The sequence below is a fragment of the Cupressus sempervirens genome, chromosome 8, assembly GCF_028749045.1.
Source record: "Cupressus sempervirens isolate cs-2001-9-10 chromosome 8, ASM2874904v1, whole genome shotgun sequence".
Taxonomy (NCBI): Eukaryota; Viridiplantae; Streptophyta; class Pinopsida; order Cupressales; family Cupressaceae; genus Cupressus; species Cupressus sempervirens.
The window spans coordinates 735,494,472-735,638,650 of record NC_143125.1 but is presented as its reverse complement, the minus strand read 5'-3'; positions in this window follow the sequence as shown (position 1 = coordinate 735,638,650).

Here is a 144,179-nt window from a genome sequence, read left to right as displayed (position 1 = left end):
TTTTCAAAAAATTGACATGGGACGCAAAAGAAAAGCTTGCCAGAGTTAAAAACACAACTTTGGACTTTGACTAAAAAAATGGACTGTAAAAATGCATCAAAACCTAAAAATACCTACACTAATGTCTTTATCTCATAACCAACTTTTCGACACTTTTTTTGGATCAAAAAAATACCTCTGTATGCTCAAGTAATGGCCCATGCTCTTTCTATCATTATTTTGGCATTTTTGCTATATGGTGGATATCTTGAGTGTTTTAGGTCCAAAGATAATTTTCTTGGCATGGTTTCTTTTGTTTTGGGCTTTCTTATCTTTTGTGTTAGCTTTTTCTTTGTTCTGATCATTATAGCTATCATTTTGAACCACTTTTATGTATCACATTGAGATAAAGTGTCACTTATGCATTTTGAGTTCATAAACGTTGTTTTTGAGTCAGTTGTACTTAGGGGGGGGCGGGTGTTGTTAGAGTAAACAATTAATTTACTAATTATTTATTCTATTTACTTAAGCTTACTTAGGTAAATGCATTTTATTTATTAGTTGTAGTCTAGGAGTTAGTTATAAGTTGTTGACAATATGAGAGTTTGTTCTCTCTAAGTCATACTTATCCTCTCACCTTGTTTGAGGAATTTTCACCTCATGTGGATGTATGCTTAGTTGTCACACTTATCTCCTATTGTCTTCTAGCTTCTTCTAGGAGATTCCTAGAGCTCTTTATATTTGGGCTGCCTCTTTGTATTTTCACAAGAACACATTCTTATTGTAAATACATATTTTCTTGTGTTTTCATATTCTCTCTCTCTCTCTCTCATGTCCACTTAAGATTTTTTCCTTGCACAATGCTCTCCTCTCCTTGGCTTCCCTTTGACAAATTTTCTCATGCAAGTGATCTTGGGCATCTTTGGAGTTGGATTTCATCAACTCCAACATATGTCTCCTAGATAGCTTTGTACTTCTATTGGGCCACAGAAGCCCACATGAACTAACTCTAGTACTTCATTGGAAGTGTATGTTTTTTCTTTTGAAACTAGACTTAGTCATTTTCCTTAGTTGAGATTATTTGCACATTGTGTTTTTTGGTTTCTTCAATTTGGGCAATCCTCTAACTTTCATTTTCTTGCTAATACTAAGCAAATTATCAAAGTTAACATGACATAGCCTTTTATGCCATAACCACACATCATCAAGTCTAACAACCAGACATGTTTCTTCTTCCATATCAAGGTAAAATAGATTAGTCCTAGTTTGTTCACCTTTTCCTATCAGATTTCCATTAATGTCAGAAATCTTGGTAGTTTTGTTTCCAAATTCAACCTTGCAACCTACATTGCCTAATTGTGATACACTCAACAAGTTGTAATTCAATCCTTCAACACAGTATGTATTATCACATGAAATTTTCTCTATAAGTTTGATAGAGCCTTTTCCTTTGATTTGACATGGGGCATCATTACCAAATCTAAAACTATTTGCATCATATTGAGTAAAGGTAATGAACTTACTTTTATTTCCTATCATGTGATGTGAGCATTCACTGTCTATGATCCACTTGTCATTCTTATTCACACAGGTAACTAATGCTATTGCTTCATCTTCATCTTTATCTAATTCATCCTTTATGGCTACATAGACTACTTCATCATTTTTTTCATCAGAGTCTTCTTCAACAATGTAGCATCTCTTGCCTTTCTCCTTGTAATCTTTGATGTTATCTTCTCTTTTGTTCCTAGACTTTTTTTCTTCTGTATAGTTTTTATTCTATGGACGTGTTGCAGCTATATGACCTATTGCATTGTAATTGAAAAATATGATAGGGAGCTTACCTTTGAATTTTCCTTTACCTCTATGAAATGTCCTAGCCAGTAGTGCTTCTAATTATTCCACATCTTCTTGATCTATGCTGCTATAACTGGATGCATGTTTTCCTTTTCTTCTTCTCTTCCTTGATGTGTCCTCCTCAATATCTTTGATTTTCATCTTGGCCTTGAAAGTAGATTTAATGTTCTTGTATATATGAAAATGTGGCCTATGCTAACACACACACTTCAACATGGTCCTTATTTATGGATTCATCCTGAAATGAACATTGGATTGTTCATTCAAAAATTAGCTGGCAAGGTGACCTATTTCCTTCTATCTGAAGGGAATAGCTTGTTAGATATCCTCAGATTCGAGGTGTTAAGCAACCAAAACCTCTATAAATGAAGGATTTAAAAGAAAATGTGACTAATCTATATGAGAATGCAGATTAATTTAGAATGGAGTATGCATGTTTAATCTAAGAACATGTAAAAGAAGATTATGCTAAAATGTATGCATATTATGCTAAATGAGATTAAACTAGAAAATTAATATCTTATGAAAGTAATGATCTCAAATGAATGCACAATCTAGCAGCAATTAGATGCAAATTATCATTCAACCTCTCCCTAAAATGAAGAGAGGAAGGTCTCTTATATAGATTTTCCTAAAAATCTCCAACGGTTGAGATTGATTTCAATCAATGGTCAGGATTGAAGATGAAGTTTAGTTATAAAGGAAGATTCCCAAATTAGAGGAAGTTAACTAAATTTTTTTGAGTAGAATAAGGAGTTAACTAATTTAATTTGAGTAGAATAAGGAGTTGACTGATTTAATTCCTTTTTGATCAATAGTGAACTGGAAATTTCTCTTTTTGAACTGAAGAGAGATTTTGGTGAGATATTTAAATTAATAAAATGAGATATGCTCTCATAATTACCTTTTCTATTTAATTAAATAATTCTATTTAATTAATTAGAGAAACTTTTCTTATTTAATTAAATAACTTCATTTAATTAATTAGGAATGGCTTCCCATTTAATTAAATAACTTTGTTTAATTAATTAGAAGTAAGTTCTCCATTTAATTAAATAATTTCGTTTAATTAATTAAAATAGGCACATTTATTAAATTAAATAAATTTAATTCCATAACACATTAGCCTTGGGATATAATTTAATTTAATTAAAGTATAAATACTTAGTAATTAAATTAAATATTAATCAATAGGTTTAATGTGACTAATATGAGTAAATACTATAGGAATTAAATAATAAGCATGATGAATACAAATTAGGGTTTTTTGCATCTGACAATTAAGTCAAGTAGCGAGTAGTCGAATAAGAATTTGCCTAATGGAATAGGACTTTAGGATTGGTTAGAAATAGACCAGAATTGGTATCATGGCAATGAGCCAATTTTGGGGTGTTACAGTTTGCCCCTCTTTGAATGAATGTGCAAGCGACACGTTCAATTCAAAGAAAATTAAAAAGCATGATGCGAAGATGAGATTGGTTCCGAAGTTGATGATATGGACACCAATTGATAAGCTTTTAAGGTTTATCTCTAGAACATAGCTTAATCCCAAGGAATACATGTAGAAAACCTTGATACCTAAGATTGAAAGCATTTAGAAGACTATCTTTAGAATGGAGCTTAACCTTCAAGGATCTAGATAGAACACCTAAATACCTAAGATTGTAAGCATTTAGAAGATTATCTCTAGAATAGATCTTAACCTTCAAGGATCCAAATAGAACATCTAGATACCAAAGAGTGATAGCATTTAGAAGATTACCTCCAAAACAGAGCTTAACCTTCAAGGATCTAGATAGAACACCTAGATACCTAAGATTGATAAAAGATAACAAGGTCCAATCATGAGTCATTGAATCATCCCCAGAATGAGGCTCGAGGTTTAGACTATTCCAATACCTGTCCATCGAACTCTGAGAATAGTTGTTATAAGGTTGATCAATTGATGAAAAGATAAGATAAATGGAAAAGATGTCAGATAGAAGGGAACAAGATGCCTCGAGTGATGAGATGCCCCAAGTGATGAGGACATGAGATGGGAACAAGATGCCCCGAGCAATAATTATCCAATGATGTAATCATCCTACACCCTCAAGAGTGAAATTGAAAGATGACACACTAGAAATATAATTTGAAGTAGTATAGAAGAAATTTGAGATGTAGCACAATGTAGAAGAGATTTGAACGATATGAAAAAAGGAGAAGAGATCAGAATGATCGAAAAAAAATTCAGAGTTGTTGTGAAATGATTTCAAGGTTGCAAAGACCAAGTTTGACCAAAATTTGATCAAATTCCAAGAATTGCAAAGTATCAAAAGAATTTGGATTGCACAAAAGTTTTAAAATGCATTTTTGAGCCACTTAAGTGTGTCAAATTTTGAATTCGATCCCGAAAATTGGGTTCTAAGCAGCCAAAGTAGCTAAGAGGGTGATTAATCAATCATTTGTGCAGTTCATGAAAGAACATGATGCTTTGAAGAAGCGAACAATTCATCATCACAAAGGATGGGAATAGAGTTGCAATTGAATCATGTGCTTATGCAAGTGAAGTATGTAATGCAAGACTATGTTAAATGCAACCCTAGGTCTGGTTACTAAGCCTCGATAATTTATCATCACTAGATATAAAACAAAGCTCATATGTTATACAATTCCCACTAACATTGCAATCATGGAACTATGAATAGAACATACGTTATAGGTTTTTCAGGATTAAATGTAAGCATTCAAGGCACAAGAAGCCAAAATGACCAGAACATTTGTCGCTTTTAATATAGAAAGTTAACATAAGCATCAAAGCATAAATGCCAAGATGACCAGAATGTTGCTTGCATGATAGGCACATCAAACACATGGGAGATCCCTCTTATGCTAAGCATTTAGTATTCATTCTATCCGTAACAACCCTTGCATTCATAACTTGAGATCGAAGTGTGCTATATATACTCGCAGTGACCCATACGTTCACTTAGTAGGATGAGTATTAGTATTTACTGTAGCATGAAGAGTTTACTCCAACAAACAAGGAGAAGAACCAACATTATTGGCGTATTCATATAAAAGGAGTCGAGGTGCACATGGCCATCCGATACAAGATGGAGGCTCTTATAGTGCACACCCCTCTTATAGGAATAGATCAACTTATTGGAACTAAATCACAAAAAGAAAGCAAAGAAAAGATCATACCCCCAGTCATTGCTTCTCTAGTCGAAGATGACATAATCGAGTTGCTCGAGGGGATATGATAAAGAAAAAAAAAGCAAACAAATAAAATGCTCATCATATCCAAATAATTATATCATTTTTGAGTTTAATGTTTTGGGATTGATGTCAAGTGTCAGTGTCTAGAACATGTTTGAAAGAAATCTCTTCAGTAGGGTTACAACAGTAGGTAGACACAGTCATAACGATTGGTGACTGAGGTCAAAGAGGAAACTTCACGATGAAGAACCTAAAGAGGACTAAGTGATAGTAGATAGACATAGCCAAGATGGCTGGTGACTGACGCAAGAGAGATCTTCCACAAAGGAATCTGGAGAGGTGACCCAGGCAATAGTAGGCAAACACATCTAAAACAATAGGTTACTATTGTGAAAGAGATTCTATGAGGAGAATCTTGAAGTGAGTGACACTAGCGACAGTAGGAAGATGTAGTGAGAACCACTAGTGACTATCGCAAAGGAGATTTTATGAGGAGAATCTTGAAAATAGTGACACTAGCGATAGTAGGCAGACACAGTGAGGACCATTGGTGACTGTCACGAAGGAGATTCTATAAGGAGAATCTCAAAAAGAGTGACACAAAGGGGGAATGAACCCAAGCTATAACAAGACTCAATCCATGGATACATGAGTAGGAAAAGTATGAAAGAAAAAGTATGAAAGCAACTGTATAGAATAGCTAGAAGATGCGTTGCAAGATGGAGCATTGGGAACAAGAGGCACTTGTTTACCAAGTTTTCACCTTCTTGGCAAGATTTTTTTCTTTTTTTTGCTACCATGATGCCTGTTTCCAGGTTTTCACCAATGGCACTTTTCTTGTTTTTTTCAATTTTTTTGTATTTTTGAGTTTTTTCACTTTTTTTTGGTGTACCAAGCGCCTATTGCTAGGGTTTCACCAGGGTAACAATTTTTTTCTAGACTTTTTCTATTTTTTATGATTTTTTTTAGGAAATATAGATATGTACAAAGAGCTTGCTAATATTAAATCAACTCTAAAATCGCTTTAGGTGGAGAGTGTTGGCAGGTTCTTTGAGCACTTCTCTTTCGATTATGGAAAGCTGATAAGCACCAGATTCATATATTGTAGTAATGATGTACAAACCGAGCTAGTTTGGTTCAAACTTTCCCTTTTGCACTTGTTGTTGTTGATTCTTGGGATTCTCATGTAAGACGAGATCACCCAGCTAGAAGTCACATGGCTTGACCTTCCGATTGTAGCTTCTTTCCATTCATTGTTGATATGCTCACAGATGATCACATGCCACTTGTCATCGTTCATCCAGTAATACAAGCTCTTGAAGTCTAGCTATCTTGTAGTCATCATCAGTGATAAGACCCTTCATAGAGATTCTCAAGGTAGGAATCTCGACCTCTATTGGAAGCACAACATCTGATCCATACACCAACGCAAAGGGAGTTGTGCCTGTTGGAGTTCTAATGCTTGTCCTATATGCCCACAGGGCTGGGTTGATCTGGAGATGCCAGTCTATCCCTGACTTATTGACTGTGCGGTGAAGAATTTTGAGGATCACCTTATTGGATGCCTCAACTTGGCCATTACCCTGGGGGTAATAAATGGAAGACCAATGTTGTGTGATCTTGAATTTCTTGCATAGTTCATTGAGGTCTTTATTCTTGAATTGTCCTCTATTGTGAATAATGATTGAGGACAGTAAACCATATCTACAGATGATGTAGTTTGTGATGAAAAGTGCTATAGTTTTTCCATCAACAACTGTGAGAGGGATTTCCTCTACCAATTTCATGAAATAATCTATAGGTGTGATAATGAACTTATGTCCATTAGAAGAGGTTGGGTGAATCTACCCCACCAAGTCAAAGGCCCATTGTTGAAATGGCCATGTTGTAGTAGAGGGAATCAGCTCTCTGGCTAGAGTGTGAATGAGATTCCCATGTAGCTGACATTGCTTACAGGACCTAGCATACTTGATAACTTCTTGCTCCATTTTAGGCCAGTAGTAACCAGTACGAAGGAGTTTGCAAGCTAGTGTCAGGCCATTGGAATGAGATCTACAAATGCCTTTGTGAATGTTGATTAGTGCGTGTTTGGACTCGTCAGGTTCTAAACACCTAAGGAGTGTTTCATCGAGACCTCTCTGATATAGATCATCAACAATAATGACATAATGTGAAGCATTACAGATTAGGTAACGTTTCTCATTCTAGGTTAGACCTTTTAGAATGGTTTGATTAGAAAGGTAGGAATAGATGTGATGGTAGTGGGATGATTCTTGTCCTATAATAGAATAGATCATCTTGGAATTAGGGGTGTCATAGGCTGGGTAGTGTAACGTTTCCACCAAGAACTCATGTCAGAGATCATTTTTTGGCATTTGTAGCAGGGAGGCTAGAGTGGCCATGGCATTAGCAACTTTATTATCTACTCATGGAACTTGCTGGAAGGTAATGTGTACAAAATACTTGTTCAAGTCATCAACCATGCACTTGTAAGGAATTAGTTTCTCATCCTTTGTGTGGTACTCATCATTAACCCAGTTGATAACAAGCTGAGAGTCACCAAAGATGTCTAACTGATCCACTCTCCATTTAGCTACAATTTTCATGCCATTAATCAAAGCTTCATATTCAGCAATGTTATTTGTACAAGGAAATAGAATCTTGTATGCTTTGGGCAATGAGTATCTCTGTGGTGTAAAAAAGAGTAATCCTGCACCTGATCCTTGTTGCATGAAGGACTCATTGAAGAACATAACCCATGTATGGTGTGTGAGTATCAGAATTGACTCATTTGGGAAATCAATGTTCATTGGTAGAAGACTCTATATGAGTGCCTTGGCTAGCTAGTCTACAATTGCTTATCCCTTTATAGCCTTGCGTTCAACATATTGGATGTCAAACTCACTAAGTATCATGACCCATTTAGCCAATCTTCTTGTGAGAGTTGCATTACTGAGCAAGTAGTTTAATGGATCTATTTTAGCCACAAGCCATGTAGTGTGGACAAGCATGTAGTTTCTCAACTTCTAGGAAGCAAAGACAAATGCCAAGCAAGCTTTCTCAATAATGCTATAGTTCTTCTCATAAGAGACCAATGTTTAGCTCAAGTAATAAATAGTTCTTTCTTTGTTGTCATTGTCTTCCTGAGTGAACAAGATTCCCAGAGATGTTTCAGTGGCTAAAATGTATAAAAGCAAAGGCTTCCCATGCATAGGAGGCATCAGGATTGGTGGATTGACAAGATATTGTTTGATCTATGTTAATCTTTCCTCACAATCCTAGCTCCAATTGAAGTTCACACCCTTATGTAAGGTCTTTGTGAAGGGTTGTGATCTATCTGCTAATTGTAAAATAAACCTAGGAATAGATTGAAGCCTTCCCTATAGTACTCTCATCTGACTAATGTTCCGAGGTGGTGGCATGTCCATTATCACTTGTACTTTCTCTGGATCTACTTCAATTCCTTTTGTAGAAACAATATATCCCAAAAATTTCCCTGATGTGACACCAAATGCCCATTTCTCAGGACTAAGTCGAAGATTGAACTTTTCCATACGATCTAGGATGGGACCCAAATCTTGTAGATAAGTATTGTGTTTAGCACTTTTGACCATGGTATCATCAACGTAGTCCTCCATGGTTCTATGCATCATGTCATGTAGAAAATTGTAGTAACAACTTGCTGATATGTAGCATCAGCATTCTTTAAACCAAATGGCATCACATTCCAACAAAAGGTTCCCCATGCACATGTGAAAGCCATTTTCTCCTAATCTTCTGGCACAATTTTTATTTGATTGTATCCAGAAAAACCATCCATAAGTGAGTACATCTCATAGCCAACCATCATGTCCACAATCATATCAATATTAGGGAGTGGAAAGTCATCTTTAGGACATGCCAAGTTAAGATCAAAAAAGTCTATATGAACCCTAATAGATTTATCATTCTTGGAAACAAGAACAATATTGGATATCCATTTGGCATAATCAATTGCACGGATGAAACTAGCCTTTAGGAGTTTCTCTAATTTTGCTTTGACGAGCAATCGTGAGGGTGCATTTTTTGAAGCTTCTGTTTAACTAGTTTGATGCCTGGTGCTATGGACAAATGATGCATGATAAGATCAGGATCTAATCCTAGCATGTCAGAATATGTCTAGGGAAAATTTATTTTCATTTCCTTGAAAAAGGCAATAAATTGTTCCTTCTCTTTAGGTGACAGTGACTGTGCCAGATGTATCATATGAGGATGTTCTTCTGTGCTTAGGTTAATTGGCTGCATTAGCTCTATTAACACTAATGATCTCTCCTGAAAGTGACTATGAAGGACATCAAATATCTCATCTGTGGGTGCCTCAAAGAGGTTTTCACCCTTGGATATGTCTTTTTTTTTTACTTTTTTGGGATTTGACACTACCACAATGTGGTTTTCACCATCAAACCTCTTGCATTTTTTCTTTTTAATTGTGTGACTGACATATTTGATGTCAGCCTCAGTCATGTTGATGCTCTGCTCATTAGTGGAAGATGTTATAGATTCGATAGTGTTTAGGTAACATGCAACAACATAGTCATTCTAGAATGTGGGGACTTCATTAGATGCATTGGGGTTCCAGTCTATAAGCTCGAGATGTGTGAGTAAGAGAGGAGCAGCTGGTTCAATTATGTTCACAGTATAGTTATTAAGTGCGTGGACCAGCAAGTTGAGACCTACGGCGACTTCGTCCACAAGTATGTTCAAATGCCTCAAAATATGAACGTTAGTAATTGAGGACTCTAAGACACTAGTTGGATCAAACACCTACGACCTAACCCTAGATGTTTCACCGGCTTCGATTCAATTTTCATAGACGTGCACTTGGTCAGTGTCTTTATTAGTAGTAGCTTCTGAAAGATTGTCAAACTCGTATTCATGAGAATCAATGCTACCTGGTGAGAGACTATAGAACTCCCCAACAGTGATAGGGACATACTCTCCTTCAACCTCAGGATTCTTACACAAATACTCAATACAACATGAATGACTAGATGCTCCCTTTTCTGAATGATATTTGAGTTGCTCCGTATTGTCCTCAAAAGAATCACTAGTATCATCCATAGTGCTAACACATGGCACAAAGTCATCTGGCTTAGCAAAGAATTTAGTGAGATCATAAGGAATAGGATGAGGGTAGGAATCCTCATCATCAAATTCTTCCTCTTGAGTATCTGACTTAGCTTGTGACTCATTTTCAGATAAACTCTCAGGTTTGGGAATGAATTGATTTGATCCCAAATGGAAAGGGACCTTCTTAAACCCTATGCCAGTTGTATAACTATTGTTTCAAGCTTTCACTTTGATAGGATCAATTAGGCTATTGTTATTGCACCCAATAGGGTCAGTTTCCTTATAACCAAAATGCTTCATAAGCCTAAGACCAGGTCCATATTTATTAGGAGTGATTTCTTGAGCTTGTTCTATTAGGTCCATTGGAGCCTCTTCTATGTAAACCCGTGCAATAATTGCTCTATTTTCACTTTCATCTTCTAAGGGAACTATAGCCTTGATGAAAGCACCATTATACTTGGTTTGAGGTGTCAGCATGAATGGCTGCTTTGCCTCTGAGGGTCTCCCATAATGTCAAGGGGACTTTGGGAGAGATGTTAATTATAGCATTGGTTCAATGCGATACTCTCCCATACTAGTTTCTTTCAGTTTGAATGACTGCCCAATTTGTTTTAGTTTATTATCATGACAATCAGTAGACTCACAGTTAGCAAGGATGAAAGTTTTAACAGCTTTGAGCATATTGCAAGTGTAGCTAGTAGTGGCATGAATAGTAACTTTGGAGCCATGAAATGGGAATTTGATGCATTGGTGGTATGTGGATGGCATAGCGCACATCTCATGTATCCATGGTCATCCCAACAGAATTTTGTAGGCCAAGAGAATGTCAAGCACCTGACAGGTGACATCCCTTTTGACAAGACCAATGCGAATTGGTAAAACCACAAGACCTAGTGACTTTCATTCCACTTCATCATATGCTTTAATAGTGATCTTTTATCAAGGATCAATAGAGTCCTCAGAATAATCCAATTGTATAAGAAGAGCATCAGAGACAATATTTAGGCTAGCGCTGTTGTCAATGAGTACCCAATGAACATGTGTCTGGTAGATCATAACCTCAATGTGTAGAGGCTGATTATGTGGGTGATTCAGCGAGTTATCATCCTCCTTGGAGAAGGATGCCTCAATCAACAAGTTGAAGATTCATCTATCTGTGAGATGCCCAAAGTATCCTTCCCACCTACAAGGAATCTATCATAGAGAGGAGTTTCACTAGGAACCCACTCTCTCAAGATCCACGAATAGTGTTCATGGGGCCAAATTACTATGTGTGTATAGATGTTAATTCTTGAAAGCAAATCTATCCAAAAGAAATCAAAGAGCATAAGGTGGTACACTTAATTCTTTAACTAATGCGAGGTGAGTCCAAATATGTGGAACATTTAACCCCTCACACAAGCCAACACGAGTCCACAACTCAGAAACTAGTGAGTTCTAGAAAGCACAAAAGGGTTGCCTAGTGGAGCATTTAATGCTTCTTTCCTATAGACCCATCCCCTTTAATGTGGTGTTGACCTTGCAACCACAGGGTGAAACAAGGGGTTGGCAGATTAGTGAGTCCAATAACCTAAGATAACTAATTAGATCTATCACTAGTAACTAAGCTTGCTAGATGAAAACTAATGGAGATCACAACCTAGTATCAAATTATGCATGTGTTGTAAAATGAGAAAATCGAAGGAAACACACACAATCTTGACACGAGAGATGTTTGTTTTAGGTCCAAATGAAGTGTTATCAGTCAAAGAGAATTACTTGGTAATCCCCACAATGCGCTTAGTAGAAGTTTTACCTATTTTTAGCAATTTTATCATGCTTTTCCAATTATCTTGCAAACTGCTGTTATGTTGTTCCAAAAAATTAGACAACACAAAAAAACTAGAAATAGTGACCAGTTAGTAGAAAAACTAGAAAACATGAAAATCAATGCAAAAAGAATAGCCTCTGTCAGTAGAGTCTCATGCAAAATTCCTAAAAGTCTACATGAAGAAGTTTTACGACCCACGTGAAGTTCTAATACAACCCCAGCGAAGAAACAAGCACTGCATGAAGTTTTGCTTGCCTAGGCACTTTCTCGTGTGGTACACAGAGAATCTTCGCACAAAGATTTTGGATTCTCTCACAAAAAATGAACAGTCTTGCATGAAAATTCCTGAATCTGTACGGAACAGTATGGATAGATTTGAAAATGATTAAAAAAATGCAGAAAGAGGCCAAAAAAATTGATTTTTTCTGCCCCACAGTGGGCGCTAGAAATGTATATGTGAAAATGCAGCCTATGCTAACACACACACTTCAACATGGTCCTTATTTATGGATTCATCCCAGAATGAACATTGGATTGTTCATCTAAAAATCAGTTGGCAAGGCGACTTGTTACCTTCTATCAAAAGGGAATTGCTTATTAGACGTCCTCAAATTTGAGGTGTTAAGCAACTAGACCCTCTACGAACGAAGGATTTAAAAGAAAATGGGACTAATCTATATGAGAATGCAGATTAATCTAGAATGGAGTATGCACGTTTAATCTAAGAACATGTAAAAGAAGATTATGCTAAAATGTATGCATATTATGCTAAATGAGATTAAACTAGAAAATGAATATCTTATGAAAGTAATGAGCTCAAATGAATGCACAATCTAGCAGAAATATTATGCAAATTCTTATTCAACCTCTCCTTGAAATGAAGAGAGGAGGGTCTCTTATATAGATTTTCCTGAAAATCTTCAACAATTGAGATTGATTTCAATCAACGGTCAGGATTGAAGATGAAGTTCAGTCATAAAAGGAAGATTCCCAAATTAGAAGAAGTTAACTAATTTAATTTGAGTAGAATAAGGAGTTAACTAATTTAATTCCTTTTTGATCAGCAGTGAACTGGAAATTTCCCTTTTTGAACTGAAGAGAGATTTTGGTGAGATATTTAATTTAATAAAATGAGATATGATCTCATAATTACCTTTTCCATTTAATTAAATAATTCTATTTAATTAATTAGAGACACTTTTCTTATTTAATTAAATAACTTCATTTAATTAACTAGGAATTGCTTCCCATTTAATTAAATAACCCTTTTTAATTAATTAGAAGTAAGTTTTCCATTTAATTAAATAATTTTGTTTAATTAATTAAAATAGGCACATTTATTAAATTAAATAAATTTAATTCCATAGTACAATAGCCTTAAGATATAATTTAATTCAATTAAAGTATAAATACTTAGTAATTAAATTAAATATTAATCAATAGGTTTAATGTGACTAATATGAGTAAATACTATAGGAATTAAATAATAAGTATGATGAATGCAAATTAGGGTTTTCTGCATCTGAAAATTAAGTCAAGTAGCAAGTAGCTAAATAAGAATTTACCTAATGGAATAGGACTTTAGGATTGGTCAGAAATAGACCAGAATTGGTATCATGGCAATGAGCCAATTTTGGGGCGTTATAGTTCTCAAGTCTATAGTTGTCAAAATTAGATAGCTCAAATGTAGTAAGTCTTCAAACTATTCCTTCAAAGGTTAGTGTGTTCCCTTTTACACACCTCATCTATTGGATGGCTGAAACTCTTATAACATAGATAGGGAGTAGAGTTCTTAGGTATTTGTTGATGGATGTTTCTTCTTCCAGTTGTCCACCTAGACTTCTTATTGCACTCACCACTTCTTTTATTCTTCTAGCATACTGAGCAACATTTCCACCTTCCTCCATCTTCATGTCATCAAACTTCCCTCTTAGTCTTTCTTTCTTTGCTCTCTTGACATTCTAATCACCTCCATAGATATCTAATAAGGTTTTCCAAATCTTGAATGTAGTGTTATAGTCTTTGATGTCATCATATTCAACATAGTTAAGTGCAAATGCAATCTCCAACATAGCTTGGTTATGTTCCTTCTTTTTATTTAAGTCATGTATAGTGAGGGGTCTTGCTAGAGTTACATGCTCTATTCCAATTGAGGTTTGTGCATAGTCACCTATTGATCCAAGGTGCAATTTCATCAAACTCTGCCATGCAACAAAGTTGTCTTTTTTGAGATTGGGAACTTCTCTCTTAGACGTCTTGATCTTCCTACTTCTATTACCTTGAAACTAAATCAGCATATGGCTTTGATACCAATTGTTAGAATTTCTTTAGAATACCTGAGTGGGTGGGGTGGGGGAGGGTGAATCAGTTATTCAAGGTCCAATTGTCAATTTCAAACTTTTCACTAAGTTTATTGAAACCATTCATTCATCCAAGAATTAACTTATCTAATCAGAAAATTACTACAAATCAACATGCAAGTATAACACACAAGAAATCAATGCATGACAAAGTGATTTATGTGGAATCCCAATTTGGGAAAAACCACCAATAACATGCTACTCAATTCTCACCCTTTTGAAGTGATGCCCTATGAAAGGCATGCCCTATAAAAGGCTGACAACAAACTATTAAATGTGACCTTGTTAGAGGATTTAACCACCCTATTAGAAGTGGGTCTGGTTAGAGGACTTTAGAACATTCACTTGGAATGCCACCCTATTAAAGGATTTACAAATGGCTATTAGGCCAACCTAAGTCCATAGGATTTTCAGATCTAATACAATTGCTAGAGAATATTAGAAAATCTTGACTTGACTATAACATACAACTTATCTTGTAGATCTGAGATCATTTCTCAGCTCACACCCTTGCCTGGCCTTCAATCTCTATAACTTTTTATAGCTTTCCCTTTCTTTCAAGCTTCGTCTCCTTGAGTCTCCATACTCAATGTACTAGTGCAATCCTCTCTTCATGAGCACTCATAGAATTAGAGCCTCTATGCTCCTTCTTCTCCTAGATGTCTCATTCTTGACACCCTTTCAACCACTTCACAGATTTGGCACTTCAGCAGCAATAGTATTAGTAGCTCTTTGATTCTTGGTGTATGACTTCTTAAATAGAAGTCTTGGAGTTCCTTTTCCTACTTGATTCTTTCATTTTTCAATTTCAATTTGCAAGGATTAGGTAAGATTCATTGTATCCAACCCATATTCTATTTCCTCTAAAAACTTCTTGAATAATCCTTTAGAATTTTCTCAAAAATGGTTTACAAAAGATTTTGTGCCAACAACTCATCATCCTTATCTTCCAATTCGTTCAAAAAATTCAATGCAACCACTATGTCAGCTTAGATTTAGTGAATCTTCATCATTTGAAATAATGCAATAGCTTGACACTATTGAAATACTGATGCTCATCACACACTGTGTTACTCAGCATCAACTATGTTTTTCTTGATGCTTGACACTTGAAGATCATTTGGTAGCAACTGAAAATTTTCTGATGCTTAGCACCTAATCTTTACTTTGCACTTGAAGATTATTTGACATATACCAGAAATTTTTGTTACTCAACTTCTACTAAGAATTTTCTTGGCTTCAACTAATTTTCTCTATAGCCATTGATGGTCTTAGTTAAAGCTTTGCAGTCAACCTTGTTACAACTTCTTTTTCCAATGTATGTAAGTATGACCATCCTCTATAACTTTGACTATGTCGTGAATACATTACTTAACCATTGTCTTAACTAATCGTTGCACTTCATTACAACATAATAACTCAACCTTTCCTTTAGGTTCTCTTGTTACATATTGTTGATCAAATCCTCTTCATTAATCAACTAAGTGACAATGCTTGAATCTTATAAGCAAATATCATCCCCACAAATAGAAAGTTTGACATCAATGGCAAAAAAATGATTGAAAACATTCAAAAATATCCCTCTTTAATCTTTAACAACAATGAGCTTTTCAATTAGATTTCCAACAGATTAGACATGTTGATTCATGGTGTAGAATGGAAAGCACTAGATTTCAACCTCACTCCTATAGTCACTGAAATCCTAGATCCGAGTGGAGCACAACCTTAAATCCCTCCAAAGTTACTATTGGTTGAGAATAATTTTTCTCATTTTAAATGCATGATTCAAGATATTGATATTTTGGAAATGGACGAAGCCCTAGAAAGTTGTGTATGAACAGAATTTTGAAATTCGAGCATCAACATCTCAAGAGTAAAGGATTAACCCATATTCATCACATGTGTCATAAATTCCAAGTGAAATGGATTGTATTTATTCTCATTTGGGTGCACAATGGATAGTTATGGTCAGAGAAACCAATTTTGATCACAAGGAAGATGATTTATAGAATCATTAGTCTCCCAATGTTGGCTAAAGCTAAAATGACCAAAACCCTTGGTCAAGTTGAACTGGAGAGGAAAACCCTAGTAGAATGGGATGTTACAGGCATGAAGATAAGCAATGTCACTAATATGGAACTAAAGTTTGGAATTCACATCATTTCCCACAAAATCTACAGTTCAAGCAGGCTAAATAGGGTGTCATGTGAAGTAGTTTATCTTTAATACAATGTAGTTAAGAATAATCTTTCTCTTGACCTTGCCGAGCTGCTATTGATTCAATTCAACAAGAACATAGAGAGCATCTAAACATCAAAGAACAACACATTTAATTTTGGCTCTTTATTGACATGTTTATTCTATTCTGTTCAAAAATTCTCCCCTTCAAAAGGATCAGTTGTTTGGAGAAAAGATGTGCCAGTACTCTACTAGATCAATGAGTACATTTCTGAAATGTGAGAAAATTATAATAGTATCATGGATAATTATTTTGATTCATTCAAGGAGAAAATGAATAATAGATTCTAGATCCCCAATAAACTAGTTGAGGATTACAAGCATGATTTTTTTTTATGGTAGATAGTGATAAAGTACGCATTCAAGTAGTTAGGCCTAGGATTGCATGGGTAAAACCTCTAGGATATGAGGTTAACATAGATGAAAGAAAATATATTATTGAGGCACTAATAAATGAACCAATGGACCCCAAGGCTACATATTTTAGCACTTATGATGAAGCCAAGATAGGGATAGAACTAGAAATCAATCTCCCTCAAGTAGTAAGCAAAGGAAAGAAAAGGATTGCCATGTTGAAATCAAGTTCTACTCTTTTTTTGACCAAGGGAAAAGGTGGAGATGAAGAAGAAGAGGATGAAGAAAAATAAGAGGAGGAAGAGCCATTAAAGAAAAAGGGCAAGGTAATCATTATCAAGTCTGCTAAGCTATCCAATGTAGTATTCACTAGGAGATCCTCAAGGAAGAAAGGTGATAAGGAAGGGGAAGATAAAATATTCAAAATAACTCCTCCCACCTTCAAAGATAGATTTAAAGAATTTCAATCAAGGGCCAACATTACCAACTTCAAGGCACTAAAGTATCAAATTAGAATAAGTATCAAATCTAGTGATGGACAAAATGGGTAAGCGAAAATACTCACTTGACTAACTTATTCTTAGATTCCTAATATTTTGATGGATAAGATTAAGCCAAGATGGAAATTTTCCATGCAAACTATAAAAGACATCTATGCTCAAACCTTGAGGTAACTTATACCAAGCTTAGCTAACAAGGAGGTGAAAGAATCTTTAAAGAAGAATGAACAAAAAATTACCTTGGAATTCAATACATGTTTGGTACTAATGAAAGACATTGATCATATTGTAAAGAATGCAACAAATACATGGAAGAATGTTTATCTTCTTCATAAACCAATTGATTTTCTAGTCAGCATAAGCGACAAGGATGATGAAGATGATCAAGAAAAGGATGAAGAAGGAGATTATGAGGAGACAATACATTTTCATAATATTGATGATGAAGATGAAAAAAATAAAGAGGCTATAGAGGAAGAGACAAAAGATGATGAGAAAATTGACCAAGTTATGATTGCTGCAGTAGTTATTGCCTCACTTCCTCACTCTCCATGCAAAATAGTGAAAACATCAAGCATAGAGACAACCTCAACATGATTGATTGTGACTACCACTAACAACACAAACATCCAATCACATTTTGCACTAGTTTAGCTCAACACATCATTAACTAAAGTGACCTCCACTTCATCTACCAAGCTATAGAATCTTCTCTCTTCAACTTTGATTGAGACATCAATTTTGGACACAACAATTTTGGATACATCAATTTTGGCTACTATAGGTATTTCTACTAGTATTTCTATTGTAAGTGTAGTTCCAATTTTTGCAGCAAGTCCCACTATTTCTACTATTATCTCCATTCATAGTAAGAAAGAAATAAGTGCAAGGATAGTTGAGACCAAGCCTCAACTAAGCACAAAAATTTTGACCCAAGGAAAAGAAAAGGAGGAGCATGCAGACCTTGATGAGGAAATTGTGACCCCAAATTGGGATATTTCAAGACTCAATCCTAATGAGATGCATACTTTCAGAGAATTACTCCAAAAAAAAGGCAAGTAGCAAAGGCTAAGAGAGGAAAGAGATAGAGAATTTAAAATCATTGAGGATGCGAAGAATATTTTGGTAGAGGCTATAGGTATTGAGGTTTATTCTTCTCAACTAATTTTTTATCAATTGGCAGAGGTAGTCCAGAAGTTTAGTGAAGACTTGGATGGACAGAACAAGTTATTATAGAAAGTAGAGAAGAAGTTTGAGAATAAAGTGTTAGAGCACATTGCTCAAAAAATTTCCATCTACCAAGTAGAATTATCTATATTTTTGAGTTCTCTAGAAACTTCATGTACAAGTGTATCATTACTTTCTGGTAAGCTATGTGATGTTAGAAATTTTACTAAGGAAATAAAAGATAAATTGTCAAATATTGATGAAGATATCAAGGTGAGTGTTCAATAGTTGTAGCTTCACCCAAGATCAAGCTTTGCCCATTTTCAAAAGATTATATTTTTGGTAGAGATGTAGACAAAATTTCTTAGAGAAGAAGCAAGAATCAGATCTAGTTTGGTAGATATTCAAAATATAATTCTCCCTAATATGGATGCACTACAAAAGAATATTGCACTTGCAAAAACCCTCATCCATGACAATAATTTCTCCATAGTAGACCACATGATTGAGTTGTTAGCATAAGTGTATATTGTTCTACACAAATGTAAGGTATTGCCGGATAATTGGGACAAAACTTTGGCACTCATATTAAATGTACATTTAGACTTCTAGTCTCATTTTGGCACTACGATGTAAATATATAAAATAAATCTTTGGCATTAATGTCAAAAAGGGGTACATAGATGGAGAAAGATACAAAAAGTTATGGGGGAGAAAATGTATTGTAGAAAGATGAAAAGTTGTAAATATAATGGGGGAGACAGATGTAAGATTAAAAGAGGAAATGTACAATCATTCTATATAGCTAGGAGATGTATAGTATGTTGTACAGAAATATATCTTACAAAACCAATTTTGAAAAATCTCAAAAATAGTATACTCTACCAAGTTAGAATCACAATGTGATAGATAAAGGTATTAAGAAAATTTTTGAATTCAATTTTGGTTGATAAGTGTTTTTGTGAGTAATGCCAAAGGAGGAGATTGCTGACATATCGGTCAAGTTTGTTATTAGTGACATACATTTATTTAGATTGTAAGCATCTACCAAGCTTATTGTATAGTTAACAGTGTTAACCAAGCATTTTAGTTGTTACCAAGTTCTATAGTTGCTACTGAGTCCTTTAGAAAAAAATTAGTGTGTGCCTAGAAGCTATAGCTAGTGTGAATATCAACAGTGTAAATCAAGCATGTCTTAGGGTATGCCGAGTTTACTATTGCAAACTGAGTTGTGCAATGCTTACCAAGTTTGTAGTTGATATGATACAAGTCCACTATTAATTGAGCTACTTAGTGTTAACCAAGTGATTCAGTTTATACTGAGCTCACAATGGAAGCATTAACTGAGCAAGGTAGTGTGAATCAAGTGATTTAGTTTATATGCCAAGTTTAATAGTATTCACAGAGTCACCAATGCAGACCGAGTTCAAGACTACTTAGAAGTGATCAGTATAGATCAAGCTTCTACATCTACTAAGTGAATGACAATGCCAAGCATTGACAGTGGATGCTAAGTATCAGAACCTTACTGAGTTAGTCTTCAAAACCCAAGTGTCTACATTTGAGCCAACTTTGAAATATTTGTGTAAATTTGTGTTATGGCCAACTATGTAATTGTGTAATTGGATTGGTATATATGTAATGTATTGTGTCACATCTAATAGAATGTAAGAGAATGTAATGTAATCAAATTTAATTAGGGAAAAGTAGAAAGAGAAAATTACAATGGCTACAAAAGTATACATAATAGAAAAGATATATCTATCACAACAAGGTGATTTATGCAGTCAAATAAATCTCACTTAGCAAACCAAGTTGCAAATCAAAGATCAACTCTTGCTTCATCCTAATAGGTGGATCAATCAAATCCTCTAACAATGTATACCTAACAGTCTTATGCAAATCTCTTTACCAAGTGCATACTTCATTGTATGTTTGTAAATCCTTTAGCAATGTGGACCCAACAATCCTTATTGCTCCTAATAAGTTAGTTCATTAGAAGTGATAAATGTAAGCCTTAACAGGCCAATTTTATACTATAGTACTAAAAATTGTAGGTATCATTCCCACCCCCATTTTACTTTCTATTTGGAAACTTTTTGGGTCACCAAATATTGTGTCAAAGTGTTATGTATGCTTTCATGTTTTCAGTTTCTTATGCATGCAATTAGATCATAATATATGCAAAGGATTAATTTGGTAATTGAACATAGAAATTTTAGAGTTAGTAATTCACCCCTTCCCTATCAATAACTTAGCCTTTCATAATATTTCCAACACTATTTGCATAGTGTCACTACTCACTGACACTTCTAAGGTTCTTGGTGCTAGTGGAGATGCTATCTTAGATTCTATTAACATTTGACTTATTGTTGTCGAAGACTAAATTCTTAAGTTGTATTTCTCACTCACCATAAAAAAAAATGGTCTTAATTTATTTATTAAGTGTGATGCAAGATTATTCAATAATCTCTTAATGTTTTATTTCTCATCAATTTTTCAAATAGCTCTTAGCATAGACTTTTGAAGTTCTAAATCTTCTTCTCTTGCTGGTGCCTTCTTCTCAATAAGTATATCACAAACTTTAATATGCCCTTAATTTATGTCAACTTCAAATTATTCTCTATAATGTATCTCATAGTAGAGATATCAATATGATCTTTTTCAAAGTTGTTATACAAATCATTAAATTTGCTCATCTGAACAAAGTTACCCTTAATAGAGATAGCTGAGTTTATGTTTTCTATCTTTAGCTTTCAAGGTTGCCTAGATTTTCCATATTGGTTGCTTAGAAATTTTCACCTTATCTTCTTGCTTAACTTCTTCTTTTTCTTTTTCATCGTCATCACTAGATTTGACAATTGCCAACAATGTCTTTTGTCTTTTTCCTAGTTTGATGGCTTGTTGCTTGACACTTTTAGTCTTTGTGGTCACTTCTTCTACTAATCTCTTTGATTTTTGTTGGACTAAGCTCCAACCTTCCCTTTAGGTATTTATGACATGATTTAACCACCTCATGTTTTCTATAAGTCTAGTGGTTGTATCAAGCATTAACAAGTCAATCTTTTGGTGTAACAACAACTCTAGGTTTGAATCTCCTCGAGTAATGTTGAGGGGGGGAATTCTTTGACTAACCTCTAGCCTTCCCCTTTAGGATTTGTGACATGGTTTTCCAACCTCATGTGTTATATATGTGTAGTGGTTGTATTGGGCACTAACAAGTTGATCTTTTGGTGCAATGAAAACTCTAGCTTGTAACAATTTTCTCTAAAGATCACTTGGTTTCACATCTGACACTACTATATAAAGAATGCTCTATTATAAAGATGTCTCTCCAATGGATACTAACAAAGTTTTTATATTTATTATGCCTTGTTTCATGTATTTCTTGACTACCTCAGACTCACTCTCAGCCATACCAACCTCTAATAAAGCTTTCTTTACAATAGTTTCTATCTTCTTGTGAGAAGTGTTCTCCAAGGATGCCTAATGAATTAACTGGGTAATCTCATCATATGTTTTAAATCTATATTCTAGTTTATCCTTCTCTAATTTCAACAACAAATCAATATATCCAACTATAATATTGTCACTAAATTCATAACCTAAGAGATCATGAAATGTTTTCCAAGGTTCTCCTGCATGTATATAAGTAAAATCTATATCAACCATAACCCAAATGTCATCTTTAAATCTATCTACAATTATAGGTGGAATTCTAAATCTCTATCTGATTTCATACTAAAATGTCCTCATTATCAGGTTTCCACTATCCAATTCATTATCTACAGGATGTGGTCTGGATACTTCTATGATCTTCTCCATTGTATATCTATCACTACTCATTATCTATGTAACCAATAAATCTAGAAATATTTTAAGCATATGAAAGAACATGTGATTGATTAGTGGCTGAAATTTAAACACACCATTGTTAGTTCTTTTGACCTTTCAAAAGTTCTGAAGTAGTTGCATTCTTAGAATTTCATTGAGGTTTACTTGTTCCTTCTCAATACATATCTTGTTTGTTATAGATGAATCTAGTTGGTAATTCATCAATATTTAAGCTTGCACATATAGAGTATGCAATAATTCTACTTAGAAATCTTACATCATCTTGCATAATGGTGTTGATCACCATGGCCTTTCCATTATACACTACTTTGGTATAATGTTCAACTTTTTTCTTAACCATTTTCTCACCTATAGGCACGCTTCCTTGTTTACTAAGACTAGTTACCTCATGAATAAGGTCGGCATAAATATCAACCACACTATCTTGCATCCATAATTTCCCATCATGTATTCTACTTAATATGATTTGTGTCCACTCATTTGTGTCAAATTCGTTGTAGAAATGATATTTGAATAGGTCTAGTTCCTTCAAGTGTTCAAATATGATTTTCATAGTCATATCATGATTGAAAACTAATTTGATATCCTTGTTCATGTATTCACTCCCAATATATTCAAACTTACTATTAAGATAAATTCCTATATCTTCTAAATATACTACATTATTCAAAGTAATGGATAATTTTGAGTTAGGTTTTCCTTCTACAAGTTTCACAAAACCAACTTTCAACTTAGGTATGTCCTTGTTCTTAACATTGTGTAGTACTAACATATCCATAATTCTATAAAATATGAGTTTTTTTTGAATAAATTTGTAGAAAATTGATTAAATACCTCCTTTTAGAAATAGGGTTTTCTTAGAAATCATCTTCACAAGTCACTTTTGATTGCTTTATACTTTGGATGTATTTGCAATGAAGTAAAAATCAAATTTGTACTCCATTTATTCCATCAACTTGAACTTGTATTAATTGCATACTTTGCAAACACAGAAAAGATGTCAATTACATTATGTAATCAAGTAATTTTTCAAGAGCATCTATTACATCTTTAGATGCAATTCAAGATTTTCCATAGCCTCCTTTCATCATGAAAAATCTTGACAAGACTTTGCTTCACAAAATTCTCTGCAAAAATATAATTGTCATCTTCTACTATAGAATTAACTTTCTTTGCTTACCAATAACTCTTAATTCCTTTGTAACTTGTTTAGATAAGCTCCAAATTACAAGTCAACTTAGATACCATCTAAACTTATTCTGATACACCTTTTCCCAACTTCTCAAATTCTAATTCAATCTCTGAATGAAGTTTTCAAAATTTGGTGCTGTGAACAAGCTTAATCCAACTTAATTAAATCAAACTCTATAGCTGACTTCAATCTTCATGTGTCACAATCATCTAACTTATCTTTTGAGATGTGCAATCCTTTTACAAATGTGTCATTGAGTTCTTCTCAAAGTTTACTAAATACATTACTTTGTTAGTTATGGAGTTCCTTTCATGGTTCATTTTGTTAGTTTTGATGTTTCTTCCTTTTTGAAGCTTCTTCCATTTTTCCCTCTATCTTTGAAGTTTCTATCCATTCTACAATACTTTTTTGTATGTCCAAAGTTTTTGCATAACTAACATACTAGTGTTCTACATCTAGAATTTTTTTGATCTGTGGGTGCATGAAAATTCTAAGCTATGTGCCCAAAGTTGTTACACTTATAACACATGGTCTATCTTCATAAGGTCTTCCTTCTCTCAATTTCCTTTCATTATATATTCTTCTATCTATAGGGTTAGCATTTCTAGACATTCTACTATTCCTTCTATCATTATCATATTTAGATTTCCTAAAATCAATTTAATTTTGACCCATACCATGACAATTATGACAGTAAAAATGTTTAACATGATTAAATGAATTATTTGTAGAATCTCTTTTCATATGACCTATTTCATCACATAAAAAACACTTAACTATAAATTGATACCTTGTTTCCATAGGAGATTCCACTTGCTTTTCTTCATCTAAAATTTCAACTTCCTTGGCTTGTCTAACTTCTTTAGGTTTGTCAGAAGATTGACTAGATTCAATCTTATCATGAAATTTACCTTTTTTCTTTCAATTCTGATCCAATCTTAAGTTTCTTTGTAGATATGTTAAATAGATAAAAAAGACCAATTTTAACATTGAATAATCAAGATTTTATCTACTAGAATTAAGGTTCTCAAGCTACTACTTGCATTGAGTTAATTCACCTTTCACAATAGTATTATACTTATGAAGTTCTTCATGATCGTTTTTCAATGTTTCAAATTTAGATGTCTTCTTTGCTAGACTTGTTCTCATATCTACATTCTCAGTTTTCAAATCAAATTCAAATTTTCTAGGATCATTTCTCAAAGTCAACTTCAGATTTGTAACCTTCAATTTATGCTTCAAGATCTTGTATTCTATCTTCATCTTCAAATAGTCATCATTACTAATTTTAGATTTAGCAGATTCGAGCTTGGATTTGAGATGTTCAATATTTTCCTTCAATTGTCTAATGTATACTTTGGAGTCTTCATATTTTTCTTTCAACATATCTTTTTCTTCAGTAAGGAGATCAATTTGTTCAAGTGCCACTTCAGGGTTCTTCATTGACTATTCCATATCCATAGGGATCTTACTCAACCTATTAATCCTCTTCAAATTAACTAGGCTTTGATACCAATTGTTAGAAATAGGGATTACCGAGAGGGGAGGGTGGGTTGGGTGAATTAGTAATGTACAAACTTTAGTCACCAATTGGATTGTATTTCTTACTTTAAACCATACATAAAAAAGTAATAAAGTAATGCTGACTAGTAACAATAACCATGCACAAAGACAACTCATAACACCATATTTTGTTAACTAGGGAAACCCTGGCCAAGGGAAAACCCTAGTGGGGATGACACCCACTAGATAATCAATATATTGATATACAAGTTCCTTGTCAAAGGATGGACACTAGTAAGAGTCAATGAGAAAATTCAATATAAGGAGTCCCTATTAGGAGATTCCAACCCTTTTAGGAGTTGTAGTACAATAGATGCAAGATGAGCCCACTACCCAAACATGCACTTCTAATTACAAGAAGAGCTCATTGCCCAAACAAGTAATTGGACTTCTAGAAAATAAGTACTATAAATTATTACTTGACTGATCTCTGATCTTTAGGTCAATCTTAGATCACAAAATAGCTTTTATAAAACTTCACAAATATTGCTTTGATGAAACTTTGCATATAATTGCTCAACATCCCAATTACATGATAGCATTTCTAATCACACTTCTCATAGAAAGAATTCCTTTTCATAAGTCCCATGCCTTTATTCAAATTGTTGCTAGCCTAGCTAAGACCACAATACATGTTTCCAGCTTAGAGTAAACATCTAGGATGTTGGAACTAATTAGACAAGTAATAATTTTGTAAACAAAATAATCCTCCTATTTCACTTAAAACATTAATATCTTTTTTCTATACAATCTATACTAACTTTTAAGGTTATGTATGTCATCATCAACATGTATACAATCTCCATCTAACTTTGCTAGTCATAATATGACATTAGCAAAAAGTTATAAAAAAACAATACACTGTTGTATACCAAATTCCATACTTAGACAATTTTTTGATTACCAAAAGCTATGTATCTTTATTTCTAAGGTTTCCTGTAAGCAATTACATCACATGTTAACATAAATGATAAAAATTAAATATATCCATTAGCTAATTATCAACACTCCTTTGGAGATAAGAAATTAAATTTGGTAGTGGATTTAGGGTCTCTAGATGACCTATATTTCCTTCATGTTACTAGTCCCAATGTATGCTTAGAGAAGCCTAGGACATTAAAGATCCTAAAAAAAAATTGGAAGGGGGTGGTTGTGGGTCAATCATCCATGGACCCATCTTAGGATCTCCCAATTGTCACTCATGGGGGTGCATTCCTAGAGATTATTCTTCCAGATACTATGCTAGACAATATTTCTCAAGGGCTTTCTCTAGGTCTAGTGGGTGGGTTCTTATCGTACAAGTCTACCACTAATATGGTCAAGAACTAGGCATCTACTAAGTTGAAACTCAAAGAATGTATTAAGGTTATGCCCATGGTAGGTTCTTTCTTCATGTTAAAATTTTCTATTATGGAGGACAAAAACTAGATCTTGATGGGAAAATGGAGATTCGGTAAGCATCTACTTGTTGTAATTACAAGTGGAAAGAGTAAACTACTTGGGGGCGAGGTGGGGGGGGGGGGAGGGCATTTATTAGTAGTTTAACCTTGGACCCATAAAAATTTCACCATATAGTCAACACATGCATGAGTAAGATGAAATAGGATGTAAAACATAAGCATCTAAAACATATAATCATGTAAGAATTCACACACATAACACTAGATATGATTACCCATAAACCCTCAGAGTGAGAAGGTAAAATTGGGGTGTGGATGACACCCACAAACCTTTACTCCTATAGAAATAAAGTGTATCTAATGAAGATTAAAATGATTTGACCATGAAACATGATCTACCCTGTTAATGGCTTACAAAGACTATTACGTCTTACCCTATTAAGGGATTTCAACACCCTATTAAAAGTGGGCCTGGGTAGAGGACTTTAACTTACACTTAAGTAAGCACCCTATTAAAGGATTTCACATAGCTTGTTAGGACTACTGTTCTTAAGAGATTTAATTGAAATCACCTATTAAAATGTCTTAGCATGGATCCTATGATTGGCACTTGCTTGCTTGATAATAGATCACCTCTAATCAATATCCTTCTAGATCATTCTTAATTAGATGTATCAATGTTGTATCCTTTTCTCTATTACTCTATTCTTCTCTAACTAATTATGCAATTCACTCTTTCTTCTAAGTCACCTTGAATTCTCTGTATGTAAACTATCTTGTTCACTCCTCCAATTCAGTCTTCTCTTCTTCTCTTACACACATTCTGATTTAGTGCTTCATTCTCCTTTAGAAGACTTTAGTGGCTTAAGGTTTGGTATGAATCTATGACTTAGATTCATCCACTTTTCTACTTAATCCTTCCCTCTTTTTGATTTGTTGCATATAATTACATAGGGAATACAAATTGATATTTTTCATTATCTCCAAAAAATCATAATCTATCCTTAAGTCAGCATAAAAATGGTCTACATAGTTGTCTGTGCCATTACAAACAAATATGGCAAAATTGTTTCACGTAGCATATGAAGTATCAGATTCTTAGCATGCACTATTTTGTATACTATTACTCAAAACCTACATTCCTTAGCATCTACTATTTACTTGGTATCCTAAATCACTCGGCATGGTCTATCTGCTCAGCACTTGAGTGACTCGACACTCATTACAACTTGGCATGGTCTAGTATTTAGATGTTGTGCTCAACATATGTTGCTAGTTCAACATGAACTAAGTAAATGACTTAAATGTGTTGACACTCACTTGTTAAACAAGTCTAAGATCAACAATCTCCCCCTTTGACATGAGTGTCAAAAACCCTTAAATATATAATATTATATTTAGCATCTTTAGCATAACATATCCATGACTTGGCTTATATACAAACCTTCAAAATTTTAAAATTCTATAATAAACTATAAACTTCAAAATTTGATAACTCCCACTAAGTTAGTATGTCTTATTTGTATCCAAAATATGTGCTTCTCTTTGACTTCAATGCATTGTATCTGATACACTATCATCTGATATGCTCTGTCCTGGCTTATATCTATATCAGTAACCCCCCTTTTCTTTATTCTTTTCTTATTTCTATTTTGGTCCCTTTGTATTATTCTCCCCCTTTGAGTATTCTCCCCCTTTAATTATTCTCCCCCATGGTATATTTATCCCCCTTTTCTAACTCTTATGTCAAATGGGCTATACACATATAGTGTGTTTGTCCAAAAAGGATTTATGGACTTCTAGTATTATCTTGATGGTTGCATCCCCGTTTTCACATGTAACACCCAATGACTTTATTTGCATTGCAAGCTTGGTAGTAAGGTGCACTAGGTTATCTAAGGTAGAATGGTTGGGGTCTTTCTTTAGTAGAGTCTCAGCATAACCTAGTTCCTTGTGTAGTATCTCAATGTGTGGGGTAAGGGATGCTTGCATACATGTCAATTTGGCTCTTATGCTAGCCTCAACTATTTTTAGTGCAACTAATTGACTTTTTGTTTGAAGCAATTTTCTGAAATGCATCTCATTTTGAGCTAGATTTTGAGGTATCTGAGTACATGATATGTTTATGTTCCTCTCCAAACTAAAAATATGACTTCTAGTCTCTTGAGTGAAGAGTGTAGAATCACATAGATTTGTGTACAATGAGAATATATTCTCAAGTACCTTTTTCACCTCTTGAACCTTAGTTTCCAATGCAACTTGGGTTAATGTTATTTCATTAGATATTTTCTCATTCACCTTTCCTTGAAACTTTTTCTCAAACCATTCTAAAATTTTATAGTAGTATCAAGGTCTTCATTACTGATGTTCTCCACTATATCGATCTATTGATCTATTAGTGTCCTGGTCTCTTTAGGAGTTAGCAGGTTGAATGCATCTAAAAAAATTTATTTTATGTCTTAGAGTGCTTGCTTATGTCTGTGTTCTCTCCTAATAATTTCTTGATGCTTCTTCTTCTTTAAGGCTTGTTGTAATATGCCTATTTGCTCAATGTCATAGTATCATAGTCAAATTTTTGAATCACAATTTCTTCATCATAGCTTATGACTCCATAGTGAATTACCTTATCAACCTTTGATGAAATGGGGCTTGGCATTGAGATTTTCAATGGAATGGCTTCCATGCTCGGCTTCTGAAGAGCCTATGTAGAATTAGTACCATTTGTTGGTAGAGTTACTAGTGCTTGGATGGCTTCTTGTTCCTTCACCTTAGGTGTTAGCTCATACTCTTTAGGCCTTTTCCTAATCTATCACTATGACTTGAATAGCACCTTGTTCCTATACTCTAGGTATAGATGAGTCTCTCTATCTTATTTTCTACTATTGTCCTGTAGTTTTATCTTTCTCTTCTTCTTTCTTCTCAACAAGATCAATTTTAACCCTTGTATCAGTGTTGGTAGGTGTGATATATGGCATTTAAAATGAAAATTTTACATTAGTAACTAAAGGGATGAAAAAGGGTGATTTTTTGTTTATTCACCTTTTCCTTTGTCACCTTAGTTACTACCTTTTGTAATTCTTCTACATTGACCAAAACTGGGTTTTGACAAAGTTTAACTTGGAGGGTAGATTGGTCTAGAATCTTCTTTAGATCTTTGATAGTAAGTAGATTAATGTTATGAGATGATGCGTCAGAAACATCCTTAACAATTATATTCTTAATGGTTTTAGTTGTTTCATGGGGAGGACTAACACTTGACACTTTTGTGTCTTGCACACTATGTTTATCTTGCTACTACTTAGCTATTGTCCTATCATCATCTTGCTTTTCTATCCCTTCCCAAACTATATTTTCTTCTTCCTTGTCATATTTTTTGTCATCTTCATCCTTATCATCATCCTTACCATCTAATGGGTCAACTTCTCCTTGTTTCATACTGTAAACCCATAGATAAGTTTCCATATTTGGGTTAATTTCTTGACAACATCTTCAATGTTATTTTGAAGAATGCTGAAGGCTCTATATTTTGGTGTGAATTTGGCTTTATACTTCTTGACAGCCTTAGTAATCTATCCCTTTATCAATTTTGGCATCATTTGGGCTAATGTTGTTTCCTTGATTTATTTTTCAAAATTCAAATAGTAATGTCATTTTTTTCTCAAAAATATCATATAAACCTTTTGGTCTTGTGTTGGAATATTCAAGTGGAGTGTTCTTAAACTTAGACATCATGGCATATAATGCCTCTTCCACTTGATTTTTCTCTTCTCTTCCAATTTTATCAAAATTAATATGTTTCAAACCAGATAAATCTATGTTACTTTTGATATTTTTCAAATAAAGTTTCAAGATTAGATAGGGGATTATGACTTACCACTTTAAATTGGTTATTCTCATTTGATTCTTTCCTTTCTTCATCTGAATCTAGTTGAGCCACATATTTTCTTCTTTTTCTTTTCTATTGTACTCCTCCTTGTTCTATCTACTTGGATTTTTCTTTGGCCTTTTGAGTAGTTGCTTGTCTAGTAGCTCTGATGGTTGGTGCACTTAACTTGTTTAGGCTAGGTTTGAGAATATTTTTTTCCCTTGCCATTAGCTATGGCTTAGCCTTCCTCTTCTTTGGCTTGGTAGGACTAGGTGCTTCCTTTGCTTCTTCTTCCCTAGCACCTTTAGTTTCCTCCTCTTCCTTATCTTCTCCTATTCCATGAGTTAAACCTAGAGGCTCTTCTGTTTGAGGTTCATCATCTTCTTCTTCTTCTTCTTCTTCCTCCTCCTTGACACCTTCTCCAAATTTTTCTTTGAGTTTCTTCACCATCCTATCTTTCTTTTTGAATGTGGAAATAGTTTTCAAATCCATGGTAGTGTTTGATTTTACCACTTCATAATTGCCAAATATCTTTGTAGTTTTATCTATTTCTTCTGCTAGGAGTGCAGTGATGGCTACTAAGACTTCATCAACATTAATTTCATATCCTAGTGTTCTTAGCCATCTTACCCTTGGTATGGAATCTTGCACATATGTTTTATGAACATCAATAAGGAAACTTATGTCACTATAGTGTTTTTCATTGAATGAAACTGGTATCCTCATTCTTTCCTTAATTGATTTCTTAAAATATTCAAAGTAAAATGTCATCAAGGTTTCAAAGTTTTCTCCCATTTTCTCAATGAACTCATTAATATGTACTACAATTGACCTACTGGTCTTCCACCCTATAGTACCAAAAGAGGAAAATGTATTCTATACATAAAATAATAGACAAACTAGAATTGAACCAAATTTACATTGTGCACTCTTGGTTTTTTTGATAGCTCCAAGATTCTCCATTCGTTGTTGTAATTGTAGTCTGAGAGATCATATGTATGATCTTTCTTTACAATCTTGTAGCCAACATTGACAAAAATACAATGTACACTATTCAATCTAATTGATTGATAGAATTTATGATTGATTACCCTTATGCCAATGTTTAGCAGTGGATCAATAATGGTATCTATAGTCATGCCTCTTTTATTCCAAACTTCTGTAGTGTTCTTCTCAATTACTTCCTTGGAGTTACTTTTGATTATCTTTGGCTGATCTAGGGTTAGATAAATAGTTACCCTATTAATTATTCTCTTGGTGATTTTAATTGGTCCTCGTTCAAGCCATAAATAATCATCATGAATTCTTCTTAGAACAATTTGCATCCACTCAGTCTTAAATACATTCATAAAATCTAGGGCTCATGTTAAACCCTTTTTCTCAATGATTTTGTGTTCTTCCTTCAAAAAATTATTTTTGTACAATCTATTATATGCATCTCTAATCTCCATGTCACCTATTCTTCCTATTTTGCAATTTTAACACTTCCTCACATCTTGCACCATAATTATGTTTGGCGAGATCATTGACAATGCTCTAGAAGGATCTTGATTACAGGCAATGTCGAGAATGACTTTAAATATGGATTTCTTTACATCATTAGTGACAAGATCAACATTCAAAACTTCTTTCCCTTCTACATTTTTTGAACTAAACACCATCTTTTCAAACTAGGGTTTATGCAAAAGTAAACTGTGTATCTTAGCTTAAGCTAAATACATTGTGAAATTTGATAAACTCATGTGAGATCATTCCTAAATTCTCTACAAATATTTTGGACAATTTTTTAAATTTCCTTCTACTCTACTTGCTCTTTCTCAAATTCAAAATGATGAATAATGAGAAAAAAAATTGATCATATACCCTTTAAAAACCTTGCATTTAGTGCTAAGTTCTTACACAATTGCGAGCTTAACATCAACCACTTTTTGGAATCACTTGACATCCATTGATATTTCCATCACTTTGTGGATAATACATGTTTGACATCCACTAAATAGTCTATTATCTTGAGATCAATTAACATTCCACTCAACACATATAGGAAACTTTTCATACTCAACAACAACATGAAAAACTTGAAGATTTTTCTTGAATTTATAAGAACATCTTGCATCTTTAATCATGGTAATTTATTATTTTTACTACTATCTTCTTCTAGAACTAATGCATAATATAACCTTTAAATTTCAATGCCATATGACTCTTTGCTTTCTTAGTTTAATGAGGTATGACCACTTGATCTATTGGGTGAAGTGATCCCTTCTCCATTTGATGTGCTACAAACATCTTTCTTTTTCCATGTCTTGTTAATCTCATCTCTGATTTGTTCAACATTTTCCTTGCCTTTGCCTTTATCTACTTCACAAATTGCTACCTAAATGACTTTGTTGGCCAATGCCTACTGATGTGACTAGTTTTCAAATAGCTAAGACATGTGATTTGACTCCACCACCTTTGGTAGTTTCCATTGAAGAGTGTCCTAATATAATTTTCAGTAATATGTCCATATTCTTTACAATAATGATAGTTATATCTTGTGTTATAATCCTAAATGTAGTGGTTTCCATTGTTTCTTACCTTTTTTTGGCTTGTTTGATGAGCACATACTCTTGGATCTACACTCAAAATCTCTATGTCCATACTTCTAGTATTCATAACAATACCCTTCAAATCTTTGTGTATGCATGGTCCTAGTTTTGCATTCGTGTGTCTAATGACCTTGCTTGTTGCACTTATGACAATGAGTCATGTTCTTAGGCTTGACATTCTAATTTGTAAACTTGCTTCTACACACATTAGCAACATGTCCTTTCTTACCACAATTATGACAAGTAGGTTTGGAGGTCCTACCTTAGAAGTTTCTTTCTTCTAGAACTTTTTATGATTCTCCTTATTTAGTGCTTATGTAACCCAATCCAGATGTATTATTGTTAGATCTAGGGGATCTCAATAATTGCTCAACATATTTGATAGCTAAATTTAGCTTCTTGAAAATTTCAACAAGTTCCTTTTCTCTCTTTAGATGACACCATAGTTGTTCATTCTACAACTTTAGTGTAATTTATCTCAATGTCCTTGACTTTTAACTCATGGTGAGCATTTATTATTTTCCTTAGAGTATCCAATTGCATGTTGGAGGTCCTTGTTAGCTCTTTTGATTTCTCTTCTAGTCTATTGGCTATAACTCTTTTGTCTTCTTCAACCATGGCCTTATCTTTCATAGCTTTCTTCTTTTGTTTAGTTACTTCACATAGTATCATGTCTTGAGATTCTTCTTGTAGCTTGAGATTTCTTATTTCTTTAGCTTGTATTATATTCTTTTCAATCAGTTTTTCAATTGTTGCATCAAATTCATTAGAGTCACCATTCACAAATATCTTGATAGTGTCAATTTCTTTGTATTGTGTGTCATTCTCTGAAATAGAAGTTTATTTCCTTCTCTTTAAGGACTTCTTTAATTCTTCTTTGGCTTTGTTTAGTTGATGTAGAATGAGTTTTATCTCAATTCCTTTAATTTCAATAATCTTTCCCAATTTTTAGACTTCCTTTCCTCGAAGATGTAAAGCTTTCCCTTTTGAGAACTTAGCTCTAATACCAATTGTTGGAATTAAAAGTGGAAAGAGTAAACTTGTGGGGGTGGGGGGGGTTGGGGAGGGAGGAAATCTATAGTTTAACATTGGGCCCATAAAACTTTCACCATACATTAAACACATGCATAAGTAAGTTGAAATAGGATATAAAGAATAAGCATCTACAACATATAAACATATAAGCATTCACACACATAACACTAGATATGATTACTTAGAAACCATCTAAGTGAGAAGGTAAAACTAGTGTGGGAATGACACTGATAAATCTTTACTACTGCACAATAAAATGTATCCAATAAAGGCTACAATGGTTTGACCATAAAACATGATCTATCCTGTGAAAGATCTTCTTGTTAAAGGCTTACAAAGATAGTCAGGTCTTACCCTGTTAAAATATTTTAACACCCTGTGAAAAGCATGTCTAGTTAGAGGACTTTAACTTACAATTAAGTAGACACCTTGTTAAAGACTTTGATTTAGCTTGTTAGAACTACTCTGTTTAAGAGATTTAACTGAAATGACTTATTAAAATGTCTCAGTCTAGATCCTATGATTTGTACTTGCTTGTCTGATAACAAATCACCTCTAATCAATATCTTTCTTGATCTTTTTCAATCATATGTATCAATGTTGTATCCTTTTCTCTATAATCTATTCTTCTCTAACTGATTCTATAATTCACTCTTTCTTCTAAGTCACCTTGAATGCTCTACATGCAAACTATCTTGTTCACTCCTCCAATTCACTCTACTCTTCTTCCCTTACACACATTCTGATTTAGTGCTTCATCCTCCTTAAGAAGACTTTGGTCGCTTATGGTTAGGTATGAATCTATGGCTAAGATTCATCCAGTTTGCTTCTTAATCCTTCCCTTTTTTTGATTACTTGCATGTAATTGAATAGGTCCAATAGAAACAGAGATTCATCCTTATCTCCAAAAGATCATAATCTATCCTTAACTTGGTATAAAAATGGTTTACATAGTTGTTTGTGCATCACAAACAAATATGTCAAAATTGTTTCACATAGCATATGTAGTATCTGATGCTCAGCATGCACTGCTGTGTATACTATTATTTGACACTTAAATTTCTTAGCATCCACTGTTTACTCAATATCGTAAATCACTTGACACAATCTATCTTCTTAGCACTTGAATGAATTGTCACTCATTACAGCTTAGCATGGTCTAATATTTTCATGTTGTGCATAACATATGTTACTAGTTCAACATGAACTAAGTAAATGGCTTAAGTGTGTTGACACTCACTTGTCAAAACTAGTCAGAGATCAACACTCCTAACACTGTGTAAATGGAAGTTAGGGATTCGACCCTAGTACTGATATGAAATGAAGGGCCACAGTTTGGGTTAGGCTCTAGGGTCTACCTCTAGAATTTTTAAATGAAATAATCTTTAAGGGAATTTGAGACTCCTTTGGATATTTTATAAAGGATGATATCATCACCCTACACATGTATCACCTAGGTTTTGCTAGATTCTATGTGAATGTGGCTACTAATAAAACTCTACCAAGTAGTATAGCCCTAAAGTCAACTTGAAGAACATGGAAATAGGTGATCAACAATTACAGCGTTGATCTATACTACCAAAATTATAGAAGTATGGAAATATTGTAACTGATAGTAGAATCTATAGGAAAAGTGAAGAGTCAGCAAAAGTAAAAGTGGTGGGGATTGAAGGAGGTGGCCCAAATAATGATTTGGCATGCTCCTTAGATATGTACCAAAACCTTCCTCACTCCTCTTCAAAGGATGATAAAAATTTAAAGGAATTGGAAGAAGGAAACCAAGTCACCAGAAATAGATATGATGGCCCTATGGCTCCACTTGATGAATGTGAGATACTAATGAATAGGGGAGAGCAAGTAGATTTTGTTAGAGATGTTTTAGAGAAAGGAGAGAAATTGGGAAGCACAGTGGAGGAGTAGGTGACCTAGACCCAAGATTTGGTGGAAGGTAAAGGGAATAGGGATGCTATTCCTCCCCCTTCTAAAAATAAGGAAAATAAGTTAGGTAAAGGGCCTTATTAAACCTCATAGGAGATTTTGAAGAATATAGAAAGTGATTCAACTAAGTAGGTAGACTACCCTTCTCCAAAGGGAACTCTCATGGTCAGCCTGCTATGTGATGAGGACATTATTTATAGTATTGGTATGGTGACATCTTCTATTGAAGATGAGGTTTGGTAGGAACCTAAGAAGAAAACCCAGGGACAACCAATGGAAGATGTAAGCTTTGAAACAAGAACTAGAAGATCAACATAAAGTGTGGAAAAGACTAAGGTGACTTTCCAAGACATTTCTCATGAAAATAAGTAGGCCTAAGAGGACATCCAGAGAGGTAAGAAATGAATTTTCTCCTTTGGAATATTAGGGGATTAAACAAGTTGAGGGAGAAATTTTCTCTTGAGAATGTGGTTTATTAATGTAAGTTAGATCTATCCTCATTAAAGAGGTCAAAATGAAGAACCACAATTTTGACAATGTTGTCAAATACATATGGAAAGAAGGAAAATATGGTTATAGTGAAGCTAGTAGTACCTTAGGAGGGATTGTAACTATGTAGAATCTTGAGAAGATTAATGGGGTTCAACTTCATTTACACCCTCACTTATTGGCTTTGAGGTTCACTGATGTTGGTACTAATTGGGTCCTCTTCAACTTCTATCATCCTAATACTAGGGGAGGAAGATAGAAGGTGTGGGAGGAAGGATTGACTTTCATGGTGAACGGTAAAGATACTAATCTCATATGTGCAAGCAATTTTAATAATCCTCTATACTCCTCAAAAAACCTTGGAAGGCTTAAGCATATTTTTGAAAGCATGGCATGATCTTGATGGGTTTTTGAGGAGGAAAAAAAATACAAATATGGAACATAAAGGTGTGCAGTTTACTTAGTCTAATAATAGGATGGGAATGAACCTCATTTAGGTTAGGCTAGATAGAGTGCTCCTTTCAACCAACTAGTATATATTGCTTTACACCTCCCTTGAGGGATATCCTTGGAATGTCTCTGATCACTCAATTATTGTTTTTAGTTAGGTTAAAAAGGACCCTATCAAAAGAAAACCTTCAAGATATGAGATAATATGGCATTTTAACCCCCAATTCTATGATAGTATTGAAAGGTGGTGGAATGTGAGGGTCTAGTGTATGACTATGTGTTGCAAAGCTAAGAAGTTGGAAATTATCAAGAATGAAGCTATGTTCTAGAAAAAATCCTTGTTTGGAGACATATTAAAATAAAATAAATAAATCAAGAGAAAATTTGGCACCATTCAAAAAAGAATGTAGGAGGGTGATCTTTTGGAGGCCACACATGTGGAGAAAAAGAGCTAGAGGAGGAAATGGAAAAATGTGATTGAAAGAAAAGAAATAGTTTGGAAATAAAGATCTATAATCTAGTGGCTCACTAAAGGGGATATAAACATTGATTTCTTTCACAGATTAGATTCTAAACACAAGAAAAGGAGCACTATCACGAAACTTGTTGGTAATAATTGATGTCGACTAGAGGAGGAAGAAATAGAAAAATGTACCACCATTTATATCTAGGAAATGTAAAACCTACCACATCTAGATGTTGACTAAATGGCGGAGAATGGATTCTTGAAAACCATAAGGTCAATTGAGGATGAAAGGATGAACCAAGATTTGATACAAACAAGTAGTCTTTTCTATGGTTGTGTTCAAGACTACAAAATATTATGGGTTCCCCCATATTTCTTTTAGTAGTTTTGAAAAATTATCAATTATGATATTATTCATTCATCTAAAGACTTTATTAGACTCGGTCAAATTATTAAAGAGACAAATTAGATATTTATTATTTCTAGTCCCCAAGGTTGTTGATCCCAGTTGCTTAGAAGAGTACATACCAATGAGCCTATGTAATACCATAAATAAGATTTTAGCCAAGGTTGTTTTCAATGAAATGAAGATTATTTTTAATAGAGCTATTAGCCCCACCAAAAATGTGTTCATCCCAAGAAGGAACATTTTGGTTTCTATGATAACCTCCCAAGAGGTTCTTCACTCTCTAGAAAGAAGTGGCAACCTAGGTATGGCTCTAAAGTTAGATATTTCATAGTCCTATGATAAGGCGAGGAGAAAATTTCCTCACAATATCCTAAAGAATTTTGGTTTTGGAGAAAAGTTTATTTCTATAGTTAAAGACATGAAATACACCTTCTAATTTTTGGTGCTAGCTAGCAAATCTCTAGGAGAATTCTTCCATGTATGGAGGGGACTAATATAGTGGGACCCCTTGTCACCATATCTTTTCATCATGATAGCTAAGATTCTAGGAAGAAGCCTAATGGCTATGGTGTCTAGAGGGAGAATGATGGGGATCAAACTAACTATGACTCTCCCATCAAATGTGTTACAAAAATTCATTGATGACACTTTCCTTTGAGATTTATCCTCTATTAGAGAAGCTAAGGCATGGAAGAAAATTCTAAACAAGTATGCCAATGTCTTGGAACAACATATAAATTACTAGAAAAATAAACTATACTTCTTCAATTTGGACTTGGCACTATAAATAAGAATTCCCAAATAGGTAAATTGTAGGGTGGCGAGCCTCCTTGATGCCTACCTAGGACTACCTCTTAATATGAAGGAGCCTACACCCCAACTTTGGAATACTATTATGGAAATAATGTGTAAGAATATTGCAATATAGAAAGATAAGGTGCTAAGTCATGTAAGAAAACTATAAATTATTGTAGCCACCTTACACATAATCCATATATATATTATGTCTTTATTTGAAATAAATAGTTGTACCAGAGACATCTTGAAAAAAATATAGAGGAATTATTATCATCAGGAACAAAGGAGAAATCAAAGGTAAGTCATATTAGGTGGGATAAATTTGATAGATCTAAGTCTCTGGAGGGTTGAATCTAAGAATAATAGGGAAGTAAATATGGCCCTAATGACAAAGACTCATTGGAGGATTTCCCAAGACTTGGCTAGTTGGTGTAGAATTATGTGTGCCAAATACTTAGGAGGGAGGCCTCATAATCAAACACTTTATAATGACAACCTCCCTATTAGTTCAAGGATTAAGACCAACATTATTAAAACCATAAAAATATTAAGAGAGAGAATACAATGGAATATCAGTGATGAGAATCTAGTTTCATTTTGGAATGGTAAATGGATTAGAGAGGCCCCTTTGAGAGTCACAAAGTCTTATGAACTATGAGGAAAAGGAGGTAATATTTTTGGTACTATGGTTGCCAGCTATATTGACAAGAAGGAGTGGAAGGCCTTCAACATGGTAAATTTTAATCTAACTAAAAAAGCTATGTATACTAAACTTGTCTTCCTTCTAGAAAAAGGTTGTAATCCATCTTTCATAGAGATATAAAAATATAAAAGTATAATTGGGGAATTTAGAGACCAAGAGTGGAGAATGGTTTGGAATTTTCACATCCTCCCAATAATAAATTTCTTTTGGTTGACTATTATCCATAATAGGATTCTTACTATTGACAATTTGAAAAGTCAAAAATTTCATATGGCACATAGGTGTGTATTATGTAGCGGGGATGAGGAGACTATCTCCTCTGTTTTAATCTATGAATCCTATTCTCACCAGATATGGAAAGATTTTTTTTTTTGTTGGGGATTATCTAGGTAATTAATAATGATACCTATCAATTTATATAAGGTTGGTAGAACCCCTCCCATCACTCTCTCATTTAGTTGATCAAGAAAGGCATTCCCTCTATGTTTTCTATAGTATATGGAAAGAAAGGAACAACCATATAGTTAGAGAGAAATTATCCCCCCACACCCTAACATGGTTTTCCAAAAATCAATGGATCTTATTGGGGGGTCGGGGTGCCCGGACATGGTATTAGAAATGGCCTCCCTTCCACCCCATGAATCTCTATAGGTATTGCAAAAAAATATGATACATATTGCATATTATGGAGAAAGTTGATAGTTCAAAGATTGAAAAGAGATAGGGAACTAGATACTAGGTACCCTTGCCAAATTGGTGGAAACTAAAATTTGATACTTCAAGAAGAAGTGAGAGTGTGACCATCAGAGGCATTCTAAGGATGAACAAGCTATATGTAGAAGCAAATATTGTAGGAAGTGTGGGATTCTCTAGAAATGAAGCAAAAGTGATTTCTCTCCTATGGGGTTTAGAAATTGCTTTTAATAGAAGAATTTTGAACCTGATAATCAAAGGGGACTCCTTTATAACTATTGAGGCCATTAAAGGTGTAAATAGAATGAGTTGGCATGCCACATCAATGAAAAGAGATGTGTAAAATCTATTGACTAGATTTAAATAATTTAAAATTCATTATGTGTATATAGAAGGGAATCAAGTGATCAAGAACCTAGTGGGGTACAAACACAAAATTATTAATTGACAAGTTTGGGAAAGTGAGCATGATCAATTGATGACCACTATGTCTCTCTCTCTCTTAGTAAGAAAGGCTTTTGAAATAATGATGATAGTTTTGATGAAGAAAGTTGTACTTGTCCTTGTCATTAGTGTACTTTATTTAATGGGTATTATGGTAATAGATAGTTTCAATTTGAATTCTTTTTGCAAAATTATTTGGAGGATCTTTTTCACATTATCCTAAATTTATAGGTGGATTGAGAGAAGAATGACTTAGTTGGTAAGGGGATATTAATTACTATAATTAAAAGTATTTTTGAGAATTGCAGGTCTACTACCCTAGGTGTGGCTTGGGGAATTTTTTGTAGGCCCAAAAGATGTGACTTTTCTATTTTTGATGACCATAGAGGGTGGGCTATGAAAATATGATGACCTCGAAGACAAAGAGGAATTGTGATTTTAATCAATCACGTGGGATGCAAAAGTTTCTTTTGAATATTAAAAACCTTTAATTTTGCAAGTGAAAAAGGATGGAAAGAAATAACTTGGCTCTGGTTTTTTTGAGAAATTTGTCATAGGGTGTGTCATATGGCTATGAAGCTATAAGAGGGAGAGGTTATTTGGTTGTGGGTCTTTGTGAGGGAGAAGCCATGCAAAATGTTAATGCTAGGATCAAGACATTGACAATTAAAGAAAACATAAATAAGGACAAGACATCATGGACCTACCTAAAATAAGGCAATTTCATCCATTTTATTGAAATTGTTGAAGGACATGATAAAAAAGGGACCTCACTATTTATGGATTCATGGAAAAACCACTGAATGAAAATTGATGTGGTTTCCTTTGAAGTCAATAAGGAGTTGATTGCTAATGCTATGGGTCTAGCCTATGATTGTGGATGAGATGAGGCTGTGAAAGCTCTTCTATCCCAATAAATGTCATGTATGATTGGATGGATCATTTTCTATAGAAAAACTCCTAAAACCATGGAATATGGTTTGTTACGTTATCTCCTTTCACCTTTTTTCATGGTAAGGTGCACATTACTCACACAATAACTAACACAAGCCTTAAGAATATAAACACCACTATCAGTATAATAACCCTAGAGAAATATTTCTATATGAAGATCCCCTCACCTTCAAAAAAAAATCCTTTGATGTATCCTCACAATTAATCTCAATCTTAGGTTTCTTCTTATTATCATTTCCTCGAGGAGAGCATTCCTACTCTTTTGTCAGGAAACCCTCTCGAAAATATTTCCTTCATCCTTAGTCCTTATCATCAAATATTGAAACAAGGATAAAGGATATCTAACCTTACAATACTTTGCAATTAGGAAAAAAATTGGCTCTGTGTAGATAGGGATTCTAGTATTTTTATGTTGTATATAAAGGCCATGCAACATTCACAAGGACAAAATGAAAATAAATCATTTTTTTATAAGAAAAATGATTAAGGAGAAAAAAATTATACTTGTGTACCCTTGATTAATGCCTATCTAGTATGAAATAATCCATAATGTAGGGAAATGTCTTCCACCAAATAGCATTTGATAAATTTTGTAATATTTCTCCACATTCACAAGGTTTTCCTTATTTTGCTTAGTTTTGCAAATTTCTTGAGAGAACATTTGGAAACCCTTGATATTTTTTATTCTTATCTTTGGAATCTTATAATTTCAGCTATAAAATAAAAATTAATAATTATTATGACCCCATACTACATAATTTTGTCTAATTTCTAGCCCTTAAATAAAACCTCTATGATATGGGGTCAAAAACTTTGAAGCATCTCCATGTACAAGGTAACTTTTTGTTTCTACGTAATATCTCCTAAACCTTTTCCTTATCCTTCAAAAATTTTCAAATAGTAGACTCTTGTTTCTTTAGTTCACCACACACAAGGAAAATAGAAGTCTACAAAGATAGGTTTGAAAAGAATAATAAGATGCAAAATATAGATGATCTTTAAATAAGTGCATCACCCATATAAAATTAACAAATTAATGATGGCTGAGTAAGAAATCTTGTACAACCACATAATAGAATTATTTTTTAGGCTTGTAAAGAATGAGAAATAATCTTCACAAAATCCTTCCAATGATCATATTTTTCATATCAGAATTGATAATCTCCTTAAGAACTAGATCAAGACACACTCCCTCTATCTACATGATCATATATCATAAACACTGACTACAAAGTTTGCAAGCTAGTCTATCACTTTATTGGTTCCCTTAAAAATAGGGCAAATGTAAACTTTTTTTCATTTGTAAATTTTTTCCTTAATCTCATGAATGATTGATTCTATAGTCAATGAAGTTATATTTCTATTATTCAATATATTCATAATATTAGTTTAATCCCCTTGCAACCAAAGGTTAATTCAAACTATAAAGAGGGCACCAAAAACTTTAGCTAAATGAGTAGTCATTGAACCAAGAGGTACCATAATACTACCAATAAAAATATCTAAGAACCCCACCAAAGCTAGCTTTTCGAGGGTTACATTTAGAAGCCTTGTGAAAATTGTTTTTTATCCAAATAGTCAAAGGAGAAATCCACATAGTTCCTTCCCTTCTTGAGGAAGCAATGTGAGTAAGTTGACTAACATGAGGAAAATTAATATAAAATTACTATTTTTTCTTGCAAAAATAAAAAATTTATCCTTAATAGGACTAAGGATTTTCCTACTAGCCACCCAAGGAGGAGCTTTAACATTTATAAAAAAAAATTTATTTCTATCATTCCATATACCCAAACAAAGATGAAAAAGAAAGAAATACCACAAAGTTTTAGCTTGAATAGAGCTAACTTCAAATTTCCAATGAGAATAATAGTTAAATAAGTTACCTTCCTACATCCAGTTAAGGGTAAGTACTCCAAAAAAATCTTGTAATGTCTTGATTGTATTAACAATGTAGAAACACATGTTTCATAGATTTACCATCTAGTTTACAACGAAAATACCTATTTATGAGCTAAAAGTTATTGAAAACAATTCTTCCAATTGTAAATTTTCATAGATGTTACAAAAATGTCATTATTAATTGATTAGTTAGTCAATGAAGGGAATCAATATTAACTAATAAGTCAGTAAATGAAGGGTATCAATATTAACTGATCCATCAAGAAATGAAGGACTTGCAATATTAACCAAGCACATTTAGTATTAACTGAGTAGTCAAGAATTGAAGGACTTATTTTGTTAAAATTGATTAATCCCAATATTGACTGAGTGTCAATAGATTAGACTTGTTAACTATCTAAATAATTGAGGCCACCAAGTTGGATGCTTAGTGGTCATTTGAATATTCAAGCTAACTTGCCAAAGCTTATGATATATAAGAGAGATCCACAAGTGTACTAATAAATAAATGTGTAAAACATAGAGTAATATGGATATGTGATCAAATGAAAAGCCATAGTAGGCTAGTGTGGAAGACAAGCATCAAATAATATTATAATTAGTAAGGATCCAAACATCACACCAAAATAGAGATCTAAATCTAGAAAAGAAGTTTCTTCATTAATCTAGTCAAATTACCATTACCTTCTAACCATAGTCTTATGGTTTCACAATGAAAACTCTATTTTTCATAGAAATGGGGACCCCCTACTTTTTTTTTTGTCTTTCTAGATCCCTAGTTTGAGGTTTCAGTTTGTTCTAGTATTTTTTCCTAGTGTCTCTGGTCAAATTTGAGTCCCAGTTCAAAAACCCAAATTGTAGAAATCATCGTCTCAAAGGCTAAGTCATTTTTGCAAGGAAAATAGTGAACCATACAAAGGGAAAGTATTTTTCTTGGAAAGTGCATAGCATCATAGTTGCACACCTCTACGAGCTACATTGGGTCCCAGGTCTATAAAACCCAAGGTCACCCTACCCTCTTCACTTCATTTTATCCTTATTACTCTAGTCAATCACATTATCCCACCTCTTAAGGTGTGTATCACTGACTATCCTCCTCTTGCAATAATTATTGAAACACCCAAAAAGAATGTGCAACAATGCACCTATCTGGGTGAACTGATGTGCACCTTTTTGTTTTACAAAAATTTAAAAACTTAAAACTTTAAAAAACATTCACTAATAGCCTAGTGAAGGTGTACAACTGTGCACCTTCAATATCTGTTAGAAAAAGGTAAAGGGTTCACATTTAGTGCACCCCATAAGGTGGACTAAATGTGCATCCTTTGTGCTCTAAGTTTTCATAGGGTTTTGTATCTGGCATATCCATCAAGTGTGCTAGATGTGTACCCTTAATAAGCACAAGTGTAAGATAGGCACACCTAGCACACTCCAATGTGCGCCAAGTGCACCCTTTTCTCCCATAAGTGATTTAAAAATTAGAATTTTTAGATGTTTTTGAACAATTAGGAGATTTGGGTTTCTTCGTCTCATGATTAGTGTTGATATTAATTGATTATTCTTTAAACTTGGACTAATAGATGTTACTTTTTTGAAGATTCAATGACATCTTCATCATCATCTCTTTCTACAAAGATAGTTTCCAAACCCATGGTATTCAAGTTTTAGGATGTTCCAGCAAATTCACATTTCCAAGATGATTATTTAGAGATTCAGGACACTAAACTTGGTCATACAGACTTGAATGCATTCCTGGTATTGTGTAACAAATCCACTAAAAAATCCCTAATGATGTCTACTCTGATCTGATTAGGACTTATTAATGTAGCATCACATCCATTTATATCTATGCAATCTTTACAATTGATCATGACACTGGCAGAAAACTATGCTTCTAAAGATAGGGTCATGAAGGTTATAACTACAGAGATCATCCTATATGTCTAACCTAAGAACATAGGGAAGTTGTTCCATCTTCCAAGAGTAGATCAATTATTAGAATGACCTATCACCAAGTGAAAAGATGTTATAGGGAAAATTTAGAGGAAGCTTCTAATATCATCCATTCTTTGTACCTCATTAAGAAGAGTCCTCTACGGTTTAAAGTAGGCAAAGCGGACATGGCGAGAGGTTATATGAAATAAGATATTGGATATTCTATCATACTCTTGAGTAGAATCATGTGGCTTCCAGCATTAGGGCACCTTAATATATGGATGGTACATTTTATTGAGACTATCAAGATGACAAAGATGCTAATTGATTTAGCTTCCATTCTTAGTGAGGACTTGGATGAGAAGCTGGCGATGGTTAAGAATAGTTGAAAGTTTTAGATGACATCATATTTAGTGTACTTGTTAGCTACAAGGGTGATAGATTATCTAGGACTCTGAAAAAAGGGTAGCATGCAAGATGCAAATGCATGGCCCTATATAGTATATCCTTAGATAGTGAAGAAGAAAGTTCTAGAGCACAACAAGGAATAGAAGATAGTGAATGGTGCATTTATATTCGTAATAAACTAGTTCATTAAGGAGGACTATGTGAAGAGGATGTCAGAGGAGGCAATGGAAAAGATTTTAGAAGTTGGAACCTACTACATCTAGTATAAAAAATTCACCTATTTGAGGGTAGTGGGTACCATTATCAATCCTAAGAAGCTCCATAGGTATCCCAGTGATAGACTTATGCTATTGGAGATTGCTTGAGAACTCTTGTCTGCATATGACATAGTAAGAAAATAGCATAATTAACATGGGTATGACCTATTATGATAGGACCATTTAGTGTGGTTCAAAGACAAGATATTCCATCTTTCGATCTTGAATGGGATTAGTATTCCTTTGAGGAATATAACTCTCCTTGCCCTTATTTTGATAACATTGGAAGAGTGCAATATTTGGTTGGCAAGACATTTCAACATCTAGATGCAATTGAGGATCATTGCATGAATGTAGTAGACAAATACAATATTCATGTAAGGGATTATTATAGGATGACTCTATATCTGGTAGGAAGTGCCTTGAAACTAAAGATCCCTTTGAAGGTTATTGAATAGTAAATAGAGGATGTTTTTGATATAGAAGAAAACTTTGACATCAATCACAAGACTAGGCATGTTATCAAACCAACCAAGGATTGGATCAAGAGACCTTTCAAATTGGATCTAGTTCCTCAAGTGGCGGTCTTCCATGCTATAGTCTATCCAATAAGAGGTTAAGGGGCTAAGGTTATAGTGCCTACATTTATAGCTTAGTCCCTAGTGATGCCAAAAATAGTGCACCAACTTGATAGAGAAGTTGGATATTATAGGGCTCAGAAAGGTAAAGGCAAGAGGAAGACAAGTTCTCCTCAAAAAGCTGAGCTAGAAGAGGAAGTAACTCAAGCACCTCCATAGCTAAGGTAAGAAAATGAACAAGGATTAGAAAATGTTGAAGCTGCATAGACCCATGACAACCCTCAATTACCATCAACTGAATGAGGGCAGGGAGGAGCTGAAATGGAAGTAAAAGAGGTTTCTCCATGCCAATAAGAGGTACAAGCCTTCCCATCTACCATTAAAAGAAAAAATACTAAGACTCCATTCAAGAGGACACAAAAGGTGATTAGGAGAGTTAATCCTTTCCCATTAGTTCTGAAAGTTATCATAGAAGGAGAAGAAGAAGAGGATGAAGAGGATAATCTTCCTTTGAAATAGAGGACTTTTCTTAAAATAACCATTGAATTAGAAAGGACAAGAAGTTCCACAATTACACTTCCATCCATTCCTAAGTAGCCTATTCAATCCACTATATCATAAGATGAACTTAATCAATGGATTGATGAGAAGGAAGCTGAAGGCACTGATGTCTTTTAGACATTAGATTTTGATTTCATGCCCATTGGCACTAAATTGGTGGGAGAGAAAATAAGAGACACTCCAACTAATAAACCTCAACAAGAGGATTGGAGTCAGTTTCCACCTAAGCTACAAGTACTTGAAGTAGCTCCACCATTACCGATTCATGTTACATTTTTCATAGATAAAGGATTGACTACTACTCTTCCTCCAAACACTAAAGAAGAACAAGTTCAAGTAGAAAAAGAGGAAGATCCACAACAAGTATCCATTGATGAAGGGTCATAGGAAGGAAAAATAAGTGAGCAACCTTGGAAAACTTCCCAAGACATAGAGGTGAGAACTATGGACTATATAGATATAGAGACTCTTGGTGTGGATCTCTCACAAAAGGAGAAGACTCTAGAGAGGAGTGATAAGGGGAAGAGTATAGTAGTGAAAATTCCTTCATCATCAAAAGAAAAATTTCTAATGGAGAATATTCCAAGATGGTTGAGGAAAGAGGTGATCAGAAGCAAGAGGTAGCAATTCACTACCAAAGAAGAGGTTAGGATAGAATTGATTGAAGTTCTTAGGAAACTAGAGTCACCACTAAAGGATACACAAGCATTGGCCTTTATCACGAGTGATTAGAACCAATATTTTTTTGTACATGTCGCTAGCTATCCTTTGCATGTAGATGTTGAGGAACTAACTCCAAAAATTTATCAGGTAAGGGAAGTTATACTTGGGAAACCCACATTGGACACTGCTAAGTTGATCGTGACAACTAGAATTAAAGAAGTGTTTAGGTGCTTAGAATAGGATTAGGTAGAATTGACAACATTTTAGAGAAAAAATGAGATACTAAAAGGATATCTAAATGAAGTTGTTGGTACCCTAGATCCTAAATATCGAAAGGAAACTTTGAATGTGGCATTGGAGAAAAGGGATAAGGAGATAGTAAAGCTAGACCCATTTTTGAAAGCTTGATGCAGGAGCATCCAGAGGTATAAGGGAAATCCTATGTCACCCAAAAAATGTAATTAGAATTAGTTTCTATTTCATGTGTTTTCATTTTTGGATACCCATTTGGGTCAAGTAAAGGTTCCAACTCTCATAGTTCCACTATCAATGTGTTAGAAAATCTTGAAAAAATAGGAGCATGCAATTTGGCCATCATTTTGGTGACCTAGAAGTTGTGAATTTTCCAGATGAATGTAATTGTGATTTAGAGCATTCCAAAAAAGGAATCAGGTCAAAAGGCCCCACGGTTTGAAAGTTATTGCAATTTTTCACTTTTATGAGACCTCCTCAGAATGCTTCTAAGTTAGGGTAGGGGAATTAAATGACCTCAAAAAGGGCCAAAAAATGGGGGATGAGAAAAGCTGGTCCATAGGGCTATAGAGTGCTTTGAGAGATTTTTGGAAATGTAAACGGTTTGTCAATCAGAGCTACGGTTCAAAAGTTATGCCTCCCGAAAGTTTGGTTACCGTTTATGGATTCTTCTAGATTTGCGCCAACTTCTACCATAGCTTTCGAAACCTTCTATTTGGTTGGTGGATGCCTACTAGCACTTTCTAGGATGTACTCCTAGTCCTTAAGCCTCCAGGGTCTATTTAAGGAGATTTCTGGCAATGTAAAAGGCAGTTGGGAGTGGAGTTTGAGAAGAGGTACTGAAAGGAGAAATTATCTCTAGATTTATGCTATTGTAATCCCTTAGGGCATGCTTTGAAGTTTATTTTCTTTATACTATTTGTACTAGCTTACTTTAAAAGTTAATATAATTTCCCCCCTTTTCTATTTTGTCCATTCTGTTCTTGGGTTGTGTCCCCATCAAGTGGTATCAGAGCTGGTTTTCCTGAGTGTGTAGACAGAGCACCGACTGTGAGGCAATTTGCACTAGGACTCTATGGTTGTGGGTTCAAGTTAGAAGATGCCTCCATGAAGAGAGTGTGGCAGAAGGGCTAGAGCTATTAATCCTAAGGAGGTTAGAGCCCTCCAAAGGTAGGTACAAGCATTGCAAGAGGAGCTCCATAGAGGAGCAAATGTTGCCACAGGTGATGACAGTGAGGATGACAATGAAGAAGAAGAAATGGGACCAGAAGGGAAATTTGATGGGGAAGTTCTAAATCCTATAGAGGAAAGGCTTTTTAGGGCCATTACTAAGTTTGGGAAAAGACCTACAATTGAAGTGGGTGTATTTTCAGGAAATCTGAAACCAGATGACTTGATCAATTGGATCAATGAACTGGAAGAATACTTTGAGTATGAGGACTGTTGGTCTGACTTTTTATGTATTAAAAGTTTTCAGTTAAATCATAGAAAAGTCAAATGTTCTATTCCTAAGTGAAGCATAGGGTTTTGGATAAATCATCCATAAGAAATAATTGTCATATAAACCCTATATCATTTCTATTCATAAATTGTCAGGCGCAAAATTTTGAATTTTCAAAAGAGACGAATATGTTGTCATATTCCTTTTCTTTTCTCCCAGGTTACCTTTCTTCCTTTTTGTCCCAACCGTCAGATCCGACTAGATCTACCATTGGCGTTACCTCGCTATGACAAGTTGCATGCTTATTAAGTATAGCGAGATAACGAGTATTGAGTTTTTTAAGCGACGGGACCGTAAAGTGAAGATGCGACGATCGAAGATTTGCTTATTAAATGATTTATTGTGCAGGTACACTTTGCAAGTCACCATCCAAAAAGGATAGGGACCCATTAGAATATCTGACATCAGAGTCGGAATGATGGTTTTTTTCAAACGTTCTGCCACCTCGCTATCGGAAAATTCAGGCACTTCACCGTTAGCGAAGTAGCGAGGCCACGTGAAAATCTGAAAATGATGACATTGCATCTTGCTTGTATCATAATTACACCAGGTGGCATTACCAATCATAAATACCGTTGTCAGAATCAGTTTTAATTAACAGAAGTAATTGCTGGGTAACCTTTACATTTTCTGGCACAGAATCCTTTTAAGTGCCGGAGCTCGCTACCTCGCTACCAGAAAATTTAGGTGCTTCACCGTTAGTGAGTTAGCGAGGCCTCGTAAAGTGGTAAAAGATCGGCAAGATCTTTGATGATGTGGAATGACAGATGACTATGATAAATTTTGACATGTGCCAGCTATGCAGAGATCTGATTCTCATTAATACCTATCTGACTGAATGTAGAAAGAATCCTGAACATCAGCTTGAAATGGATCAACGGAGCTCGCTACCTCGCTATGGCAAATTGCATGCTTGTTAAGCCATGCGACATAGCAAATATAAATCAGGAGATCTTGTGTTTCTTCTTCACCTTTGATTTGGTAAGTGATCAATGGCTATCGCCTCCTCGCTATGAAGAGTTGCAAGGGAGATAATTATAGCGACATAGCGAGTTGGGCCCACCGCCTTCTTTCTTAAGAAGCCCTGTAGCGTATCTTTCGATCATTTCTTGATTTGATCAATGATTGTCGCCGCTTCGCCATGGCAAGGTGCTTGTTCTTTATGCATAACGAAGTAGCGACATGCTGACACATGTTCTCCGTTGTCAGTGGGTCCAAATATAAGCACCATCAAAGAAAGAATTTTGTACGTGGCAAGTTCTCATTGGGCAAAACAACTGACATGGAAAATATAACTCCTAGTTGTTCTCTCTGTACCGCATGATCGTAGGATCTTTGAAGATCGACGGTGCAGTTTTAAATGAAAAATGTAGTGCCACTCTCTATATTAATTAGACAAGAAAGCTTCATCCGTGAGGAAAAATAGAGTATAATATAGAGAGATTTCATCAATTTCATTTCACGCGAGAAAAGATTTGGAGCCATTCTTGTGCAGAAGCCATTACTAAAATAAAAGCGTGCCAAGGTTTGATAAAAATTGTCAAGTTGTCAGTTCGCGGAAAATTTGCAGGAATACAGAGGAGAATAGAGATAGAATTCAAGTAAGTAAAACTACCATCATCTTCATGAGCTTTTAAGTTCTAAAAAGATAGCCCAAGATGCCTCTGAAGAAGGGATTTACAGGTGCAATAAACTACTTGGATAGAAATGTGCATGATGATTTGCTTGAGTTACTTCCTAAGTCTACTGTAGAAATGGTGCAAGTTAAGAGGTTAGCCTCACTGAACCCTAGGCTAAGGATAGCTGATGGATTTTATGATAAGGGTAATTGGGTTCAGGATGCTCAAACTTCTCAAACTGGTTTGAGTTTATTCAAAAAATGGATGTGTTAATAATGGGAGTTAGTTGCCCCTAGATGCATCTTGTTCTCATTAGGGTAATTGGAAATGGGTAACATTTTCAAACACCAACAAAATGGTGACTCCGCTGGGGAAATAAGATGGCAATCCATTTTGTTGAATGAACAGGAGCCTCTGATGTGAAATAGATTGGATATATCATATCAATAGCAAGATGTGTTCCTTTTCCTTGCTGAAGTTTCATGTTCCCCAGTTAAGCTTTATTCATTATCAGCAGTATGTTGAAACTGGATGAAAATTGTGTTCTATGACTATCATAGGTCTATCTTCAATCAGTTCAGTTTTTGCAAATACTGTTGAGAAAGTTTCAGAGTCAAGAATTCATTTATAAAGTATATTTTCTTTTCAAGATGTTAGTGATCTGTAAGTTTCTCCTACATTGAAGGTCTGGTTTAGATTTGTCAAGTGACAAATTATGTTTTATTTCTCACCAAGTGTGAGTGGCGACTCTCAAATCTCTGTACTAGTTTGTTCATAGTTGATTTCATTGCAAAATTTTGAAGGACTTTTAGTTGTATGGGCAGATCTAAAACTGTTGATAGATCTTGGAAAAGAAGTTTTAAATTCTTGATAAGTTTTAAAGTGCTATTTGAAATCTGCTATTATAAAGAAATTGAAATGTAAAAGTGAATCACAGCAGTGATTGTTATATTCCTCTTGTAAAGAGGTGGCAGCTCTACAAAGTTTTGACTAGTGGTGTAAAGGATTTTCAGTCTTGCATCTACGCCAAATCAGCAGATCAAAGTTAGCACCAGCACTTAAGGTATTTTGGTTTTCATGTTTTCTTTTCATGGAAGTCAAACGTTAAAAACATGGTTGCCTCTATTCAGTGGTTTTTAGCACTAGGATAAAGAGATAAAAATTTCATTCTCAAAATGGATTCAGATTGTAGATCTGATAATACTCTGTCAAGCTATGAAGAGGTACATGAAAATTTGTTTATGTTATATGGAAAGCTTCATAGTCAAGTCATTTCTTCTATCCGAAGGAATGTGGGAAGTGTAGATGACTTAGATGCAGTTCAGATTTACATGCAATTCAAGTTGGAAATCTTAGAGCTTCCCATTTCAGCAAGACCCAATGAATTATCATGGGCTTTTGTGTTTTTATTAGTCTTCAAGCCTGATTCAGTACATTGGACAGCGAAAGCAAGATTTGAAAAGATTAAATACTTTGAGAGAATATTTACAAAATGTGAAGGCTATTTAGAAAAGAATGGTTATTGTATTGTTGAAATTGAAAATGTTGATAGTCATAGTGAAAGTGATGAGTCCTATGACAATATGTTTGAGAATGAAAAGAGTTATAACAGTAGTCTTGAAATATCTTCCTGCAATGAAGTTGGATGTAATGAAGCATCTAATGTCCAGATGTGGTGCAGGGAAGAGGATATATATTGTGAAAGTACTACTAATTGTTCAGATTGTATGACTAATGGTGTCACTGTTATAAGTTCTTCAGATTATCTAAGAAATAATTGCAATCAACATGAAGAAGTTTGCGAAAGAGATCTGTTGAATACAAATGAGGTCTCAGCCTTGTTGCAACATGAGTTTGAAAGGTATATGTCAATGTGTGATTCAACTTCACCTTTATTAGTGCGTGCATCTTGTAAGGATGATGTAAGGTATGATGTATACCCCTATGTTTGTTCTCCTACATATCAACATTGTTATTCTTTTGAAGACTTTCAACATAAGCATGAAGATTTGTTTGAAGAAATGAAGACCAGTAGAGATGTATTTACTACTGTCATGAGTGATGTTAAATCATATCTATGTTATAGAGATGATAACGAGAGGTTGTTGATGTCTTTTGATTCTGATTTAACATTTAATGAAGAAATTCCTATGCTTGATGTTACTAATGATGATGAGAGATCAGTTGGTTTTTTATCTGATCCAGATGGAGTATGTGACAATAATCTGCAGTTACTTGAGATGAGATTTGATGATTCATGCAATAAAGTGAATAACGACGATGGTCCACATGAATCTATAGTTAAATATTCTCTACAGGTTGGTGAGTCTTATGATAGTGAGTTTGACGCATTCACAAGTATCTCTAGCAATTTCTTTGATAAGAATATTGATGTCAATAGAGTTCCTTCTGATGAAAATTTTAATGAAGATTCTTTTCATATGTCTGATGAACCTTTGTTTGAAGACTATGGTGATAATTTTTCAGTAAGTTTCAGATCTGATTCGGTATGTGATGACATGATACATGAAGTTGATTCAGATCCATTGTATTTTTTGGAGCCGAAGGCACAAGGTGAGTTGCAAGTTTTTGGTGTTTGCAATTTGGTGAATGATGTAGAATATCAAGCTTTTATGTTTTCGGTGGAAGGAATCTATGACTCAATCAGTAGTGATCAGTTTCATTTAAAGTCTAATGTAAGTTATTATGATCACGTTGATTCATATTTTCATAGTGAGCAAGGTGTAGAAAGTTTGTCTGATTTTTATATGCACTATGAAGATGATGATAGCAGTTTTGTTTTGCCTAACGAAGTAATTGAAAGTGTTGATATGATGGGTGAAACAAATAAGGATGAGAGTTTCAGTTTGCCTCAGGAAAATGTAAATGAAAATAAGGTGTATGACAGAGGTAAAGAGTTCTGAAACTTTTCGGTGGCTTGGGGCCATCTCTTGTACATAGTTAAGAGTAGTTTTCCTGTTTTCAATAAAGTTGTTCAAGAGAGTTTTGCTATTCAGTTGTGTGGTCTACTTCTCTTAGAGATCTAAATCCTTGCCATGCCCGCAAGGGGCATGCATCCCCAGGCAGAGCCATTGTTGGGACTGAAAATTGCATGCTTCATTTTTAGTCACATTTTGAAAATTTTGGAAAATCATGTCCTAAAGTGCCTTTTATGCATGTGGTCAGTTGGTAGCTTGAGGCATAGATGGTGTTTGAGTGGCTTAACACCTTTCATTTGACATATGCATATGATCCACAATGTTATTTTGCCATCCCGAATCATTATGTGAAGTCCCATTTTGAGCTAGTGTCAAAATTTGCAATTCTACCAAGTGTCAAATAGCGATCAGAGGCCCAGTTTGCATCTGAATATCTTTTACCCAGGACTGTGTCATGACTAGTCACTTTGGGGATGTTTAGTGTCCATAATAGAGAACCTATGTTTCAATTTTCAAGTCATTTTGAATCCATTTGACTAAGTTTTGCACCCCACAAAGTTGGTCATTTATTGTTTTGTGCATTTAACTAGTTGTTCACAATTCTGGGAAGCCTTGTTCGACCAATCATATCTTTGACCCAGTTGACCCAAATGAAAAAATTCTTTTTGCATTGTGTTCTAGGGGTAAGACACTTCATATGTTCCAATTTTGAGATCATGTCGAATCCATTTGATCAGTTTGCTAACATGATGAAAAACCCAGTTTGCATTGTTTTGTTACGGCTAAGGTATCCAGATTGATCCCTACCCCTGTTCGGCATGTTATAACTTTGATCCTGTGAATTGCTAGCCTAAATGGATTGTACCATTGTGTTGTGTCCTAAAAATTCTTGAAGTATGCCAATTCTTAAGTCATGATGAATCAATTTGCATACTTTCTTATGTCCGTACATTTCCCAAAAATCACTTTTTGACACATTTGCCAGTTAAAATTTCCAAGTGCTTGTTTTTGGAAATTCGCCAAATGTGCCCTGTGATTCTTCATGAGCCCAAAACATGGAATTATATCCTCTTCATGGCAAAGAACTTATATCTTAGTTTTCAAAACCCCAAGTGATCAATAACCTAGTTTATAATGCCGAACCCGAGCCTAGTTTATGTTTTTTAACATTGTTTGCCTACAGAGTAATTGAAGTATGGATGTTCGGCAATTAAAATCTTTAGACTGGGAATCCATCATGGGTTGAAAATTTGCAGTGTGATAGAGTATGCAGGATTGAACACTCATGCCGATTTTCATGGCTTCGTTACTTGATTGAGTTAGTTTTTACGGCCACCTGGCGAGCCTTCAGACACAAATTTCACACTAGTGCGGAAATGATTTAAAATGAAATTTTAAATTGATTTTTTTACATACAATCATTACAGTGCTTCACTGTAGTCATTGCTATTATCTTAGTTCACTAAATGTATGAGATTGGACTTTTTCTCAATGATAAAAGAATCAAATAAATGTGAGGGGCTATTTGTTTTGACAACATAATGTTTTAACACAAGAAGAAAACTAAGAAAATGTGCAGATGCATTGAGCAAAATAGAGGGCTTTCATGCCATAACAGAGGCATTACAGGGAAAAGAGTCAAACATCCACAAAGGAAGAAGCATCCACGTTTTTTAGAGAAATGAACAAATTTGTTGATGAAACAAAGCTCAAGGCAGCATGTGATTCATGTTTTTGCAGCAAGCAATCAATAAAAGACCATATGTGCATAAGAAAGGAAGCAAACAACCCCCATTTTTCAAGCCCATGGCTTCTCTAAAGGTGTAGCCACGTTTTTGAAGGGAGTAGCAGCATTTTAAATGACCATGTGCATAAGAAATGACCATTACAATGAAAAGTCTGTAGATTCATAGCAAAAACAACCAGCAAGATGGAGCTTCACATTTGGAATAAGAAAACTCATGCATTTAGCAATCACAACAAACACAAAGAGCAAGAACCATTGAGGAACATTATCCCACATTGAGCAGGTTGGAAGTATTTTTAGTCTTTATATCCTTTTGCACTCAAACATATAGTGTCAATAAGACAAAGCATTTTGAAAAGGCAAGGTAGGTGCACGTGGGTCCCAGTCGGCTAAAAGGAATGAACTAAATTTTGAAAGAAAATGCATGCCCAAATGATGACGTCAGCAACATATAGGAGGCCGGAAAAGTCAAAAATCCGGCAGGTCGCTATGTCGCTTGCCGAAAAATCTTGGAAAATCTGGCTAGCGACATAGCGAGGTCGCCGGGAAATTCTAAAAATTTGGCAAGATTCAAAATGCAACGTGGGTCCCGCCTGGAGATAATAGCCAATCAGAAAGTGACACGTGGCATTGGTCAAACCTAGAGTTGACTTGAATTTGGAAGGGCTAGGAAAAATAAAATGATTTTAAAATTTTCATTTTAAAATTATTTTGCCAAGAAACTGACATGCAGGGAACTGTTTTTCAAACGAAGATTTCAGGCATTTCTCAGAGGCTAGATATGCCTTATCATATACCGTTGGAATTGTGAGAATCCAAATTTTCCATTTCTGAAGTTAGTTTTTGCACAGGTGCTTCTTGGTTTGAGCTATAGCTAGAAACATGAATTTTGGGGCTTCCTCAATGGATTGGGTAAAAAATTGAAAATCCAATTAAGGGATCAGTAAAACTTGGCAAGAATGTGGTTGGAGTTCACGTTTCTCACATTCACTCAATTCAACCAAATTTTTGCCAAGCTTTTCAATGTGTAAATCAGATATTGTGGTGACTCAGCAATGTTTCATCATTTCAACAGAGATATTGTGCAAATCAGTTGCAAAAAATTATGAAACAAAATTAGATCAAGATGGGATGGAAGAAAGAAGTTTTTCAGTTGCCAGAAGATTGATTTTCAAGTGGACACTTGTCATTTTCAGAACAGATCTGGGATTTCTTTCTTGTCTATATCTTTCTTTCTCTGATACTTTGTAAGGGTTCCAGTTTTTGGAGAAAAACCAGTCACTACTGAGATACCAAATTTTGGATCCAGTTTTGATATGTTCCCATACTGTTATACCACATATTTCTTCAGCAATTTCTCTCATGTGAACAACAGTAGAAATAAGAATACAGATAGTCCGATCTATTAGGTAGCTTTACATTTAAATTTCATGCATCTTATTGTAATTTGTTTCAAGGAAATGAATGATAAGGCAACAACAAGTCAATCTTCATTCTGATATCTTTCCTCTCATTCATGCTGTTTGTGATCTTTTGTGTTTTGTAAACAAAGAATATGAAACCCAGTTGTAACTTATTGGTTGTATATGTTGATTTATTTTGCTTATGACTCAAAGAGTTCTGTAAATGCTTGATTCCTCATCATAGGATTGCAAATTTCATGAAGGGATAATTCGAGTATGAGGTTCAAAAGGATGTAGATGTCTAGTTCACAAAGTGGTTAGATAGATCAGGAAGTCCTGATGTATGGCACATATCAATGATTTTCAGGGATGTGTGTTAGGTTTTTGTATGAATTGCCCAATAGATAAGGCACTGATCACTTATAGGATCACCTGTTATACTGCTGCATATTTGAGGTTTTGCTAAGATCAACATCAATAATCAAACGCTTTTCCCCTTTCATGTTGAAGAGCTATAATAGAATGCCCTCACTCAGCTCATGAGATTCCTAGATCTGCATATAGCTACTGTAGATGGATGTCATTTCATGAGTTATCAGGAGAAATAAGGGTTTTATCTGCTTCATATTAGATTTAGTGTATGCTTTGACAACTGGTACCATATAAAGAATCTATAGGTCCACCCGCCTAGGTTTTACAGAGCCTGAAGTGCAGAAGGAGTATAGCCTTATAGTTGGCCTAGTGTTTGAATGGATGTGTTGATAATGGGAGTTAGCTACCCCTAGATGCATCTTGTTCTCATTAGGGTAATTGGAAATGGGTAACATTTTCAAACACCAACAGATCCTGTCTTGATCAACAATTGACGCATCCTCACATGATAAAGATGCAAGTTTTTAAGTAATGCGGGGAAGTGTAGTGGTGACACGTGTCCGTGATGACGTCGAACACTTTCTTGCTCAAAAGAAGATACGGTATCTATTGGCGTGAAATGTTGTCAGACAGTATGAGCTAATATGGTAGTTTCCTATTGGTCAGTACAACTAGCTGGTCGTTAATACGAAATGGATTATTATGATCATTGATCTTGTCCTGATTGACGGTTGATACATCCTCGCATAATAAATATGCAAGTTTTTAAGTAATGCGGGGAAGCGCAGTGGTGACACGTAGAATTTTTCAAAAAAGATAGTAAAGCCTTGTTATTTTTAAATCAGGACCATGCGATCTGATAAAATCTATGGATGGGATTCAAATTTGAGTGCAAATTATAGGCAACGGTTACTGAGAGTAAATGTGATCTAGACTTGGTGTGTACGGTTTTGATTCATAAAAAGAACCCATGATTTCACCATTAATGAATCACCAAAGCACAGAAAGAAAAGGGCATTCAAGATTTCAGAGCTAAGGCATGGAATTTCTCGGTTAATACTCCAATAAAATTGCAAAAGACATCATATAGTGTAGAAGTGCAATTTCTGGCGGGTAAGTGCTTTGTGACTTTCTGAGTAAAATTTGAAGCATCTGCTATTGTGAATTTTCCAAAGTTTCATTAAAAATGCTGCCCCGAAAAGAGTTTACTGGACAAAAAGATTATCTAAAACATTCAGTGCATGATGATTTTCTCGAACAATTCCCCTTATTAGTGCATGAAATAACTAAGGGAAGGGAGCTCATCCCAAAAAACCATAGATTGGTTGTGGCAGAAGGATTTTATGACAAAGCTTATTGGATAAGGGATGCCCAGGTTTCCATGGGAGGTTTGGAGTTGTTTAAGAAATGGTTTTCAGAGCGAAAACTGGACACTCCTATGAGAAATGTATGGGAATTTGACATTGGAAAATTAGTAGTCCCTAGTGTCTTCTTTGATAGTGATTTATTGATGGACCTAGCAAAGAGGTATGATCCTATCATAGGGTGGGTAAAATATCATTTAGGGGTCAACCTTTTTAGGGTTTTCACTGAATTGTTCAGTGAGGTTTTCAACCTAAACCCTAACCACGTTGTGCATGAAATCATTGATCTAGATGATTTGCAAGCTACATATGATGCATAATGAGTATACTTGAGAATAGGGCCACTGCAGAAGCATGCTGCTAGGGTTGGAAATTTTCCTGTGATCACAGCCAATACTCTAGAGCCATTGTTAAGAAGACATTTCAATCTGAGAGCTCAAGCACTATATTTTTCTCTTTGCAAGATCTTGGGGATAGATGAGGGTGATCAAATTCCAAGTTTTGTGGTCCTTATAATTGCTCAAACCCTTCAATTTGGAATGAGTACCATTATGGATTTTGCCACTTTCCTAGCAAAAGAGATTCATAACAGTCTGGTTGGAATAGCAAAGGGGAAAGTAAACAAACCATTCTGTTGGTATTCATTGATGATGCATGTATGTTTATACAGAAAATATACTTTCTTCTCCAAAGGTATGGAGTTAGAAACCACAAAGGATGGAGAAAGGAATCCAGTGCAATTATCGAGTGTGGATATGACTTCAGAGGCCATTGATGCTAGTTATATAAGATTTGACAGGTATTTTGCATCAAAGCTTAGACTACTTTTAAGAGGAGATAGCCCTAGAATCCCAAAAGCATTATTAGAATTGGTCAGACCCAAGGACCATGCTAAAGGGCTACTTGTCAGTCACAACTAGGGGGATATAATTCCCTACAATGTTTCAACAGTAATAAGAGTTTATGGTTTCTTAGGAAAACCTCATGTGTTACCTTTTCATGTACCTTTGAAGATAGGGATAGTCGAGCTCTTATGGCAGATAGGTACTATAGATGAGAGGGAATTGGTCAAGAAGGGCACTTTCTTTCCAATGGCTACTGTAGTGCATGATTTTGTTTTTGTTAAAAAGGGGTGGAAGCATTTAAATTTGTTTTGGAATAAATATAACATGGAAGAATCTCACACCAGATTCATTGACCCTGAAGGATTCTATGATCTATTAAGAGAAAGGGTGAGAGCTTCCCATATGGTACATTGGGTTTACTATCCAGAAGATATAATCCGAAATATTTTCACATTGCAGGAGCAAGAATTAAGGAAAGAGAAATTGATAGTTTTCAGTAAAAACCTGGAATTCATTAATGCTTTTGACCCCCAATATGACCCATTGAAAGATAAGAAATACTGGGGAGATAAAATACAGGCATTAATGAATAATTTTGCTATAATAATTTAGACTATGAATGAAAAGAAAGATATATTTATTAAGGCACACCCAGACAAGGCAGCAGAAATACAAAGAAGAATGAGTGGTAGAAATGTAGTAACTCCTGGCCAATATACATTGCAGAAAAGGGAAAGTTATGTCATGGTTCAGAGTGTGCAATAGGTACCCACTCATGCGAAGCCAAGGCCAAGAAGTCCATCTGCAGCCTGCTCTCCAAAAAGATGAAAATTGGAGCAGGGGTCTTCTTCTTCACAAAAAGAACAATACTCCCCAAGCCAGTCTCCAATCCAAATAGATGATGAGGCATCTCTAAAGAAACAACTTAGACAAATGGGAGGAGATGGGGATGTGATTGTCACTTCTACAGACCTAGATGTTGGAGAGCCACAAGAACCTCCTACACCTTCCTTGGACCTGACCATTGTTGATTACCAAGGTAAGGAAATTGACCCAATTGTTGCCCAAGCTTCTGCAAGATTTATTAATGATGAAAATTTTGTAAGATCTAGGGCTTTTGCTCAGTTTTTATGTAGATTAAATATAAAGAATTTTGAGAAAGCCTGTGAGAAGATCAAGGCTAAGCAACCAAATAAATTTGACCCGGTTATCAAGGAAGAGGTAAAATCAAAGTTTTTGAGTGATTTTGACTGGTTCACTCCTGAAGCTAGAAGGCAAATAGTTAGACAATCAGGGGTCCTCCTTCTAGCAGAATGGGATATAGAAAATGCTATTGTTTTTGATTCAGTAAGGAAGCAGAAGGATATTCAACTGACAAATGCTGAAGAAGTTTTATAGGCTCATAGAGGAATCAAATTTAGTGATGACCACCAAGCCCTTGTTTTGTGGTCCATAGATAAGAGAGAAAGTACTAGGATGCATGAGTTTCCCACTACAGAACATACTGGTACATTGACAATATACAGGGCTGGTGAGGTAAGTAGTAAACAAGTAATGGGAATGGCTTCAGAAATTCTAAAATTGGGTGGTGTTGTATCTGGACAAGAAGAAGACAAGATTTCCCAACTCAATGCTTGGTTTGAAGAAGTTTTGAAGGCATATGAGGAAAGGGGTATACAGATACAATCATTGGAAAACAAAATGTATCAAATGGAGAGGATACTGGGGAAAAAAAAAATGGGAGAATCCAGTGCACCTACAATTGCATACCCTTCATAGCCATTGGTTGGATCTGGATCAACCCCTATTATTGAAATACCTAACACCCCTTAAAGGAAACAATTCTATACTACAGAGGAATTTGAAGAAGAAAAAACCAAATTGCATGAGTTGTAGATAGAATTGAGAAATCAAGATGAAGAAAAATTAAAGTAGGTTGTAATATATCTAAGGGATAAAATACAATGGTCAACTTTTTTTTATCAGTTGACAAGAATTGCAGCCTTCATGGATGACTTGAACAGGGATAAGGATAAACTAACTCTTCTTGCACAGAAATGGAGGGAGAGAAATAATGATATTACACTCATATGTATATCTGCAGTCCAAATGCCTTCTCATCAAGTTGAGAATATTTTTGATTTATTAAATAAGCTAGAGAATTTTGATGATGAAAGTGATTCTTTACAAAGAAGATTAACACTCTGTTTTTCCCAATATATTGCTGAAAAATTCACCCCATTTCCTTGTGCTTTAGAATCTGTTGATACAATAAAAGAAAAAGAAAAGTGGAAAAGGGAGATGGATGATTTATTCAATGAAAGAATAATAAACATCATGAGTGAAACTAGCCACTGGTTTTGGGCAAAGACAAATGAAGAGCTAGTAAAAATACAGTTATTTTATATTACTAAGAAAGAATTTGATGATTTAGAAGAAACTGAAAATTCTTTAATAATGATACAAAGAGAATCTCTAAGCTTTGATTGGCCAGATGATGATGCTTTTAATAAATGGAAAAATTAGTTTCTAGAAAAAATGTCAGAAGATGATGATACATCACTTTCATAAATTTATAGGTAACTGAAGATGATACATCACTTTCAAACCTCATGGCTATTTACTCTGAGGATGAAGAATAATTGGAGAATCAGATCCTATCTTCTTGTTAAAACAAATGAGAAGTATAACAGAAAGGGACCCACCCAGGATGGTTTGATGTGTTAGCTTTTCTGTTATTTTTTTTTTATCTTTTACTACAGACATTTGTCAGTATCTTTTAGGGGACACATGTCACTCTCTTTAGCCCGAAGCCTGTTGCATCTCACACTATTTAAGTGAGATTCCAAGTCTAAAGAATGGTCCAAATTCTATTTCTTCTAAGTATTGTGCTTAGTCTAGTTTTTGGTCCAAATTTTGAAAGCAAGTTTGTAATGTATTTTTCTGCAAATTTTCTGAGAATACATGAATATCAAATGAGTTGTGTTTCTTTTTGAAGGCCATTCTGAGTCTATTGTAAAGGATATACCATTTTCAAAGGAAATGAATACAACTTATGAATTGTCCCCATATCAGTTCTTTCTAAATTTTGTCTCCTTTTAAATACTTAGCTACCTTGATGTTTTTTGAGTAAAAGCTTGTGCAATTGAATGCAATCTAGTTGGGTTGTATATCCATTTATCATTGTTGTTAATTTAATGGATTAAATAAAGGCTTTGATGAATGTGATAAGATTCCTTAAGTATTGAAAAGGATTTTTGAATGATAAGTTCTGATAAGAATTGTTGATAGAATTTGTTGTAAGGCGACAAATTAGATCTAAGAATTTGATATAGACTCTGAACCCCAATGGATTAGGCACTGATCAAATTATTTCAGCTGAAGGAGAAATATCTTACAAATGGTTTTTTCAAATGCATCATCAAATCAAATTTTACTTTTATTTCCTGTAGATCTTCAAAGTTGGCTAGCACTTGTCTGCATGGAATGTTTTAGCTTTAGTTAGTCATTGTTGTTGAAAACATCTGCAGATCTATAGAAGACTTCTTGGCCATATCTATTTATGGCATGTGTTTATCAAGTTAGTAAGAATTATGTATATGTTTGAGGATCTTGAAATGAGAATCAGAATAAAACTAAGAATAATCCTCATACAGTTGTTTCAGTTTTGAACCATCCCTGGGTACACCCAACCTAGTTTTGTAGAGCCAAAAGAGTAGAAAACCATTTGTGGTTTTGTTGAAGTTGGGTCCAAATACCTTACATATGCCATTATTAATAAGAATAGGTTGGTCTTTAGATTGTGTATGTACTGTCATTTTGGTATTAAGCATTTTTTCGCTTAGTAGTTTTAGTACTTTTTAAAACAGCAACAACCTCAATCACAGCTAATCATGTAGACCCTACAGGAGCCCTCACTGCAGAAGACATGAAAAAAATGAAGGATCACAATCAAGCGATGTTAGACATTGCTTTAGCACTAAGCTATGCCGAGTATGATGACATCAAATAATGTGGTACTATACATTAGACATGGAAAACACTATCAAACATCTATGGAGGAAATGATAATGTCAAGAGAACCAAAAGAGAGAGCCTAAGAAGAAAGTTTGATGACATGAAAATGGAAGAAGGAGAGAACGCTACTCAATATGGTGCAAGGATGAAAGAAGTGGTTAGTGCCATAAGAAGCCTAGGAAGACAGTTATCAAAAGAAATACTATGTAGCAAATACTTGAAAACTTTGCTTCCTATCTATGCTATAAGAGTATCAACCATCCAAGAGCTAAGGTGTGTACCAGGAAACACATTGTCATTTGAAGGAATAATTGGAAGATTCACTACCTTTGACCTATCCAACTTTGACAACTATAAGCCAGAAAACTTTGAATTTACATTTAAAGCCAAGATGACAATAAAAGACAACAAGGATGTGAAAAAAAAAGAAAAAGAGTGGAAAAGGAAAGTATGTATGTAGTGACAGCAGCATTTATGAAGATGATGTAGACCAATTGGAGGCATTACTAGCAAGAAGATTTCACAGAGGAAGACGCAAATTCAAAGGTAAACTGCCAATCATTTGTTTCAATTGTAATGAAGTTGATCAAATTGTAGCTAGATGCATGGAAAAGAAACATTACAAGGATGGAGGCAACCTCAAGAACAAGAAAGAGGACAACAAGGACTACATAGGTAAAGGTAAAAGATGCTACATTGTTGAAGAAGACTCTAATGAGAATGATGATGAAGTAGTCTATGTGGCTATGAAAGATGAATCAGATGAAGATGAAGCAACTGCCTCGGTAACCTGCATGAAAAAGAATATCAAATGGATCAAAGATAGTGGATGCTCTCATCACATGACTAGAGATAAAAGTAAGCTCATTACCTTTATTCAATATGAAGGAAATAGTGTTAGATTTTGTAACAATGCACCATGTTAGATCAAAGGGAAAGGTAGTATCAAGCTTACTGAAAAGATATCATGTGATAATGCATACTATGTTGAAGGCTTGAATTATAACTTGTTAAAGTGTCTCATAGTTAGGAAACATAGGATGAAAGGTTGAATTTGAAAATGGAGTTGCCAAGATCTATGATTCTCAAGGAAGTCTAATAGGAAAAGGTGACTAGACTAGGAGTAATTTTTTCTACTTAGACACAGAAGATGCTTCTTGTCTCATTGTTCAAACTGATGATATATGGTTATGGCACAAGAGGCTATGTCATGTAAATTTTGACAATCTAATAAGCATCAAAAAAATGAAGAAAGTTAGAGGTCTACCAAAGTTGAAGAAACCTGATAACACCATGTGCAAATAATGCCAACTAGGGAAGATGACCAAGTCAACTTTCAAAAGCAAGGCTTATACTTTTAATGAAGTATTAGAGCTAGTTCATAATGACTTGTGTGGTCCTATGGAAGTGCAAAGCTACAAAGGTGACAAATACATAATGTTATTTATAGATGAATATTCAAGGATGATGACAGTCATGTTCTTAAACAAAAATAAAATCTGTTCCAAATGTTCAAATGATTATTGTCTAGAGTTGAGAAAAAGACTGGTAAGAGCCTAAAATGTCTCAGATCTGATAGAGGAGGTGAATTCACATCAAGAAAATTTGAAGAATTATGCATTGAAAGAGGAATTAAAAGGAAAAAATCAACACCTAGGACTCCACCTCAGAATGGTATAGTAGAAAGAAGGAATAGATTAGTTACTGACTGCGCCAAGACCTTAATGATGGAGAAAAATCTTGCACTCAAGTACTAGAGAGAAGCTGTAAGTATTGCAGTCTACACACTCAGTAGAGTTCAAGTCAAGAAAGGTACAAATGTAACACCATTTGAATTATGGTATGGGCATTCTCCTAATGTAAAACATTTCAAAATATTTGGAAGCAAATGCTATATATATAAAGAGTCTAGAAATGGAAAGTTTGATCCAAAGAGTGAGAAAGGCACATTTCTTGGTTATTCTACTAGAAGAAAAGCTTATAAGTGCTTGAATGTTAACACTAACAAATTAGTAGAAAGCACAAATGTGAAATTTGATGAGCTTGTAGAAGTTCAGAGTGTTGACAACACCAAGAAAGTAGAAGAATACAAGACCTTTGTATACTTTTATGAAGGTATACCTAATAATGGTGAAGTTGCAACTTAGAATGATAATCAACAACAAAATTCAATATTTTTTGAGTCATAGATAGTGAATGCTGAGTAGCAAACACATTCAGAAGTCGAGCTATAGAATACAGACAATGTTCATTCAGATTTTGAGAACTATCAACATGAAGGAAATGAAGAAATATCTGATGAAAATACACATGAAGCTTCAAATTTTGAAAGAGACAACATGCAAATAAGGAAAGAACCAATATTGGCAAAGTATGTAAGAAGACATCATCCTACAAATCAAAGTATTGGAAACAAAGAGGTAGGACCAATGACAATGAATAGACTCAGAAGTGAGACATGTCTACTCAAAAAAATGGAACCAAAAATAGTAAGTGAAGCCATAAAAGATGATGACTGGTACAATGCTATGAAAGAAGAAATAGAACAAATTGAAAAGAATAAGACATGGACCTTAGTCTCAAGACCAGTTGACAAGAATGTAATTGGAACCAAGTGGGTGTTTAGAAAAAAGTTAGATGAGAATGGTGAAATCGCAAGGAATAAGGCAAGACTAGTCTGTAAAGGGTATGCACAAGAAGAAAGACTATACTACGGAGAAACTTTTGCTCCAGTTGCTGGAATGGAAGGAGTAAGGACCTTACTAGAATATACAACCTTCAAAGGATTTAAAGTCTATCAAGTAGATGTTAAGTCCACATTTATGAATGGTATACTTGAAGAGGAAGTCTACATAGAGAAACCAGAAGGATTTGTTAACGAAAATAACAAAAAAAAGGTATGAAAATTGCATAAGGGTCTATATGGATTAAAGCAAGCCCCTAGAGCTTGGTATGAGAGACTTCACAAGTATCTAGTGCAAATAGGATTTGAAAGAACTGATGATAACAACAACATTTACATCAAATCAGAAGAAGGTAAGGATATCCTTGTATCTAAAATATTTGTGGATGACATAATTTTTGGAGGAAAGGAAGCACTTTCCAAAAATTTTGCTAACAAAATGAAACATGAGTTTGAGATGTCTATGTTTGGAGAAATCAAGTTCTTTGTCTAATTGCAAGCACATCAACTAAAACATGGTATATTTGTGACACAATCAAAGTACATCAAATAGATACACAAAATGTTTGGATTGGAAGACTCCAAACATGTTAGCACACCAATGGCAATAGGACATAAGCTATCTAAAAATGATGAATTAGCTAAAGTCAATCAAATAATATACAGATCCTTGATTGGAAAACTACAATATGTTCTACATAGTAGACCAAACATACCATTCACAGTTGGAATAGTGGCTAGATTCTCTGGTAATCCTAGAGAAAATCATCTCAAGGAAATAAAAAGAATAATGTGGTATCTTGAAGGAACTGATGATTTTGGCCTATACTACAAAAAGAATGAAAGGTTTGAGCTCAATGCATACATAGACACAGATTGGGGTGGCACCATTGATGATAGAAAAAGCACAAGTGGAGGAGTATTATTCTTAGGTAAAAAGCTAGTTACTTGGACTAGCAAGAAACAAACATGCACATCTTAGTCAACTGCAGAACCAAAATGTGTGGTAGCAGTAATCTATTGCACACACATTGTGTGGCTCAAACATCTATTAAAAGGAATGAAAGAAGAGGTAAACAAACCTATGATATTGTATTGTGATAATACAAGTGCTATAAACATATCCAAGAATCCAGTAATGCATGTAAAAACCAAGTATATTGCAATCAAGTATCACTATGTAAGAGAATTGGTCGAAGACAAACAAGTGAAGATGGAGTACATTCATAGAAAGGAACAAATTGCAGATATCTTCACCAAACCATTGCCCAAGGATACTTATGAATATCTTAGAGGCAAGATGGGAGTAAAGGCCCTAACTCAAGCAGTCTAAAGCAACAAAGAAGCTACCCTACATCAATAGGAGTAGATCATTGAAATATTAGAAGAATGATGCAAAGGATGACAACAGGAATAGAAATTCTAGATTAGTCACAAGCATGGTGACAGAGGAAAAAGACATAAGATGCAAAGCTTACACCAAGCATGTTGAAGATGCTAGACCTTTGGCATTTATGTCAAAGAGAGAGATTTATGAGAAATTTATCAATAAAAGGTAAGACAGAGATGTATGAGAATGTATGAGATCGTTAGTAGACCAAGAAAGAGAGATGAAAGAGGGAGATTTAGAAGAGATAAGAAACTAATCGGCAAGCAACTATGAAGGATCAGGAATACAAAGTAAGGATGCAACAGTCAAGAGGGAGAAGTAGAACAAAGGATTCAGTTTGTCTTAGAAAAAGTGGGAGACATGATACAAAAAGGAAGATATATAATGACAACAAGTTTTCTATTTGGTATATAATTTTGGTGGTAACTAAGTTGATCAATTGATCAGTTTGGTTTGCCATCAATGCCAAAGAGGGAGATTGTTGGAAATGATTGAAAAGATCTTTGAATGAAGAATGATGGAATTGGTAAAGAATTCTTTCAATCATTGTTTTTTCATTGATGTCAAACTTGCTACCTATAGGAAAGAGAATTTCTTAAGTGATCCAAATACTATCACTTAGTTGATTGACATTGAGGAGTTAAATAACAAGATGTAACTAGAACACCTAGAGAAAGGTTGAAGTTATGATGTTGTAATGAAGTATAAGAATCAGCTAAGGAAATGATGAAATCATGTATTAATGACATACTTTAAGACACAGGGAATGGACACTACAAAATGCAAGGTTTGACTAAACCATTTGCAAAGACTGACTAAGTTCACTTGTGAGTGCTGAGCAATCCTTCAGGTGCTGAGCATTACAAAATGGTAGTGGATGCTAAGAAAATTTCTTCAGATGCCAAGCATTCCTTCAAGTGTCGAGCATCAGAAAAAGGTAGTGGATGCTGAGCAAATTTCTTTAGATGCCGAGAAAATCTCTCAGGGTGTCAATCATCAGTAAATATTAGTAGAAGTTGAGTCATTACATTATTTGTTAAGTCAAAAGATTTGCCATATCAGTAATGATAAGTTTCGTACATTGAATTTTGTTAATCAGTTGGATGATAAGGATGATGAGTAGATGTCACAGAATTTTATGTAAACCATCCAAACCAATTCAAGGCAAATACTAATGGATTTTCTAGAAGAAACAATTTGGAGGGAAAATAATTTCAAAAATCAATTCAAATTGATAAGCAGGAAGACTTGAGCAAAAAATGAACAACAAAACTTATTTATAAGGAGTTATAGGTCAAAGATCAAGAGAGAGAGTGAGTTGGTCATAAGTGTGGTCATGTGAAGAAGCCAATAGAAGGCTAGTGTGAAGTGTCAAGAAGAGGACATAGTGAGGAGTAAGCATAGAGAATCAAGACTCTAAGTTGATCAAGTGACCATAGAGTGTATTGGAAGAATGAGTGGAAGAACTCAAGGAGAAAAATCTTGAAGGTTGGACAAGCTATCAGGACTGCAAGGAAAAAAAGCCAAGCAAAGAAAAGAACTAAAGAGTGATCTAAAATTTGCAAGGTTAGAGTTACAATCTTTATTAGGTCAAAACCTTTCTAATACTTTCTTACCATTGTATTAGACATTGAAACCCAACATTGCTAGGTTAGCTCAATAGCTAGGTGGATAAGCCTCAAGAAAAGGATAGAAGATCCCTAGGAGAAGGATAAGAGATCCTCAGGAGAAGGAAAGGAGATCCTTAGAGAGGGATAAAAGATTCTTTTGAGAAGGTGACTATAAATCCCATGGAATTGGGTGGGCCTAACAACTCTATGTAAATCCTTTAATAGGGTGGCATTCTAAGTTGAATGTTCTTAAGTCCTCTAACAATTCACACTCCTAACAGGGTGTAGAAATCCTTTAACAAGGTCACATCTGATAGTGTGTAAAGCCTTGAATAGTGTAGGCCTTCAACAGGAAAAACCATCAGAGGTGGTTGAAATCAATTGTGTATTAATTTTGTGGGTGTCATCCCCACCCCAATTTTACCTTCTTATTCTTCAAGGGTTTCTGGGTCACCAAAATACTTTGTATTATGAGGTGATGCATGTTTACTTTTCATTATTGTTTAATGTTTAATTGCATGCATGATAATTTCAATTATATGCCATTAAGGATTTGACAAGAAAATAAAAATGCTAGTACTTCTGATTCACCTCTATTTTATTAAAAATTTGTATTGGACATTATTGGACCTTGAATAACTGATTCACCCCCCCCTCAGTTATTCTAAAAGAATTCTAATAGCTAAACCTTGATTATTTTAACTTTTATAAATTATATAGAAACAAATGTCATATTATTATGTTATTTTCTTTATGGTTTTGGAGTTATTTTGATGGAATTTTACTAATATTGAATTTTACTGATATTGAATTCTATAGATATACACATTAGTTACATCAATTTTTTCTTTGAAAGCCATATGTGTAGATATAAACATTAACTACTACAAAATTGTCAAATACTTTCATTTCACTATTGATTGCTAAGAATTACTAATCTTATTAATATCTTCAATGGAGGTAAACCTTAATTATTGTAATTGTTGAAATTATATATAAACAAATGTCATAATATTATGTTCTTTTCTTTATGGATTTCGAGTTACTTTGATGGAATTTACTAATATTGAATTTTACTAATATTGAATTTTGTAGATATACATATTAGTTACACCAAAATTTTCTTTGAAAACCATATATGCAAATATAAACATTGAGTACAACATGTCAAATACTTTAATTTCACTCCTGATTGCTAAGAATTACTAATTTTTTTCATAGGGTGACATGGGTAGACCACCACACACAAGCGAGGATGCACCATCCCACACACCTTCTTTAGGGAAGGTAAACCTTAAATATTGTAATTTTTCAAATTAAATAGAAACAAATGTCATATTATTATGTTTTTTTATTTATGGCTTTAGAGTTAATTTGATGGAATTTTATTGATATTGATGTCACAAATGATAGGAAAAATATAGGATGAGAGTAGATCAAATACAATCTGAAATATGGGTGTCATTTCTACATGACATCTCCCATAGTACTAATCCTACGTTCATGGCCCAACAACTAAAACACATATACAATAATGAGATTGTTAACATTGTCATTGAGTGTGACAAGCGAGGAGAAAGAGGCTCTAAAAAAAGAATTGGTTCATAGGGTCAATTCTTTGAAAATAAGTAGTAATTAATCTAAAGAAATAATAGAAGTTCAATAGATGTTTATATTTTATATTACCTTATTGATCATGATCTAAAATATTATGTGTTCTTCTACAAAGATATGTGACTGCGATGACACCGCATGGTGAACATGGTGAGGATTATAGTGCACAACCTTCATGTAAGTAACACTTTCTTTTTACAAAATTAGAAGTATAATTATAGTATTGTGACATCATTGATTTTATTTAAAGAAATTACTAAGTGTTGAAATAGGACATCTAATTTTGAAAGTAAAATTGGTACAACATTGTTTTTTTCATCAACATTACAACACGTAACTCTTATTTTTGGATGATTCTAGATAGTATCGAATTTGATCTCTATCCATTACAAATATCTTTGATAATAATATTGTATTCTTTAGCTCATTATGAAGTGTAGATACCTCTTTCAATCAGCAATTCAATATTTCTGAGTGAATTATCAGTAACAAGGAGCATGCAAGCATCCTCATCTATGCCCACTACAATTGGTAAAACCTTGTTTTGTTATATTTTGTAATGTGGTAATCATGCATTATTTTTTTTGTTCGGTTAGTTTTATACTCATGTACCTATTTTATGCACTAATAGATAAACTTTCAGTTTATAGAGCAATAGAGACCAGTACTACTAAAGTTGATCCACTTCCTGGAGTAGTCCATGTTGTTGGCATTATGTTTTATTTGTGATTAGTGACAACACTTATTCAGTCCTCTAATGCTTATCAAGGGAAAAGTTGAGGATGAAGAGGAGGAACATGAAGAAGAAGAAAAAGAAGGATTAGAGAAAGAGGAACCTGCAAGGAAGAAAGGTAGAGTGGTTATCACCAAACCACAGAAGAAACCAACTGTAGTGTTCTCCAGGAGAGAAAGGAAAGGCAAAAGTGAACCAGTATTCATTCACTCTCCACCTATATTTGAGGAAAGGATTAAATAGCAAAGAGTTTTAGTAGGAATTTTCAACTTCAAAGTTCTCAAATATGAGACTCAGACTCCAGTTGAGCAAAAAGAGATTGAGGACTTAGTCATGGAGAAGATGGGTATTTGGAAATACTCCCCTACAAAAATTCAACCTCAAATCCATGCAGATCTTTTTGTTAAAATCAAAGTCAAATGGGAGAACATGGTGCAAACTATTAAAGACAACTTTGGAGAATAGTTGAGATAGTTAGTACCAAATCTGACTAATGCAGAAGTAAAGAAGAAAATAAAAGAGCATAAAGAAAGAATGATTCTAAAGCCTAACACATGTTTCATATTAATGAATAACATAGAATCAATGGTTAAGCATGCCTCATATGTTTGGAGAGATGTATATCATCTTAACAAGCCATCAGAGGAAATTTTTGTAATTAAATATGATGATAGTGATGATGATAATGATGATGATGACAACACTCCTTCAATCTTAGTTACTACAAGAGAGTTGCATGCTCTAATGGAGGAGAAGGAAGAAGAGGTGAAGGAAGTAAAAGAGATGGAAGAAGAAGAGGAAGAAAAGGATGAAGATGATCTAGTTAGAATAGCAGCAGAAGCAATTGCATCTCTTCCTCACACTCCACCACATACTGTCACATCTATGGAGATAGCTTCTACTAGTGAGAATATAAGCACTAATCCTCACCAGCCTCTTCCTAGCTCTACGTGTCTACAATGGAAGTGTCAAGAACTTCATCTACTAAGCTGATTGTTACTTCTTTAGCTATTGAGTTAGCTCCCTCTACTCCTACATCATCATCAATAAGTGTAATAGTAAGTTCTACAATTTTGTCTTCATCAATTCCAACTAGCTCTATAGTTTTTTTTTCATCAGCATTGTCTGCATCTTCTTTGATTGTATCTAGTTCAGACATTTCTATGGGTATTCTACTGGGTGTGGCACCATTTTTGGGAAATGTTTCAATTTTTGATTCATTTAATACTTCTATTGGTATTCAATCCTCAAGTCTTATCCCATTTTTCACTACTAGCCCTTCTATCTCCACTATTATGTCTATTCCAAAGGTCAAACCAGTAATCACTGAAGTAAAAAAAGGGCAACTATTGAAACTTCTAATCATTGGAAAGGAAATTAAAGAAGATATTGACTTAGACATAGAGATAGTAATACCTAAGATTGACTATGAGACTACTAATATTGAAGAGATGAGGTTAGCAAGTCAACTCATAGAGAAGAAAGCTACACAGTAGCAGTTAAGGTCTAAAATGGACAAGGAGTATAGAATAATTGAAAATGTAAAGAATATAATTACTAAAATTATAGGTGTTGAAGTGGATTCCACTCAACATATTTTGATTCAGTTAGAAGAGGCTATACAGAAATATAATGAGGACTCCTCTGGACAAGAGAAGCTAATTGAAAAGGCTAGAAGGAAGTTTGATGACAAGGTGCTAGAGCATATTGCTCAACAGATAGCAATTAAACAAGTTGAATTGTCCACATTTTTGGGTAATTTTGAAAATTATTTTAATAATGTAGCATCACTTTTTGCCAAACTTTGTATTTTTGTGGTTTTATCAGTTAAATAAAGGAGAAGCTAAATAAGATTGATTCTAACATGAAATCTAGTGCATCAAAGTTGTAGGTTGATCCTTCTTCCAGCTCCTCTCATCACACCAAGGTGAAATATCAGACAAAAGAGTAGGTAGACCTTCTAAGAGAAGAATCAAGAATAAGAGTACACTTGATTGATATTCAAAACATAGTTTTTCCAATAATGGATACAATGCAGAAGCATATTGCTCATTGTAAAATATTGGTCTAGGATCATAACTTCTTAGTGGCTAATCACATGATCAAATTATTAGTAGAAGTCCAGATTGCTCTCTCCACTTGTAATTTTTTTGTAAGATAAATGGGATAAGACATTGTCTCTTATTCTCAAGGTACACTCTGAGTTTCTCTCACATTTTGGTGTCTCTATTTGAATTTATTGCATATACTTTTTAGCATTATTGTCAAAAAAGGGGAGTATGAGTTGAACAAGGGAAAAGAATAGGGATAGTAAAGAGACTTGTGGAGAAATAAGGAAGAAAATAGATTGATATATGTATAGATAAAATATATGTATATATTATGCCATATGTGTGGGGGAGACATGTAAGATATGTATATACAATAGCTTTACAAATATCAATTTTGAAAAATAAAAAATTAGAATGTCGGTGTACATAAGTTTTGGCTCATAAGTGTTTTTGTCACTAATGCTAAAGGGGGATATTGTTGGCATTATTTTGTATTTTTCATTAATGAAAACACATATTTGATTCTAAATGCTTATTGAGCTCATCACTCAGTCTATAGTTTATACTGAGCATTCAGTAGTTACCTTGTAAGCTTAGCAGTTAAGTAGTTCACACCGAGCATTCTTGAACCTACTGAGTGAATGTGCAATTCAATAGTAGTTACCAAGCTTCAAAGTATCCACCAAGTTATTAGTTTGCATGATAGGAAGTCAACTTCTACCAAGCAATGGATGTGTAGTGTTTACTGAGTGATAGCAAGGTAAAATTAGTGTGCAGTATCTATCGAGTGACACTACATCTACCGAGTCACTAGTGGTCACCAAGTTCAGAACTACTTCTAGTGATTAGTATGGACTGAGCCTTCACTTCTACCAAGTGCATGATAATGCCATGTGATGCAATGGATTTTGTGTATCAGAAGGTCATCGAGTTAGTTCACTGAACCTGAGTTATTCACTATTGGGCTAACTTCGCAATGTGTTGTTCACTTGTGTTTTGGCTGACCTTTTAGTTTTGTAAATTTGAAAGGTATATATGTAAGGTGTATTGTAAGATATTATTTGTATTAAGAAAGGTAATAGAGAAGTAATGAGAAGTGATTTTTGAGAAGTACATGCGAAGGATTATCAGTAGCAGTTCAAAGAATACAACAAGGTCAATACAGAAGCAGAAAAGTTATATCCATCACATAAGGTGATTAGTGCATAAAGGATCTTATTAGAAATCAGTTGTGAGTAGATCCAATAGTTTATCTTGATAGGTGAATATGTATCTAAATATTTTAACAAGGTAGAATTAACAGTCTTTGTATAATTCTCTTAATCGAGTGCATACTTCATTGTATGTTTGTAAATCCTCTAACAAGGTGGACTAGTAGTCCTTTGTGTTCCTAACAGGGTAGATCACCAGAAGTGGTCAATGTAAGCTTTAATAGGCTAACTTTATGCTATAGTATTGAATTTTTGGTACAATCCCCACCCCAGTTTTAATTTTTATTTGAAAGGTTTTTGGGTTACCAAAACACTGTGTTCTTTTGTGTGATGAATGTTTAATTTTTCAGTACTAATGCATGTAATAGCATAGATTGATTTGTGTTAAATTTGAAGTAAAAATTTTAAATTTACTAATTAACCCCTCCCCTCTCAATAACTTATCATATCTTGAATATTTCCAACACATGTGACTAGTAATGGTTCATTTGCAGGGACATTATTGCTAAACAAGAAAACTATGTTTCTATTAAAATTACAAAATCTTAAAGGTGCTTTAAAATTGTTATTATTTAAACTGTAATTATAGTTTATTTGTACATAACTCATTTTGGATTGATAATCCCTTTGTGTATTTTTACAAAATAATGTTTTCTTTAGTTATCTTTTTTATATGACATTGAGGCTATTTGGACCCACCATACATAAAAGGTACGTAGTTTTATATCATTTCTACAACATTTTTATTTTCTTCCATTCATTGTACTATATTGAAGTTATTGATCACTAAATTTTTTTTTTTAAAGGTGGAATGAATAGGGTTTTGAATTAAAAAATTAGCCGATTACATCTTTTGAGGACGTACTTGGAAAAAAAACATTTTTGACACTACCCTGCTTCTAAAAAGAGCATCACAACATGTAAAGACTGTGAGGGGTCAATATAGAAGGGGTCTAAAGGAGAACCCAAAGTATGATCATCCTCCTATGATTCCACCGATGGAGTGGAATGAAATAATAGAAGATGCAAATGAGAGAAGGCTACGTGATAATAAATGAAATGAACTGGCACAAGGCAAAAAAAGGTATATCATGATAGTATTAATTACAATGTAATCATGCACTAATTAGTAATCTTTGTAAATATATAATCTTACATGTTTTAAGTTGTTCATAGTCAATAGGACACATTAGTGGCTACAAAAGAGAGTAGAAAAGGTTGGCCAACACAAACTTTCCTCTAGTGGCTATATGAATCTTTAGTCTCGACTTGTAAGTAGCAACAATGGAATTTCATATAATTTTTTTAATCTAATGTTATAAACAATTTTTCGAATCAAACCAAACATGCAAAACTGATGATATTAAGAAAAAAATAAAGGGCATAGAATTCAATGTGGAGCTCACAAATGAAGATAAAAAGCATTGCCTTCAAGGAAGGCTATAAAGTCATGGTTGCACACCTATGCCAAGAATTTGAAAGCCTTGACTAATAGTCTGGTGCACTGAATGAGACACAAGTAAATTGGTTAGATGAATAGTAAATCAAATTGTATAGTTGAAAAAATTATTATTTTTTGTTGGTTTTGAACATAAATTGACTGCATAATAATGCACATAACATTTCACTGTAGCCTACATATCCTATCATAGAACTTGCTCACAATGAAGGCCATGATGTGAATTATAGTGGTGGAGGTATTAATTTTCTATTGGAAATTAATTATGCAATGATGAATACAATTTAACATTTTCAATTGCAATTTGACGTGTAACCTTTTTTGAATATTTTGGAGCATTTTCCAAGCGTTTAGCATTATGACATAGTGGTAGATCACAATGTTGATGTACATGATGTGGCATTGTTAGGTAGGAAAAATGCATGTTATGGTGTACTGTTTAGTTAAATACATGTAATAGTTAAAAAAAGAAAAAAGAGTATGCCAATATAGCCCATTTACTTGTTCTTGCAATAGAGCCCCCTTTAGGGTAACAATGTCCTACTCCTCCAAATAGGAGGAGGCATCATAATTTGACATTACATGTGCCACAAGAGGAGGAGAAAGACAAAGATATCAATGCTCCTATCAACATTTTTATTAACAGAGCTAAGAAAAACAAAAAGAAGAAATGAATTTTCAAATATGCTCTTTGATGAACCTTGTTTGATAAACTTTGTTGGATAATGAAAGAGCTTTGTTTTATTTAATTAACTATGAATGTTTCATATTAATATTTATTTTTATTTCATTTTAATGAAGGCTTGACTATTATTGTGTATTAATGAATTTTATATCATATTAATGAATATTATGTGATTGTATTGATTGAATGTTATAGTTTGTAAAGGGATGAATGAATGAATGAAGTATGTAATTAGATGTTAATGGGTAATTTAGACTAATGTTATGAGGGGTGTCAGGCTAGATGAGCTTCCACCTTCATGTGGTTGGCCTTGTTAAGTAGAGAATATTAAAGTATTCCTGAAACCAAGTGAAGCTCAAACTAACACATATAGGAATCTTAAACCCAATCCATCTACCCATCATCTTCTCATCCTAGAAAACCATCATTTCTACAAATTTTTTCATATTCAATATTCTATTATTCACAATCTTGATAATGGAAGCCTCCATCTTGTTGGTAAGTGTTTGCTATCCTATGCTTTTATTTATAAAAATGCATCTATTTCTCTCCTACGATATCCTCCATATGACAATAGATAGTGTTGCACTCCATAAGCCACCATACAAACAATAATTATTTCGAATAGGCCAAGCTTGAAACATTCTTAAGATTGACCTTGGTATTGAGTAGTTTCATCTTAGTATTTTTTTTTAACTACCTCCAAATTGGTGAGAGCAATTGCAAGTTCATAATATGCACTTTCTTGGATCTGTATATCCCTTTTCTCTAAATGTGTCAGCTATAAAGATTTTGTTTTGTAGTGTAAGCCATGAGAAAAAATCTTGCCTTAGGTAAGCACATTTTATCCCAATATAGTCACAATTAGATGTTTGTCTTTGGTCTTCACTATTTTCTAATTAGGTAATTATATCCCTCCTTAGTATTCTATTTTCTAGTATTCATTTGATAGTTTCCCTGAACACATCACATCCTCCATTGGCACCATTTACTTCAACCCCAAAAGAAATACACAAACCATAATTGATGAGGATAGCTAGAGAAACCTTCATTACTACATCCAAACCAAGGTAACCCATTTACTTTCTATTTGTATACCATGGAAAGACTTGTAAACTTATATCCATATTCAAACTTTATTAAACTAATTTATCCTCTTTCTCTTTTTCTGCTCAAAATTGGTATTTCTATAAAAAGATAGTAGTAGAGAAAGCATCGTGTGAGTACACCATGTTTAAAGGTAGACTTGAATTGATAAAAAATTTAATTGCTTTTAATTTGAACAATGGGCATATTAACCTATAATTGGGTAACAAAATGTTTACCAATGTTGTTCTTAAAACTAGATTTATATGAGGCCATAATACTTAATCAAATCATCAACATCATCTCTTTAATGAAGGCCATAATTTTTGGAAAAAAAATAGGGCTCAGTCACTAATAACTCTTCAATATCCTTCTAAGAGAGGTGACATTATATTATCAGTCAACTAAAATTCTAGTCACAAAAACCATTCTTTGCTACTTTTGTCATCCAATGTGTTTGTAAAATGAATGAAAATGAACACATCACATTTTAGGGATTTATTCACCTTTTACATGTTTGGAATAGTAGAAAAGGTCATAATATGTCTAGATGGTCTGAATTTAGATCCAAATTGGAATATTTCATAATTGGGTTTAGTAGGTAAAATATTAGATTTGACAACATAGGATACTTGTAGTTATTTATGAATATTTAGAGCTTGCTTCAACTTGGGGCAATATACCTTTTTCCTAAATTGATTTGAAAGGTGGACAAAAGGTAAAGAAGGGAAGCTTATTTCTATCAGAGGGAATAGATATGGAAAGCATTTTTCTAATATATAGAAATTGGTCAAGTTTTTCTCTTTATTAGAAAGGACTTGTAGGTATTGGGTAGATCTAGATGATGCAAGAGCATCCAGAGGTATAAGGGCAATCCTGTGTCATCCAAAAAATGTACTTAGACTTAGTTTATATTTCATGTGTTTTCATTTCTGGTCAAATAAAAGTTCCAATTCTCACAGTTCCACTATTAGTGTTTTGGGTTAGAGTTTTTAATCACCTTGGGATACATGTAAATGCAAAAAAAATAGGAGTATGTAATTGAGCCATCATTTTGGTGAACTAGAATGTGTAAATTTTTTGAGTGATTTTCATTGTAATTTAGAGCATTCCAAACAAAAATCAGGTCAATAGGCCCCACGATTTGAAATTTATCGTAGTTTTTCAGTTTTTGGAGACATCCTAAGAATGCTTGAAAGTCAGGTTAGGGGCATTAAATGACCTCAAACATGGCCAAAAAATAGGGAACAAGTGAAGCTGGTCCATAGGGCTATAGAGAACTTTGAGAGCTTTTCAAAAATGTAAACAGTTTGTCAATCAGAGCTACAGTTCAAAGGTTATGGCTCTCAGAAGTTCGATTACAATTTTTAGATTCTTCTAATTTTGTGCTGACTTCTAATGCAACTTCTAGAGCCTTCTATTTGGTCAGTGGATGCCAACTAGCACTTTCTAGAATGTATTTCTAATCCTTAACCCTTCGAGGTCTATTTAAGAACATTTCTGGCATTGTAAAAGGTAGTTCGGAGTGGAGTTTGAGAGAATGTACTGGGAGAAGAATTTATCTCCAGATTTATGCTATTGTAAGCCCATAGGGCATGTTTTGGAGTTTGTTTCTTTGTACTAAGTGTACTAGCATAGTTTTATAGTTAATAAAATTTTCCCTTTCTTGTTTTGTCCATTATGTGCTTGGGTTGTGTCCCCATCAAGTGGTATCAGAGCAGGTTTTCCTGAGTGTGTAGATAGAACACCGACTGTGAGGCAGTTTGCACCAAGATTGTGTGGTTATGGGTTTGAATTAAGAAGATACCTCCATGAAGAGAGTGTTGTGGAAGGGCTGGAGCTATTAATCTTGAGGAGTTTAGAGCCCTCCAAAGGTAGGTACAAGTATTGCAGGAGGAGTTTCGTAGAGGAACAAATGTTACTACAGGTGACGAAAGTGAGGATGACAATGAAGAAGAAGAAATTGGACCAGAAGGGGAAGTTAACAAGGAAGTTCTGAATCAGCCAGAGGAAAGACTTTTTAGGGCCATTACTAAGTTTGGGAAAAGACCTTCAATTGATCTGGGTGTATTTCTAGGAAATCTAAAACCAGATGAGTTGATCAACTGGATCAATGAACTAGAAGAGTACTTTGAGTATGAGGATATGAGGGATCCAGATAGGGTTAAGTTTGCAAAGGCCAAACTGAAAGTCCATGCAAAAATCTAGTGGAAAGAGGCTCAATTGGAAAGAAATAGAAGAGGAAAGGAGAAGATCACAAGGTGGGATCATATGGTGGACAAATTGAAGAAGCAATTCATTCCTGTTGATTATGAGCTTGATTTTTTAAAGAAGATGCATGGGTTAAAGCAAGCAGGAAAATTAGTCCAGGAATATACGAAGGAGTTCTACCAACTCTTGATTAGAGTAGGGCATGTAGAAGAAAATAAGGAGAAGGTTGCTCATTATATCAGTGGGTTGCAACCTAGCATCCAGGAGGAATTAAGTCTAGTAAGAATGACCAGCATTGAAGAGGCATACAAGTTTTCCCTACAAGTTGAAGAGAAGCTAAATAAGAGATTTGAAGGGAGACAAAGAGGGTGTGGTCAAGGAGGAAGGGGTAATGGTAGGTCATCTGGAGGACAAAATGAAACCCAAAAGAAAAATGAAGATTTGGGTACTAGCAGGAACTAAAGGAACGAGGGTTTCAACTGATCCCAAGATCAAGACTTTGGAAATCAAAGAGGAAGAGGTAGAGGACATGGAAAAGGAAGAGGAGGCTTCTATGGTACCTATTTCCATTTCAATGAAGAAGGTCATGATGCCTTTGAATGCCCTCAATGACAAGGAAGGACAGATAGGAGAGTTGAGGGTCAAGCTAGGGTTGCTCATGTAGTTGAGGATGCACAATCATCACATTTAGAGGATGCAGAAAGAGGAGAGACTTTAGTAAATGAAAGGGTCCTACTAAGTGGTGAGATTGAACCCAGACAAAGAAGGAGTTTATTCCATACCAGGTGCAAGTGTGAGGATAAATGTTGTGATGTGATCATTGATGGTGGTAGCACTGATAACTCAGTATTAGAGGAGATGGTCTCTAAGCTGAAGCTCAAGAGGGAGAAACACCCCCAGCCCTATCAGATTTCTTGGGTGAAAGATGATCATAAGGTCTTGGTAAGTGAAAAAAGTTTAGTGAAATTCAAAATTGGGAGTTACCATGATGAAGTTCTCTGTGATGTTATTCCAATGGATGTTTTCCATCTATTGTTGGGAAGACTGTGGCAGTTTGATAAGCATGTAGTACATGATGGTCATGCAAACACATACTCTCTAACAAAGGATGGAGCTTACCACAAGCTGAAGCCCATGAAAAAGGAAGGAAAAAAGGTATGTAGCAGTGCTAGGATTTGTTTTTTTGATGGAAGGAAGTTTTTAGATGACATGAAACATCAGTGTATGTGCTATGCTTTGATTCTTAGGAAAGATAAAGAAGGTAGTAGTGAAATACCACTTGAAGTTTTAGATTTACTAGGTGAGTTTGGAGATATCATCTCTGATAATGTTTTAGAAGGATTGCCACCAGTAAGGAAAATTAGTTATCAGATAGATTTAATCCCAAGAGCTAGTTTTCCTAACAAGCCTGCTCATAGGATGACTCCTACTGAAACTGAGGAGCTAAATAGATAGGTGCAGGAGCTATTGAGGAAGTGCTTGATTCAGGAGAGCTTGAGTCCATGTGTAGTACTTGCAGTACTGGGACCAAAGAAGGATGTAGAGTGGAGGATGTGTATAGACTCTCAAGCTATAAATAGGATAACCATCAAGTATCAGTTTCCTTTGCCAAGAATGGATGATCTTATGGACTGCTTGAGTGGAGCTTAGTATTTCACAAAGATAGATATCAAGAGTGGCTATCATCAGATATAGATATGAGAAGGAGATGATTGGAAAATAGCCTTCAAGACCAAGGAAGGTCTTTATGAGTGGTGAGTCATGCCCTTTGGATTGACAAATGCCTTGAGCACCTTCATGTGGCTTATGAATGAGGTACTTAAGAAGTTCTTGGGAAAATTTGTTATTGTCTATCTGTATGATATTTTAATTTTTAGAAAGACTTTGGAAGAACATTTATTGCATATTCATAGTGTCCTTGAAAGCTTAAGGGAAGAGAAATTGTTAATTAATCTGAAGAAGTGCATCTTTTCAAAAATGGAGTTAGTCTACTTGGGGTTTGTTATATCACCTGAAGGTCTCAAAATGGATACAGATAAGGTAAAAGCCATCTTGGAATGGCCTACTCCAAGGTCTGCTACTAAGATAAGATCATTTCATTTTTTGGTTAGTTTTTACATGAAGTTCTTTAAGAATTTCAATGGCATATGTGCACCCCTGATTGACACAATAAGAGGGGATAGAAAAGATTTCAAATGAATTGCGGCAGTTGCGACAAGTTTTGAAATGCTAAAGAAGAAGATGACGGAACAACCTGTGTTGGCACTTCCAGATTTTAGAAAGGTGTTCCAAGTGGATTGTGATGATAGCAATAGTGCTATTGGAGTTGTATTGAGCCATGAAGGTAAGCCTATTGCATATTTTAGTGAAAAATTGAATGATGCGAAGAAGAAGTATTCTATTTATGATCAAGAGTTCTATGCAATAGTTCAAGCCTTAAAGAAATGGAGGCATTATTTAGTGCCAAAGGAATTTGTTTTATATAGCCAAGGTAAATTGAATTAGAGGCATATGAAGTGGGTAGAGTTCTTGCAGAGCTATACATTTGTGTTGAAGCATAGAAGTGTTAAATCTAACAAGGTTGCATATGTATTAAGTAGGAGACAACTATTGCTTACAGTAATGTAGGTTGAAGTAGTTGGGTTTGATGAACTCAAGAATTTGTACACTGAGGATCCTAATTTTTTTGAAGCATGGAAAGCTTGTAAAGAGGCTATTTCCATAGACAGAACTAAGTGGTTAGACTATCTGATTCAAGATGGTATGTTATTCAAGGGTAGTTAATTATGCATTCCAAGGAGTTTCGTGAGGGAAAATTTGATTAAGGAGAAACATAGTGGAGGGATGGTAGGACATTTTGGTTGAGATAAGACCATTGCCATTCTCACAGAACATTATTTTTGGCCTCAAATGTCATACGATGGGAAGAAGTTTGTACAAAATTACCAAATTTGTCAAGTTTCCAAGGGATTTAGTCACAAGACTGGACTATACTAGCCATTGCTTGTTCCAACAAAGCCATGGGAGGACATAAGTATGGATTTTTTTCTTGGATTGCTAAGGACACAAAGGGGCAATGGCTTAGTATTTGTGGTGGTTGATAGGTTCTCCAAAATGGCACATTTCATTCCATGCCAAAAAACTCATGATGTTGTCCATATTGTAGAATTGTTTTTCAAAGAGGTGGTAAGATTACATGGTTTCCCATGGAGTATAGTTTCTAATAGAGACACTAAATTTGTGGGGTATTTCTAGAGAAGATTGTGGAAAAAGTTGAGGATAGACTTGATATTCAGTTCCACACATCATCCATAGACTGACGGCCAAATAGAAGTGGTAAAAAGAAGTCTGGGCAATTTGCTGAGATGTTTTGTTGGGAATAAGCCCAAGGGATGGGATTTGATTCTACCACAAGCCGAGTTTTCTTACAATAACTCTATAAACAAGAGTACTGGTAGATCACCATTCCAAATTGTATATGGAAGTAGCCCAAGGACTGCACCAAAATTGAGGAAGATAGAGCAAGGGGAGAGGACAAGTGTTGAAGCTGAAGAATTAGCTGAACATATCAAGTGTCCTCATGTGGAGGTCCAGGAACACATTACCAAGATGAACCAATAGTATAAAGCTAGGGCTGATCAAATGAGAAAACATAAGGAATTCCAAGTAGGGGATCTAGTCATGGTACACTTAAGAAAAGAAAGATTTCCAACTGGTACTTACGACAAGCTGAAGATGAAGAAATTTGGCCCATACAAAATTTTGAAGAAACATGACTCAGAAAATGCATATGAGGTGGAGTTGCCGGATGGAATTCACATTTCACCTATTTTCAACATTGCAAACTTAATAGAGTATCATGATGATGGTGCAAATTAGGAGCTAATGTTAGAGCCATGTCCAATTCCTACTTCTAAGAAGGAGGAGATAGAGGAGATTCTAGATAGTGATGTGGGTAGGAGTGCTAGACATAGGTAGTATGAAAAGTATTTGGTCAAGAGGAAAGGATGGCCGATCAAGGACTCAACTAGGATATCAGCAGCTGATGTTTCCCATTTGGGATTTTCTCTACCATTCATAAAGTGACAGGGTCACTTTTCAATCTACCCTAGGTGTCTGATGCAGGAGCATCCAAAGGTATTAGGGAAATCCTGTGTCATCCAAAAAAATGTACTTAGACTTAGTTTCTATTTCATGTGTTTTCACTTTTGGTCACATAAAGTTTCCAATTCTCAGAGTTCCACTATTAGTGTTCTGGGTTAGAGCTTTTAATCACCTTGGGATACATGTAAATGCTAGAAAAATAAGAATATGTAATTGAGCCATCATTTTGGTGAACTAGAAGGTGTAAATTGGTCGAATGATTTTCATTGTAATTTAGAGCATTCCAAAAAAAGAATTAGGTCAAAAGGCCCCATGGTTTGAAAGTTATCACAGTTTTTCAATTTTTGGAGACATCCTAGGAATGCTTCAAAGTTAGGTTAGGGGAATTAAATGACCTTGAACAGGGCCAAAAAATGGGGGATGAGCAAATCTTTTCCATAGGGCTATAGAGAACTTCAAGAGCTTTCCAAAAATGTAAACAGTTTGTCAATCGAAGCTACAGTTCAAATGTTATGCCTCGTGCAAGTTCGGTTACCATTTTTGGATTCTTCTCATTTTGTGCCGACTTCTAATGCAACTTCTAGAGCCTTCTATTTGGTCAGTGGATGCCAACTAGCACTTTCCAGAATGTATTCCTGATCCTTAAGCCTCGGAGGTCTATTTAGAAACATTTTTGGAATTATAAAAGGCAGTTTGGTGTGGAGTTTGAGAGAAGGTACAGGGAGAATAATTTATCTCCAGATTTATGCTATTGTAAGCCCATAGGGCATGTTTCTGAGTCTTTTTCTCTACACTAAGTGTACTAGGATAGTTTTACAGTTAATAAAATTTTCCCTTTCTTGTTGTGTCCATTATGTGCTTGGGTTGTGTCCCCATCGCTAGATCAGGCAACAAGTTCTTCTAGATTATGATAGGATGATTTTAGTGCCATTACTCTATTTCTTTTATTATTATTTTGTTGAAAAATATTTTTAGAAAATTCCTAAATTTATGTAAGTTTTGTGAAACATAGAAAGTACTTAGGTAATTACAACATGTGTTTACTTTTACCAAGCATGAGAAAGCAAGAGATCTATGTTGAAAATGTTATGTCAGAGATTATGTACTTATTGTCACATCTCATATTTCAACTTCTAAAATTTTAGTTCATTTTATTATCACTTGTATTTTATTATATTTATTTTATCCTTTATAAAATTAAATTAGAATACTCTCTGTGTAAGAATTATTGTGGAAAAATTATTAAGGTAATGATTTTGTTAGATGATTAAGGCCAATAACACCAAATGGGGGTAAGGAATATTCACCAGTGACTAGAACATGTATCAATATTGGAAAATAATATTGTGCACCAAGAAAAGGAGAAATATAGAGATTCTAATCCTAATATCCCAATGTTGATTTCCAAATGCTTAGAGCTAATCCCTTGGACATGCAAATCTTGACTTGTGTTGGTTGATGCTTGAATTCCAAACTCTATCTCAATCTATTTGGGATATAACTGAGCATGACAACATGATCATTAAGTGTTGCACTAAGATAAAGAGGAAAAATACAGCGATCTAGACTTTCTGATCTTAATATTGATCATCAAAAGTTGATAGTATTTATTGATATTTGAAGCTAAAATTCTGAATAATTTTTTGTTGGAAATTTTTTCACTGCTCCCATTAGGATTTGTGACAAGGGCTTAATTGCTTTGTATGTACTATAAGTTGACTGGTTGTATCAGGCATTGATAGATTGGTCTTTTGGTGCAATAGAAACTCGACTCTAACAAGTGGTACTCGAGCTTGGTTACAAGTTTCAATCCTCAAACCCTTAGATAATTTTGAGGGGGAGATTGTTGGAAATTTGTTCATTACTCCCCTCAAAATTCATGACAAGGACTTAACCACCTCCTGTGTACTATAGGTTGAGTGGTTGTATCGGGCATTGACAGATCAGTCTTTTGGTGCAATGACTACCCCACTCTAACAATTATCAACGTGTTACTCTGTAGATTAGGGCTAGGACCTATTATCCTAAATATTAGGGGTAGGATGTAGCTTAATAGAGGAATTTTAGTATCTTGTTTGGATGAGGTCTACTGAGGGATTTCATTGTCTTAAGGTGTGGTTTGACAAGGAGATTTAGGATATACTCTATGGGATAGTAATTCCACCACTATCCTCATGTTTGTGTATTGTAGTCATGTCCATTCTAATAGATAGTAGTCAAACTATTCAATTACCACCTCCTAAATGCTAACAAAAGTTTAAATCTAAGTTTCTTTGTCCAAATTAGGGGAGATTTTTCAAAATTTACTATAGCAACATAACATCATTAATGTATTGGCCACTGTGGTCACATGTTTTTCATCAAATGTGTCCACTATTTTACAAAACCCAAAATTAGAAACTTTGGCACTGAAGTTTTCATCTATAAGAATAATGGTACTCTTTATATCACAATGTATAATTGCATGGAATACCACACTATGGAGATAGTCCAAGCCCTTTTCTACACAAATGCCTAACTCCAATGTATGCCTCTAGTGTTCTATTGGGAGCATGGTCATAAGCAAGACACATTTTAGAGTTTTCATCATATCAACCCATTAGGTATACCAGATTCTTGTGCCTAAGCATGCACAAGAGGTCTATGTTATTCTTGAACTTGACAAAACATTTAATGGATTGGAGATTTGCTCTCTTCACTACAACTCTAATGTCACAACTAATTTTACCTACCCTATGAAAAATTGGTTCTATTCTGGGTTGCCCCTTTAGGGTGAAATCAATATAAGGAATTAGGATTAGTTTCAAGTTGTATAAAATTTCTTAATTAGTAATCCTTTTCTTTAGAGTAATTCCAAATACAAAGTGCAGGACATGCATACTATCAAGGAAGAATTTGTTGGACACTATTGTGATAAACAATTTTATTCAAACTTAGAGATTCCACCTAATATAGTTAGATTTAACTTTTAAGCATAACTATCTGACATATTTTACTTCTTGTGGAGTCCTTTTTTAACACTATCCGAAATAAAATGTGCTTACCATTTATTGCAATTTCCTATAACTAGAGTTAAGAAATTATAGGCTTTTTTCCCCTTGTCCTAATATGCATTTAATCAATCATATATCTAATGTTGACTTATTAAAAGTTTTAAATTGAATGACCAATCTATACTTGTGAAGTATTAATAGCTCATTATTATTTTAAGGTTTTAAATTGATTGAAAGTTTAGTGCTTTAAATGAGTTCCTTACTTGAGAAGATTGAGATAGAAATATAACTTATATTTGAGTAAAATTACAAAGTTGTGTCACCTTTCAGGCTAACTTATCAGAATGACTAAATTTGAGTATTTCTATCTAAAACTCAATTTTGTTCAAACATGTGACCTTGATAAATTTATTCTAGCTTGATCAAGCACTATGTATGCATGCTTGACCTCCTCAACCAAGATGGCTATCTTAAGGAAACTCTAAAATTTATCATCAAAATACCAATCAACATGTATCCTCAATGTGCAGATTACATTACAATATATAGTTGGGGTTATTTACAAATGATCTTCATTTTTAGATGGATCTAAGAATGCCATAACTTATGTTCTTGTATCAAACTTGAATGTAGAAATAGGTAGGTTGAATGAATGTCACACAGAGAGGAGATTGATGAATCATATAGAAATTAAAAGATACATACAAATTGAAGATTGCAAGGTGTTTGAGTGAACAAGGAAAGGGATCAAAACCTTCACCAACATCTTTCCAGCCAACTAAAAGTAGGATCTTTCAAGTATACATACAAATAGATTAATTTGAAAAAAATGGATTTATATAAAAATGTTGTAGTTACTAATGCCTTGATAGGTGTGTATGCAAAATGTGGAAACATAGATAGGGCATGTGAAATGTTCGACAAAAAATATCTCAAAAAGATGTCATATCATGGAATGCCATGGTTAGAGGAAATGGACAAAATAGGTTTTGTAATAATGCTCACAAACTCTTGGAAAAATGTAGCAACCTAGAACATATCCTGACCATGTAAGTTATTTTGTTTGCATGTAGTCATCCAGGTCTAATGGATGAGGGAAATACATACTCCAATATCATGAGTAACTCCTATTGCATTGTTCTAAAAATGAATAACTATGTGTTCTTTGTCAACGTTCTTAGTGGAGCTCACAATCTAGATGAAACTTTGAATTTTATCATCAAAGTACCAATTAAGCTTATAGCCATTATGTGGGCCTAATTCCTTAGTATTTTCAAATTACATAAGAAAAAGAAAAGCAATAGGAAATAAAATGACATTTTGAGAGCCTTTGGTGTGGCTAAAGAAGCTTGAGTTTTTAAGCGTAGATGATTTGGTTTGAGTTGTGGGTTTTTCTTTCCATAGATTCTAAATTTGATCCTCTTCTAGAGGGACTACTTATGAGCTATGCCTTTTTGAACCTCAACTTACCAATATGAAAGATCAAAGTAAAATAGGTTGAATCACTAGACTGAACCACATATTCTTTGCATACAGAAAAAGAGAGGAAAAAGAAAACCATCACCACCAAGAAAAAAAACTTAGGATGAAAGTTTAACTCAAACCTACACAATAATTCACATTTTTAGTATCATCCAGTGAGAAATGTTTGACACAAATATTGTCTTCTCATAACTCAAAGGTAGGTGCTCTATAATGGTTAAATAGTAATGCTTGTTTTTATTAGAACTAAAATCTCCATAATATATTTGTTGGTGACATGGAGAATAATTTATCAGAACCAATTACATTGAATGAAAACCATATATTGTGTATAAAGGATTGAATTTGAATTGTTTTTTTCATTTTTTTCCTGACCTTAGAGTTATGGAAAGTAAGGCACCATCCAAGTAGTGATTGCTTCAAAAGTGTTATTCATATAAGGAAGAAAAATTCAAAAACATATATTGCTCTCTTACAGTTCCTTTTTGATAAAATAGAACTGATCAGAGAAAATTTTGTATCTTTATCACCCACTCTTCTAGCTATGACTATAATAATGCCACAATTTCTATTTATTTTCTAATTACTAGTTAAATGTACAATGTCTATTACTAAAAAATTATTAGTTAGAACATGCACTACATAAATATTTCAATTTTTTTAGTATTATCATATGTTAGAAATTTCATCAGTTTGTTTGGATTGACTATAATCATAAAGAATTTGTTAAAAAAAAAGAGTAATCAATCATAATCATGAGATGGCCACTATTGAGTCTCTTTTGAAATGACACAAATTCTAAATGGTGTGTATAAAGATATCTCTTTAAAATGTACCTTTTAAAAAGAGAAGATATATTAGGAAGGTATAAATCATTCTTTCAACATCATCAAGGAAATTTCTTCATTTGTTATATATAAGCTATACTAAGTCACACTTTTGACCTCTTAGAAAATTAATATCCTATATCACTAAACATTACCTCTCTAATTATTCCTATATTAGACTTTCTCTATTTGAGTGAAGTGTCTCTTGGCAGAATCACTGGCATATTAGATCTTGCAATCAAAATGCTAAAGAAGTACATATCAATTTCAAGAGCATATCATGTACATGAAAAATAACATCGCCCTTATATCACTACCAGTAGCATTTACTATCATAGCATATTTTAAATCATACATTGCTATCCCTTCAGTGTCAATAAATGTGTATACACATACAAAGATTCCTTTGTGTGTAAATGTTTACCCATTTAGATTGCAATTATTTAACTAATAAGGATAAATTAGGTAGATGACTCAATTCTATAATTCAACTAGAAAGGGGTCATTACTATAAATTTTGATATGATTTATATAACAAGTAAATTTATTTTATTATATTTTTTATATAGGAGTGTATAATCAACAAGAATAGAACTCTACAGAGTTCAATAATATGGAAATATGGATGTTTTTACTTCACAATAATATCACTAAGAAATGTTTATAAAAATCAGTCTATGTAGTGCAATATTGTTGAAATATGTTAATCGATCTATTGTATACTAGTTTTGTTATGTATTAATATTTTTTCTATATTGTAAAGTATTTGGATATACTTCATATACAAAAGATAATGAAGATTCATGTCTTACGTATGTATTAACATGGTTACTAACTCTATCCCATCAATAATTGAAGGGAAAATAACCTTCATTATGGACCAAAAGTGTCAGTATTCACTTATGACTAGAGAACGGAATGCATAGTACTAGAAGATGGTAATTTAAGCTCATTAGGTATCTTAGATGACAAGCCATTGGATACAATTAAGTAATTGTGTGTTGTCTTTGATGTTACACAAATATCATATCAATTATCAGTCAGTGCATACCGAGCTCACATAGGTAGTGAAGATAGTTTTTTGTGTCTACTAAGCATTCCTGTGGTTTCCTAGTTCAAAAGAAAAGTACCTACCAAGTTCACTTGGGCATTGAAGGAAAGACTATAGAAGATGAGTGTTAAACAAGCTTACTTGATTAATGAAGGAAAGATGGATGGAACCAATTCTAATTGAGCTCAATTGGTTACTAAAGGATTTTTGCAAGTTTGCGATGTTAACTAAGCTTCTATTGGTGAGCAAATGAAATTACTTATGAGTTGGTTTCTACTGAGCTAGTTCAGCTACCGAAGGATTTTATTATTTTGGCATATTAAGCTCACTAATTTATCTATTGGTTCTTACCAACTAAGATGATGAATATCAATTATTCTAAGTTATATTTGAGCTAACTTAACAATATAAAAGATATAAGTCTAAAGTCAAGTTGTGGTTTCAAGGTATGCAAGTTGTTATGAATGAATTAAAAACATAAATAGAGGAAGAGAATTTGAAGGATAAGAAAAATATCCTTGTGGAGTAGTAAAGCTATATTCAATCAAGAAGGATCAAGTAAAAGCTAGAACAAAGATCTATATTTACCAATTTAGTTGCATCTATATCAAATCATCTCATTGTTACTCTCTAACCATTGTAGCAATGATCTAAATCTCTTAATAGATTTGGCTTAATAGTTATTTGTAAAGACTCTAACAAGGTGCCAATTCTATTGAATTGTCTAAAGACCTCTAACAAGGCCACTCCTAATAGGGTGATTAAATCCTTTAATATGGTTACACCTAATAGTATGTTTTGTAACCTTTAACATGGTTGGCTCCTAACAAGGCTCACTTTAGAAGAGTAAAAAATAGTAACTAGTTACAATTGGTGGTTTTCCCAAATTGGATTTCCACATTAAATCTTGGTTTCATATGTGTTCATGCTATTTCTTTTATTCTTACAATTAAGATAGAGTAATGATAATCATTGATAACATTTGAAGATTTGAAAAGTTAATTCATTATCAAGTTACAACATTCTATATGTGTATATCAAGCATTAGCAGTATTCAATTTTTAGAGTTTATTTAATACTGACATCTAAAGGGATCTTGGATTTATTTTTGTAGTAACTAATTCACCCCTCCTCTCTCAATTACTCCTTTATATTTCCAAAATTTGGTATTGGAGATTTTGGTGCTTGCAGAAAAGCTTTCAAGGACCTAAGCTAAAGATCAAGATGTCTTACAAAAGAGAAATTCCAAAGTTGAACAGAGATAATTTTGCATCATGGAAAGGACTTATGATATGACATCTAGCTATTATCAATGATTAAGGTTGCAATTATCTTGACACTAAATAAAAAACTCCTACTGAGAAAAGAACCACAACATCATGATGATTAATATTGCATCTACTCTTAGTTATGCAAAATTTGATGAGGTAAAGGACTATAGAAGTACTCATGAAATGTAGACCAAACTAAAAGATATCTATGAAGGTGATGACAATGTAAAAAGAGCCAAAGGAGAAAGTCTTAGAGGAAAATTTGATCAAATTAAGATGAGAGAAGATGATAATATTGTAAAATATGTGGAAAGAATCAAGGTGAGTGTGAGTGCAATCAAAGCATCTGGAGGAGACATTAAGGAGATAATTGTTGTAAGCAAGGTACTCAGAACTCTTCTTCCTATCTATGCAATTAGAGTGTCTGCTAATCAAGAAATGTGATGTGATCCAAATAACATAAAAACCTTGGATAACTATGATAACTATGTTCCTATTTCCAAGAACACTAAGTCTCCATTTGAAACCCAACTCTCACTTAAGAAAAGAGAGTAAGAAATCAAAGGACAATCAATCAAGAAGTGAGGAATAAATTGAAGAATTTTTTGACAATGGTCTTGAAATTTTTGAAGTAATACTTGCAAAGAAATATTCCAAAAGTATAGGAAAGTACAAAGGTAAAATCCCTCTAATTTTCTTTTCTTGTGAAGAAATTGATCATATTTCTTCTAGGTGTCCAAACAAAAAAGGCAAGGATGAAAAGAAGAGCCACAAGTAAAAATGAAAGAAGGAATTCAAAAGTGACAAGAACTAAAAGGAAAAAGGTAAGAAAGCTTGTTTTATGGCTAAAGATTCTAATGATAGTAAAGATGAAATGGTGTATATTGTTGTAAAACATGAATCTAATGATAAAGAAGATAAGATGGTACTTATCACTCATGTTAGCAAAAATGACACATGGATTATAGAAAATAGATGTTCACACCATATGACCAGGGATAAATCAAAGTTTGAACATTTTGAATATTATGATGGAGAAAGTGTAAGATTTGGTAACAATGAACCTTGTTGCATAAAGAGAAAAGGTCATATCTCACTAACCAATGAACTTATTTGTGATAATTCCTATTGGGTTGAAATACTAAGGCATAATCTACTAAGTGTGGAACAGTTTGATAACATTGGATTCAAGGTAGAATTCATGAATGGCAAGGCTAAATTGGGTATGTGTAGGATCATGGTCAACCAATCTATGCTCTTAAGTGACAATTAAAAATCAAAAAATGAGGTTTATGTCAACTTGATGTGCAATTTTTTACTTGTTATTAACTTTATATCAAAAAGTTGAGAGAAAAGAATCTCTAGAAAATTGAGTCTAGTTTCTAAACTACTAGGAATTATCTCAAAAAATAAAAAATGATTGGTCAAATTTTTGAATTTTAATACAATATTACAAAAATTTCAGAACAAAAATAAGAAGTGGACGTATGTCTGACCACCTTAATCAAAATCAAATGATAATATTTTTTAATAATATTCTAGATATAAGTAGTAGAATTGTGCCTGGATGTGACACATATTTTTGGGTATTTTTATTCTAAATAAATAAATAATTTTTTTTCGAAAAAAGTGGATGAGCCACTATATATATATGTATATATATGTATATATGTATATGCATATATATGTATATATTTATATGCATATATATAAGAATATATATATACATATACATATATACATATATATATGCATTTACATACATACATACATACATACATACATACACACACACATATATATATATATGTATATGTATGTATGTATGTATGTATGTATGTATTTAAATTGGGTCAAGATCTCAATTGGGAAAGAACCAAAAAAGAAAATCCAGCATTGTCGTAATATGTACAAGTGACTAACATCGATATTTACAATCTCATTATATCGATGAACAAAACTAATACCATCAAAATTTAAAAATGATCTAATTTTACATTTTCATGCATGTCAAATAAGAGGTATGGAGGACTTGAATTCAACCAAGATTGTCAACAATTTCCATAACATTCCTAGAGTTTGGAAAAATAACCCAAAAATTAGAGGGAAAACTTTGTGCTATCTTTCTTCCATATCCTTGCATGAGGCACCCTCAACAAAAGTGGATTCCAAACCAAGATTTACAGAGAAGCCCCATCAAAAATTTGAACATGTTAATGGAGCGTCTTCCCATCCCAAAGTGAAGCCTTCAGCTGTGACATCTAAAATGCCAATGGAAATTCCAGTGGAAAATGCCACACCCCTAACATTTTTTTTGGTGAAATCTGAGTGAGGAGAGAAAGTAGTTTCTTGTGAGACATGGTGGACAAGGCAATGAACACTAATAGTCAGAACTGACCAGACACCTAGTTCATGAACCAATTGAGTTGAGGGAACCAAAGGTGTCTTCATGTGTGCTGATTTTTCTCATTTCTTAGAAATTGGAGTACCCAAAATATCAAGCAATGCAAATCCTACTTTCTTCACCTTCTCAGTTAAATGCAATAAGGAATGTAGTTGCTCAAAATAACTTGGCTCAAGAATAAGAGTATTGTTCAGATTGTAATTCTTTATATGAGCAATGCATCTGTCATAGAATTGAACCTTCTCAAGCCTTGACTATACAAGAACAAAAAATAGGGCACCAATATGATGCTAATCAACCCACTGTTGGTTTTCAATCCCAACAATAAAGGGGCTTCACTTTCATGAATTATCACCTAGAGCTCATGTTGTGACTTGCAAGGTCATAGTTAGGAACTGAGGATTGTGCTTTTCAAAGGATTTTTGTAGCAATCTAAATGTCATTATAGCTTCATGATTCTTCATAAGTAGCATTCTTGGAAATTGTGCACCCACCAAGGCATTTCCAAACCATAGATCATAACTCTGCATCACCCATTTCAACTTATTTTCAACCCAATATTCTGGTTGGACCACCTTGATAGCAATAATTTCCAACCTTGACATTGACTATAGTAAGTCCATGGCATTAGACAGGAATATGGAGACCAAATTTGAAGGAAATAACACATTTCTTGAGGATATGAAATAGAAGTCCTCCCCAATTATGGTTCAAATCAGACGGCAAATGTTGTAGGAATGTGCAATGAACATAGTATCCAAGACCACATTGTGTAAAGGATGAGAGAGTGCATCTTCATCCAATGTTAGTTGAAGCTTGATTCTAAAGTTTTTGGGGAGAATAATTCAATGAAATTGGTGATAGGAATCACATTTCATGCATGAATCATGTGGGAGCAATATTCTGGAAGCAATTGAGATGACAAGCATAGAAAATTGAGAATATGAAGACATGAAAAGAGGTCCATTCTTCACATGTAAATAGATCCCCCATCATATGCTCAAAGGAAGTGGAGTACCTGCTCTCATGTGAGTAATAAAGAAGACGCCATTAAATAAGAACCCAATTGCAAATTGTGAAGGACAAAGTACAAAACTCACACAACCAAAATTAATGGAGTAAATTGTTTAACTGTTGTATGTATTGAATTTGATCTTGCCATGTAAAAAGAACCACATGTCCAAAATGAAGCAAAATTGTACTTAAGTGATGTTAACAAACATGATTCTAAGTAGTGAAAAAAGATTTAACATGATTTTACCATAATCGTGCACATGGGAACCTAATTTATAAAGGCACTAATTAATGTTCGGTACTAAATTTTGGCCCATACTAAAAATACCAATTTGGATAAAGCCCAATGATCATCAGTTGTTTGGAAAACCTTATCCCTTCGGTGCCATCACACTTCCACATGTTAACCATCAAAAGCTTGGTTGCCATACCCCCACATGGTGCCCTAAAGACACTTAGTAATGGTAGATCTGAATCACTTGGAAAGATCAAATAACTTGGTCTATAGTAGGCTTGAGAACGCTTATTAAGAACTATGACCAAATAGCTTGGCATAAGCCTCACACTACTTAACTTGAAAAAAACTCAACTAGAGCTCAGTCAAAACATCACCACTTATTACCTAGTAGACACTAAACCAAGTTACTTGGTGAGGCTCAAGGAACTCGATCAACACTAAACCTAAGGTTGCATGGTATATACTATGTTCATTTATCTTGACAAAATTAGACACTTGGTTGACATTAAATTGAGTTACTCAGTGAGGCTCAAGGAACTCGGTCAACACTAAACCCAAGGTTGCATAGTATACACTATGTTCATGTAGCTCGGCAAGAGCTTTACCCTACCTTGCTTAGCAATTACTAAAGCTCAGCAAGAATTAGATCTTAGCAATAGTTGAAACTTGGTAGTAATATTGACATTTGACATTTGCATGGCATTCACTATTCAAGAAAATGTAAAAAGTAACCAATTACTGTTAGGAGTCCACAGACTCATTAGAGGTCAAGTTTTGCAAATCTTTGTAGTGCTCCATGAATGTTGAAGGTTGTAATGTAAAAGTCATAATCCCATTACAACCTAAGTTAGAGAGATAATTAGCAATTATGTTTCCTTCTTTGTATGTGTGTGATAAAGTAACCTTCTGAAACTAATAAATTATATTCCAAATTTGCTAAAGCACATACTTGAGTTTCCAAGATAATGATTATCTCTTGACACAAGCTAAGATTATAACTTAAGATTCCCCTTCAATCTACACATGATGAAAATTCCCTTTCTTGGGAATAATTAATCCTGAAAGTAATGATTGAGCCTCTGCCATACTGTTAGTTCCTATAGGTAAGGGTATTGTTATAATTGCAAACACTATACCAATGCAATCTCTAATGCATGCTCTCAAGGCCAACTATCCTTGAATACCTCTAGATGCTCCATCAAAGTTGGTCTTGACAAATCCAAGCATAGGGGGTTGCCATTTAATTGTAGATCTATCTATAGGTGTATGTAATTTTCAAAACGTACCAAATCCTAATGGTATGAATATAGATTTCCATTCCCTAATGATACTTCCATCATAGGAAGTGATAATTGGATTAGATTTACATCCATTCACACTTGCATTGATAACTTCAAAGATTGATTTTTCAATAATTTGGAGCACACTTTCTATAGATGAAACTTCTTTCCTGAAAACCCTCTTATTTCTTTCCCACAAAATTGCCCAAATTACTAATGCAGGTGCATATCTCTAGAATCCTACAAAAAGGGCTTTAAGGTAAAGAACTGACCATGCCTAAAAGATGTATTAGATGTTATTTTGTAGTGGAGTAGAATAATTTAATTTGTTTGAGATAAATATCCAACATTGGTATGTAAAATGGCAGCTTACAAAAAGATGATCAACTGTCTTAAAATCTTCTTTACATAAGACACATTTAAAAGAAATAGCAATATTTAGCTTAACCAACTAATCACTTGTTAGATTATTTTTTTTAGAAATGCTAGCCACACAAAGAATCTACCCTTAGGTGAAACTACCTTGTTCCAGCAAAACACGAAGGCTTGAGAAGGGGTTTTCATCGACTCAACTTGCTGGAGAAGTTTGTATTGTTCCTTAATTAAATAGTTTCAATTCTTAGGCAGTATCCACAGTAATAAATCCTCAAACTTTGACACAAAATCTTGTCTTTCTAAGAAGATAGATTGAAGCTATTGTTTGCATTAAGGATCAAGAGGGATTTGGCCTGGATCTTTCCATATTACTTTCCTTGAAAAAATGCATATTGCATTCATAAAATGAATAACAAGATTACCCCTCTTAGCTTCTGTGACTACTACAATTTCTTGAATATTTGGCATTATAATTAGGGGAGGTTGTCCATTCCAAGAATCACCCAAAAATTTGATCTTATCTCCTCAGTTTGATTCCCAAGAATTGTACTTCAGAACAATGTCTCTAGATGCAATCATGAAGTCCCAAATAGCAGATCCCTTAGGAGGGTCCAATATAGAGAATATTCTATGTAGATCATTATTATCTAGGTATTTTTGTTTCATGATTTGACACCATACTGATTTTGATTTACCATACATGTACCAAGCTAGCTTCCCACAAAATGCTTTATTTCTTTTTGTCAAATCATGAATTCTAGCTCCACCTAAGGCAGAAATATGTGTCATGTCTTGGGGAGAAACAAGTGGAATTTTCTTATCATTTGTTATATTTCTAGAGCATAGAAAGCCCCTAATAAGTTTTTAAATTTGTGAAATGATAGAGGACAATGCTTGCATGACAACCATATAGTAGTTTGGAATTGTAGAAAGAACTAACTTAATAAATAATATTCTACCTAATAAATACAACCATCTGACTTTCCAGGAGGCGATTTTGCTCTTAATTCTTTGGTAGATGCCATGCCAAAAACTTTTCTTGTTGGATCCCATAAAAAAAGGAATCCCAAGGTAGATAGAGGGTAAAATATTCTTAGTAAACCCCAAAATATGTACTATCCTATCTGATATAAATTTATTTGTGTTAAATAAGATATTTTTTGACTTTTGAAGATTTATTTTCTACCCTAAAACTTCTAAGTATTGTGTTAAAATTTTATTTATTTTCTTAGCCTCTAAGACTAGTGAAGTAGAAAATAGTAATGTGTCATCAGAAAATAAAGAATGCATGACTGAGATTGATGTACCTTCAATTTTTGCTCCTTTCCACTTGTCAGATAAATGATGGTGCTTGATAGTCCTGCTAAGGGCTTTAGCCATGATGATAAACAAAGAAGGTGAAAGAGGATCACCTTGTGGGAGACCTTACATGGAATGGAAGAAGCCCAATGCTGATTCATTAATGATAAATGAGAATCAAGAACCCAAAATACATGCTTTAATCCACTTACACCAATGTTTATCAAAACCCTTTTTTTGAAGAACTTCAAACAAAAATTACTAGTTGACTATATCATATGCCTTTTGCATGTCTAACTTGATAACAAAGTTGGAGGACTAATTATTGTTGATAATAATGATTTTGTATGTCAAGTTACAAAGCAAGATTGGGCAAAAGTTTGCAAAAGTTTTGGTTTCCTTTGTTTTTGGGATGATAGCAATATTTGTAGAATTGAATTACTTTAGCATAGATTTGAACTTTCTAGATTCCTCAATGGCTACTAGAAGATCCCAGCCAATAAACTCACAACAACTCTGAATGAAAAGCACTATGAAGCCATCTAGGCCCAGAGCTTTCTCTAGGGGGAATAAGAAGACGACTTCTTGAATTTCTTGAATGGTGAACGAGGCCAAGAGCTTAGTGTTCTCTATAGGGGAGATCATTGTAGGGATGTGTTGAATGAATTCCTCAACTTGCAAAGGTAAAGATGATGGGTGATCTACTATTGCAAGAAGGTTTTGAAATAAATTAACACATTCATTTCTAATTTGTTGAACAATTAGTTAAAATATTGCCTAATTTTGACTCCTCAATTTGAAAAATTGATTTAGCTACCTGTTTTTGCTAGGCAGAAGCATGAAAAAATTTTGTATTTTTGTCTCCTTGTTGTAACCAAACTTCCTTGGACTTGTGTCTCCAATATTCTTCCTCCCTATTACACAATTCCCCCCATTCATGCTAAAGCTCTTTTAGCTTAATGAAAGTGTCACTATCAATCCCATTCTAGATAATGGAGCAATGGATTTCCTCCAATTACAGCTTAACAACCTCTTTCTTCTTGAAAGCATTCTTAAAAACTTGTTGATTCCAAATTTTGATCTCCTCTTTGACATGCTTTAGTTTACTAGAAAATTGATGCATTTTACATCCCAAAGCAAAAACGGAACTGATCCACCATTGTTTTAAAAGTGGAAGAAAATATTGGTGATGCAACCACATTTGTTCAAATTCAAATGATGACTTATGTAGATTATGATCTATAGATGCAGAGCGATCAATGTTCATGGGAATTGGAAAATGATTAGATTCTGGTGAAGACAATATCTCTGAGTGAAAACTAAAATTACCTAATTTCCATTGAAGAGATAGAAGGAATCTATCCAATCTGAATGCAATTTGTGCAAAACCAAATCTTCTATTTGTCCATGTGAACTTTCCATTAGAAGGTCGGATATCCATTAAATCATTTTTCTCAACAAAATGAGTGAAATCCTAAATGGTTTTAATGGGTGGGGAAATACCACCAACTTTCTCATTTTGATTGAAGATTGTGTTTAAATCACCCCCAAGAATTACTTGGTGAGAATTTTGACACTACATTAGCTTTGCTAATTGATCCCAAGTTTTCAACTTGTCTTGATTAGATGTAGGACCATAAACATTAATCAAGGTAAAAGATACATCGAAATCTAACACCTAAAGCATTTGCCAATTTTCATGTTGTTAAATTAGTTGTCCCTGAATTGTTAATGGGTTCCATAAGACAACAAAAACACCAGAAGCACCAATAATGGGGGAGTGTACTAAGGACCACCTTGGCCATTTGGCCATAGTTTTTTGAAATGTATCTTGTGATAGTTTCATCTCTTCTAACAAGACAATATTAGCATTTGTGGATTCTAAAAACTGGTGAATCCTACCTCTCTTATCAGAGGTATTTATGCCTTTAGCATTCCATGAGATAATTTTCATTGTTGACAAGGAGAATGGATTGTTCTCCACATCACTCTCTTGTTCACAAAAAATTTTTCATCTAATGTGATCTTAATACTTGAGGCAATCTTTTTTATCTTTGAACCCTTAGGGTGCCCTCTTGATTTGGGTGTCTTAGAGGTTTGAAGTCAAAGAGAGGGAGACTTAACAATGGAGAAAATGTAATGGATATCAAAACTATTTAAATTATTCTAAAGACCATATTTTGGTTGACCCTTACAAACCTTAGGTTCTATCAAAATAATCTCTCAAAATTGGAAATCTTACTGATAGGCCACTTATTGAAAAATATAATCCTTCATATTGTTTGGAATATTCTGAGATTAAAACTCGGTATCAGTCTCATGTTCCTTCACATTTGTCTCTTCAAGTTCAAAATCCTAATTGATTGCCACTTTGTAAAAGAAGCTCTTTTCAATACCTAATGGGTCTTGATCAATGCATGATTCCAATAATAAATCCATTTTATCCACTTGACTTGTAGTTTCTGTAAATTCCACAGTCTTACAACTAGATGCTTTCTTCTAGGAAATTTGACTATTCCAATGCTGAAAGTCTTTGAGCAACACATCTAAATCACCATTTTCCTAATTTTCTATATTAAATCCTTCTTCCTCAGCAATACCAAACACGATATTGTTAGCAATTACAAAAGCAATTTGGTCTCTAATTTGAAAATTTTTCCACTTAGCATACTGGCTTTTGGAAAGAATAGTAGTTTTATGACATACTAATGGCAAATCCAAATGTGGGTGGCCTAAATCATCCAAATTTTGGACATGCATAGAAGACCTAAAAGTTGGGAGATCATGAGAAATCTTCTTCTTAGCTAACAAGCATTATATATATGGCAAGACCAATTGTAAGAATATAAATTGTTTGGTTGCTATGGAAAAACCAAAATTTGGTCTCTTGCCAGAGAATAAGCACACTAAGAAGAAGCCATAATGTCCTTATTGTGGAATAGTTTTGGATGAGCATTGTGGGCACATAAATTAGGATCTATGTTATAATCTAGACATACTTCCTGAATGTCATTGATTGAATGTTGACATGGAGTATTAAAATGCCCCAATCTATCTTGAAACTTATGAACTATTTGCTCATTCCTAATTGTGATTGATTGATACCATAAAACCCATTGAGAATTTATATCCAAATAAGAGGGAAGAGGTTGCCTCATATCTAACAACAAACAAACTCTCACATCCAAATGTGGTCGATCATAAGGTATAAGATCATGTATTAGGAATATTCCCAATTTCTTTACAAAAATTTCAATAATTTGGGGATCCCTATATTCAAGAAGTAAAGAAGGGAGGGATATCTAGTGAGACATAAAATGAATTTTAAAGCATTGAGGTTTGAAATTAGGGATCCAAATCATAGTATAAAATCTAGACCCACAACAAAACCAACCCTTTTTCTTATGCACCATATCTCTAAAAGGTTTTGAATCAAAAATAGCTATAAAAAATTTTGGCTCAAAATCAATAGAGAATATATCCCTTAACTCTAAACAAGATGAATGGGCACAATTTTTAACAGTGGAAAAGAGCAGACAGTTAGATGAAGACATAGCAATTATAGTAGTTTATCATAGCAAAACAGGAAGTGTAATCATCAACTTGTCGATAGGTTGTGTATGAGTATCATTTTAAATGTGATCAACCACTTACTTCTTTCTCCATATTTGATGTTTCTTATTTGGTATGAAGAGGGCCTTAGGAGGAACCTTGACATTTTTTTTGAACACTAGCAAAAGGAACTAACTCAGTACCTTCAATACCACATGATTCATCATGAGAGGTATGAGACAGATCTATAAAGAGAGTCACTATTTCCTAACCCGAATCCTTAGTCTAGGTTGTGACTAGCTGAGGTTGATCTATTGGTCCTAGGGGAAACCCTTGATAGATATCGAAAACCATTTGTTTGGCTTGTCGATGGCAATTAGATCCATTCTTTTGACTTTGATTTGATTGCCCCCTACTCAAACGAGACTTGGTCTTGTGCCCATCTCATGACAAGTATTGCTGCTCTTGAATTGAAGCTTGCTTTGAAGACTTGTTCTTGTAGCTATGATGTGTCGAGTGTTGTTGAACTAGTTTTGGAGCTTGTTTTGAGGATTCTCCTTCTTCAAAGATCGAACCATACCCAAATTGCAATTTTTCCCTAGGCTCCTAGTAATGAATATCATGTAACTAAGGATTCACAAAGAAAGGTTTAGCTGGCTAGTACACCACCTTCCCTTGAAATATTGATTTTTCACCTGAGTATAGGAGAGTTTCTTGAAAATGGCAGCACAAAAATTGCAATGTGTCATGATTCTTTGTAGCTGGCCATACTATAGGGATTGAATAAAAAATACTAAAAAGGGCATCAAGATACAAAACCCTAGGTTGGTTTTGAGTGTTAACACTTGTGTGAAGACCTACCACTACAACTGCACTTATGTCATTGCCTAGCCTTGCTCCTACTCTTTCTCCTATGCCGTCACCTGCACCTGTGCATCCTTGCAGACTCCCTACAATTGTAAATGCTCCATTACCTATTGTTGGTCCCACTCATGCCATATTCAGTTTTGAGTATTTGATCTTATTACCCATAGTCTAAATAAATAATTAATAATAAATTTATGACTTTAGTATTTTTGGAATAAAATAAATCTCATGTTTGACCACCTTAACTAATTCAAAACTCTACAAAATTCATTTTTTCATTCTTTTCCCTTATAGTAGAAGAAACATAGAATGTGAAAGTTATAGTTGTTTTTCAAGTAGTCTTTCAGTCAGCACTTTATAGGTAACTCCATTAGAAAATAAGTAATAATTACTTACTAAACTCATAATTTGATAGACCTTACATTTATGGAAAGATAAGAACATTCTTAAGAAACACTTTTCATTTCATCAAATTTTGGTGAAAAAAGGTCGCCAGCTACATGCTTGAAGTAAAAATCACATAAAAATGGGCCAAAAGCACATTGTTAGAATGTTTTTAAAGTTGACCATATAGGTTTGGTATCAAAAGATATAATAGACCTTATAAAGATCATACAAAGGTGGTGAATTCATCTCAAATAAATTCAATAATTCCTACATCAAGAGAGAAATCAAAACACAAGTATCAACCCCTACTACACATAAGCAAAATGGTAGAGCTAAAAGAAGAAATATATCCATCATGAATTATGAAAGGACACTGATGATAGAAAATATTGTTTCTATCAAATAATGGAAGGAAGCTATCAACATTGCAATTGATACTTTGAATTGAGTTTAGTTGAAGAAAGACTCAAACCAAACTCCCTATGAATTGTGGTATGGCTACAAACCTAATGTAAGTTACTTGAAGGTATTTGGTACCAAAATGTTATATCTTAAAAGAATCTAGAAAAGGAAAATTTGACATAAAAGATGATAAAGGCATATTTCTAGGACACTCCTACAGAAGTAAAGCATATAAATGTTTGAAAATGTGTACTCATAAAATAATAGAAAGTGCACATTTAAAAATTGATTAGATTGCAGAAAAGAGTGAAGAAGAAGACAAAAAGGAGCTAGAGGATTACAAAAGATTTGTCTACTATGAACCTGATAAATTGCCATATCTATTTGAAAGAAAGGAGACTTCATCTCACAAGTCCCCTAAATCTCCAATGGTTATCAAGTTACAAATAGCACAACTTGAGTCATAGTCTGAAGGACCCAAGTCACAATTTGAGGCTATCAAGCTAGTTTAGATCGAGTTTGATGGACCTATGTCATACACAAAAGGACCAAGCTTGAAGTTGAAGTTCATACTTAAGACAGTGGAACTCATTCAAAGCCCAAAGAGCCTATGTTAGCAATAGATATTAGAACACATCATGCACCTAATCAAATCATTGGAGACAAATCAAATGGAAGAATCATAAGAAGCAAGTTAAATGGTACATATTAACTTGCTGAATTTGAACCTAGAAATGTTAAATATGCTCCAAAATATGAAAGATGGGTTGAAGAAATGAATGAAGAGATAGAAAATATAGAGAAGAAAAAAACTTGGACTCTTGTTCCTTGACCCAAAGATAAAAATGTAATTGGTACTAAGTGGGTATTCAGAAACAAGTTGAATGAAGATGAAAAAATGCCTAGAAACAAAGCAAGACTAGCATGTAAAGGTTATTCTCAAGAAGAAGGTAATGATTATGGTGAAACTTTTGCACCTATTGTAAGATTAAAAGGTGTTAGAACTCTACTTGTATATGCAACAAACAGAGGATTTAAAGTACATCAAATGAATGTTAATTCTACATTCTTGAATGGAATTCTTGATGAGGAAGTCTACATTGAAGCACTAGAGGGTTTTGTATATCCTAACAAAAAGAACATGGTATGAGAATTAAATAAGGCACTATATGGTCTCAAGAAATCTCCCAAATCTTGGTATGAAAGACTGCATATCTATTTGATACAGATCGGTTTTCAAAGAACAAATGAGAATAGTAGTCTGTATATCAAGGAAGGACTAGATAAGAAGATTGTGTTGGTAGAAATATTTGTTGATGATAACCTATTTATAGGAAATGATGACTTGTGCAAAGCATTTTGGGAAGAAATGAGTAAATAATTTGAGATGTCCGTGTTTGGTGACATAAAATTCTTTGTTGGACTGTAGATATAGTAGAACAAAAATGGTATCTACATCACTCAATCTAAGTATATTGAGGAGATACTAAAGAAGTTTGGAATGGAAGATTCAAGACCAGTTGGAACTCACATGTCTACTTGACATAAGTTTTTCAAAAATTATGATTCAAAAGAAGTAGATCAAACCACATATAGATCAATGATTGAAAAATTGTAGTATGTAGTACATACAAGGCCTGATATTACTCTAGCAGTTGGAATAGTGGAAAAATGCTCAAAAAATCCTAAAGAAAATTACATGATGGAAATCAAGAGAATCATGACACATCTAAAAGGAACCAAAGACTATGGGTGATGGTATAAAATTGGATGCAATTTGGACTTGAAAGTATTCACTAATGTTAATTGGGCATGAAGTCTTGATGACAAAAAAGCACTAGTGGTGGAGCATTCTTTCTTGGTAAAAGACTAGTGTCTTGGACAAGAAAGAAGTAAAATTGTACATCTCAATCCACAAAAAAGGTAGAATATGTGGCAATAGTAGTTAATTTTTATAATATTTCTTGGTTCAAAAAAATGTTGGAAGGAATGAAAATAGAGATCAAAGATCCAATAGTCATATACTGTGATAACACCAGTGTAGTCAATACATCAAATAATCTAGTGATGCATACAAAAAAAAAGGCACATTGCTATAAAATATCACTTCTTAAGAGAGTTGGTGTAGGATAAAGAAGTAAGATTGGAATATGTTAATAAAAAAGAACATATTGTAGACATATTTACCAAGCTATTGCCCAAGGATGCATTTTTGTATCTAAGAGGAAGCTAGGCATCATTCCCCTATCTAAAGCTCACTAAATGAAGTTTCATGATGCATCAACCAGAGCAAGTTGAAGATCAAATGATTGATGTAGTATCACCAAGGGAATATTTCAAATGAATCAGTAATTAACATACATTGATATTATCAGATTATTTTTCTTTGGCATGTGTTATCAAAGAGGGAGAAGTTTATTGTCATATATAATAGAATTTTTTATTATTATAGAGAGGGAGAAGTTCTATGTGAAGATGTCAAAGATAGAGAATGAACTTGGTAGAAGATTATTTTAAATAAAATTTTTCTAACAAAGGAAGAAGTTGAAGAATTCACACTAATAGAGAGAGTCTTGTTCTCAAAATTTCATTGTGTTATGACATGTTGTGTTGCCATCAATGCCAAAGAGAGAGATTGTTGGATATAATTGAATAATTGTATGTTGTCTTTGATGTTACACAATTGTCATATCAATTATTAGTTAGTGCATGCTAAGGTCACTCAGGCAGTGAAGGTAATTTTTTGTGTCTACCAAGAATTCCTATGGTTTCTTAGTTTAGAACATAGTATCTACCGAGTTCACTTCAGCATCAAAGGAAAGACTACAGAAGATGAGTGTTAACCAATCTCACTTAGTTAATGAAGGAAATTTGGATGGAACCAATTCTATGTAAGCTCACTTAGTTATCAAAGGATTTTCACAAGTTTTCAATGTTAACCGAACTTCTATTGGTTAACTTAGGAAATCACTTCTGCAATAGTTTCTACTGAATAGGGTTGGCTAATGAAGGATTTTTTATTTTGGCATATTAAGATAAATTGATTTATCTACTGTTCTTGCTGACTAAGATGATGAATATTAATTATTCTAAGTTGTATTTGAGCTGACTTGATAATATAAAAGATATAAGGTAAAGTTGTAGTTTCAAAGTGTGCAAGCTATTATGAATGAATTGAAAAGATGAAGAGAGGAAGTAAATTTGAAGGATAAGAAGAATATCCTTGTGGAGTAGAAAAGGTATATTCGATCAAGAAGGATCAAGTATAAGCTAGAATAGAGATTTGTAATCATAAATTCAATTGTATCTAAATTAGGTCATCTCATTGTTACTCTCTAACCATTGTAGTAGTGATCTAAATCTCTTAATAGAGTTGGCTTAACAACTATTTGTAAGTCCTCTAACAAGGTAGTAGTTCTATGTAATTATCTGAAGACCTTTAACAAGGCCACTCCTAATAGGGTGATTAAATCCTTTAATAGGGTCACACCTAACAGTGTGTTTTGTAACATTTAATAGGGTTGGCTCCTAGTAGGGCTCACTTCAAAAGAGTGAAAAAAAATAACTAGTTACAATTGGCAGTTTTCCTAAACTCAGTTTCCACATTAAATCTTGGTGTCCTATGTGTTCATGCTATTTATTTTATGCTTGTAATTAAGATAAAGTAATGATAATCACTGATTACATCTTAAGATCTGCAAAGTTAATTCATTCTCGAGTTACAACATTCAATATGTGTTTATGGAGCATCAAAAATATTTAGTTTTCAGAGTTTATGTTATACTAACATCTAAAGGGATCTTGGATTTATTTTTGTAGTAACTAATTCACCCCTCCTCTCTCAGTTACTCCTTTATATTTCCAACACAACTACCATCCCATTTCTAGTCATCCTTTTCCAAGAAAATGAGATGAATAGGTTATCTCAAATTCTCTCCATTTCATCTCAAAAGGAAGGAAGAATAGGTTTATATTTTTTTAGAGGAAAAGGACAATCCCATGTCTCATCACCCTATTCTAGAAATGAAAGAAATGGGTTACCTCCAAGCCTCCCCATTTCATCTCATAAGGATTAAAGAAGAGGTCTATGTTTTTCATAATCCTAATTAAAACATACTAGTACCATTGATTATACTGGTTGTGTTGTTGGTAATGAATGTGATTCTTCTTAGTTGTTTCAGTAAAAAAAAACAAAGAAATTTTCGAAAATGGCTATCATAACTAATGACTCTAAAGTTGATTCCCCTAGGAATAATTATTTCCATCAATGTCCAAAAATAAATAAAATTAAAAGCATTGGTAACATTGAACTATATGATTTTTTCATCTGCTACCCAATTGGATTTTTCTTTGATTTTTTAAAGTGGAGGGGGTAGTTCAATCAATAGAAATGATGTACATGGAGAACTTGTGGACTCTGTTAGTGGCAATGAGATTATGATAAGAATGAAAGTTTCCTAGACTATGGCAAAGATTTGGAAGTTAGAATGGACCTTACAGATGATTTTTAGCATATGGTATTTCCTTTCCTCAACCATTAAAATTTGTGTAAAGCAACTATGGTTTGTAAGTAGTAGTGGGTTGCTAGAACCCACGAGGACTTATAGAAATCTTTGCATTGTGAGAAATCCAAAATTACCATAGAACAAGTTTGTCAAATCTGTCAAAGGTACTCAAAGGCTACTAGGGAAATTATTACTAAATTGGGTTCCTTGCATGTTGTGCATACATATTACATGGTGTCACAGCTCCAAATATTTCCTCCGCATACTTCTCAAGTAAGATATGTTTTTCATGCTTGTTCTTCTGCTCTATGATCTCCAAAAAACCATAAGGGAACCAAGATTCACTCTTCATGTAAAATTCAACTAATTTATTTCCTAGAAATGTGAATTATTAGGGCTGCCACTTCATCCCAAGAAAGAAACAAATGCATTAGGAGACATATCTCTGACTAGATCAAGGTTTGGTATTTCTCTTAGTTTCAGCTTATATATTATTGAAATAGAAAGAGATGTTTTTGAAATACAAGATCTAACAAATTAGTATAGGTAAAGTTCATCCTCATCTTATGCAATCATAGATGATGCAAAAAAATCTTTACAATAGTGGAAAATTTTTTTTTGTTTATGCTATCATAAATGAAATTAAGGTGCTACCATAACTTCATGTAGCCACTGAAGAAATTTAGAAAAATCTAAAATCTTTAGTGCTTACAAATGTGACATTCTTAATGGTCATATGAAAAATTGCTAAAAAATAAATAGCAATGTAAAAGTTCAGAGAAAAAGAAACACTAATTGTTCTTTCAACTTAAATAATTGAAATTGGAATTGATGTTCCTAAGGAAACAATCTTGCCAATTATTTATGCCAACACATTTGGAATGCCCCAATTAGACCAAATTAGAGGCCATATTGGAAGGAGCAATAAGCAAGATTCTTATATTCTTCTAGCATCCTCAAAAAATGCCTTGTAGGAAAGGTAATTTGTTAATGTAAAAATGTTGACCATGTGGGTACATATTAAAAACTTAAAAGGTAAACTAAAAATTTGAATATAAGATTCCACTCTAGTAATTTCCACTATGCACAACATAAAATCTACAAAACTAAGAAACCATTCAAAACACATAGATCATTTTTTTAATAAAAATTATTTAAATGTCTTTCTGAAAGTTATTTATAATAAAAATTTGATAGAATTTCAAATGTGGATCCATGGTATTTACTTCAAAAATAAAGAGAGTTAAGAACCACACAACATATATTTATCTAATGGTGTGACCCAATTTGTAAAATTAACCAAAAAAACCTTTTACAATAACTCAGACAAAAATAATTAAATACAGATTTCATCATTTGCGACTATTGGACAAGTGTCACACCTCCAATCCTGGGTTGTGGCACTAGCAAAGAGCTACAACCACTTTGTATCTGACTGAAGACCAATGCTATTAATACTATAGTGCTAGATATAAATAATCTTAGAGGATGAATAGGTTAATGAGTAATTATAGATGTAGGATGTTTCTTGAACCCTAGACTACAATTCTAAATTGTGTAGTTAGAATGATGAATTCAAGAATGCATAATGAATCCATCCAAAATTAGGAGAGGTGAGGGTTTTATATACATCTCGAATCATTTCATGGAGTTAAATTTGACTAGGTTGACCAAGAGACCCAATATGCTTCACAAATCATGGCATGGACCTTTGGGTCAAATTTGGGTCCCATTCTCCTAATACAATCAACAATGGTGAGATGTCTCTTGAAGAATGGGCATAAATTTTATTTGGACACCAAGGAGATATATTAAGAGTAGGAATTTTGATGACAACTAATTTCAAGGTCATAGTAGATCACAAAGGCTAAAATTAAGTAGCTAGGTTCTAGGTGAGGTAATGAACTAATTGGATGAAATATAAGAATTCATGCCTAGAAGTAAAAGGGACATAATCAAGTTAAAGAAAAAATAGAAGGAATGAATGACATATATTTGAATGTATAGCATCAATAAATACAACTATTCTCACAAACTCAAACAATATATTGTTAGTTCCATCACTAAATTTACAACCTTAGCATGGGTCTATAGAATAGTCCAACTAATTGAAATTAATCAATTTTCCTCAAAAAATCTTTCAATAAATTGTTAGTTTCATCACTAAATTTGAAACCTTAGCATGGTTCTATTCTAGTTTAATCCAAATTCTATGCAACCCCAACCCATGGCTAGAAGCAATTTTGGGTGTAATAACTTAATATTAAAGGTGGATATGCATTAAGTTTGATGTCAAGGATCCAATTGAATAAATCAAATGGAAAAAATATAATTCACATTAAACCATGTATGAAAAAGAGAGTAGAGAAAAATTTATAAGAAATATATGTCTATGATTTTACCTTCCCCATAAAAAAAAATGTTAAGGGGCAGATCGTTAGTTGCAAATAACATAAATTACATTTGAATTGGTGTAGATCTGCTAGTTATTGCCAAAGTACTAGTTTCTTAGGGTTTTCTCTTATATTTTATGATTCAAACCATAATAGACTTATTCTTATTATAAAGCTTTGTACACAATTATTTTAATTTGATATAGATTTTAAAATAAAGTATATATTTCAGTTCTCTCCAATATTATACTTAACCATATGGTAGACTTTTACCAAAGATAAGATAAGATAAGATAAGATAAATTTATTAATATCCAACAATAAGTTAATGAGGATCTAAGGGACTAGAAATACTACAAAGGGAAAAACTCTAGTAGAGGGAGCACCAAATGACATCTGTAGAAAGAACCATGAAAGGAATAACAATACATAAGAAATCTTCACAAGTGAAAAGTATTCCAGAATGGGAAGGTTGATATTAGGGAAATTAGGTACTCTAGAAGGTCACCTCTAAGGTCTACTAGCTGGATGTTGTTTAGTGTAATCTCTATGGGGTCTCATAGATTTGGTGTGAACTGAGATAGTGCAAACATGCCAATTCAATCCTTGTGTAGGAAATGTAGGACTAAATAAATAGGTGATGAGCTATTTAGGGGTTGATGTCAAGAAAAGATGGAAGTTCTATAGGATGCCCAAAAAGTTTTATGGTCTCCTGAAGATAAAGTATAAGACAGTGTTGGTCAATATATCTGAAGAATGAGGGAAGAGACTAATAATCTCTAAACAAATAGTAGAATCTCCCTCAAATATCATAGTAAATGGGACAACAAAAAAAAAGGTGAGACTCAATCTCAACCTCCCCAAGGTGACAAAGCTGATAGATCTTGTCCTCCCTACCAATCTAGTGATCTATCTATCTTTATGTATAACCAATGAGAACCCACACTAAAAGATCCCAAGCAGATGCAAAGACCATGATTCCAATGAAAAGCAAGGTACCAGGGATGTAAGATGATGTCATCCTAGATATCAGGAAAATGCTCAGCATAGAAGGCCATGTGTAGATGAAGCCCACTTGTGGGATTCCTCCAAGTTGTGATAAAATACTATCTATAGATGTCAAGTCTAACATGCTCATTCAACTCTCACTGAGGTGGAAGAAGATGGGCTAGAGCATCTAAAGAAAATTGGAAGGGGGGAAGATTATCCAAACTAATACCTACCGAGTCCAAGAGAGAAAAGATGTGGGTGTACCAACAATGAGGCCTATGACTAGAGTTTGAATCTATAGCCTCCATAGAGGAACAATAAGATATTAGGAATATCTATGATGATCGTCAGAGGAATCAATGAAGCTTTGGAGCTAATGAAGAAGCCAAACTAAATCAAATGTAGTCTCTAATCTGAAAGGGTGACGACCAAAATTAATCAGAATGATGTTGTGTGGTGTGAACCAATGACATCTAATAATTTTTTGAAGGAAATGAGTTTGGACTCTCTCAACAAATGCCCAGTTAGACTCCAAGAGGGTGGGGCCCTAAATAGTAGAGCTGTAGAGGATAGTTGGCTTGACTAGGAAGTCAAGAAGAGACATCTTAGTCATGGTGTCTTGCAAGTGGTGTTTAAAATAGTATCACTCAAGAATAGTAATGGAGCTAAGGCCCTTGTTAACTCTAGGCTACATTGCTAGTCTCAGGATGAATCAAGTGCAAAAAACCTAACCCCCAAGTAAGTTATGATGAAGCAATCTCAATTGCGGTACGTTGGAACAAAAAATGAGGATGGGATATCCTTGAATAATTGAATAACATAACCCAAGTCCTTCCCAGACTTACAACTAGCCCACATGACTCATAGAAAGAGGCCAAGCGATCAAGGAACCACTGAAGACCATCAGGAGAAGATGCTAGGATAATCACATCATTAGTAAATAGGAGAATAGAGATCAGTACCTGATGTATTAACAACCATTACCATAGAGTGATTAATCATGGAGAAAAGCCTCGAGCTCATCACCATAGATGCCAAAGAGAGTGGGGGGGAGAGGAAAACCCTATTTGACCCTAATAGTGCTCTAGATAGGATTAAAGAATCCCTATGGAGTCTTTAATCTATCCTTAATGCACTCATATAACCTCATAATAGTTGTGAGAAGAATCGTTGAGATCATGATGTCCCTAAGATGTTGAAAGAGAGTCACCTAAGGAACAAAGTGTTGAGCTTTGTAGAAGTTAACATAACAACAATAAAATTTTACCAAGTAGTGGCAAGCCTCCTTAATGATGGCCCATAAATTCAAAATGTGATCAATGTTTGGAAAATCTAAATAAAAATTAGCTTGACCTCTGGTCCAACAATGTTATTGATCAAGATCACTAGACAGGATACCATTCAACATAGTTGCATAGAATTTGGTAAAGGTATGCCCAACCATGATGGTCCTATAACTCCTAGTATTAGAGGCTAACCCATATTTATAGATTGGATATATATATGTCATGACCAAGAGTCTAGGAAGCTAGGATAAACCATTTGGTTAAAGAACACTATAAGAAAGGGACCTAGGATAGAGATACCCAACTTGAATAATTTAGCTTGAAATCCTTCCTCATCTAGAGTTTTGCTACTTTTCATAACTCTAACTACCACACTAATGTGGGAAAAGGAGAAGAGGTGACAATAGGTGGAGGAGGATGAGATGGAGAGGGGGCTGGCTAGGAATATCATATAGTGTGGAGGTGTGGAAGGAAACAGAGTGAAGTTCTAGAGTAGAGCAGGGGTGGTGAGGAATCATGGTCTACCAAAAGAGCTTTTGTGACAAGAAGAACATGGTGCAAAGAGAATTACCCTAAAGTAAAGTGAACTTCCATTTCTTATAAAAAAGAAAGCAATGGTATTTGAACCTCAATAGAGAGGAAGAGGAGGAAGAAGTACTGGGTGGAGCAGAGCAATGCACATGATGAAAGGATTTGTAGTCCTCATCAAACCATTAGTTCATGGGAGAAGACCTATGAGTGGGGAAAGGGGTGAGTAAGGAGGTGCAGTGGGGAATGGAGTGAAGGATAGAATGCCACAAGGTGGACATAAGTGATTTGAACATTGAGGTGACATCCCTAGAGTTAGAGAAGGGGTCCTAGGGAAGAAGTCATCTAAGGTGATGGATGAAGAGCTCCACATCACCATCAAAGAAGTGAAAAGAAGTGTGAGCATGGGGAGAGGGATGAGAGGGGAAAGAAGAAGTGGATAAGAAAGGAGGAGAAGGTGTTAGGGATTCCCAAAGGATGATGCTAATGAGAGAATGGTTAGCCAGAAGAAGGCAAGAGATGGTAAAGCAACAAATGAGAGGAATAAAGGAGGCAGTAGATAGAACATAGTAAAAAATTCATATTTAGGAAAGATAGAAAGTCCATTCATGATTAGTAAGTTAGAAGACTCACAAAGCTATAGCAAATTATGACTATACCTAGTGAGGGGCCCCTAACAATCCTCAGAGATCTGAAGAAGACCCAAAAAACCTAGATTAGAAGTAGTCATACACATGGGATCAAACATATGATCATGGAGAGGAGGCTATAGGTCTCTGGTCCGTACATTAAAGTATGCCAAAATAATGATGTCCCCTGTGGCAGAAAATTGGGTAATGTTCTAAAGGTGGTCCTCCTAGGGGTCCTGGCCCTTAGTGATGTGAACTATATAGAATGAATATGTGAGTGGGAAGTAGAAGACAATAATATAGGTATCTCTATAGAGCAAGGTTCCTTGATTAATGCAAATCCACATAAATTTGGCATAGTTGTCAGCATGAACCATGGAAATTTTACTAAAATTATTGTCCTAAATAAGATAGGTGACCCCACTAGAACCTCTAACACCACCAAAGCACTTGACTTTGTCTCTAAAGGAGGAGATACACTAATAGCCATAAATACTAGGAAGAGGATGCATGGGTTTCTCATGTGTCTTTTTAATATATATAAAATGTTGACAAAATGAATAGCATCATTAAGTAAGCCAGGCATAGACCAAAGGATAACATTACCATTCTAGTAGTTTAGACTCAAAGACCTGCTGCTCAATTATCATTGAGCTAGTCATTTGGCCTTACAGGCCTCCCTTGAAACCTAGGCTATAGGAAAGGTGTCATGGCTTACTGCTTTAGGATTTCTAATGACCACATATTTACCTTCTTGTCTTGCTACCACAATGAGGGTATGAGCTTTCTTGAGTTTCTAATCTAGATAGATCTTAGGGGAAAGAGAGAATAAATTAGATTATTTTCCCTAAGAGAATGCAACCTATTAGAGAGGGAGAGGAACTAGATGAAGAGAGTACCATCAGGGCCTAACCAACACCTGTAAAGAGTAATTTCTAAAATGTCTAGCTGATCCTTGAGGAAAGAGTATCAAGCAATCAAGGGATTATGAATAGAGGAGAGACCATAGAATCATAAGTTTAGTTTATGGGTCCACCTTACTTGCTCATCATCAATCAAATAAGAACAACTGTCAACAGTTATTAAAGTTGACTAGATTGCCAAAAGGCTACTAGTGTTTGTATTTCATAACACCAAAGAAACATGTTTCTTTGCATAATTTGTGGGTGAAATAGTTTCTCTAGATCATCCTACAACAATTTGGTCTACATTGAATTCTAATCCTTACTTATATTATGATTGATAAAATAAAGAAGGATACAAAGAGATAACACTTCTTTAAATGCTTATAAGCTACATGAATAGAGACACTTTGAAGCAATTAGAGTACATATCCAACACACTATGATATACCTTCCAACACACTATAATATACCTTGAACTCTAATGGCATTGTTAGTAACAATTAATAGGAAAAGTGAGTGAGAGACTAGAAGAATTACAAGGCATAACTTGTAGGTTGCTCAATTCTAAAGGCATTTCCAGCTATTACAGAGGAGGCTATATATTATCTTAATTATTGTATGGTGAGCTCTATCCATGCAATGCAAAATAGCACTATTGATAGTCATCGTAAGAATTAGATAAAGTTTTAGAATATTTTAAAATCACAAATTTATATTTATTATTTACCTATCTAGTGCAAACATGATTTATGTTGAGTTCTAGTATTTTTTTTTTAAAGTATTGAATATGATAGATGAGTACATGGATAAGGAAAAGTAATATAATAAAGATGCATAAGATGACAAGCCAATTCTTTGTTCAGAAGCAACACTAATGGTAGCTAGACTGAGGATTATCCAGCTGCTTAGGACCTTAATGTAATTTTTTGTTTTGAAGAAAGGCATCTATTGCTTTAAAATTTATTTGGAGCTACAATATTCCTACATAGTAGTATAAGGAATAAAAATAAGACATAGCTTATCTATATCTTATACAATACCCTTAAATTGATCAATTTTTTCTCTTATATTATGTGTTGAACGAATTCACAAACTAAAAGTACAACTTGCATAGCTTTTGGTAATATTGTCTTCCTAGAATTAATAGTTCATGTTAATGAATATTGTTAAATGTGTTAGTGAAGTCTTGATTAGTTTTGTGTATTAATGAATTTCATTCTATGATTGTATTGATTGAATGTTATAGTTCATAAATGGATGAATGAATCAATGAAGTATGTAATTAGATGATAATGGGTAATTTAGATTGATGTTAGGGGGAGGTGGGTGAGGCCAGATGAGCTTCCACCTTCATGTGGTTGGCCTTGTTAAGTAGATAATGTTAAAGTATTCTAAAAATCAAATGAATCTCAAACTAACATACCTAGGAATCTTAAACCCAATCCATCTACCTCTCATCTTCTCATCCTAGTATGTCATCTTTTCTTCCACTTTTTACATATTCAATATTCTATTATTCACAATATTGGTAAAGAAAGACTCTATCTTTTTAGTAAGTTGTTCATATCCTATGCTTTTATTTTATTAAATGCATCTATTTCTCTCCTACCATATCTTCCATGTGACAATAAATGGTGTTGCACTCCATAAGCCATCATATAAATAGTCATTATTTTGAATAGGCCAAGCTTGAAACATGCTTAAGATTGACCTTGGTATTGAGTTGTTCCATCCAAGTTTGTTATGTAACCAGCTCTAACATAGGTGAGAGTATTTGTAGGTGTTGGAATTTACAAATGGGAAATATACTTCTAAGAGGTGGGGTGAATCAAAAGTTTTGAAATTTAACCAATAAAGTCCTTAACATCAATCAATACATGCATAAAACATATTGAAATAACATGTAAACTAAAAGCATGCATGTAAACACTTGACACCATATATGATCACCTAAAAACCCTCCAAAATGATAAGGTAAAACTGGGGTGGGAATGACACCCAAAATGTTTACTATTGTAGAAATAATGGAATTGGTTAATGTTACAAATTTTGACCATGAACCATGGTCGACCCTGTGAAAGGCCTACCATGTTAAAGGCTTACAAAGGACTATTAGATCCTACTCTATTAGAGGATTTTAACACTCTACTAGAAGTGTGCCTGGTTAAAGGACTTACAAAATATTCACTTGGAATGTCACCCTATTAAAGGATTTCATAATGATTGTTAAGTCAACCTTGGTCCAATGGATTTCATTCTACTGATACGATTGTTAGAAAGTATAGTAGAATGTTTGATCTAACAACTTACAATCTGGTTTTTCTAAATTTAGATCTCTATTTTGTCCAATCTGATCCTCACTGATCTGATATGTAATTGCTATAACATTCATCTGATGTTCTATTAGCTAGTTCTACAATTTTTTTCTTCTTCTAAGTCACCTTGAATACCTTCAATTCAATTCACCCCTTTCACTTCTTGACTTTCTTTCTATCTCTATATCACTCTAAAATATGGGACTTTGATCTCCTTATAAAGATTTTGTGACTTAGGGTTAGCTATGAACCTACCGCTAAGATTCATCCTTTTTGCCAATGAACCTTTCCACTTTTTTTATTGGTTGCATGTTGATTACATAGAAAAGCTAAATAGATTCAGTCTTATCTTCTAAGCTTTGACATCTATCCATGAGTTGGAATACAAATAGTTTACATAGTTGTTTGTTCCTTCACTTACTTATATGTCAATTTTGTGTTACTTGACAATTGATAATACTAATTCTTGACACTCATTGTATTTTGTCTAACTCGACACTTGATCTTCCTCAGCATCTATTGTTAACTTGACATTTAAACTTTCTTCGAACTATCTATTTTCATGGAAGTTGAGTAACTCATCACTTGCTACATTTCTATCTAGCTTGGCACTTCTTGCAACTCGACATCTATTATACTTGGCATGTATTACCAACTTAGCATGAACTCAGTAAATAACTTTAAGTGTGTTGACACTCAATTGTCAAAACCATTATGAGATCAACAATCTTCCCCTTTGACATGAGTGTAAGAAACACTTAGTTATACATGATGAATCTAATCTCTCTTGAGTATAATACATTCATGGTTTGACATAAATACAAAACTTCAAATTTGTTCAAAATTTTGTAATAGATTGTATACCTTAAAATTTTGTAACTCCCCCTAAGTTGATGTACCTTTTGTATTCAAAATCTCCACTCCTCCAAGTATATTTTATTATTGCTAATAGTCTTTCATCCTCATTCATTCTAATACTCTTTATCTGATATGCTTTATTTCTACTCTTTGTGCTTGTTTTCTCTATCTCCCTTTGTTTACTTTATTTCCCCTTTCACATGTCTCCCCTTGGCTTTTATCTCCCCCTTTTCGATAGTTATTTATAAGGGTATATACATTGATTGTGTATTTAGCTAGAAAATTCTTATTAATTTTCATTACAATCCTGAGAGCAACATCCTAGTTTTCTATTGCTACATCTAGGGATTTTATTTAAAAGGCTATCTTAGCTGCAAGGTGAACTAAGCTATCCAAAGTTCAAAGATTGGGATCTTTCTTTTTTAGTATTGAAATGCTTCTACTATTAATACAACTATTTATTTTTAGGTGTGAAGCATTGTATTGAAATGCTTCTCATTCTGAGCTAGATTTTGTGGCAATTGCATGCCAGATATTTTCAAATTTCTTTCTAGACTTGGTATTCTCTAGCTTGTTTCTTTTTGTGAAGATTGGGGTCACACAATTTAGTGTATCGTAAGAATATATTCTCAATTACATTCTTCACCTTTTCAATCTTTGTAGCAAGTTCTACTTGGGATAATTCCATCTTGCTTGATATCTTCTCATTAAGCTTGGCTTGAAACTTCTTTTCAGACCATTCCAAGATTTTTACATTGGCTTCTTGATCTTCATTGGTCTCCTGGTCCAAAATTTATGATAATTGTTCTAATTTTAGGCTTGATTACATCAATTTTTGGCAAGCTGAAGGCATCTAAAAAGATGTCTTTAATCTCATAAATTGTTTTCTTTTCCTTATACTCATTCTTGAGTATCTCTTATTTCTTCTTTCTTTCTAATGCCTCTTGCATTATGTTGATATGTTCAAGTGTTATGGTTGCATAGTCATATTTTGGTATAACTATTTATTCATCTAGTGTAGTGTCTCCATAGTGAAGTATCCTTGCAAAATTTGTTGAGCTTGAGCCTAGTGCAGAGATCTATAATGGCATTGCATCAGTGCTAAGCTTCTAAAGGACTTTTATAGGAGTTTGTTGGCAAGTTAACCAGTATTTGAATAGCCTCTCATGCCTTCTAATTAGGGATGTCCTATTCTTCTTGTAACCTTCCTTTATCAATCACAACCATTTTTCCTACTCCTTGAGCTTGTGTGTCAGGCATAGATACCTCTGTCTATCATGATCCTTGATCATTTGTGGGTTGTCTTTCCTCAATAGTTTGAGTTTGGTATTCAATCATACCACCTTTTACTACATTTTCAACCTTTGCAGATGTGTTAATTGATGTTTTCACTTGAGGTTGTCCACTTGTAGCTATAGCGATGATAGAAGGTTGTTCTTGTGTATTCACCTTGTCCTTAGTGATATGAGCTACAACCTTTTGTAAGTCATCTACACTCACCAATAATGGATTATCACACAATTTTGCTTGAAGTATGGATTGGTCAAGGATCTTCTTTAGATCCTCTGTAGTAAGTGGGTTGATGTTCTGAGGTAAACTATCTAGAACATCTTTCACAATTACAATGTCTACAAGTGTTCTTGTGTTATGTGGAGGGATTAATGGTGGCAATTGTGTGTCTTGAACACTCTATTCAATTTGCTGCTCATCAGTTGTTTTTGTTCCATCTTTTTTCTGTGCCTCCTCCTTTGTAGTACCTACCTTTTCTTTTCTCTATTTCTTGTACCTTCTTAGTATCCTCCTCTTCTCCATCATTCCTTCCCTTAAATGGATCTTCTTCTCCTTGTTTGACAATTGTTAATCCATAAATCAACTTCCACATTTTAATGGACTTATTGACAACATCTTCAATGTTGTTTTACAAAATGTTGAAGCCTCTATATTTGGGTGCAAATTTGCTTCCATCCTTCTTATTTTCCTTTATGATTTTCCCCTTTGTTAACTCTAGCATTACTTGAGATAATCTAGTCTCTCTTATTTTTTTCTCTACATTTAGGTAATTATGCCACTTTTTCTCAACAATAGTGTACAATTCATTGGGCATTGTGTTGTCTAATTCAAGAGGTGTGTTCTTGAATTTTTCCATCATGGCATACACTGACTCTTCAAGCATATTTTGGTCCTCTCTAATTAGTTTGCCAAAATCAATATTTTTCTATCTAGTTAAGTCTACATTATCCCTAATAATTTCACACATGTTCTCTGAATCAGACTTGGGAGCATGACTTATGATTCTGGACTGGCTGGTGTCCTCTGACTCAGTCCTTTCATCATCAGTTTCTAGTTGTGCAATATATTTTCTTTTGGGTTTCTTCTACATAGGACCTTATTGTTTAGTAGCCTTCTTCTTTTCCTTTTCTTTCTCCTTATCCTTTTAAATAGTGGCCCTAGTACTAGCTCTTGTTGTTTGGGTTGTAGGCATAGCAGGGCTTGGTTTTGCAACTTTTTTCCCTTTGGGCTATGTTGCCACCTATGTTTTCATCTTTCTCTTCTTTGTTTTAGGTTTGGCCAATACTTCCTTAGCACATTCCTCCTTACTACCTTTTTCCTCTACAAATTCACCCATGCCTTGTGTTAGGGTAATGGGTCCTTGACCTTTTTCTTCTTCTTAATCTTCTTCATCATCATCCTCATCATCATTTCCAGCACCTTCCCCAAATTTGGCTTTTAGCTTCGTTACCAATTTATCTTTCTTCTCTAGAGTTGATGTTGTTTTCAAATCCATTTCAATCTTAGATTTAACAACATTGTAATTGCCAAAAAAATTGCTATCATGTCTACTTCCTCTACAAGAAGTGTAGTGATGGTTGTTGAAGCTTCATGAATATTTATCTCATAACCCAAAGGCCTTAGCCATCTGACTCTAGGAATTGGAGCTTGAATGTATGTATAGTCAATGTCAACTAAGAAGTATATGTCATAATATTGTTGCTCTACAAATGAAATAGTAATTATAAACCTCTATTTCATGAACTTCTTGAAGTCCTCAAAGTAACTAGTCATTACTAACTCAAAATAATCGCCCATTTGCTCAATGTACTCATTGATCTGCACAACTATTGACTTGTATGTCTTCCATCCTAACTTGCCAAAATAAGTGAATTAATTTTGCACATAAAAGAATATACATACTAAAATTGAACCAAACTTTCATTGAGCACTCTTTGATTTCCTTGTAGCTCCTAGGTTTTCCATTTTTTATTGCATTTGGAACTTAAAAAGATCATAGGTATGATCTTTCTTCACAATTTTGTAGCCTAGATCAACTACTATACAAGGAACAATATTTAGTCTACTTGACTGATAAAACTTGTGGGAAATGATCCTAATAGAAAAATCAAGAAGAGGGTATGTGATTGTTTCAATAGTCATTCCTCTCTTGTTCAATTTGGCTCCAATATTTTTCTCAATCACTTCCATAGAATTGCTCCTTAATGTCTTTGACTAATATAAGGTTGGGTAACCTATAACCCCATGCATAATTTTCTTGGTAATTTATATAGGTCCACCCTCTAGCCATAGGCAACCATCATGAATTCGGCTAAAGAAAATATTGATCCATTCAATTTTGAAGATGGTGGGGAATTCTAGGGCACAGGTCAAGTCCTTTCTCACTACAATCTTGAACTCTTCTTTCAACACTCCATTTTCACATAAGTTGTCATATGCTTGATAGATTTGCATATCCTCAATTCCTCTGACCTTGCAGTTGTAACATTTTCTCACATCTTGCACCATTATGACCTAGGGTGGAATCATAGATAGCATGCTTAAAGGATCATTTTCATTTTCTATCTCCAGTATGGCCTTAAAATTGGGTTGTTTTACTTCATTGTTGACCAACTAAACCACAAAGGTCTCTTCATCCCTAACATTCTTTGAACTAGAAGCCATATTGCGAGCTAGGGTCTTAAATTTTTTAAAACAACATAACTTGATATGTAAAGAATACCTTAGATGGATGAAATGATGCTTAGTTGTTGCTATAATCTATGAAAATGCTTCAATATGGTTCTTGGATGGTTTCTTTTCTCTTTCTTTGGATTTGAAATGATGAGAATTCGTCTAAAAATTGACATTATACCCTTCACAGTATCACATTTAATGCATAGTGCATATACAACTATAAACTTGGCTCTTATGCGATTTCTACTTGACTTGGCATCTATAGGAATTTCCCTTACTTGGCAGCTACTACCATTACCTTTAGTTGGAAACCATTACTTATTTAGCTTCAACTAAGTTTTACTAACAACTTAGCACTAACTAGCATTTACTCAACCTCTAAAGAGGACTTGTCACACTTGATATTAGTGTAAAAACTTGACGTTTTAATATTGAATTTTCCTTATTTCCCATTATCTCTATTTATGCTAATTTATCGCTTTCAACACTAACTTATCTAGGAACTGATGTATGATTAAAGCTATTGGTGTTTTGAATGGTACTAAAACTACTAAGCGACAAAATGCTTAATACTAGAATGACAATACATACACAATCTAAAGACTAGCCTATTCTTATCAACAATTGCATATGTAAGGTATTTGGACACAACTTCAACAAAACCACAAATGGTTTTCCACTCTTTTGGCTCTGCACAACCAAGGTGGGTATACCCAGGGATGGTTCAAAACTGAAACGAATGTATGAGGATTATTCTTAGTTTCATTCTGATTCTCATTTTAAGATCCTCAAATATATACATAATTCTTACTAACTTGCTCAACACATCCCATAAACAGATATGGCCAAGAACTCTTCTATAGATCTGCAGACGTTTTCAAAAACAATGGCTATCTGAAGCTAAAAAAATTCCATGCAGACAAGTGCTGGCCAACTTTGAAGATCTACAGGAAATAAAAGTAAAATTTGATTTGATGATGCATTTGAAAAACCATTTGTAAGATATTTCTCCTTCATCTGAAATAACTTTATCAGTGCCTAATCCATTGGGGGTTCAGAGTCTATAGCAAAATCTAAGATCTAATTTGTTGCCTTACAACAAATTTTATCAGCAATTCTTATCAGAATTTATCATTCAAAATCCTTTTCAATATTTAAGGAATCTTATCACATTCATCAAAGCTTTTATTTAATCCATTGAATTAACAGCAATGATAGATGGATATACAACCTAACTAGATTGCATGCAATTGTACAGGCTTTTACTCATACAACATCAAGGTAGCTAAGTATTGAGAAGGAGACAAAATTCAGAAAGAACTGATATGGGGACAGTTCATAGTTTGTATTCATTTCTTTTGAAAATGGTACATCTTTTACAATAAACTCAGAATAGCCTTCCAAAAGAAACACAGTTCATTCTATCTTCATGTATTTTTAGAAAATTTGACAGAAAAAATACATTACAAACTTGCCTTCAAAATTTGGACCAAAAACTAGACTAAGCACAATACTTAGAAGAAAAAGAATTTGGACCCCTCTTTAGCCTTGGGATCTCACTTAAATAATGTGAGATGCAACAAGCTTAGGGCTAAAGAGAGTGACACATGTCCCTTAAAAGACACTGACGAATGTTTGCAGTAAAAGACAAAAAACAAAAAACAGAAAAGCTAACACATCAAAACATCCTAGGTGGGTTCCTTTCTGTTATACTTCTCATTTGTTTTAACAAGAAGATAGGATATGATTCTCCAATTATTCTTCATCCTCAGAGTAAGTAGCCATGAGGTTTGAAAGTGATGTATTGTCATCAGTTACCTATAAATTTACTTCAACCTGGGGATTTTCCATGTCCTTAGTATTAACTTTGGGGGTGACTGTTACTTTTTCATTTTCTTCCTCATCATCTTCTGATATTTGTTCTAGAAACTGATTTTTCCATTTATTAAAAGCATCATCATCTGGCCAATCAAATCTCAGAGCTTCTCTTTGTATCATCATTAAAGAATTTGCATTTTCTTCTAAAACATCAAATTCTCTCCCCATAGCAGTATAAAATAACTGTACTTTTACTAGTTCCTCATTTGTCTTTGCCCAGAACCAGTGGCTAGATTCACTCATGATGTTTATCATTCTTTCATTTAACAATTCATCCATCTCCCTTTTCCACTTTTCTTTTTCTTTTAGTATATCAACAGATTCTAAAGCACAAGGAAATAGTGTGAATTTTTCAGCGATGTATTGGGAAAAGAAAAGTGTTAATCTTCTCTGTAAAGAATCCCTTTCATCATCAAAATTTTTTAGCTTATTTAATAAATCAAAAATCTTCTCAACTTGATGATAAGGCATTTGGACTGTAGATATACATATGATTGTAATATCATTATTTTTCTCCCTCCATTTCTGTGCAGGAAGAGTCAGCTTATCCTTATCACTATTCAACTCATCCATGAGGGCTGCAATTCTTGCCAACTGATCAAATAAATTTGATGATTTTATTTTATCCCTCTGATATATTATACCCTGCTTTAAATTTTCTTCATATTGATTTCTCAATTCTATCTACAACTCATGGAATTTTGTTTTTTCTTCTTCAAATTCCTCTATAGTATAGAATTGTGGCCTTCCAGGGGTGTCAAGTATTTCAATAATAGGGGTTGATCGAGATCCAACCAATGGCTATGAAGGGTATGCAATTTTAGGTGCACTGGACTCTCCCATTTTTCTCTTCCCCAGTATCCTCTCCATTTGAGACATTTTGTTTTCCAATGATTGTATCCGTATACCCCTTTCCTCATATGCCTTCAAAACTTCTTCAAACCTAGCATTGAGTTGGGAAAACTTATCTTCTTCTTGTCCAGATACAACACCACCCAATTTTAGCATTTCTGTAGCCATTCCTATTACTTGTTTGCTACTTACCTCATCAGGCCTGTATATTGTCAATGTGCCAGTATGTTCTGCAGTGGGAAACTCATGTATCCTAGTATTTTCCCACTTATTTATGGACCACAAAACAAGGGCTTGGTAGTCATCACTAAATTTTATCCCTCTATGAGCCTGCAAGACCTCTTAAGCAGTTGTTAGTTGAACATCCTTCTACTTCCTTACTGAATCAAAAACAATAGCATTCACTATATCCCATTTTGGCAGAAGGAGGACTCCTGATTGTTTAACTATTTGCCTTCCAGCTTCAGGAGTGAACCGAGCAAAATCACTCAAGAACTTTGATTTTACCTCTTCCTTGATAACCAGGTCAGATTTATTTGGTTGCTCACCCTTGATCTTCTCACAAGTTTTCTCAAAATTCTTTATATTTAATCTCCATAAAAACTGAGCAAAAGCCCTAGATTTTACAAAAATTTCATCATTAATAAATCTTTCAGAAGCCTGGGCAAAAATCGGGTCAATTTCCTTACCTTGGTAATCAGCAATGGTTAGGTCCAAGGAAGGTCTAGGAGGTTCTTGTGGCTCTCCAACATTCAGGTCTATAGAAGTGATAATCATATCCCCATCTCCTCCCATTTGTCTAAGTTTTTCCTTTAGAGATGCCTCATCATCTATTTGGATAGGAGACTAGCTTGGGGAGTATTGTTCTTTTTTAGAAGAAGAAGACCCCTGCTCCAATTTTCATCTTTTTGGAGAGCTAGCTACAGATGGACTTCTTGACCTTGACTTTGCATGAGTGGGTACCTGTTGCACACTCTTAACCATGACATAACCTATCCTTTTCTACAATGTATATTGGCCAGGAGTTACTATATTTCTACTACTCATTCTTCTTTGTATTTCTATTGCCTTGTCTAGGTATGCCTTAATAAGTATATCTTTCTTTTCATTCATAGTCTGAATTATTGTAGCAAAATTATTCATTAATGCCTATATTTTTTCTCCCCAGTATTTCTTATCTTTCAATGGGTCATATTGGGAGTCAAAAGCATTAATGGATTCTAGGTTTTTACTAAAAACTATCCATTTCTCTTTCATTAATTCTTGCTCCTGCAATGTGAAAACATTTCTAATTACATCTTCTGAATAGTAAACCCGATGCACCATATGGGAAGCTCTCACCCTTTCTCTTAATAGGTCATAGAATCCTTCAAGGTCAATGAATCTGGCATGAGATTCTACCATGTTGTATTTATTCAAAAAAAAATTTAAACACTTCCACCCCTTTTTAACAAAAGCAAAATCATGCACCACAGTAACTATTGGAAATAAAGTGCCCTTCTTTACCAATTCCCTCTCATCTATAGTACCTATCTACCATAAGAGTTCAGCTATCCCTATCTTCAGAGGTACATGAAAAGGTAACACATGAGGTTTTCCTAAGAAACCATAAACTCTTATTACTGTTGAAACATTGTAGGGAATTATATCCCCCCAGTTGTGACTGACAAGTAGCCCCTTAGCATGGTCCTTGGGTCTAACCAATTCTAATAATGCTTGTGTGATTCTAGGGCTATCTCCTCTTAAAATCAGTCTAAGCTTTGATTCAAAATACTTGTCAAATCTTACATAACTAGCATCAGTGGCCTCTGAATTCATATCCACACTCCATAATTGCACTGGATTCCTTTCTCCATCCTTTGTGGTTTCTAACTCCATACCTTTGGAGAAGAAAGAATATCCTTTGTATAAACATACATGCATCATCAATGAATACCAATAGAATGGTTTGTTTACTTTCCCCTTTGCTATTCCAACTAACCCGTTGTGAATTTCTTTTGTTAGGAAAGTGGCAAAATCTAGAATGGTGCTCATTCCAAATTGAAACGTTTGAGCAATTATAAGGACCACAAAACCTGGAATTTGATCATCCTCATCTATCCCCAAGATCTTGCAAAGGGAAAAATATAGTGCCTGAGCTCTCAGATTGAAATGTCTTCTTAACAATGGCTCTGGAGTACTGGCTGTGATCATAGAAAAACTTTCAACCCTAGCAGCATGCTCTTGTAGTGGCCTTGTTCTCAAGTACACTCGTTGTGCATCATATCTAGCTTGCAAATCATCCAGATCAATGATTTCATGCACAACGTGGTTAGGGTTTACGTTGAAAACCTCACTGAACAATTCAGGGCAAACCCTAAAACGGTTGACCCCTAAATGATTTTTTACCCACCCTGTGATAAGGTCATACCTCTTTGCCAGGTCCATCAATCAATCGCTATCACAGAAAATACTAGGGACTACTAATTTTCCAATGTCAAATTCCCATACATTGCTCATAGGAGTGTCCAATTTTTGCTCTGAAAACCATTTCCTAAACAACTCCAAACCTCCCATGGAAACTTGGGCATCCCTTATCCAATTAACTTTGTCATAAAATCCTTCTGCCACAACCAATCTAGGGTTTTTTGGAATGAGCTCCCTTCCCTTTGTTATTTCATGCACTGATAAAGGGAATTGTTTAAGAAAATCATCATGTACTGAACCTTTTAGATAATCTTTTTGTCCAGTAAACTCTTTTTGGGGTGACATTTTAATCAAAACTTTGGAAAATTCACAATAGCAGATGCTTGCAATTTTACTCAAAAACTCATGGAGCACTTACCCGCCAAAAATGGCACTTTGGTGCTATATGATGTCTTCTGCAATTTTATTAGAGTATTACCCAAGAAATTCTATGCCTTAGCTCTGAAAACTTGAACCCCCTTTTCTTTCTGTACTTTGGTGATTCATTAGTGGTGAAATCGTGGGCTCTTTTTATGAATTAAAACCGCACGCACTAGGTCTAGATCACATTTACTCTTAGTAACTGTTGCCTGCAATTTGCACTCAAATTTGAATCCCATCCATAGATTTTATCAGATCACACGGTCCTGATTTAAAATAAAAAAGCTTCACAGTCCTTTCTGAAACATGATCATCATGCTTCCTTGCATTACTTAAAAACCTGCATCTTTATTATGCAGGGATGGATGAACTGTCGATCAAGACAAGATCGGCGATTGGAATAATCCATTTTGTATTGACGACCAGCTAGTTGTATGGACCAATAGGAAACTTCCATATTAGCTTATACTATATTAGCTTATACTGCCAAAAACTAGACTAAGTAATCTCCATAGCTCTACCAATGAATCCACCAATGATATCGCGGAAAAATAAAACGTGCAAAAGTATTGACAAATCGAACATACAAGAGCTTTTATAGCCTACTAGATCTCATAAAACATCAGGGGCTACGTGTCATTACTGTGCTTCCCTACATAACTTAAAAACCTAGTTTGTTTATTATGTGGGGATGTGTTGACCCTTGATTTTTTATAGATCAACGGTGATTTCAAAAAACATTTTAACTTGGCATCCTCTTAGACAAAAAATCGCAATTAAATGCATACAAAGGGTTTTCAAAAAGGCATTCTAATGTAAATAAAAATATTTAGGATAAAAAAGCCCTGCCAACATATTTGAAGTAAGTACCTCTTTTTTTTTTAAATGAAAATGAGGGCACCACAGAACAAAGACATAGCTGATTTTTCACCCAAATATCAGAATAAATCCTATACTATGAAAAATCACACCAACAGTGGCTCTGTCTGGAGATGATAGACTACCTGAGTCTATGTAAGAATTCAAAATTTTTTGGGAGAGAAAATCTCATACTTGGTAAAATGACAACTTCTTCAGAGAGCACAAGGAAACACACAAAAACAAGGAACTAGACTGCACAAGGATATTTACAAGGATTTACAGAAAAAGCAAAATGACAGGAAACCCTAAAACTACTGTTCATGGAAGAAAATAAGTATTTTTCAAGAAAAATACCTCTTCAAGAACTGTCCATGAACTGGCAATTCAAGAATATTGTCAAATATATCTTTGAGTATATAAGAATCTTCACCCCAAGTATTTTCAATGAGATATGGGCCTAACCAAATAGGATCAAATTTTCCATGTTTTCCTTTATCCTCAATTCTGGCATTCCACATCAGGACTAAATCTCCATTTTCAAACTTTCTGCTTATAGTTCTTTTATCATACAATGTCTTGACTTGCAATTGCAACTTTTGGTTCATAAAAGATGCTTCTCTTCTGGTTTCAGTCATTCCTAAAAATTCATCCATTCTTTCTTGCATTTCATCTATAATATCTTCATCATATAACTAGATGTAATTGTATAGTCCCATCAAGTTATTTTGAGGCATTCTAGCTTGAATCCCATACACTAAATCAAATGGAGCTACACTAATTGCTTTCTTTATAGTTACTCTGTCAGCCCATATTGCCAACTGTAATTTGAAATTCCATGCCTTTTCATTATCATAAAAGGTTCTTTTAATGACCTTCAATAGGCTCTTATTTGTGGACTCAGCTTTTCCATTCCCTTGTGGATGATATGGAGCAGATGATGACCTTGTCACTCAATATTTATCACAAAACTTGATAAACTCCTCAGATCTGAAGCACATAGCATTATCTGTTACAATTCTCTATGGACATCCAAATCTAGAAATAATATTATTCAATAGGAAATTATTTACCACTTTACTTGTTGCATTTCTTGTGGGGATAGCCTCTACCCATTTCGTAAAGTAGTTAGTGGCAACCAGAATCCAAGAATAGCCATTGCTAGACTTGGGGAAAATCTCTCCTATGAAGTCCAGACCCCATTGTTGAAAAGGTGCTTCAATCTCAACTGGCTTCAATGGAGTATTTCCTAAGAATTTATGGTTTCTAGCAAACCTCTGACAAGGATCACATTTCATAACCATAACTTGAGCATCCTTGAATAGAGAAGGCCACCAGAATCTAGCTCTCATAACCTTATGTGCTGTAGTTTTGGCCTTGTATTGTCCACCACATACTCTAGCATGTGTTTCTTTCAAGACCTCTTTCGCCTTTTCTTTATCAACACACTTCAACAGAATTCCCTCAAAATTTCTCCACCATAGGTTATTTTGGACAATTACATACCTGATGGCTTGCAATTTAGTATTCCTTTTTTCATTTTCAGGCAGATGGGGAGGAGCTTCCATATGTTGCAAATAATATACGGAATTGGTGTACCAATCACATTGGTCCATGTCACATAAGTCAGTTCTGAAGTCATCATGTACCAGATTTATCTAATTTGCCTCTAGATTAGTTTTAGCCATGAGTTTGGCCAAACTTTGACCTCTTACTAATTTTTTTATTTGTATATCAATGTTAAATTCCTGGATTCTATTGATCGACCTACACCTCCTGCCTGAAACTTCTTGCTGAGAGAATATATCCTTGACTGCAGCACTAGGTACAAAAGTGATAATAGTAGCACCTATGAAGTAACTTCTGAAAGCTTTTATAGCCTTTATCAAAGTATATGCTTTCTTTTCATTTATATCATACTTCAGTTCAGGAGGCTGTAGTGATTTTCTGAAAAAGGCAATCGGCTATTCATACCCTTCTTGATTCTTCTACAATAAGACTGCTGCTATGGTATGGAATGATGCAAAAGAGAAAATATGCATGTGCTTTGCATAATCTGGGGTCCTCAGTACTGGAGCATTCTTTATTTAAGTTTTTATATCTTGGAATGCTTGTGAAGGTTCACCATTCCAATCTATGATGGCTCCTTTCTTGAGAATCTTTGAGATGGGTCTACTGATTTCAGCAAAATTGGTAACAAATCTCCTTAGAAAATTGACCTGGCCAAAAAAGGACTGAATTCCTTTCATATTTTTTGGTTTGGGGACTTTGTCAATAGCTACTACCCTTTTAGGATCTATTTTTACCCCATCCTTAGACACTATGTGTCCTAATAATTTTCCTTCTGTGACCCCGAATGTGCATTTCTTTGGGTTTAAGGATACTCCATATTCCAAGGCTTTTATAAAGATTTTTTCCAAATGTTTGCAGTGATCTTCAGCCTTATTAGAATATGTTGTGAGATCATCCTAATACACAACCATAAATTTGTCAATATACTCATGAAATGCTACATCCATTGCTCTTTGGAAGGTAGCTCCTGCATTAATCAAGCCAAAGGCATCCTCACATACACATATGTTCCCCAAGGGGTTGTGAAGGTTGTCTTGAACTTTTCACTTTCTTTTACTAGAACTTGATTATATCTAGAAAAACCATCCATCATTGACATCAATTCAGAGCCAGTCACTTGTTGTAACATGGCTTCCATGTTAGGTAATCCATAATTGTCTTTCAGAGATGCAATGTTTAAATTTCTAAAATCAACACAAAGTCTAATATCTCCATTCTTCTTCCTAACAGGAATCAGGTTTGAAACCCAGGTGGAATGCCTGATTGGTTTGATTATCCCACCATCTCTCAATTTTGTCAGTTCTTCCTGCATTTTTGGGGCAAGGGTAGGATTGATTGGTCTCTGTTTTTGACTAAAAGGTATTACATTTTCCTTCAATGGTATGACATGCTGGAAAAGATCCTCCCTGTAAGCCTTAAGGTCATCATATGACCAAGCAAAAACATGTCTGTATTTTCTAAGTAGGTCAATCAATGTTTTCCTGATTTCAATAGGCAGATGTTGGCCAATATAAACTCTTTTAGGAACTTCATCAGTACCCAAGTTTATTTCTTCTAACTCCTGGGGTTTGGGGTCATTTACTCTGGATTTTACTCTGTCTTGATTATCAAAAATATTTTCCAAGACTACTAACCCCTTTGGCATCTTATTTGTTTTCAATTGCATTATTTCTTGAACAAAAATGGTTTCCTTCCCATTTATGGTTTTAATCAGTCCACTACAATCCATCTCCTGACCGTGATACTTGTATTCATTTAACAAAAAATTTGTAATATCTTTGTCATCTTCAAAAACCTGCCAATTTTCAATGTTGTCAGGTATGGAAGGCCTGTTTTGCACCTCAATCTGGGAGATTCCTACAAATGATATTTCTTTTGGCTTGATGGCTACATTTTCCAATAGATCAACCATCTTATTTTGGGCCCTATCTCTCCATGAGATCCCAAATGCATCAAAGAGTTCTATCTGATCCCAAACTACATTTCTATATTGTTTCAATCTCCTATTTTTGGATGAGTAGGTTCTTTTGATCTGAGAGATAATTAGTTCAGAATCCCCTATGACATATAATTTCTTAATTTTGTGATGTATGGAAACTTTGAGCCCTAGCAGCAATGCTTCATACTTTGCAATATTATTAGCGCAGGCAAACTTCAAGGTGAATGAATACCTAAAAGTGTTATTCTCAGGGGACACAAAGACTACACCTGCCCCTGCACCCTCTTGAGAACTAGCCCCATCAAAGAACATTGTCCATAATTTTGGTGAATTCATGCAATATTCAACTTCATTTTCAATGATAGCAGGTAAATTTTCAACTTCTTGAATAATTAATTCAGTCCTGAAAGCATTAATCTCAGTATCTAGGAAACAAGTGGTATCTTTGTCAATTTCTTCACCTAAGATGTGGTTAACCCTTGGTTCCCTATTTACCCTAACAGCTTTGTCCACTATATGAAAAGTGGCATAAGTAAGATCACATTGTAGGCTTCCTCCCATGGCAGCACTCCATTTTCTGGAGAGTAACATTCCATAGTGTGTATGTATGTCTACCACAAGGACAGACATGGTCAATTCTACTTCAGGATATGTAGCCAATTTGAATGGTAGGGCATTTATAGTACCTATGACTGGGACTTCTCTAGCATCCATTCCTTTGCATCTGCCTTGCTTGGTATCTACCTTCAATCCTAAGGCTTCCATTACCTTGAAAGACATTATAGTGTTGGAAGCTCCTGAGTCTATCATACAATTTTTTAGGGTCTTCCCTTTTATGATTAGACTGAGGAAAAAATGATCAATATCTTCTATGAATGCCACTGAGGAATCATCTAGAAACATTTGAGGAATCTGGGATATGATACCACTATCCTCTATTACTAATGGGGTCTGTTGGGGCATAGTTTGGTCAACAATAATATTATTGTTTGCTATTCCACCCAACCATGACAAAGCCTTATTCTTATGTTCTTCAATTCTAAAAAGTTTAGATAGGGGCACTTTTACAGTAATTTGAGATAACATGGATATCATATCAACAGGTTCAACCACAGTAGGTTTTACAATAGTACCTGGAGTTGGAGTCTTTTGAGCAGTAGGCACCACATTTTGCTTGACAACATCCAGTTCTGACTTCTTTGGTTGCACAACTGGTTTTTTTGCTTCACTTATCTAAAATTGAACATTCTTCTTTGGTTCCCATTTCTTACCCTTGTTCTCCTTGATTTTAGGCACATTTACATGGACTTTCTTGTCTTGATCCTTTATCTTATGATTGATGTCCTTGATGAAGACACTAGATGGCTTTCCTGCATCATTATTTATTGCTTTATTTCTCAAATTATAATTACTATAGACTTGTGAAATCATTTCGGCTGTAATTCTATCAATTTCCTCCTTGGAGGGCATTCTAAGACTTGTGAGACCTACATCAAAAAATGTACTACATACCTTATCTGTATCATACCCTTCATCATCTAAGAGTACTTGCTGATGATGTAGCTAGTAAGCAATTCTTTGGCTAGTAACATCATTTTCAGGCTCTTCTAAATCAGAATCTATCAAATCATCACACATGCTCACCATATTGCAGCTTATATCATCATGGCTTTTCTCTTCAATTTCTTCTTCAGCTTGCACTCCTTGGGCTTGGGCAAATGACTGAGCAACAACATAATAATCAGCAGAATGAGGTGATTGGCATATAATGCACCATGGTACATCATCATTCATATTTACAATGTTCCTTTGCAGGGGGTCTAGAGTACCCTTATCCTTCACATTTTGGGTCTGGTTGGGAACTGGTTTACCATCTTTCCACTGAGTGGTATAAGGGTAATTCTGCATCCTAGGCTGTCTATGGAAGTTGTTGTTATTCACAAGGGGTCTTTCAGAAACATTTGGCTTATTGAAACTAGTGGGATTCATCTTCTTGAGCATTTCTAAAACCTGGCCTATAGTAGGTTCCTCGGGCTTTTTTCCTATAGGAGTTTTGTCACCCTCCCTTTTATTATTGTTTTTAGAATTAAAAAGCTTAGGATCATCCCTCCTACCTAGTTTTCCAGATGCCTTTCTATTATTGTCTATATTTACTGCAACTCTATAGGCATCTCTCAAAGTTTTAGGATCTTTATCCCTCAATTGATAAGCCATTTTGCTATCAAAAGTATTGAAATAGGTTGTGAGATAGACGTCTTCATTTAACCTCATGAATTGAAAAATTTTGTACATACCTTTTTGAAATCTTACATTGAAATCAAATGTGGACTCATTTGGATTCTTCTTGATATTGTTGAACTTATTCAACATGAATCCTGCATTGGTATTGTCCCCATACTGCTCTTTAAAAAACTTTTCCAGATCACTCTATGAGGTAATACTATCATCAAGCAACCTCCTGAACCAATCCCTTGCATCCTCTGTTAGTGAATGCACAAACAATTTCATTACCATGTCTTTGTGTTCAACTTCATAATCATTCAACATGTTAATGAAAATCCTCAAATGCTCTTCACCAGTAACAACATTATTTCCACAAAACTTAACCACTTTATCACTTAAATCAAAAGATATGGGATGGGGGGCACCAGGAATACCAGCAAATTATATCTGTCTATATTTTTCCAGGTATATAGGTTTCTTCTGGAAACCAGGAACATTTGAGGTATTGGCTATATTAGCTTGACTTAGTGGAGCAGCTTGGGACTGTTGTGGTGGGACAAATGGGACTTGGGTGCCAATATTGGAGGATGAGGTAGGGGCAGATTGGGGTATTCCCTGAGTTGAAATTGTGGGAGCACTAACTGGTGTAGTATTTGTAGGTGGGATAAACAAATTGGGCCATGAAGCCAATGCAGAATTAGACTTTATGAATTGGATTTTCCTTCTAGTTTCTACAGCTTGAGCTTCATTCTCAACCTTCTCAAGCTCTTTTGCAAGATCTTCCCTCTCTTTTCGAGCCTTCTCAATATCTAGTTCTAACTTCGACATGGAGGGTTGTATAGGTTTGCTTGGTATAGCTTGAGGCTCATTTATTTGGATTCCTATAGCCTTGCCTTTCCCTTTATCTGGAGCTTTTGTAGTGGGCTCTACAGGATCAACTTGAATAGGTTTATAGGCTTGAACTTGAGCAATAACTAGTTCTTGCCTTCGATTTAGGTGTTTCTCCTATTCTTGCACTTTATCTCTCAGATTATCAACATCTCCAAAAATATCCTTATGGAGAGTTGTGGTATTCTCTTCTAATTTTTTGATTTTTCTCTTTCAAAGTAGCTATCCTTCTTAATAGAGCATCTATTTCTATTATGGCATCTCAGGTGGCTTGCTCCTTCTCTTTTCCAAGACGAATGCATTTAGCTTCTTCCTCAGCATTCCATTTCTTCAAAAATTCTATCTTAGAGTGCATTCTTTAGGATCTGCAGAAGTTGCCTTAGAATCAGCAGGGTCATCCAGATCTATAAGGTTTGGTTCTATGTATGGGGCTACTCTGAGATTAAAAGGATTATCAGATGAACTCCTAAATCCTAGCCTATAATTTATAACGGCTATAGGATCTGGTCTTAATGAAGCAATTCCCATAGTAGACACGTCCTTGTCTTGAAAAACTCTCTCATCTGGTAATGGGGTACTGAAAATGCCTCCTAAGAGTCTTGTAGTTTCAGATTCAGAGCTAAGCGAAGAAGACTCTCTTCCTATTACTGGTTGATAATGGGAATTGACGGATGCATTACCTCTAGGTTTCCAAGTGGGATTTGGATCTGTCTTTTTCTTATTTTGGTTCTTCCTACCACCTTGGGGTAAATTAGTATACATTGATACATCAGGATTGGCTCTCATGTAAGCTCTTGTGTTTTTTCTCTTATTAACCATATTCACCTTTTGTTACAATAAGCACTAGCTTCAAAACCTTGACTGAGTCGCCACCTTATTTCAGGAAAATATATAATGACACTTTTAGCTGATCAAAAGAAAATGATACACAAGTAGGAACAAAAATAAATGGCACAGACAAACCAATCACTGATGTCATAAGACTGCAACTCTTGCTTGTTAGATAAGACACTTGGATAGGCTGGATATGTCAGTGTGTAGCAATGGTACTTGGGCTCTATCTTCTTTAAATTCTCAAGGTTTGACACTAAAAGATTCCCTTATAACCACGGGCAAGACATAGATCACATGACACACACGTACACAACAAGACCAAAGAAACTACAATACTTTTCACAAAGGTGTTGGACAACTCCCCAGTAGAGTCACCATTTTGTTGGTGTTTTAAATGGTACTAAAACTACTAAGCGAAAAAATGCTTAATACCAGAATGACAGTACATACATAATCTAAAGACTAGCCTATTCTTATCAACAATTGAATATGTAAGGTATTTGGACCCAACTTCAATAAAACCACAAATGGTTTTCTACTCTTTTGGCTCTACACAACCAGGGTGGGTATACCTAGGGATGGTTCAAAACTGAAATGACTGTATGAGGATTATTCTTAGTTTCATTCTGATTCTCATTTCAAGATCCTCAAATATATACATAATTCTTACTAACTTGCTAAACACATCCAATAAAAATATATGGCCAAGAAGTCTTCTATAGATCTGTAGACGTTTTCATCAACAATAGCTAACTGAAGCTAAAAAAATTTCATGCAGACAAGTGATGGCCAACTTTGAAGATCTACAGGAAATAAAAGTAAAATTTGATTTGATGATGCATTTGAAAAACCATTTGTAAGATATTTCTCCTTCATCTGAAATAAATTTATCAGTGCCTAATCCATTGGGGGTTCAGAGTCTATAGCAAAATCTAAGATCTAATTTGTTGCCTTACAACAAATTTTATCAGCAATTCTTATCAGAATTTATCATTCAAAATCCTTTTCAATATTTAAGGAATCTTATCACATTCATCAAAGCTTTTATTTAATCCATTGAATTAACAGCAATGATAGATGGATATACAACCTAACTAGATTGCATGCAATTGTACAGGCTTTTACTCATACAACATCAAGGTAGCTAAGTATTGAGAAGGAGACAAAATTCAGAAAGAACTAATATGGGGATAGTTCATAGTTTGTATTCATTTCCTTTGAAAATGGTACATCTTTTACAATAAAATCAGAATAGCCTTCCAAAAGAAACACAGTTCATTCTATCTTCATATATTTTCAAAAAATTTGACAGAAAAAATACATTACAAACTTGCCTTGAAAATTTGGACCAAAAACTAGACTAGGCACAATACTTAGAAGAAAAAGAATTTGGACCCCTCTTTAACCTTGGGATCTCACCTAAATAATGTGAGATGCAACAAGCTTAGGGCTAAAGAGAGTGACATGTGTCCCTTAAAAGACATTGATGAATGTCTGCAGTAAAAGACAAAAAACAAATAACAAAAAAGCTAACACATCAAAACATCCTGGGTGGGTCCCCTTCTGTTATACTTCTCATTTGTTTTAACAAGAAGATAGGATCTGATTCTCCAATTATTCTTCATCCTCAGAGTAAGTAGCCATGACGTTTGAAAGTGATGTATTGTCTTCAGTTACCTATAAATTTACTTCAACCTGGGGATTTTCCATGTCCTTAGTATTAACTTCGGGGGTGACTGTTACTTTTTCATTTTCTTCCTCATCATTTTCTGATATTTGTTCTAGAAACTAATTTTTTCATTTATTAAAAGCATCATCATCTGGCCAATCAAAGCTCAGAGCTTCTCTTTGTATCATTATTAAAGAATTTGCATTTTCTTCTAAAACATCAAATTCTCTCCCCATAGCAGTATAAAATAATTGTACTTTTACTAGTTCCTCATTTGTCTTTGCCTAGAACTAGTGGCTAGTTTCACTCATGATGTTTATCATTATTTCATTTAATAATTCATCCATCTCCCTTTGCCACATTTCTTTTTCTTTTAGCATATCAATAGATTCTAAAGCACAAGAAAATAGTGTGAATTTATCAGCGGTGTATTGAGAAAAGCAGAGTGTTAATCTTCTCTGTAAAGAATCCCTTTCATCATCAAAATTCTCTAGCTTATTTAATAAATAAAAAATCTTCTCAACTTGATGATAAGGCATTTGGACTACAAATATACATATGATTGTACTATCATTATTTCTCTCCCTCCATTTCTGTGCAAGAAGAGTCATCTTATCCTTATCCCTATTCAACTCATCCATGAGGGCTGCAATTCTTGCCAACTGATCAAAGAAATTTGACCATTGTATTTTATCCCTCAAATATATTATACATTGCTTTAACTTTTGTTCATATTGATTTCTCAATTCTATCTGAAACTCATGCAATTTTGTTTTTTCTTCTTCAAATTCCTTCGTAGTATAGAATTGTGGCCTTCCAGGGGTGTCAGGTATTTTAGTAATAGGGGTTGATCGAGATCCAACCAATGGCTGTGAAGGGTATGCAATTGTAGGTGCACTAGACTCTCCCATTTTTCTCTTCCCTAGTATCCTCTCCATTTGAGACATTTTATTTTCCAATGATTGTATCCGTATACCCCTTTCCTAATATTCCTTCAAAACTTCTTCAAACCTAGCATTGAGTTGGGTAAAATTATCTTCTTCTTGTCCAGATACAACACCACCCAATTTTAGCATTTCTGTAACCATTCCTATTACTTGTTTTCTACTTACCTCATCAGACCTGTATACTGTCAATGTGCCTATATGTTCTGCAGTGGGAAACTCATGTATCCTGGTATTTTCCCTCTTATTTATGGACCAAAAAACAAGGGCTTGGTGGTCATCACTAAATTTTATCCCTCTATGAGCCTGCAAGACCTCTTCAGCAATTTTCAATTGAACATCCTTCTGCTTCCTTACTAAATCAAAAACAATAGCATTCACTATATCCCATTTTGGTAGAAGGAGGACTCTTGATTGACTAACTATTTGCCTTCCAACTTCAGGAGTGAACTAAGCAAAATAACTCACAAACTTTGATTTTACCGCTTCCTTGATAACCGGGTCAGATTTATTTGGTTGCTCATCCTTGATCTTCTCACAGGTTTTCTCAAAATTCTTTATATTTAATCTCCATAAAAACTGAGCAAAAGCCCTAGATCTTACAAAATTTTCATCATTAATAAATCTTTCAGAAGCTTGGGCAATAATCGTGTCAATTTCCTTACCTTGGTAATTGGCAATGGTTAGGTCCAAGGAAGGTGTAGGAGGTTCTTATGGGTCTCCAATATTCAAGTCTCTAGAAGTGACAATCATATCCCCATCTCCTCCCATTTTTCTAAGTTGTTTCTTTAGAGATGCCTCATCATCTATTTGGATTGGAGACTGGCTTGGGGAGTATTGTTCTTTTTGAGAAGAAGAAGACCCCTGCTCCAATTTTCATCTTTTTGGAGAGCTGGTTGCAGATGGACTTCTTGACCTTGACTTCGCATGAGTGGGTACCTGTTGCACACTCTGAACCATGAAATAACCTATCCTTTTCTGCAATGTATATTGGCCAGGAGTTACTATATTTCTACTACTCATTCTTCTTTGTATTTCTGTTGCCTTGTGTGGGTATGCCTTAATAAGTATATCTTTCTTTCCATTCATAGTCTGAATTATTATAGCAAAATTATTCATTAATGCCTATATTTTATCTCCCCAGTATTTTTGATCTTTCAATGGGTCATATTGGGAGTCAAAAGCATTAATGAATTCTAGGTTTTTACTGAAAACTATCCATTTCTCTTTCATTAATTCTTGCTCCTGCAATGTGAAAACATTTCTAATTACATCTTTCGGATAGTAAACCTGATGCACCATATGGTAAGCTCTCACCCTTTCTCTTAAGAGGTCATAGAATCCTTCAGGGTCAATGAATCTGGCATGAGATTCTACCATGTTGTATTTATTCAAAAACAAATTTAAATGCTTCCACCCCTTTTTAATAAAAACAAAATCATGCACCACAGTAACTATTGGAAAGAAAGAGCCCTTCTTTACCAATTCCCTCTCATCTATAGTACCTATCTGCCATAAGAGCTTAGCTATCCCTATCTTCAGATGTACATGAAAAGGTAACACATGAGATTTTCCTAGGAAACCATAAACTCTTATTACTGTTGAAACATTGTAGGGAATTATATCCCCCTAGTTGTGACTGACAAGTAGCCCCTTAGCATGGTCCTTGGGTCTTACCAATTCTAATAATGCTTGTGGGATTCTAGGGCTATCTCCTCTTAAAAGCAGTCCAAGCTTTGATGCAACATACCTATCAAATCTTACATAACTAGCATCAGTGGCCTCTAAAGTCATATCCACACTCCATAATTGCACTGGATTCTGTTCTCCATCCTTTGTGGTTTCTAAATCCATACCTTTGGAGAAGAAAGAATATCCTTTGTATAAATATACATGCATCATCAATGAATACCAATAGAATGGTTTGTTTTCTTTCCCCTTTGCTATTCCAACCAACCCGTTGTGAATTTCTTTTGCTAGGAAAGTGGCAAAATCCAGAATGGTGCTCATTCCAAATTGAAGGGTTTGAGCAATTATAAGGACCACAAAACCTGCAATTTGATCACCCTCATCTATCCCCAAGATCTTGCAAAGGGAAAAATATAGTGCTTGAGCTCTCAGATTGAAATGTCTTCTTAACAATGGCTCTGGAGTACTGGTTGTGATCACAAGAAAACTTCCAACCCTAACAGCATGCTCCTGTAGTGGCCCTGTTCTCAAGTACACTCGTTGTGCATCATATCTAGCTTGCAAATCATCTAGATCAGTGATTTCATGCACAGCGTGGTTAGGGTTTAGGTTGAAAACCTCACTGAACAATTCAGGGCAAACCCTAAAAAGGTTGACCCCTAAATGATTTTTTACCCACCTTGTGATAGGGTCATACCTCTTTGCCAGGTCCATCAATAAATCCCTATCAAAGAAAACACTAGGGACTACTAATTTTCCAATGTCAAATTGCCATACATGGCTCATAGGAGTGTCCAGTTTTCGCTCTGAAAACAATTTCCTAAACAACTCCAAACCTCCCATGGAAACTTGGGCATCCCTTATCCAATTAGCTTTGTCATAAAATCCTTCTGCCACAACCAATCTAGGGTTTTTTGGAATGAGCTCCCTTCCCTTTGTTATTTCATGCACTAATAAAGGTAATATTTCAAGAAAATCATCATGTATTGAACGTTTTAGATAATCTTTTTGTCTAGTAAACTCTTTTCGGGGCAGCATTTTAATCGGAACTTTGAAAAATTCACAATAGCAGATGCTTGAAATTTTACTCAGAAAGTCATGGAGCACTTACCCACCAGAAATCGCACTTTGGTGCTATATGATGTCTTCTTTAATTTTATTGGAGTATTAACCAATAAATTTTGTGCCTTAGCTCTGAAAACTTGAACCCCCTTTTCTTTCTGTACTTTGGTGATTCATTAGTGGCAAAATCATGGGCTCTTTTTATGAATTAAAACTGCACACACCAGGTCTGGATCACATTTACTCTTAATAACCATTGCCTGCAATTTGCACTCAAATTTGAATCCCATCTGTAGATTTTATCAGATCACACGGTCCTGATTTAAAATAACAAGGCTTCATATTCCTTTCTGAAACATGCTACGTGTCATCATCACGCTTCCCCGCATTACTTAAAAACTTGCATCTTTATTATGCGGGGATGTGTCAACCGTCGATCAAGACAAGATCGATGATTGGAATAATCCATTTCGTATTGACGACCAGCTAGCTGTACGGACTAATAGGAAACTGCCATATTAGCTTATACTGCTAATTTAGCTTATACTTCCATATTAGCTTATACTGCCAAAAAATAGACTAAGTAATCTCCATAGTTCTGCCAATGAATCCACCAATGATATCGCGGAAAAATAAAATGTGCAAAAGTACTGACAAATCAGACATACAGGAGCTTTTACAGCCTACCGAATCTCATAAAACATCAGGGGCTACGTTTCATTACTACACTTCCCCGCATAACTTAAAAACTTGGTTTTTTTATTATGCAGGGATGCGCTGACCCCTGATTTCTGATAGATCAACGGTGATTTCAAAAAACATTTTAACTTGGTGTCCTCTCAAATGGAAAATCGCAATTAAATGCATACAAAGGGTTTTCAAAAAGGCATTCTGACATAAATAAAAATATTTAGGATAAAAAAACCCTGCCAACATATTTTAAGTGAGTACCTCTTTTTTTTTAAAATGAAAATGAGGGCACCACAGAACAAAGACATAGCTGATTTTTCACCCAAATATTAGAACAAATCCTATACTATGAAAAATCACACCAACAAAAGCATTTAAATATTAGTCCCACGTACCTCCCTTTTTCTTGGTTTGTTGAGGTGTGACCACTTGACCTATTAGGTGAAGTGATCCCTCCATTTGATGTGCTACTTTCATCTCTCTTCTTCCATGTTTTGTTCATCTCTTCTCTGATGTGCTCAACATCTAGTTTCCCTTTCCTTTTTTGAACTCAGAATTGAATTCCTTTGACCTTGTTGGACAATATTTTCTAATATGACAAGTCTTTAAACAGCTAATGTGATGTAGGAACATCCTCCATTGACATGTTATACTACTCATTTATTTTCATTCTACTAGTTGTTGTCGAGTTTTAGTCATTGCCAAGTTGCAACAATTGTTGAGTACTAGTAATTTTGTAGTTTAAGCTAAGTTTAGGTTATCCCACATGATGTTAACACTTAGGTTCACATGTTATCCCATCTCACCACTGTAGTGTGTGCCGAGCTCTTCTTCATGTGCCAAGTTATTATTCATGTGTCAAGTTGACTAGTGTATGCATGCTGAGTGACTCTTCATGTGCTGAGTTCTCTTGTTTATGGTAAGTGTCAACATTTTGGACATGACTTTTGTATGTTTTGTATGAGCCAACTTGTGGGATTTATTTCATTTGTGACATTTATGTTAAGATCTTTTCTTGGGATTTGTCCAAACCATTATTGGGTCAGCCTTGCCATTTTTTAATGCTCTAGAATGATCTATAAGCCATTTTGGCAAGTATAAATAAATTATTTAGGCTTAGAGTTAGGTAGCTTTTAGACAGAGTTTGGAGCAGAATGCAAAAAATTGGAAAGATTGTGTCTAGAGCTTCAAATTGGATGTTGGATCTTTGGTCTTAAATGTATTTGTATCTAGCCATAACCCATAAGGCATTACAAATAGGCATGTATAAATATATTTTGATGAATCAATAAAATTATTTCATTGTTCTTCCTCCTTTGGTTATTGTTCTTTGTGTCTGCTTATGTAGCATCTACTCTTGCAGGGTGGTTTGGATAGCTAGGTGAGCCTTTGGTCTTAGTTATTCGACATTTTGCCTATGTTAAGTGGTATCAGAGAGTGAGGTTCATCCTTGTGGAGATTGGATCATGTAGAACATTTATTTGGATTTGGTTGTAGGGTGGCAGATCTACAGATTTGACCTTATAACTTGTTGAGGGTTATAATATTAAGGAACTAGATTTGTAAAGATTGTTCATAGTAGAGGAAATGATAATAATGCTATATTGGATCCATTGAGAGAAATTATAGCCAAATTAAATGCTATGGATATAGCCCAAAGGAGAGGACTGCATCTTGAGGATGTGAGTGATGATGAAGTAGTAGCACCAAACCCCAATCCTGAACTAGAAGAATATCAAGAGGAGGAAAGATTGCTAAGAGTATTGTTTAGGGTGCATTCAAAGTGTACTGTAGAAGTTATTCTGTATGATGGAAAGTTTG